The sequence below is a fragment of the Solanum dulcamara genome, chromosome 9 (genome assembly GCF_947179165.1).
Source record: "Solanum dulcamara chromosome 9, daSolDulc1.2, whole genome shotgun sequence".
NCBI lineage: Eukaryota > Viridiplantae > Streptophyta > Magnoliopsida > Solanales > Solanaceae > Solanum > Solanum dulcamara.
The window spans coordinates 12,192,778-12,336,956 of NC_077245.1; the positions used below are offsets into that span (position 1 = coordinate 12,192,778).

Below are 144,179 nucleotides of genomic sequence, written 5' to 3' on the forward strand. Positions count from 1 at the left end.
AAGAAAGATAAACAAGAAAATAGCAAGTGTAGTATTTTTATTTTCACTTATTTTTGCTCATTCCTTTTTTACAAGAAGAGGGGATATATATGTATTTAGGCACAAGTATATTGTATGAATATTTATTTATCATATATATATTTGAACACCAAGTGTACTATATGAATAACTAGTTTACAACACATAGTATAATGTGTGTATATGTTACCACAAAGTACATTTTGTGTACATTTATGTTACAACATAAAATATATTTATGTGAACGTCTATTTTACAAGAGACTTCGCATTGTCCTACTACTGTTATTATTCTAAACTAATAGTGACTCATTGTACAAATATAATTGAGGACGTGACGGGGTGGATAAATTTAAATTGGAAGTCTTGAACTTAAGGTTAAAAATTCTTTCTTCCCATTTGGTGATCTTACAAACTGAATAAATTTAAACAATGAAGTTTCGAAATGTCCAAAAAAAAGAGGAATATAATTAGTGGATAAATTCTTCACCAAAAATATGTCTTTCAAGCCAAAAGATTTTTCAAGTTTTTGCACAAACCTAATCATAAATTCAACAAAATTAGGTTAAAAATAATGAAGGATGAACATCGTGCCATCACAAATTAAATAAGGCAAAATATATTGAATATAATATGGTACTCCCATCTCAAATTATCCATTATTTTTTTTTCTTTACACGTTTTTAAAATATTATTAATTAGGAATAATTTTGATTATTTTAATTTTATTTATATCTAAGCTATATATATATATACACCTACATTATTTTTTTTGCGATACGATTATTTCTCAAATCCTGCATGAACTCACAATGCTTCGCAAATCAATCATTGCTCTTGCATTTCCCCACACATTGCTCATCATTAGAAGAATTTTCAACTAGATATAATTATAGTAATTTCTTTTCCTCCAAATTGTACTTTCCAGCAGTTCACTAAACAAAATTAATGTAATGGTGAAACAAGATAACTACTCTAAATTAGAACTTATCCATAGGCCCTTATAGTTTGAATAGTTCTTCTAGTGAATTTTTTTTTTTTAAAAAAAACCTTTTTGATCTTATATAGGACAAAGGTCCAATTTCAATATCTTTTTTTTGTCTGATTAAATCCAGGTAATTAACTTCAAATTCTCCTTTAGAGATGGACCTATATAACTTAATGCCACAAAATCTTAAAACTGGTAATCATAAAATATGATTAAAGTTGTTCTCACACTATAGTACTATTTTTCTATTGAAATTTTCCACTGAAAAATGTTTAATGAAATTAGTGAGAAAAAGAAAAATATATTCAGTGGCTATTATCAGTATATTAATGAAAATTTATTTTTCATCAAATGTTTAAATTTTCCAGTGAATTGGTTTGCTGAGAATGATATAAAAAAATTATATTTTATAACACATATTTATCATTGATTTGTGGTGGAAAAAATCTCTATTTCTAATAGTGTGATTAAAACTCTCTCTATATATTTTAGGGGTGTTTGCATTACTAGAATTAGATTCCCTCGATAAAGAATATAATTAACGTAAAGTAGCAGTAATCTGAGAATATAATTATTGACAAAAACTCAAATTAAGGACTAAAAGGCAAAAGCAATGAAATGACATTAAAAATAATTAGGCATGCATTAGTCGAAAGCAATTTTTTTAATTTTTCACGATCGTGGATTGATTCAATGAATTCAATGATGTTAAATGAAATATCCTATTAACATTATGGATGCTAGATTCCATAAAAAGTGAAAAGAACTTGGCAGGGGTGTAGCCAGCAGGTGCAAGGGGATCCCTCTGATTCCTGTTTGACTAAAAACTTTATAGGATATATAAGATTAGATTATTATTTTTATATAGACGTTAATCTCTTCAACTTCTTAGTATATTTTTTTTAAAATTTTAAATTTTTTTAATAAAAATTCTGACTTCGCATAAGTTCATCTCATTCTTTTTGTTTCTTATTAAAAAGGAAAAGGGAGATATAATAATCATTATTCTTTCACATAATTAGAGTTCAGATTCCTACTGATCATCTGTACATTTTTGTTTTGCTTTCACTTCGAGTGTCTCAATTAAGTACCTCAAGAAAAGATGTAATTAGTGGTGGGTCTAAAATATATAATTACGGCTTGAAACTATTTTGCCTAGTCCCATCACAATCAGCATATTTTATATTTACATTATTTTCAAAATTAATATAATTAAAAAGGTAGTGAAGATGAATTTGGGGAAAATATAATACTGTAGATAGTTTTGTCTTTTGGTATTTAATTCTCGTATTAATGTATTGTTGTTTCATGTTATATTAGGTACAAACTAACACATCAAATTAAATAATAAATTATACCAGAACTGCATGACTCAAAATAATAAAAATTAAAAACTACATAGACCAGATTTTATATCATGATTATTACATCCAATACATCAAACAAAAATACGACCTAATTGCCTTGTATGAATTTGTATGATCAAGATTCAAGTTCATGGCATGTATGGTATGTTTTGGCCCACTTTTGATTAAATCTTATTGTGATTAAATCTTTATCCCCGACAATAATTAATAACTTTTCCTTTCCAGTAACAAAATGAATGTAAACATATATTAGTAAAACAAGATAACATACTCTATATTCGATCATAGCTATAGACCTAGCCACTTGTATTTTGAATAATTCTTGTACTAACACTTTTTCTAATTTAACGTAGGACAAAAGGTCCAATCCTAACCTTCTTTTTGTCTGAGCAAATCGAGATAGCTTTTAATTCTCCTTTAGATGGACCAACTTTTTGGGTGATCCTCAAGTTAAATCTTCAAATTTGTAAGAATAAAATATAATTAATGTTATCATTAATTAACTCTATATTTGTACTATAATAAGGAAATGGTTGGAATAATTTAAGTTCCTCGACTTGGGTGCAAGTGTCAAATACAGGTGTAGATTTAGAGGTTAAATTTTTCATGATTTTAAGATTTGAGGGTATGAATTCAGCAATTACAGATACGTGTACTGAAATTCGGCTAAAGATAATTCAAATATCTAAAAATAGAGTTATATGTCTGAATTTTGATAGATTATCTAAAAAACGAAGATATTCCAAGAAAAAATAATGATCAAGAGAAGAATCATCGAAGGAGATAAATAAGGAAAATGATTGACAGAGAAATTTCTATATACAATATAGGAGTATTCTATTTTCACCAATTTAACCTTAATTTTTATTTTGACTACAAAATTATTGTGTTTGTCCCGAATACCTCTGTCAGTTTTAATCAAAATACCCAAAAATCAGTTGACCAAATTTGATATGAATTTCATACCGACACCTACACCTGCACCCACACCCATGGTTTATCAATACAAATGTGGTACCAAAAATAAAAGATCTGAACAACTTAGGTTGAAACTACCTAAAACTAGACTGGTAGTGTTAATAGCACTATTGTTCCGATCCAATCCACCGGGCCATGCGGGCACATACTCTAACACCTAGATAGGAGAACCCTTACAAAATATCATGCGGAAGTTTAATAAAATACTATTATTAGTCCTAAAAGAGTAGTAAAGACACCGTATATTAATTTAAATTTTCAAGGTTAATTACAAAAAATACTTTAACACCCCTGAGGATACTAGTCTAAACAGGTACAAGAGCTTCTAAAGATACAGAGTATAAATAAAATAAGGCATAGCTCCCACCATAAGGAAGGAAGAGTAGAAGCTATTGGAGACTCATCTTCGTCTTCACCTAAGAAATATCACTGACCCTGCAACCAGATTATGCCAAGTGACATAGCAAAAGTAGTATCAGTACAAACAACACATACTACTGGCATCATCGGTCAACCCGATACCCACAGCATATTATAAGAAGTCGACAATAAGAAAACATGCTCTTAAGGAAAATACATCGTCAAACCTTTATGCACAAACTCTTATCATTCCCATTAACCTCATTAAAGTCGTTCAAGCGTAACCCTCACCCCTTCTAGTTTATCTGCTGCCAACTCTAATCCAGATTAAGGCCTAGACATTTAACACATAAAAGATTTTCTGAACTACGGGGCTCATTCACTTTGTCTAACTAGTCTACTACCTTTAGCTTTCACACCAACACCTGGCCCTAGAATAATTCACATCTCACTCGAAAGAGGAAAATTTTAGGTGGGCTAAGACTCATATTCTAACCATATTGTCCCGCTGTGGTGGGACCTATCCCGCTCTAGTGGCTTTGCCACAGCGGGATTCCTCCGGCCAGAGTGGACTATCCGGAGGTAGAAGCTCTGAATTCTCTTCAAATCCCCCTTTAACAAATATGCTCATAGGACATCAGCAATATCTGACTTTAAGTCACTAATTTCACTTAACAATACATCGATTGCTATCCACTTATTTACCTATGACCTCATGCTTACGATGCCGACAAGTCTAGCAACCATAACATAATTCGAACGAGCATACACATGAACACATTATCAATTTACCATTTCAAAGCAATATATAGTTTCACATTATAAATTTCAAATATAACAGTCAACATAGTAACACTTGGACCATTGGTCATGCTCAATTAAAATCGAGTCAATTTTTCTATCATCACATATATAGTCAAGATTAATTCATAGATGATAGCCACATAATGGTTCTCTAATGGAATCCATACCCAAACTATATATGTGTCGGAACGTGACACCTGATCCAATATGTGTGTTTGAATGTGACACCCGATCATATATATGTGTCGAAATATGACACCTGATCCTATATATGTGTCAGAACATGACACCCGATCTAATATATATGTCGGAATATGACACCTGATCCAATATATGTGTCGGAATGTGACACCTGATTCAATATCACAATCACAACCACAATCATAGCCCACGACGAATAGTTCACATACTTGCACAATCAAGTAACAAGTTCATTGCATGCAATTGTTCACAAATAGTCATTTCATTGGTTTCATTCTATCTTTCCCTTCATTAACAATATTTCATCAAGTCTTTTTTATTCAAGGTAACACTTTTAGTAGAGCAAGTAAGAGATTATAGATTTTACGGTCTTGAAATTATAGACCAATCACAACATATCAATCACTCAACCACAATAATTAAATGCATGGTAGACATTACAACATTACTCAAATACTATTAAGAGTTTATATATAATATAGACTAAACCATAACCTCAAGCCACAGGTAATCAAATAGGTTCATGGCAAGAGACTATCAACACTAAGTCATTCACATTCATCCTTTATTTCATGATTCACATTACTCAAGTAATTCACAGGGAATAATCAGCATAAACACACATAGTTATTGTATGAACATATCCCTCTATATACATCAATAGCCCATAATTCCTAAGTCTCAGAATTTCATTATAATCCAGCTATTGTCTACACTTAATCTCACAAGAATCATTGGCCTTCTAAACAGTTTCACCAAGATTAACATTCAAAAATTGGACCTTTATCACTAGTCACATAATAATTATGACCCACAATATACATTTCCACTCTAAACAACAATTGGCAATCATTTAACCATCCAGAATCTGTGCCTGAAGGCCTAAACATGAAATCTCCCATCAATCTACATTATATTAAGCAATGGGAACGAATTTATAACTGCTCAATTGATAAACCTAGCCTACCTGGGCGCCAAGCGATTTTAGAAGGATTCAGCACGATTGTTGACTTCCGGAAGGAGAAACTATGGAGACGGGCCTGAAATCCATGGATTGTAGCCTTCCTCGTGTTAGAATTCTGTTTCTCCTTTCTCTCCAAGCCTAGAGCAGCCTTTTGGGGATTTCTAGGGTAACCCTCATCTATTTTGGCACTGAAGGAAAGAAGGAGATTATAAAAATATGTCACTTTTAAGTTCTGGCCCGTCGGATCCTGCTACAGCGGCTTCAATCCCACTCTGGCGGCTTTGTTCAGACAGTGTCCAGTAAAACAAACATATCTTTTTACTTCGAACTCCGAATGATGCAAACTTGGTAGCATTAGAAAGAAGACTCATAGACCTTTAATTATACAGGTCATGAGCCACCAATTCATTATAGGCTGAGATATATGGTCGTTTGAAGTTGACCCTAGTTTAAACTCAAGTTCAAAACTAAATCGGAAAGACACTTTCAACTCAACTTTGAGATAGGAGCATAGTACGGCATTAATTCACAACTAATGCACTCGCATATCAAGGAATTGATCCTAGTCTTCTGACAAAAGAGATTCGTATACCTTTATCGTAGATATTTTTATAATGACAGGCTAGATCATTACAACTATGAATACTAGATAAAAGAAGAATATCCAAATTTAAGTGGCAATAATTTGTGAGTAAAAACTTCACTCAATTTATAATTTAAGAACTAAGCAAAAAGATAAAAAATAAAAAAAGAGGCAAAACCAGTGAAGTGACATCGAAAATATTCAGGCATGCAATATTAGTCATTTTTCACTTTATAAGTTTTCATTGGAAGCAATTTTATTTCTTTTTATCTTTCTTCAAATCTTTGGTTGATTCATTGAATTAAATGATGTGAAATGAAATTTTTACACCATATTAGATGCCAATAAAAGTGAGCGGCGGTGTGTAAAAAAGAAACGGAGAAACAATTATATTTTATTTCACTACCTATATTAATCAAACTTATTATATATTGTTGAAGAATGAAAAAAGTCTCACATTGGTGGTTAATGAGATGGGTGGATTCCTTATAAGGCTTGTGCAATCCTCCTCCCTTTGAGCTAGCTTTTGGGTTGTGAGTTAGGCCTAAGACCTAGTTTAACATATATGACTATATGTCCTTAGTATATAATAAAAAAAATACAAAATCAAGCTATTCAAAAGATATTTACGCGTAAGTTGTCACGACCCGAATCCGGATGTGATGGCACTCATCTCAATCCACCGAGATAAGTCAGCCTAATACCCAACGAAAAGTAGATGCGGAAGAAAAGAAAAGAATCAAAATTTAACTTAAGCGAAAACACGTAAAAGAAACTCAACATCCCCCAAGATTGGTTGTCACGTGTACAAGCTACTAATTTATTATCGAAGTACGAAAAGAAATACAGTCATAATGTCTTTGTCTCTAGAATAAGACTAAAACAAAAGAAAAGAGCAAGAGGTGTCCGCTAGATAGATTTAACAGCTACCTCGACACTCAGAATGATAGCCTAGGATATAGTAGAAAATGCTAGAAGATCAAGCAGGTCCGGGATCACAACCTACACAAGTGTGGAAGCAAGGGGTGAGTACCAAACAACACGGTACTCAGCAAGTGGATAACTAAAACTAAGCAAAACTTAATAGATACAAGTACTCTTGTCCTCCCAACCGAACCTCCTTAACTACAACCTGCATAAAATCAGCCCAACTCTACACTTGTACAATAACAACAATAATACAGTCCACAAATACTCATCAATAGTCTCGTCAATGAATCATACCAAGTCAAGTTCAGCACACACAGAGCAATATGAGGGTAAACACAAATTCATAAATATCAGAAAGGTGCAATGCAGTGCAATGAAATGATGCATGCCTGTCCTATCCGTACACATCCGCTGAATCACAGTTCGAAACCCATGGAGGACATTTCTGTCCATGTAACCTGCCACGAAACGTGTGGCCCGTCCCCTCAATATATATATCTTGCCACGGAGCGTGTGGCCTGACCCCTTTATTTCATAATACCTGCCACGGAGCGTGTGGCCCGACCCCTTTATTTTATAATACCTGCCACGGAGCGTGTGGCCTGACCCCTTTATTTCATATCATTTCCAGTTTCAACAAAATATATCAGAACCAATGCAATCAATTCATGTTCATATAATTCACGATAATAAAATGACAACAACAATAATTCTTCCTGTCTCACACCAACATAATTATTTCATATGTCCAAAATAAACTCATAATCACAACATATCAATTCCACCAATACATGTCATTAGATCACCATTTTATACCCTCATCTCCATTTTTAAGGCTAATCATACAGTCAATAACCCAGTCCAATTCTCATTACTCCCTAGAATATATGACACGGAAATACAAGCATCTATAAGATTAGAAATTCACTTGCCTTAATTAATCAAGAAATCACTCCGAGACTTGGGCCTTCCCTTTTTGTTGAGCCTCCAAATCAATGTAATCTAGTCAGATAAATAATCACAATAAGATTTTGAAACTAAAAACACTCATATTATCATATATCTAGCCTAGACTCAAATCTGTAATCAAGTTCCTAATGTTGAAGTCAAATAACATCTCACTCTCATATTTTTTCCAATTTCAAGTCTAGGGTTATATCTTAATCCCTCCAAATAGAATAAATCTAATGATATTCATATAATATAATACATCTAATATTCAATAGCTGCTAAAATCTTGACAGAAGCCAAAAGAAAATTTAAACCAAATAGTAAATCTTTCACAATTTTCGGTTTCTTTCCATATTGCATCATAATTTATAATGATGTGCCACTCATTACTGTATGATTAGTTCTCCTAACCAATCACTAACATATAATGCCCTCAAAAGTGCATGTTGCAGCAACCAAGAATTTCTAATAAATAATTTGATTTCTTTATTCTTTTCTAATCCAAAACCTACCCTACAAATTATTACCATTAATGGATTTTTTTTCTTTTACCCGTGGTTTGGAAAACTTTGGTATTCACTGTGAATAATAAACTATTGTTAACTAATGCTTTCAACATCATAAAATAATAATTAAACTACACCCACTCAACAATTAATATGAAAGGAAATAAGATAATCTTGAAGCCATTACCTGAAGGTGTTGCCGCTTCGACGTGCAGGTAGGTTTTTTTTTCTTCTTCTTCTTCTTTTTTCGCTGTGTTCCTTTTCTCTTTTTCTTCTCTTTTCTAATTAATTAATTACTAAAAGTGATATAAACCTACTAACTCTAATTTAATAAATATGGGATAAGTGGTACAGGATGTTAAATATATCATCACTTCAGTCCATTAATTACATGAGTTATCTGATTTCACCTCTCCATTAAATAACCATGGTTATCGAATAGTCCAAATTTCTAATTTAAATTTTGCAGAGAGAGTATTTTGTGGAAGAGAGATGACTCATTCTTAAAATGACCAAATGGGTCATTACATTATCCACCACTAAAAATCATGTTCGTCCCCGAACATAAAGTAAAAGAAAGTACCTGAAGCTTTGAATAGCTGGGGATATCTAGCGCGCATATCAGCCTCTGTCTCCCAAGTCGCCTCTCCAACTGAACGGTGCTTCCATTGTACCTTCACTAAAGCTATCTCTTTGGTTCTAAGCTTACGAACCTGTCTATCTAGAATGGCTATAGGCTCCTCCTCAAATGTCAAGTCTGGACCCAACTCTACTGAATCGAGTGACAACACATGAGACTCATCCGGAACATACTTTCGGAGCATGGAAACATGGAACACGTTATGCACAACCGATAAGCTAGGTGGTAAGGCCAATCTATAAGCCACCTCTCCAACTCGCGTCAAAATCTCAAATGGGCCAATGAATCGAGGGCTGAGCTTGCCCTTCCTCCCAAACCGCATCACGTCTTTCATGGGAGACACTCGAAGCCAAACATGATCGCCCACCATGAACTCCAATGGTTGAACTCTCCGATTGCATAACTCTTCTGCCTACTCTGGGCTGTAAAGAGTCTACCCTGAATCCTACGAACTTACTCCATAGCATCTCTAAGCAAGTCTGTGTCTAAGGAGTCCATCTCAACTAAGTCAAACCAGCCAATTGGAGATCGACACCGCCTACCATACAGGGCCTCAAATGGAGCCATCTGAATACTGGAGTGATAACTGTTGTTGTAGGCAAACTCCGCTAGGGGCAAGTGCTGATCCCATCTAGCACCAAAATCAATAACACAAGCTCGAAGCATGTCCTCCAACACTTGGATTGTCCGTTCGGACTGACCATGGGTTTGTGGGTGAAAAGCAGTACTCATATCAAGTCTAGTGCCCAAACCATGTTGTAATACCTGCCAAAAGTGCAAAGTGAATACTGAACCTCGATCCGAAATGATAGATACTGGGACACCATGAAGCCGAACGATCTGACTAATATACAATTGGGCTAGTTTATCCGCTGTGTACCTTACCTTAACTGGAATAAAATAGGCGGACTTGGTTAGTCTGTCAACCACCACCCATATAGAGTCGTAGCCACCAACGGTGGGAGGTAAACTCACAATGAAGTCCATGGTGATCATTTCCCACTTCCAAGTGGGAATAGGCATCCTCTGACTCACACCCCCAGGCCGCTGGTGCTCACACTTTACCTGCTCGCAAGTCAAACACTTGGATCGAACTCTGCGATGTCCTTCTTCATCCCACACCACCAATAGTGCTGGCACAGATCATGATACATCTTGGCCGCTCCTGGATGGATGGAATACCTTGAACAATGAGCCTCTTCCAAAATAAGTCTAGTCAGGTCACCCACTTTAGGCACACAGATTCTGCCGCCAATCCTCAATACACCTTTCAAATCAAGTACCGCCTCCTTAGCTTCACCCCTTAATACCTTATCTCGAATGATACATAACTTCTCATCCTCAAACTGCCTCTCCCGAATCTGCTCAACCAAGGAAGAACGTGCCTCCACAAAGGCAAGAATACCACCATCCTCTGAAATCTGTAACCAGACAAGGCTATTAGCCAGCCTCTGAACATCTCTAGCCAATGGTCGCTCTTCAACTCGGATTGCAGCAAGACTCCCCATACTAGAGGACTTCCTACTTAAGGCATCCGCCACCACATTGGCTTTTCCTGGGTGATACAAGATAGTCATGTCATAGTCCTTCAGCAACTCAAGCCATCTACGTTGCCTCAAGTTCAGATCCCTCTGACTGAATATATACTGAAGACTCCTATGATCGGTGAAGACCTCGCAATGCACACCGTATAGGTAATGACGCCATAACTTAATCACGAAAACCACAGCCGCTAACTCCAAATCATGAGTATGATAGTTTTTCTCATGGGCCTTCAACTGTCTTGAGGCATAAACAATCAATTTCCCCTTTTGCATCAATACACCGCCTAAACCAACACCGGAAGCATCACAATATACAGTAAATCCCATACCTTCCTCGGGTAGCGTCAAAATAGGAGCCGAAGTCAATAAAGTCTTGAGCTTTTGGAAGCTCGCTTCACACTCGTCGGACCAATGGAAATCCACGGCCTTCTAAATCAATCTAGTCACTGGAGCTGCAATAGTGGAGAAGCCCTGCACAAACCGTCTATAATAACCGGCTAACCCTACAAAACTATGAATCTTAGTAGGAGAAGTAGGCCTTGTCCAACCTCTAACTGCCTTAATCTTAGCTGGATCCACTCTAATCCCCTCTTTGGACACCACGTGTCCTAAGAATGTAACAGAATCAAGCCAAAATTCACACTTGGAGAACTTTGCATACAACTTTCCTTCCCTCAATTTCTGAAGTACCAACCTCAAATGACGGACATGATCTGCCTTAGTTTTGGAATACACCAAGATGTCATCAATGAATACTATCACAAAAGAATCTAAGTATGGGCGAAACACTCCATTCATCAACTCCATGAATGCTGCGGGGGCATTCGTCAACCCAAATGACATCACCAAAAACTCGTAGTGACCATAACGAGTCCGAAAAGCTGTCTTAGGGATATATGACGCCCTAATCTTCAACAATCTTCAACTGATGATAATCGGACCTCAAGTCTATTTTGGAAAATAATGCCGCTCCCTGTAGTTGATCAAATAAATCATCAATACGGGGAAGAGGATACTTATTTTTAACAGTTACCTTATTCAACTGTCTGTAATCGATACACTTCCTCATAGTCCCATCTTTCTTCTTTACAAACAAAACTGGTGCACCCCAAGGAGATACATTAGGGCGAATAAACCCCTTACTTAACAAGTCTTGCAACTGATCCTTCAACTCCTTCAATTCAACTGGAGCCATGCGATATGAAGGAATAGAAATGGGTTTAGTGCCAGGCTCTAAGTCAATAGCAAAATCAATGTCCCTATCCGGAGGAACACCAGGAAGATTAGTAGGAAATACATCAGAAAATTCCTTAACCACTGGAACAGTCTCTATAGGAGGTGACTCAATACTGGTATCCCGAATAAAGGCCAAATAAGACATACACCCTCTATCAATCAACCTTTGAGCATGAATATATGAGATAACCTTATTGGGATAGGAGCCATTAGTACCCTTCCACTCAATTTTCTGGGCACCAGGTATCGCTAAGGTAATGGTTTTAGCATAACAATCGAGAATAGCACGATGGGGAGAAAGCCAATCCATACCTAATATCACATCAAAATCTACTATCCCCAGAATAATCATATCTACCCAAGTATCATATCCGGACAAGGAAATAAGACAGGATCGATATACTCGATCCACCACTAAGGGTTCACCCATGGGTGTAGAAACATGAACGGGCAAAAGCATACGATCACATGTCAAATCAAAGTCAGATGCAAAATAGGCAGATACATATGAGAATGTAGATCCTAGATCAAATAATACAGATGCAGGTCGATGGCAAACTAGGACAATACCTGTAATAACTGCGTCGAAAGCCTCAGCCTCTGGTCTCCCTGGAAAAGCATAACACTGAGCTCCCCTACCACCTCCGACCTTCCCAACACCTCTACCTCCTTCTTGAGGGACTATAGCACCACTAGCACTCCTACCAGAAGTGCGACCACCCCTACTAGTCTGGGCTCTACCTCTACCTCTGACTGGCGGCGCTGGCCCTCTTATTGAAACTGAAGAACTAGGTTAGGTTCCTCCTCGACCCTGAGATGGACACTGCCATGAAAGATGATCCGGATCACCACAAGTATAACATGCTCTCCCGTGTGAGAACCTCTGCGATGAACCTGAAGAACTTGTATAACCACCTCGGCTAACTGGCCTCTGCTGTGACCCCTGCTAACTCTGACCTGTACTGTATGACCCACGAGATATCTGACCATTCTCAGCAGTTGGCATAGATGCATGAACTGGTCCTCTACGCGGGAAGGAACCACCTCCTCTATAGGATCCTCAACCTCCAGATGAGGTATCCGAAAACTGACCAGAAGCACGGGCCCTCTTGGAGTCCCCGAACTCCTCTCTCTCCATCAACTCCGCCTCCTTGGCAGCACCTACGATGGACTGGAAGGAAGCACCCTCACGAGCGGGTCGAAAAACTGTTGTACGAATGGTATAGTTCAGTCCTCGGACAAATCTGCGAATCCGCTCTATCTCATCAGGAAGGACAGCCATGGCATGTCTGGACAACTGGTAGAAACGAGTCTCATATTCAGCAACTGTAAGTCTCTCCTGCCTCAAATTCTCAAACCGTAATCGGCTCTCTTCCTTCACACTCCAGGGGATGAAACGGTCATAAAAGGCACTAGCAAACTCATCCCAAGTCATCTGGGGTGACCCAACTGGCTTGGAACTCGTATACACTCTCCACCACTCTCTGGCTGGTCCACGTAACTGTAGTGTAGTATAACGAACTCCGTGAGTCTCAGCTAACCCTACTGCCTCCAACAACTCTCAGCACATGATCAAGAACTCATGTGCATCCTCAGTCTTCCCACCCTGAAACTGTGGGGGGTCTATTTTTTAGAACCTCTCATATCGGCGTTGCTCTTCGTCAGTCAACATGAGCACAGGTGCAACCTGGGCTCCTCCTACCTATACTCCATCCTCATCCGCTCTAGGGCCCGTAGGTGGCTGGTCTACCGGACCCTGAACAATTGGAATCTGATGCTGCCGTGGGGTCTGAGCTCCTGCTCTAGTTTGAGAACCCTCAGGTGTACCATTCACCCTCACACTCTGATTAAATCCTTCGAGCGCATCCAATACTCGTATCAAAGTGGCCTGAAGCAATGGTGCAGTAGCAGACTCTTGAGGGGCCTGTTCCTCTCTACCATCAATCTGTGGCTCAAGAGAAGCCTCTCTAGCACGACCTCTAGCTGGCGCCGCCCCTCGAACACGACTTCTGCCTGCCGCCACACCCCGACCACGGCCTCTAGTTAGGCCTCTATCCCTACCCCTAGTTGGGGTCCCAACATCAACCTCGAGAAGTGCCTCCCTTCCTCTACCTCTAGCCGTAATTCTGGTCCTGGCCATCTGTCAGAAAGGACACGCAAAAATTCAGTACCAACGCAACAGGCACGATACAAAGTGAAAGAACAAAGGGAAGATTTCCTAAAAGTCCTCATAGTCTCTCAAAGATAAGTACAGATGTCTCCGTACCGATCCTCAAGACTCTACTTAGACTCGGCTTGTATACACGTGAGACCTATGAACCTGGGACTCTGATACCATCTTTGTCACGACCCGAATCTGAATGTGATGGTACTCATCTCAATCCACCGAGATAAGTCAGCCTAATACCCAATGAAAAGTAGATACGGAAGAAAAGAAAAGAATCAAAATTTAACTTAAGCGAAAACACATAAAAGAAACTCAACATCCCCCAAGATTGGTTGTCACGTGTACAAGCCACTAATTTATTATCGAAGTACGAAAAGAAATACAGTCACAATGTCTTTGTCTCTAGAATAAGACTAAAACAAAAGAAAAGAGCAAGAGGTGTCCGCTAGATAGATGTAACAACTACCTCGACACTCAGAATGATAGCCTAGGATATAGTAGAAAATGCTAGAAGATCAAGCAGGTCCGGGCTCACAACCTACACAAGTGTGGAAGCAAGGGGTGAGTACCAAACAACACGGTACTCAGCAAGTGGATAACTAAAACTAAGCAAAACTTAATAGATACAAGTACTCCTGTCCTCCCAACCGAACCTCCTTAACTACAACCTGCATAAAATCAGCCCAACTCTACACTTGTACAATAACAACAATAATACAGTCCACAAATACTCATCAATAGTCTCGTCAATGAATCATACCAAGTCAAGTTCAGCACACACAGAGCAATATGAGGGTAAACACAAATTCATAAATATCAGAAAGGTGCAATGCAGTGCAATGAAATGATGCATGCCTGTCCTATCCGTACACATCCGCTGAATCACAGTTCGGAACCCATGGGGGACATTTCTGTCCATGTAACCTGCCACGAAACGTGTGGCCCATCCCCTCAATATATATATCTTGCCACGGAGCGTGTGGCCCGACCCCTTTATTTCATAATATCTGCCACGGAGCGTGTGGCCCGACCCCTTTATTTTATAATACCTGCCACGGAGCGTGTGGCCCGACCCCTTTATTTCATATCATTTCCAGTTTCAACAAAATATATCAGAACCAATGCAATCAATTCATGTTCATATAATTCACGATAATAAAATGACAACAACAATAATTCTTCCTGTCTCACACCAACATAATTATTTCATATGTCCAAAATAAACTCATAATCACAATATATCAATTCCACCAATACATGTCATTAGATCACCATTTTATACCCTCATCTCCATTTTTAAGGCTAATCATACAGTCAATAACCCAGTCCAATTCTCATTACTCCCTAGAATATATGACACAGAAATACAAGCATCTATAAGATTAGAAATTCACTTGCCTTAATTAATCAAGAAATCACTCTGAGACTTGGGCCTTCCCTTTTTGTTGAGCCTCCAAATCAATGTAATCTAGTCAAATAAATAATCACAATAAGATTTTGAAACTAAAAACACTCATATTATCATATATCTAGCCTAGACTCAAATCTGTAATCAAGTTCCTAATGTTGAAGTCAAATAACATCTCACTCTCATATTTTTTCCAATTTCAAGTCTAGGGTTATATCTTAATCCCTCCAAATAGAATAAATCTAATGATATTCATATAATATAATACATCTAATATTCAATAGCTGCTAAAATCTTGACAGAAGCCAAAAGAAAATTTAAACCAAATAGTAAATCTTTCACAATTTTCGGTTTCTTTCCATATTGCATCATAATTTATAATGATGTGCCACTCATTACTGTATGATTAGTTCTCCTAACCAATCACTAACATATAATGCCCTCAAAAGTGCATGTTACAGCAACCAAGAATTTCTAATAAATAATTTGATTTCTTTATTCTTTTCTAATCCAAAACCTACCCTACAAATCATTACCATTAATGGATTTTTTTTCTTTTACCCGTGGTTTGGAAAACTTTGGTATTCACTGTGAATAATAAACTATTGTTAACTAATGCTTTCAACATCATAAAATAATAATTAAACTACACCCACTCAACAATCAATATGAAAGGAAATAAGATAATCTTGAAGCCATTACCTGAAGGTGTTGCCGCTTCGACGTGCAGGTAGGTTTTTTTTTCTTCTTCTTCTTTTTTTTTCGCTGTGTTCCTTTTCTCTTTTTCTTCTCTTTTCTAATTAATTAATTACTAAAAGTGATATAAACCTACTAACTCTAATTTAATAAATATGGGATAAGTGGTACAGGATGTTAAATATATCATCACTTCAGTCCATTAATTACATGAGTTATCTGATTTCACCTCTCCATTAAATAACCATGGTTATCGAATAGTCCAAATTTCTAATTTAAATTTTGCAGAGAGAGTATTTTGTGGAAGAGAGATGACTCATTCTTAAAATGACCAAATGGGTCATTACATTATCCACCACTAAAAATCATGTTCGTCCCCGAACATAAAGTAAAAGAAAGTACCTGAAGCTTTGAATAGCTGGGGATATCTAGCGCGCATATCAGCCTCTGTCTCCCAAGTCGCCTCTCCAACTGAACGGTGCTTCCATTGTACCTTCACTAAAGCTATCTCTTTGGTTCTAAGCTTACGAACCTGTCTATCTAGAATGGCTATAGGCTCCTCCTCAAATGTCAAGTCTGGACCCAACTCCACTGAATCGAGTGACAACACATGAGACTCATCCGGAACATACTTTCGGAGCATGGAAACATGGAACACGTTATGCACAACCGATAAGCTAGGTGGTAAGGCCAATCTATAAGCCACCTCTCCAACTCGCGTCAAAATCTCAAATGGGCCAATGAATCGAGGGCTGAGCTTGCCCTTCCTCCCAAACCGCATCACGCCTTTCATGGGAGACACTCGAAGCCAAACATGATCGCCCACCATGAACTCCAATGGTTGAACTCTCCGATTGCATAACTCTTCTGCCTACTCTGGGCTGTCAAGAGTCTACCCTGAATCCTACGAACTTACTCCATAGCATCTCTAAGCAAGTCTGTGTCTAAGGAGTCCATCTCAACTAAGTCAAACCAGCCAATTGGAGATCGACACCGCCTACCATACAGGGCCTCAAATGGAGCCATCTGAATACTGGAGTGATAACTGTTGTTGTAGGCAAACTCCGCTAGGGGCAAGTGCTGATCCCATCTAGCACCAAAATCAATAACACAAGCTCGAAGCATGTCCTCCAACACTTGGATTGTCCGTTCGGACTGACCATCGGTTTGTGGGTGAAAAGCAGTACTCATATCAAGTCTAGTGCCCAAACCATGTTGTAATACCTGCCAAAAGTGCAAAGTGAATACTGAACCTCGATCCGAAATGATAGATACTGGGACACCATGAAGCCGAACGATCTGACTAATATACAATTGGGCTAGTTTATCCGCTGTGTACCTTACCTTAACTGGAATAAAATAGGCGGACTTGGTTAGTCTGTCAACCACCACCCATATAGAGTCGTAGCCACCAACGGTGGGAGGTAAACCCACAATGAAGTCCATGGTGATCATTTCCCACTTCCAAGTGGGAATAGGCATCCTCTGACTCACACCCCCAGGCCGCTGGTGCTCACACTTTACCTGCTCGCAAGTCAAACACTTGGATCGAACTCTGCGATGTCCTTCTTCATCCCACACCACCAATAGTGCTGGCACAGATCATGATACATCTTGGCCGCTCCTGGATGGATGGAATACCTTGAACAATGAGCCTCTTCCAAAATAAGTCTAGTCAGGTCACCCACTTTAGGCACACAGATTCTGCCGCCAATCCTCAATACACCTTTCAAATCAAGTACCGCCTCCTTAGCTTCACCCCTTAATACCTTATCTCGAATGATACATAACTTCTCATCCTCAAACTGCCTCTCCCGAATCTGCTCAACCAAGGAAGAACGTGCCTCCACAAAGGCAAGAATACCACCATCCTCTGAAATCTGTAACCAGACAAGGCTATTAGCCAGCCTCTGAACATCTCTAGCCAATGGTCGCTCTTCAACTCGGATTGCAGCAAGACTCCCCATACTAGAGGACTTCCTACTTAAGGCATCCGCCACCACATTGGCTTTTCCTGGGTGATACAAGATAGTCATGTCATAGTCCTTCAGCAACTCAAGCCATCTACGTTGCCTCAAGTTCAGATCCCTCTGACTGAATATATACTGAAGACTCCTATGATCGGTGAAGACCTCGCAATGCACACCGTATAGGTAATGACGCCATAACTTAATCACGAAAACCACAGCCGCTAACTCCAAATCATGAGTATGATAGTTTTTCTCATGGGCCTTCAACTGTCTTGAGGCATAAACAATCAATTTCCCCTTTTGCATCAATACACCGCCTAAACCAACACCGGAAGCATCACAATATACAGTAAATCCCATACCTTCCTCGGGTAGCGTCAAAATAGGAGCCGAAGTCAATAAAGTCTTGAGCTTTTGGAAGCTCGCTTCACACTCGTCGGACCAATGGAAATCCACGGCCTTCTAAATCAATCTAGTCACTGGAGCTGCAATAGTGGAGAAGCCCTGCACAAACCGTCTATAATAACCGGCTAACCCTACAAAACTATGAATCTTAGTAGGAGAAGTAGGCCTTGTCCAACCTCTAACTGCCTTAATCTTAGCTGGATCCACTCTAATCCCCTCTTTGGACACCACGTGTCCTAAGAATGTAACAGAATCAAGCCAAAATTCACACTTGGAGAACTTTGCATACAACTTTCCTTCCCTCAATTTCTGAAGTACCAACCTCAAATGACGGACATGATCTGCCTTAGTTTTGGAATACACCAAGATGTCATCAATGAATACTATCACAAAAGAATCTAAGTATGGGCGAAACACTCCATTCATCAACTCCATGAATGCTGCGGGGGCATTCGTCAACCCAAATGACATCACCAAAAACTCGTAGTGACCATAACGAGTCCGAAAAGCTGTCTTAGGGATATATGACGCCCTAATCTTCAACAATCTTCAACTGATGATAATCGGACCTCAAGTCTATTTTGGAAAATAATGCCGCTCCCTGTAGTTGATCAAATAAATCATCAATACGGGGAAGAGGATACTTATTTTTAACAGTTACCTTATTCAACTGTCTGTAATCGATACACTTCCTCATAGTCCCATCTTTCTTCTTTACAAACAAAACTGGTGCACCCCAAGGAGATACATTAGGGCGAATAAACCCCTTACTTAACAAGTCTTGCAACTGATCCTTCAACTCCTTCAATTCAACTGGAGCCATGCGATATGAAGGAATAGAAATGGGTTTAGTGCCAGGCTCTAAGTCAATAGCAAAATCAATGTCCCTATCCGGAGGAACACCAGGAAGATTAGTAGGAAATACATCAGAAAATTCCTTAACCACTGGAACAGTCTCTATAGGAGGTGACTCAATACTGGTATCCCGAATAAAGGCCAAATAAGACATACACCCTCTATCAATCAACCTTTGAGCATGAATATATGAGATAACCTTATTGGGATAGGAGCCATTAGTACCCTTCCACTCAATTTTCTGGGCACCAGGTATCGCTAAGGTAATGGTTTTAGCATAACAATCGAGAATAGCACGATGGGGAGAAAGCCAATCCATACCTAATATCACATCAAAATCTACTATCCCCAGAATAATCATATCTACCCAAGTATCATATCCGGACAAGGAAATAAGACAGGATCGATATACTCGATCCACCACTAAGGGTTCACCCATGGGTGTAGAAACATGAACGGGCAAAAGCATACGATCACATGTCAAATCAAAGTCAGATGCAAAATAGGCAGATACATATGAGAATGTAGATCCTAGATCAAATAATACAGATGCAGGTCGATGGCAAACTAGGACAATACCTGTAATAACTGCGTCGAAAGCCTCAGCCTCTGGTCTCCCTGGAAAAGCATAACACTGAGCTCCCCTACCACCTCCGACCTTCCCAACACCTCTACCTCCTTCTTGAGGGACTATAGCACCACTAGCACTCCTACCAGAAGTGCGACCACCCCTACTAGTCTGGGCTCTACCTCTACCTCTGACTGGCGGCGCTGGCCCTCTTATTGAAACTGAAGAACTAGGTTAGGTTCCTCCTCGACCCTGAGATGGACACTGCCATGAAAGATGATCCGGATCACCACAAGTATAACATGCTCTCCCGTGTGAGAACCTCTGCGATGAACCTGAAGAACTTGTATAACCACCTCGGCTAACTGGCCTCTGCTGTGACCCCTGCTAACTCTGACCTGTACTGTATGACCCACGAGATATCTGACCATTCTCAGCAGTTGGCATAGATGCATGAACTGGTCCTCTACGCGGGAAGGAACCACCTCCTCTATAGGATCCTCAACCTCCAGATGAGGTATCCGAAAACTGACCAGAAGCACGGGCCCTCTTGGAGTCCCCGAACTCCTCTCTCTCCATCAACTCCGCCTCCTTGGCAGCACCTACGATGGACTGGAAGGAAGCACCCTCACGAGCGGGTCGAAAAACTGTTGTACGAATGGTATAGTTCAGTCCTCGGACAAATCTGCGAATCCGCTCTATCTCATCAGGAAGGACAGCCATGGCATGTCTGGACAACTGGTAGAAACGAGTCTCATATTCAGCAACTGTAAGTCTCTCCTGCCTCAAATTCTCAAACCGTAATCGGCTCTCTTCCTTCACACTCCAGGGGATGAAACGGTCATAAAAGGCACTAGCAAACTCATCCCAAGTCATCTGGGGTGACCCAACTGGCTTGGAACTCGTATACACTCTCCACCACTCTCTGGCTGGTCCACGTAACTGTAGTGTAGTATAACGAACTCCGTGAGTCTCAGCTAACCCTACTGCCTCCAACAACTCTCAGCACATGATCAAGAACTCATGTGCATCCTCAGTCTTCCCACCCTGAAACTGTGGGGGGTCTATTTTTTAGAACCTCTCATATCGGCGTTGCTCTTCGTCAGTCAACATGAGCACAGGTGCAACCTGGGCTCCTCCTACCTATACTCCATCCTCATCCGCTCTAGGGCCCGTAGGTGGCTGGTCTACCGGACCCTGAACAATTGGAATCTGATGCTGCCGTGGGGTCTGAGCTCCTGCTCTAGTTTGAGAACCCTCAGGTGTACCATTCACCCTCACACTCTGATTAAATCCTTCGAGCGCATCCAATACTCGTATCAAAGTGGCCTGAAGCAATGGTGCAGTAGCAGACTCTTGAGGGGCCTGTTCCTCTCTACCATCAATCTGTGGCTCAAGAGAAGCCTCTCTAGCACGACCTCTAGCTGGCGCCGCCCCTCGAACACGACTTCTGCCTGCCGCCACACCCCGACCACGGCCTCTAGTTAGGCCTCTATCCCTACCCCTAGTTGGGGTCCCAACATCAACCTCGAGAAGTGCCTCCCTTCCTCTACCTCTAGCCGTAATTCTGGTCCTGGCCATCTGTCAGAAAGGACACGCAAAAATTCAGTACCAACGCAACAGGCACGATACAAAGTGAAAGAACAAAGGGAAGATTTCCTAAAAGTCCTCATAGTCTCTCAAAGATAAGTACAGATGTCTCCGTACCGATCCTCAAGACTCTACTTAGACTCGGCTTGTATACACGTGAGACCTATGAACCTGGGACTCTGATACCATCTTTGTCACGACCCGAATCTGAATGTGATGGTACTCATCTCAATCCACCGAGATAAGTCAGCCTAATACCCAATGAAAAGTAGATACGGAAGAAAAGAAAAGAATCAAAATTTAACTTAAGCGAAAACACATAAAAGAAACTCAACATCCCCCAAGATTGGTTGTCACGTGTACAAGCCACTAATTTATTATCGAAGTACGAAAAGAAATACAGTCACAATGTCTTTGTCTCTAGAATAAGACTAAAACAAAAGAAAAGAGCAAGAGGTGTCCGCTAGATAGATGTAACAACTACCTCGACACTCAGAATGATAGCCTAGGATATAGTAGAAAATGCTAGAAGATCAAGCAGGTCCGGGCTCACAACCTACACAAGTGTGGAAGCAAGGGGTGAGTACCAAACAACACGGTACTCAGCAAGTGGATAACTAAAACTAAGCAAAACTTAATAGATACAAGTACTCCTGTCCTCCCAACCGAACCTCCTTAACTACAACCTGCATAAAATCAGCCCAACTCTACACTTGTACAATAACAACAATAATACAGTCCACAAATACTCATCAATAGTCTCGTCAATGAATCATACCAAGTCAAGTTCAGCACACACAGAGCAATATGAGGGTAAACACAAATTCATAAATATCAGAAAGGTGCAATGCAGTGCAATGAAATGATGCATGCCTGTCCTATCCGTACACATCCGCTGAATCACAGTTCGGAACCCATGGGGGACATTTCTGTCCATGTAACCTGCCACGAAACGTGTGGCCCATCCCCTCAATATATATATCTTGCCACGGAGCGTGTGGCCCGACCCCTTTATTTCATAATATCTGCCACGGAGCGTGTGGCCCGACCCCTTTATTTTATAATACCTGCCACGGAGCGTGTGGCCCGACCCCTTTATTTCATATCATTTCCAGTTTCAACAAAATATATCAGAACCAATGCAATCAATTCATGTTCATATAATTCACGATAATAAAATGACAACAACAATAATTCTTCCTGTCTCACACCAACATAATTATTTCATATGTCCAAAATAAACTCATAATCACAATATATCAATTCCACCAATACATGTCATTAGATCACCATTTTATACCCTCATCTCCATTTTTAAGGCTAATCATACAGTCAATAACCCAGTCCAATTCTCATTACTCCCTAGAATATATGACACGGAAATACAAGCATCTATAAGATTAGAAATTCACTTGCCTTAATTAATCAAGAAATCACTCTGAGACTTGGGCCTTCCCTTTTTGTTGAGCCTCCAAATCAATGTAATCTAGTCAAATAAATAATCACAATAAGATTTTGAAACTAAAAACACTCATATTATCATATATCTAGCCTAGACTCAAATCTGTAATCAAGTTCCTAATGTTGAAGTCAAATAACATCTCACTCTCATATTTTTTCCAATTTCAAGTCTAGGGTTATATCTTAATCCCTCCAAATAGAATAAATCTAATGATATTCATATAATATAATACATCTAATATTCAATAGCTGCTAAAATCTTGACAGAAGCCAAAAGAAAATTTAAACCAAATAGTAAATCTTTCACAATTTTCGGTTTCTTTCCATATTGCATCATAATTTATAATGATGTGCCACTCATTACTGTATGATTAGTTCTCCTAACCAATCACTAACATATAATGCCCTCAAAAGTGCATGTTACAGCAACCAAGAATTTCTAATAAATAATTTGATTTCTTTATTCTTTTCTAATCCAAAACCTACCCTACAAATCATTACCATTAATGGATTTTTTTTCTTTTACCCGTGGTTTGGAAAACTTTGGTATTCACTGTGAATAATAAACTATTGTTAACTAATGCTTTCAACATCATAAAATAATAATTAAACTACACCCACTCAACAATCAATATGAAAGGAAATAAGATAATCTTGAAGCCATTACCTGAAGGTGTTGCCGCTTCGACGTGCAGGTAGGTTTTTTTTTCTTCTTCTTCTTTTTTTTTCGCTGTGTTCCTTTTCTCTTTTTCTTCTCTTTTCTAATTAATTAATTATTAAAAGTGATATAAACCTACTAACTCTAATTTAATAAATATGGGATAAGTGGTACAGGATGTTAAATATATCATCACTTCAGTCCATTAATTACATGAGTTATCTGATTTCACCTCTCCATTAAATAACCATGGTTATCGAATAGTCCAAATTTCTAATTTAAATTTTGCAGATAGAGTATTTTGTGGAAGAGAGATGACTCATTCTTAAAATGACCAAATGGGTCATTACATAAGTTTTCTTAGAATATAAGATTTATAATCATGAAAATAGACAACTTACCTATAACAACAAGTACAAGATGGTGTCAAGATTTTTTTATACTGATATACATCAAAGATGAATAAGTTTAACTTTTAAGATTTTTAGCATTGAATTCATTGTAATATTAAAATTATGAATTCATATATAATATTTATTAAAATATTAATAAAATTTTACTTATATATATATATATATATATATATATATATACTTCATATCAAAGTTATGAATTCAAATAAATTTGAGCCAAAAAGTTATATTTATCCTTATTAATGATATATATAACTTAAAATCTAATGGCACGATTTTATTTTGTTTTCACATAGAGTATAAAGTTGAAGAACTTAAATGGGTGATGTGACAAGCGAAACTCCATGAGATTTTAGTGGGTGGGTCTACAAATCTAATTACTACCTCAATTTAATTATTTTTTGTTCTGACTTTCCTCCTATTATTTTACAACAATCAGCACATTCTGTATTCACACATTTCGTCCACACACGAACCGTGTTTCAGCAATTTGTGAGAATATAATTTGTGGCTGGTGGGGGTGGGGGGAGTCAATTAGATCTTGATTGCCAATTCTTCTACTTTGTAATCATAACATGTTTTAAGATGAATAAGATATTGTACATTACATTGCAGTAATAATACGGAGAAGACTGAATTATATGATGATATTTAAAAATGAAGTAGATATCCTATCGTACATTCACTATAGTAATATGAAGAATATAAAATTATATGGCGATGTTTAAAGATGAATCAGATATTGTACACTCATTGTAGTAATATGAAGAAAAAAAATCAAGCATATTACTCAAATTACAAATAAGAAAGAGGAGAAAATACCATAACTTTAATTTTGGATAAAGATTTATCAAATCCAATGATCATGCATCCTATGGGGAACATCAAAAGGAATGTCGAGAAAATTCAAATTAAAAATAGTACTAGAAATTATTTAGACATGTATTTTAGTCATTTTCACTTAAATTATCCCATAAGAAATCCATTTTCGTTTAAAATAATATTGAACTGATTGAAGTCATGATATATACTAGCTTCCAAAAAGAGTTCATCTGAATCTTCCTTTTCTACACTAATTTCGAATTATATAAAAGACAATAGCGATGCCTCAGTAATCATTCTTTCACAGTTTCACCATGTAAAGTAATTAATTAGGTCACCACATGCTTTCGTTTGAATATAAATTTTGAAGTTAAAATTTGAAATTTGAGTTTTTGAAGTTGAAATTTTTGAAACGTAAAGTTGTATATTTTACTTGTTAAAAATTTTAAATTTTGCGAGTGAAAGTAACATTTTCTCTCAAAAAAACTTGAAATATTGAAAATAAAGTAGTAGTAATACTTTCTTGGGAGTTAGAAAGACGTGGCATGGAATTAAAGGATAATGATAGGATAAGAAACCAAGATGTTAGAAATGTAAAATTGACAACTTTATTTCCCATCTAATTTAGAAATATTTGCCTTAATATCTCTAACTTGGATGTGTACTCCTGACTTAACTAGTTAAATTTTTTAATGTAAATCTCTCTTACAACACAATTTATGTAATTGATAACTAGATGGAATCAATCTTATAACAAACAATCTTAGAATCCTGTCAAATGAGATGAAAATTGCACGACCCTTGGTATCAATTAATATACACCAAATTATGGTGTTGGGGAAGCACCACAACTAAAGTTTGATATGATAATAAATAATGAAAATAAGTTGGACACGAGAATTTTACGCGAAAACCCTTCAAACAGATAGAAGGGAAAAATTACGGGGTAGAAGAATCTTACTATGATAATATGGGAGTACACTGCTCTCATATACAAGGAGAAAACAACAATTAACACTTCTCTCATGTAAAAGGAACAACTCACTAAAGAGGACATTCAAGACTACTGTCACGCCCCGGGAGGGTACCCTAGACGTGACCGGTACTTGAAAGCCATTTCTGACCTCCAAGCGAACCACCTAACTCAATCATTCCGTCATTCGGTCCTATACGCTCAAAGGAAGGCTCAATTATAACATGCTATTTACAATATGGGGGCCGATGACCATATATGTTTAACTCAACAAAATAAATATAATAGGACTCCCCAAAATAATAGTCCAAACTCCCCACACTCTAGTCTATGAAGCCTCTATTAAAGTCTAGAAGGTGCCAATGACAAGCCCATGGCTACCACAATCAAAATAAAGGAGACAACATGAAGCTATACAGGGAGCTCAAGATCCTCCGGAAGCTAGGAGGACTCACCACGTAGCTGGAATTGCGTAGATAATCAATGGTGCATTGGTTGATGATCTCTGGTACCTGTCTCTGCATCATGAAATGATGCAGGCCAAATGGCGTCAGTACATGGAATGTACGATTATGTAAAATGGCCGAATACAACGAACCTCAAGGAAGAATCAGTCAACTCGGAATCTCGACTCATATACGTATATATACAGGATAACTCACTCAAATATTCTAAGTCTAAACGAGAATATGATTTAGACGGGACCAATCACATATCATTCAACTCAGTCTGACTCAGAGTACTATCAAGACCTATTTGGAAGTTTCTCTTAACCGACAACCATCAATTATGAGCTAGTGAAAGTACAACAAACCGACGTTGTTGCCGCGTCCGTTCATACTTTGCCAGAGTATGAACGAATCAACCAATCATGGATCCAATCCAACCAAGTCCTATAATGTCGGGACAAAACTCTCGGGGAAGCATCCGACTTCAACGGTTCAATCCCCCCTACGTTTGGCAACACAGGTATTGGGTTCGAGTATGGACTATACTCTTGCCCAATTCGGTGCTCGATACTCCTCTCAAGACTCAATGCTCATAAAACTCCATCCAATCAACTCATATCGACAAGTCTAATTACAACCTTGTCAACTCATAAACTCTATCACAATCGAATCTCTTCCAATCGTACTATCTGATCAATCTCAATCATCTTTTCAAAAGAAATTTAAATGCATATTTATAGCAACATATAGATATAATCAATCATTACCTCCATCCATTTGAGAAATCTTTGTGACTCATCACAACTTCAAGACTTTAAATTGATATTTTTCAAATCGACAACATTTTTAGGAAAATAACATCCTTTATCACAATCTAAATAATTAAAAAGGTCAATAAAACATATTCAACAACTCATCTTTATCAACTCATACTCACATAAAGGCTCATTTTAGGAACTTCTTGGCTCAACAACATCAACACATATAGAGTCAAATAAATAGGGGACAAAGTTCATACAAACATAAACCATACCAAGAAACTCTATTTTCATGAACATCTAACCTCAAAGCAAGAGTAGGGCACATGGATGGACTCAACTCATGTTTTAGATAGCCTTACATACCTTAGTAAAGACTTGAAGAAAACCTTGTGGTTGGGTCTTCAATGGAAAACTCAAACCTTGAAGCTCTTGGAACTCTTCTTGTTGGAGAAGGCTTTGGAGAGGAAGAAGAAGAGAGAGAGAGAGAGAGAGGTTTTTAGGGCTTTTAGAGAGAGAGTGGGGGCTGAAGAAATGGGCCAAAAATGCTCAAGGCTTGTGAATATATAATTTGGGACAATTCCCAAATTATCCTTCCTCCAAAATTTTGAAAAATAGGCCAAAAACACCTTTGGCGCGATAGTGGCGCGTCGCGCCCTTACAGCGCCAAGGCCAATTACGCCTAAAAACCTGCACAACTTTTAGTGGTGCGCCGCGCCAAGGACCAAACTACTGAGGCATGTTTCTGGCGCGATAGTGGCGCATCGCGCCCTTATAGCGCCAAGGCCAAAGGTTCTGGGTTCTGGAATTTTGGCTTAAAAAACCCTGCACACCTTTTAGTGGCGCGCCGCGCCAACGCCCAAACTACTGAGGCATGTTTCTGGCGCGATAGTGGTGTATCGCGCCACTGCGATGCCAAGCCCAGTTTCCAGCAATTGCAACCCAGGCCTGAAACTCTGCTGTGCTAGTTCATCTTAGGATCATCATATCTTTCGACTCCTAACTCCAAAAATTACATTATTGGTGGCGTTAGAAAGAAGACTCAACGACCTTTAATTTCATAAGTTCAGGGACTTGAGAATGGAACAAAAAATAGGGAGACTCAAACTCTATTAACAGTTGGTACGATCTGGAAAGCAAGTTCCATGTTTGATAGGTCGTGGGCCACCCAGATTGTCGTCTTTCAAAAGATAGGGTTGTTAGAAGTTGACCCCTTTAACGAACTCCTCTAAAACTTAGCCACGACGAGCCTTTTGGACTTAGCTTGGTCCTAGGGGTCCTCTGTGACCCCACATCACCTCCAACACTCCTCAATTTCTCAAGGACTCATTTTAACTCCGGCAAATGCTCCAAAATACTCGAGTTCGACCCTACCCGAATACAAAAAGGGTCTGAATCTTAGGGAAAATTTTTTGAGGGGTGTTACATTATCTCCCCCTTGGGATCATTCATCCTCGAATGATGAGAAATCAAGAATAGACTCGGGGTGAAAATCACAATCAAAAGTCAGTCATTCAATCAATCAAATTCTCTATCAATTATCAAACAAGACTCAAAATGCACAAATAAATTCAATATCAAGGAAGTGGACATTACCTTCAACATTCTCCTTGGTAGGCACGAATAGATGGGGATATTTAGATTTCATGGCTTCCTCCGCTTCCCATGTGGCTTCCTCAACAAGTTGGTTTCTCCACAGGACTTTGACTGAGGCGATCTCTTTGTTCCTCAATTTGCGAATTTGGCGATCAAGAATTTGGACCGGAACCTCTTCATAGAATAAGCTATCCTTAACTCCAATACTGTCAATGGGAACTACCAATGAAAGATTGCCTAAGCACTTCTTCAACATCGAAACGTGGAATACCGGATGAATAGAAGCTAACTCCGAGGGTAACTCCAACTCATAAGCAATACTTTCAATCTACCTCAAAATTTGTTAAGGACTAATATATCGAGGACTAAGCTTCCCCTTCCTTCCAAACCTCATGACACCCTTCATGGGTGACACTTTCAAATACACCCAATCATCCACCTCGAACTCTAAGTCTCTCCTCCTCACATCGGTGTAAGATTTTTGGCAGCTTTGGGCTGTCTTTAGCCTATCTTGGATAACTCTCACCTTCTCCATGGCTTGGTGAACAAGGTCAGGCCCAATCAACTCGGATTCACCAACTTCAAACTATCCAATGGGCGATCTACACCTCCTCCCATACAAAGCTTCATACGGAGCCATTTGGATGCTTGCATGATAGCTATTGTTGTATGCAAACTCTATGAGAGGTAAGTGATCATCCCAATTTCCCTTGAAGTCAAGCACGCATGCCCTCCACATATCTTCCAATGTCTGGATGGTGTGCTCTGCTTGGCCATCTGTCTGGGAGTGGAAGGTTGTACTCAAGTTCACCTTCGAACCTAATCCCTTCTGAAAGGATTTCCAAAATTGGGAAGTGAATTGAGCTCCTCTGTCTGAGATGATAGACAAAGGGACCCCATGCAATCTGACGATCTCTTGTATATACAACTTTGCATAATCTTCTGCGGTGTCAGTAGTCTTAACCGTCAAGAAGTGAGCTGATTTCGTCATTCTATCCACAATCACCCAAATGGAATCATGTTGCTTTCGGGACTTCGGCAAGCTTGTAATAAAGTCCATGTTGATCATCTCTCACTTCCATTCTGGAATTTCTATGTTTTGGGCTAAACCACATGGCCTTTGATGCTCAACCTTCACCTGTTGGCAGTTCGGGCACTTGGAAACAAATTTTGCAATATCCCTCTTCATCCCACTCCACCAATAGATTTCTCTCAAGTCATGGTATATTTTCGTGGAGCCTGGATGAATAGAGTATCTAGAACTATGCGCTTCGGCCATAATCCTCTCTCGAACATCATTGACATTAGGTACACACAATCTACTTCGATACCTCAACACACCATCTCCCCTTTTGGTGAAAACCATCACCCCTTGTTTGTGAACAACTTCCTTCAACCGGAGAGGATGGGATCCTAATCTTGTTTCTCCTTTACCTCTGCTATAAGTGAGGATGTAGCCCCATCTTGAACGTTTTCTCCACCTTCATTATTCTCTTCGAGTCGAACTCCCAATCGGGCTAATCGATGTACCTCCTTCGCCAATTCCCTCCTTCCCTTTTCCACATGGGCAGTGCTACCCATGGACAACCTGCTAAGAGCATCAGCAACAATATTAGCTTTACCTGGATGGTAGAGGATGCTCATGTCGTAGTCCTTGAGTAGATCAAGCCATCTCCTTTGCCTCAGGTTGAGTTCCTTCTGGCTGAAGACATATTGTAAGCTCTTGTGATCGGTGAATACGTCAACATGCACTCCATACAAATAGTGGCGCCAGATTTTAAGCGCAAACACCACAGCTGCCAGCTCGAGTTCATGAGTTGGGTAGTTCCTCTCATGGACCTTAAGCTGTCTTGAAGCATAGGTTATCACCTTCCCTTTTGCATCAACACACAACCCAAACCAATTCTGGATGCATCACAGTAGACCACAAAGCCCTCTGTTCCATCGGGCAATGCTAGAACAGGAGCAGTGGTTAGCTTGGCCTTCAATTTCTGGAAACTCTCCTCACAAGCACCGGACCATTGGAACTTAGCCTTCTTTTGAGTCAGCTTAGTCAATGGTGATGATATGGATGAGAATCCCTCTACAAACCTTCTATAATAGCCGGCCAAACCCAAGAAGCTTCTTATCTCCATCGGGGATGTGGGTCTGGGCTAAATTTTCACCGCTTCAATCTTCTGAGCGTCAACCTGAATGCCACCTCCAGATACAATGTGGCCTAAGAAGGCCACTGATGCAAGCCAAAATTCACATTTAGAGAATTTCGCATACAATACCTGGTCTCTCAAGGTTTGTAAAACGACTCTAAGATGATAGGCGTGCTCCTCTTCATTCTTGGAGTAGACCAGAATATCATCTATGAATACAATCACAAACATATCAAGATATGGTTTAAACACCCAGTTCATGAGATCCATGAAAGCTGCGGGGGCATTTATCAACCCAAAGGACATGACCAAAAATTCAAAGTGGCCATAACGAGTCCGAAAAGCAGTCTTCGGAATATCATATTCCCTCACCTTCAACTGAGGGTAGCCGGATCTCAAGTCTATCTTTGAGAAACACGTGGCACCCTAAAGTTGATCAAATAAGTCATCTATTCTGGGGAGAGGGTATTTGTTCTTTATGGTGACCTTATTCAGCTGCCTATAGTCAATACACATTCTAAGGGACCCATCCTTCTTTCACACGAATAGGACCGGAGCACCCCATGGTGAGACGCTCGGCCTAATGAATCCCTTATCTAATAAGTCCTTCAACTGCTCCTTCAACTCCTTCAAATCAGATGGAGCCATTCTATAGGGAGGAATTGAGATAGGCTGGATATCCGGAAGAACATCAATCCCAAAGTCAATCTCCCTATCAGGAGGGACTCCAGACAGATCTTCAAGAAACACATCCGGGAACTCGTTGACAATCGGAACCGACTCAAGGGATAGAGACTTAATATTGTCATCGTTCACTCGGACAAGGTGATAAACACACCCTTTTGAGATTAGATTCCTGGCCCTAAGGTATGAAATAAACTTACCCTTAGGCATAATAGGACTACCCCTCCACTCTATGACAACTTCATTTGGGAATTTGAATTTGACAACCTGAGTTCTACAATCAATAGAGTCATAACAGACATAGAGCCAGTCCATGCCAAGGATCACATCAAAATCAACCATGTCTAACTCAACCAAGTCAGCCAAGGTATCTCTATGATAAATTGACACAGTGCAATCTCTATAGACTTTCTCAGCTACGACAGAATCACCGACAGGGGTAGCTACGTAGAAAGGCTCACTAAGACATTCAAGGATTTTATTGAACTTACTAGCCACGTAAGGAGTTACAAAAGATAGTGTGGCACCCAGATCCATCAAAACATAACAGTCAAGAGAAGAGACTCGAATCATACCCGTCATGACGTTTGGAGAGTTCTCCTAATCTTGGCGACTACCCATGGCATATAGGCGGTTTGTACCTCCATTCGTACCTGAAGTAGTGCCCCTCTGATTACCCTTAGCTGGCGGTACGGTGGTAGAGAACTGGGCTCTGTTCCCCCATGCTGGACAATCCTTCTGAAAATGGTCTATTTGGCCGCATTTATAACAACCAACCCTTCCCGCTCTGCATTCTCCCAAGTGGAGCCTACCACACTTGTCGCATGGTGGCTTCCCCCTCGAACCTTGACTTACACTGTCCTGGGATTGAGAAACCTGGGGTCTGAAAATCTAGCTACTCTGACCCGGCCGATCATACCTGTTCTGCGGCATAGGTGCACTGGCGGTAGATGAGGCATAGTTGGAAGACCTCTTCTGGAAGAAGGACTTGTTGCCCTTGTTTTGCCTCTGTTCGCTCTCATGCCCCGCTGATCTTGCCTTCTTGCTCAAGTGCTCCTCTCTGTCCTTTCTCTTCTCATCCTCCACCTGTTGGGCGTACACCATTAACCTTGAAATATCTATGTCAGAGATCAACAATGTTGCCTTACACTCCTTCTTCACATGCCTCCCCAATCCGGAAATGAACTTCCTCATCTTCGACCTCATATCTGGGATCATTTCTGGAGCGTACCTGGATAACTGGATGAACTTAAGGTTGTACTCCTTAACAGTCATGCCTTCTTGTTTCAGATTTACAAACTTCTCCACCTTTGCTTCTCTCAATTCTCAGGGAAAGAAGTGGTCAAGAAAGGATCCCTCAAATTCGTCCCACCTAGCAGGTCCAACATCCTCACCCCTACCTTGTTCCCATTGGTTATACCAAATGTTAGCCACATCCTTGAGTTGATAAGACACCAACTCAACCCCCTCAATTTCCGTAGCATGCATAGCTTTCAGAATTTTCCATATCTCATCAATAAAATTTTGGGGATCTTCATCAACCTTAGAACCCGTGAATGCCGGCGGATTCATTCTCAAAAAGTCTCTAATTCTAGTGGCAGCAGACGGCTCTTGGGAATTAGAGCTAAGAGTCGGCAAACTCTGGTTACCATTTCGGGCATTCATTAGTTGCGTGAGCATTGCAATTGCCCCTCAAAATTCTGCCTCTGATGTGGTTGCAAGCGGAGTAGCAGTCACTTGGGGCGCCTCCGCATACCTCGCAGGTTGGTCTCTAGCCCTTGCCGGGCGTACCTCAGACTGAGGCATCCCTGCATTTTCGGTATTTCTCTGGCTGGCAGTACATTTTGGAGGCATTACCTGTAACATATAAACGCACGAATTAGAAGGGAAATATTCATAGAGTTAAACTCTATCGCACGAAGTCAGAGTATGAAAGAAGTGAAACAATTCCTAATGTCCTATAGCCTCTTGCTTATAAGTGTGGTGCACAACACACCCATAAGCAAGACTCTACTAGACACGGCTTCATAGATTCCCTAGGACACTTGAACTCTGGGCTCTGATACTATGTTTGTCACGCCCCGGGAGGGTACCCTAGACGTGACCGGTACTTGAAAGCCATTTCTGACCTCCAAGCGAACCACCTAACTCAATCATTCTGTCATTCGGTCCTATACGCTCAAAGGAAGGCTCAATTATAACATGTTATGACAAGTGAGGCTTGCTCAGTTGGTTAAGTACCTCCACCCACGATCGGTAGGTCATGGGTTCGAGTCACATTGGAGGGGAAGTGTGGAAACACTATAAATCCTCCAAAATGGGGGTAAAAAAAAATTATAACATGTTATTTACAATATAGGGGTCGATGACCATACATGTTTAACTCAACAAAATAAATATAATAGGACTCCCCAAAATAATAGTCCAAACTCCCCACACTCTAGTCTATGAAGCCTCTATTAAAGTCTAGAAGGTGCCAATGACAAGCCCATGGCTACCACAATCAAAATAAAGGAGACAACATGAAGCTATACAGGGAGCTCAAGATCCAACGAAAGCTAGGAGGACTCACCACGTAGCTGGAATTGCGTAGATAATCAATGGTGCGCTGGTTGATGATCTCTGGTACCTGTCTCTGCATCATGAAATGATGTAGGCCAAATGGCGTCAGTACATGGAATGTACGAGTATGTAAAATGGCTGAATACAATGAACATCAAGAAAGAATCAGTCAACTCGGAATCTCGACTCATATACGTATATATATAGGATAACTCACTCAAATATTCTAAGTCTAAACGAGAATATGATTTAGACGGGACCAATCACATATCATTCAACTCAGTCTGACTCAGAGTACTATCAAGACCTATTTGGGAGTTTCTCTTAACCAACAACCATCACTTATGAGCCAGTGAAAGTACAACAAACCGACGTTGTTGCCGCGTCCGTTCATACTTTGCCAGAGTATGAACGAATCAACCAATCATGGATCCAATCCAGCCAAGTCCTATAATGTCAGGACAAAACTCTCGGGGAAGCATCCGACTTTAACGGTTCAATCCCCCCTACGTTTGGCAACACAGGTATTGGGTTCGAGTATGGACTATACTCTTGCCCAATTCGGTGCTCGATACTCCTCCCAAGACTCAATGCTCATAAACCTCCATCCAATCAACTCATATCGACAAGTCTAATTACAACCTTGTCAACTCATAAACTCTATCACAATCGAATCTCTTCCAATCGTACTATCCGATCAATCTCAATCATCTCTTCAAAAGAAATTTAAATGCACATTTATAGCAACATATAGATATAATCAATCATTACCTCCATCCATTTGAGAAATCTTTGTGACTCATCACAACTTCAAGACTTTAAATCGACATTTTTCAAATCGACAATATTTTTAGGAAAATAACATCATTTATCACAATCTAAATAATTAAAAAGGTCAATAAAACATATTCAACAACTCATCTTTATCAACTCATACTCACATAAAGGCTCATTTTAGGAACTTCTTGGCTCAACAACATCAACACATATAGAGTCAAATAAATAGGGGACAAAGTTCATACAAACATAAACCATACCAAGAAACTCTATTTTCATGAACATCTAACCTCAAAGCAAGAGTAGGGCACATGGGTGGACTCAACCCATGTTTTAGATAGCCTTACATACCTTAGTAAAGACTTGAAGAAAACCTTGTGGTTGGGTCTTCAATGGAAAACTCAAACCTTGAAGCTCTTGAAACTCTTCTTGTTGGAGAAGGATCTGGAGAGGAAGAAGAAGAGAGAGAGAGAGAGAGAGGTTTCTAGGGCTTTTAGAGAGAGAGTGGGGGCTGAAGAAATGGTCCAAAAATGCTCAAGGCTTGTGAATATATAATTTGGGACAATTCCCAAATTACCCTTCCTCCAAAATTCTGAAAAATAGGCCAAAAACACCTTTGGCGCGATAGTGGCACGTCGCGCCCTTACAGTGTCAAGGCCAATTACGCCTAAAAACCTATAACTTTTAGTGGCGCGCCGCGCCAAGGACCAAATTACTGAGGCATGTTTCTGGCGCGATAGTGGCGCGTCGCGCCCTTATAGCGCCAAGGCCAAAGGTTCTGGGTTCTGGAATTTTGACTTGAAAACCCTTCACACCTTTTAGTGGCGCGCCACGCCAGAGCCAAACTACTGAGGCATGTTTCTGGCGCGATAGTGGCGCGTCGCGCCACTGCGGCGCCAAGCCCAGTTTCCAGCAATTGCAACCCAGGCCTGAAACTCTGTTGTGCTACTTCATCTTAGGATCGTCATATCTTTCGACTCCGAACTCCAAAAATTACATTCTTGATGGCGTTGGAAAGAAGACTCGACGACCTTTAATTTGATAGGTCGTGGACCACCCAAATTGTCGTCTTTCAAAAGATAGGGTCGTTAGAAGTTGACCCCTTTAACAAACTCCTCCAAAACTTAGCCACGACGAACCTTTTGGACTTAGCTTGGTCCTAGGGGTCCTCTGTGACCCCACATCACCTCCAACACTCCTCAATTTCTCAAGGACTCGTCTTAACTCCTGCAAATGCTCCAAAATACTCGAGTTCGACCCTACCCGAATACAAGAAGGGTCTGAATCTTAGGGAAAAATTTTTTAGGGGTGTTACAACTACAATATTTATTTTAGTGTATAACTCTCTTTGTATTCTTACTATTTTGAATTGTATTTTGTGCGATAATCTAAATGAGGGCAAGAGGCCCTCTATTTATAGGAAACTAAAAACACGTAAAATCTGTGTGTTGCACCTCCCTTTTTGACTATGCGTTCAAAATGCATTTTGTTCCTTTTTGACTACACGTTTTGTTCCCTTTTTGACTATGCGTTCAAAACGCGTTTTGTAGTATTTGGCTATCTTTCATATGGTACCACAAGTGACCAAATTTTATAGCATTTGATCTGAAACACACTTTTAAGACACAATTATTAATAAGTTATAGTCAAATCCTAAAATCTTGTCTTTACTTTCCTCTTTCACTTTCTTGTATTTCTCATGCTTCTCCGATCCTACTCTTTTCATTTATTGATCATCACTGCACACTGCACACTCCCTCTGTTTTTTCCTCTCTTCCATTGGTCTGGGAATGGGTGAGTCTGATATTTGCTAATTTAATTTATAGAGGGATGGAGTTTTTTACCGTGCTTTTGATCTTACATATGGTAACAATTCTAAAAAAAAAATTAAAATGGCTAATAAACTACTGCATGTTTACTTTTTGGCCGAGAGGTCAATTTTGTCAAAACCCCGTAGAAATTTGACCTCTTTAGTTTCTACTGGATAGAAAATAAATTACTATCAAGTTATAATTTTAGGCATATATTATATATATAGCAAGCAGTGACACCAACTTCATATCTAGAAATTCAGCCCCTCATTGCTCAATTGTTTAGGATTGCATACGACTTCAATTGAATTTATCTTTCAAACGTTTATAAACACCCTATTAACTATGTCCTAGACACATAGTTTACTCTGGCTATGGGCCTATCAAGCCCATGTACGAGGAGAGGGATTAATATGGTGAAATATTTTGCATGAGTCATATATAGGCATCCAGAGAAACATGCATGCATGCACATTTGATTTCAAGTTTATAGGCCGTGTGATTTTGCTTAAGGAAATTCCTCTACAAAGCTGATAAACTTAAAGAATAGGATCTAAAACGTCACTATTAGCTAATCACTATTGTGACTAATTATGTACCAAGCAAGTTTATCTTTTAGTCTAGTCATATCCTTTGTTTTGATTAATATCAAATAGTGTAACATTGCACTTTCCGTTCGAAATTCTTTGATTCATATGTCTTTATTTACTAGTTCTCGAACGCACTTGTAATCCATTTCAATTAGTATAAATCGGTATATATAATACTAACAAATGTGTGTAATGAGTAATTAAAAACGAAAGGAAAAAAGTTCAAGCTCAAATTAATGAATAAGTTATAAATATCAAATGATGTGAATTGCCATGAATAACCTTGAAGCTAAGGCTGAAATATATTTTCAGCGTCATTTTCCATAGCGACTTCAAATATCGATACAATTAAGATATTTAAGTCAGATTATAGTACCAGAAATTTCATTATTGCACTGATGAATAAACATTATTTTGATAATTCACAAGAGAGAAAATTGATTAGGGATGACTATATGATTTCGACGTCTATTTCAATTGACAAAATATAAGCACTCCACTTGGATCTAAAAGGCAAAATGAATACTGAAAAGATTTTGTAAACTATTTATTGTGAGAAGTTAAATAGTTGGAGGGTAGAATTATCATTTTACCAAAAATTAGTTAGTGGAACTAACAAGTTGTTAAAACTGTTAGTGTAACTAATTTCAGTTAACTAGTATAACATAGTGTATATATATATACACTAATTGTAATTAGAAGAAGTAGCTAAAAGAATAAAAATATCTTTGTCCTCTCTCACTTTACTCTTCCAGTTCTTTGCTCCTTCTCTCTTCTCCTTCATCTTCGTCTTCATCTTCTTCTTCTTTCTTCTTCTTCTTCTTTCTTTCTTCAATATGTACAGCTCATGTTTATCTTCATGGTATCAGAGCGGGTCGTCACAGCTATCACTGTGAGAAGCTGATCCTCGATGTGGAGTCAAAGAGTCGCAATGAGATTCACTGATTCATAGGGTTTTTCTTTATTTTGTGTTTGACAGATCAACAGATCGGAGCTCCGATCTGTGTTAAAATTTAGCGATTGTGTTACTGGTTGAAGAAATGGCAGGTGACGCGGCGGCAGCAACAAGTTCACCTCAAAATCTCAACCAAAATCACCAACAAGCTAGTGTGCCATTCTCCTCGAGTAGCAATCTCACTCAAGGGCAAGGTATTGACTATAATCACCCGTTATTTCTTAGTCCTACAAATGTAAGTGGAGTTAGAATCATCTCTTTTCAACTGACTGGTGTTGAGAACTACACTCTGTGGAGTCGTTCAGTCAAGTTAGCCTTGTTAGGGAGGAACAAGTTGGGGCTGGTTGATGAAACATGCAGAAAGGACATGTACAGTGAAGAACTGTGGTGTCAATGGGAGAGGGTAAATGCAATTATCTTGTCATGGTTAATGAACTCAGTCTCAAAGAGTTTACTTAGTGGAATTACGTTTGCCTCAAGTGCATTGCAAGTGTGGAATGATCTACAAGAGAGATTTGATAGAGTAGATGGATCAAGGACTTACAGTTTACACAAAGAAATTGTTACTCTACAGTAGGGTACTAACTCTGTCTCAGTATACTATACGAAGCTGAAGGCATTGTGGGATGAATTTGAAGTGTTAGTGCCCTCACCTTGTTGCAACTGTGAAAAATCCAAAGAATTTGTAGGTCACATGAATAGACAAAAGCTGTATCAATTTCTAATGGGATTAAATGATTCATACATTCACGCTAGGAGTCAGATTCTCATGATATATCCATTACCAACTATAAACCAAGCATATGCCATGATAGCAGGAAATGAGAGCCAGAAATCTGTAGTTACAGGCATCAATAATTTGGGATTGCATTCATCTGTTCTAGACTCAGCTGCTATGTACTCTAGAGGTGGCAGTAGTTCAGGTGTAAGTAATAGGTACAGGAAGAATACACCTCTATTTTGTGACTTTTGTAAGTGTAGAGGCCATACCAAAGAATTCTGCTACAAGGTTGTTGGATATCCACCAGATTTCAAGTCTAAGAGGAAGGCACAAAGTACATATGCTGATACAAATGTCTCCAATCATACTCAGAAATCAGGCCAAGCTAATTTCTCTTATGGTTTGAATACAAATGTAACTAATGAATTAGTGTGTGGTAGGAATATTACAGGACAGCACTTTCTAGACACAACATCAGCTGAAGCTTCTACTAAAACTCTGAGTCAGGCTGAGAAAGATGTCAAACAACTACTTCAAGGGTGCACATTCACAAAGGAACAATATGAACAGATACTCAAGATGATGAATCAACAGCCAGGAGCTACTGCATCTGCTACTACATCTGACTGTAATAAGGCAAATAATGCAGGTAAAGCCTTGTTTGTAACTGAAAATAGTAATGTGTGGATTGTGGATACAGGTGCAACAAATCACATGGTATCTAAGTTAGATATGTTACAAAAAGAATCTGTCCTGAAGCTTGACACTCCCAAGGATGTATGCTTACCAAATGGTGGTACTACATAAGTTACTCACATTGGCTCTTGTAATCTATCAGCTAGAAGTGTGATCACTAATGTGTTCCATATACCTGAGTTCAAATATAACTTAATGTCTGTCAGCAAAATAATAAGGGAGTTAGGCTGCTCAGTCTCCTTCTTCCCTGATTTTTGTGTTTTCCAGGAGCTTTACACTAGGAAGGTGAAGGAAGTTGGTAAGGAAGAAGGAGGACTATACCTGCTGTGGAGACATTTAACTCAAGGTAGTGTCAATAATGTCAAAGAATCTGCTAATGCTGTTGATACAATTCCTTCAAATGGTAAGGAGTCAGACATGGAGCTATGGCATCAAAGGCTTGGACATCCCTCTTCTACAGTACTCTCAAAGATGTTTGTTGATAATAAAATCACTATGTGTAAGGTGTCTAAGTGTTTAGTTTGCCCATTTGCAAAACAAACTAGACCTGTATTTCCTTCTAGCAGCATTAAAAGTAGTAGATGCTTTGACTTGATACATGTTGATCTCTGGGGACCCTATAATGCAGCTACGTTTGATGGCAATAAATACTTTCTTACAATTGTGGATGATTTTTCAAGAATGACCTGGTTATTTTTACTTCAACTTAAGTCAGATGTTTCTGTATCTCTTCAAATGTTTTTGCAATATGCAAAAACACAATTTGATAGGGTTGTGCAGATTGTCAGATCTGATAATGGTATAGAATTTGTTAATTCTGTGTGCTGCAAATTGTTTAAAGAATGGGGCATTATTCATCAAGGATCTTGCCCGTATACCCCTCAATAGAATGGTGTTGCTGAGAGGAAACATAGACACCTGCTGAAAGTGACAAGAGCCCTGAGATTTCAAGCCAAAATACCTATCAAATTTTGGGGCCACTGTGTTCTAGCTGCAGCCTATCTCATCAACAGACTCCCTAGCAGTGTAATTGGGTTTCAAACTCCCTATGAAAGACTATATGGCATCAAACCAGGGCTATCTCACTTAAAGATTCTTGGATGTCTTTCATTTGCTAGTGACAAACTTATGCCCAGGTCAAGGTTAGCAGTTCACATGGGCTACTCTGAAGTGCACAAGGGATATATTTTGTTTGACTTACTTAACAAATCATTCTTTATCAATAGAGATGTTATTTTCAGGGAGGATATCTTCCCATTTGCCAATAAAGCTGATGCTGATTCACAACAGCTATTTGTAGACAGTTTACAAGAAGCAGATATGACCATTCCAGGTTTATCTACTATAGCTCCCATATCTTCTAACAATATTGATCAGAATCCAAGCCTTGATATAGAATGTGAGCATACTACTGTGGAGCATTCTGAGGATCAAATACATGTTGCAGATGGTGCTGGCTCTGGGGAATCTAGCCTTGCAGAAGTAACCCTTACTGAGGATTCTAGTGCTCCTAGAAGATCTGTAAGATCTAAGCAACCTCCAACATGGCTGAGGGACTTTGTTTCCCTAAACATAACCAGTGATGTTCAATATCCTTTATCCAACTATGTGAACTATTCTCATCTATCTCCCACATATCAGCATTATATTGCTGCTACTTCTACTATAACAGAACCTACCAGCTATGCAGATGCCATCAAGGATTCAAGATGGATTAATGCTATGCAAATAGAGATTCAAGCATTAGAAAACAATAATACCTGGGAGATCACTACCTTGTCTGCGGGTAAAAGACCTATTGGCTGTAGGTGGGTTTATAAAATCAAATACAAGTCCACAAGTGAAGTAGAAAGATTCAAGGCCAGGTTAGTTGCCAAAGGTTACAGTCAGCAAGAAGGTATTAACTACAAAGAGACATTTTCTCCAGTTGTGAAGATGGTCACAGTAAGATCTATTCTAGCTCTTGCTGCCTCCAACCAGTGGCATATCCATCAAATGGATGTGTTCAATGCATTTCTTCATGGGGACCTTGATGCTGAAATCTATATGCACCTTCCTCAGGGTTTTGTCAGTCAAGGGGAGAAGGTGTGTAGACTGACAAAGTCCTTATATGGACTTAAGCAAGCCAGTGGCACATCCATCAAATGGATGTGTTCAATGCATTTCTTCATGGGGACCTTGATGCTGAAATCTATATGCACCTTCCTCAGGGTTTTGTCAGTCAAGGGGAGAAGGTGTGTAGACTGACAAAGTCCTTATATGGACTTAAGCAAGCCCCAAGACAGTGGAATCATAAGCTCACTGAGGCCCTTATCTCCCTTAAATTTAAACAGAGCCAATATGACCACTCACTATTCATCAGCAAATCAGAAACAGAAATTATACTTATACTTGTGTATGTGGATGACATGCTGATCACTGGAAGCTCATTGAAGTTAATAGAAGACACAAAGGAGGCTCTACAAAAGGCCTTCAAGATGAAAGACCTAGGGAAGCTTAAGTATTTTCTGGGAATTGAGTTTACAAGATCCACAGAAGGGATACTAATGTATCAAAGAAAATATGCCCTTGAGTTTATAGCAGAAGTTGGAATGGGAGCAGCTAAACCAGCAGGAACACCTATAGATGTTAATGTCAAACTAACATCAAGAGAGTATGATCAACATGTGAAGAAAAGGCAAGAAGCAGATGATGATCCTCTAATAGACCAGGTCAGTTATTAGAAACTCATAGGGAAACTATTATATCTCAATATGACAAGACCAGATATTGCTTTCAGCACTCAGACACTAAGTCAGTTCCTGAGTCAACCAAAAAAATCCCACATGGAAGCTACACTAAGAGTGGTAAGATACTTGAAGAAGCAACCTGGACAAGGAATACTACTGTCCAGCAACCCAGACCACAAGATTACTGCCTTTTGTGATGCTGATTGGGCCTCCTGCCCACTCACTAGGAAATCTGTAACAGGGTTCATGATTGTGATTGGAAAATCCTTGGTTTCATGGAAAGCCAAGAAGCAAACAACAGTTTCAAAGAGTTCAGCTGAGGCTGAATATAGGAGCATGGCCTCCACTGTGTCAGAATTGGTATGGATGCTTGGAATGCTGAAAGAAGTAGGAGCTGAAATTGAGCTGCCAGTACAAGTTTACAGTGACAGCAAGGCTGCAATCCAAATTGCAGCAAACCCAGTCTATCATGAAAGAACAAAACACATAGAAATAGATTGTCACTTCATTAGAGAGAGGCTACAACAAGGTTTGATCAAGGTGGACTATCTATCTACTCAAGAACAACCTGCAGATATACTAACTAAAGGACTGTCCAGGATGCAGCATGAACATCTTCTATCCAAGCTAAGAGTTTTGAACATATTTGCACCTCCTAGCTTGAAGGGGAGTATTGTGAGAAGTTAAATAGTTGGAGGGTAGAATTGTCATTTTACCAGAAATTAGTTAGTGGAACTAACAAGTTGTTAAAACTGTTAGTGTAACTAATTTCAGTTAACTAGTATAACATAGTGTATATATATACACTAATTGTAATTAGAAGAAGTAGCTAAAAGAATAAAAATATCTTTGTCCTCTCTCACTTTACTCTTCCAGTTCTCTGCTCCTTCTCTCTTCTTCTTCATCTTCGTCTTCATCTTCTTCTTCTTTCTTCTTCTTCTTCTTTCTTTCTTCAATATGTACAGCTCACGTTTATCTTCACTATTTAAGAAAACACACCAATTTCACTTCTATGTACCCTCAAATTGGAATATGTTATGTGAAAGCTACTGTCCAAATTCTTGACAATCGTCCCCCGGAGAAGTTGCTGGTGCTGATTTTGTTGCTGCAATGGTGGTGCATTCTTAAATGCCCCATCTGCTGGTAAATCCAGTTTAAAGACTGATGAGGACACAGTATGCCCCAATGTTGTGGCATTGTATGTTTGTTTTATGGATAATGCTTATCTTGTAACTGAAGTAGACTTGTTTTATGATTTAAGTAAAAGAATATTAACAATAAGGATTTTAATATGCCAATAGCCTTGTTTTATGATTTCAGCTACTAAAAGTATTAAAGTGCAGCCGCTGTTCTTCAAATTTCTGCCGTTATATAATCAAAATATTAATATTTAATTAGATATTTAATCATATTTTAATTTAGTAAAAGGCAAAATGCTAATTCAACTTTGGATTTAGGACCTTACCATTTTTAATAATATATGATGATGATATGATATGATGTCATGTATACTATTTTTGAGTAGAAGGGCAAGTCTTTCAGAAAATTACACCCAATGATTTTGGAAAGAGTCCGACAAACTTTGTTCATGTTTACGGGCTTGCAACTGCTCTTGCGTGAACATGGGTGGAGCTACAAGCCTGTCTACAAGTTCAACAAAACTCCTGTTAATATGTGTAATTAGTTCAACCAAAATCGAATAAGCTATCTTTTTCAGAATTCAGAATCGATCTATAAACGTAAATTCTAAAAATCAGCAATTCAGTATAACAAACAAATAATATTAAACAATGACAACCACGCCTCAATCCCAAGTATAAGTTAAAATCAACTATATGAATCCTCATTGTTAAGTATGCTCTGTTTAAGTCCATCATAGTTCAGTATTATTAAAGGAATTATTAATTTGAAAGAAGGGACAAGATTTAGAAGACAAAATCCTAATCAGTATGTTTTATTTCTTACTCATTCACAGGTTAGTTCGTGTTACAAATAAATATTTTCCCACATTTACCATTGTTCATAAGGGTGTCAAGGAAAGCAGAGCTACAATAATTATCCACTGGTAGCAGGGTCATAAAGGTTAGGCGAAACATAGTAATTTTTAATCCAAAATATCCATTGAATTTTAATATGTACAAATTATTAATTTAAAATTTAATAACGTAAAAGAAATAAAATTACGAAGTCACAAACTTCAAATTCTGGCTTCACCTCTAACAAGTAGACTATCTATTGAAGAATATTAACAATAACTCATTTATGATCAAATGCATTTTCTCCAATTCCAATATTTGAAATGGATCATGCAGATCAAAGATAGAATGGATAATGCAGATCATCAAACCTGAGGAACAGCAAATTTTCCAACTCTTGGAGATAGAATGGATTGCTTATCTACAATAGTCAATATTTTGGGTACAGACATGCCTCCTGAGATTACAATTTCTGCAACATTTACAAGAACAATCGGCCACTATATCATCCTCATGAAAAAAATCGTAGTAATTGTTTTGGTACGATTAAAGTCATTTTTTGTAGTGTTTGGTTACCGAAAAACATTTTCAGTAAAAAGGAGGGAAATGACTTTTCACTTATGGGCGAAATTAAGCATATGTTTTTTTTTTCTTTCGGAAAGGTATTTTCAGGAAAATCTTTTCTGAAAATCCATGAAAAATCACTTGTGTCGTACCAAACAAACATAAATACCTGTGAAAGTTGGAAGTTTATACTCTTACCTATTCCCTCTCTAACAGAGAGACTGGGCCTCATAATGTCCTTGGAATTGATAAGAAATAAATCTCCAAGGTAAAGGTGATTAGTAGGCACATAAACACAACAGAGTTCCTCGGCACCTGTGCTCTTACGAAGAATAATGGTCGAAGTAATGAAGCCAAACGCGTATTCCCCAAGGCGTGGATGCCTTATAATGGCTACTTCTTTAAAGGCATGTGAATCCTCATCTGAAAAAGAAATATCATTTGCGGATTTTGTTTAGTACAGTATGTAACGTAGCTCGATAGGAGGTCAAGACGGTGGTCCGACAGGGAAAATATATAGAAGTTGTAATGTTGAGAATCAATTTTCAATTATAGAAAAGGTGAAATTAATTACCTGGTGAAATTGCACTACTAATTTGCTTGGAGGCAGTGTAGATATAACTCATGAGGGGCATTTTTTTGATGAACCATTCTCCTAAACTAAGAAGAGAAGCACCTAACCATGAGGACATGGACACCCCAACCAAGAATATGAAAATTAAGGATGTCACAAATCCAAGACCTGTAAATTGTTAAGAGATATAGTTATGAGAGACACAATACTTGTTCATAAAAACATTAAAAAAAATTATTAAACATAAAAAAATTTCTATCCTCAAAACAAGTAATTCCATGAAAAACATGTCATCTACCAATCCAGGGGATATCACCTCTCGCCAAAAGGCACCAGGTAGGGGCGTACATGGATCGGGTTGGTTCGGATTTTTTACAAATCAAATCAAACCATTTGTGTCGGGTTATTAAATCTATAAACCAAACCAAACCAATAAAAGTCGGGTTTTTCGATATCAATTTTTCTCGGGTTTTTCGGGTTTTTTCGGGTTTCTCGGATTTTTCATAGTATCTAATAAAAAGCACAGAGCAGTGCTTCTTAAAAAGAGTTCTAGTACAAAATATCTACATATAAGATGGAGGCAGAACACTGTTTGAAGTTTTAACTTTATAATATAACTTTATAAGGTGGGTTTTTTTTATATTATTTAGATGGGTTTCTCAAGTCCAAATCTAAATGTAAGAAAGAAAACAAAAATTATGAAAAAAAATTAAAAATATTTATAAATTACATATTAATAAATATTTTTATGTATAACATAATTTTAAAGTGTATATCTATAATCGGATCGGTTTGGGTTCGGTTTGACTTTTTTTAGTTAAAACCAAATCAACCCTATAATGGTCGGTTTTTTTTTTCAAACACCAAACCAAGTCAAACCAAACCACTAGTCGGGTTTTTTTCCGATTTGGTTCGATTTGTCGGTTTGGTGCGGTTTATCGATTTGCCCTGTACAGCCCTAGCACCAGGTAACACTTTAACTAATTCCACAGGATATTTATCGCCTCCCACTAGTAACAGATATCCGATAATTTTGTATATTAAGGTTAGGATAGATGAAAAGAAATCACCTAGTGTTATTGTCTTTGCAGGGAACTGAACCTGAGACATCATGGTTCTCGATCCACTTTATTGACCACTAGGTCACACATTTGGGTGCTATGTGTCGTTATTTCCTTATTAGTTAATACAAGAAAAAAATTATATTCCGAAGAAATTTAACTTTAAACTCTTCATTGTATACTTGTTATGAAGTTTTTATAGCCACACACAAATGTTATGACAAGATTAAAACTACACATTTCAAAAGTCTTCTTAATTTTTCTTTCTTAAACTTCATATTAAATCAAACTAGGTGACATGAATTTAGAATTATGAGAGTATCAAAAAATAGGAAACTAATATACTGACCAAATACATCGATCCCAAGATGATTATAGATTGGAGAAAAGAAGCCATCCACAAAATTAATGAGCTTCCATGTGAGGTAGAAAGTTATGGCTATGGGAAATAAAATGACACTGCAAAACAATGTGAGAATCACATCAATAACAAAGATGTTTTTTTCTCTTTGAGTAAAATCATAAGATAAGACTAAATCATCTCATAAATAAGATGTTCTTTTTCTCTTTTGAGTAAAAATAAACACGATTTTCCAACCATTTAGTTTAGCTTAGGATTTGTTGTAGGGGCAAATAATTTAGAAGAGAACCAACAGAATCATGAGAATTAAGTAGCTTTTACGTACTAGTCATATTTTGTATATATATTATGAAATTTATAAAATATCTATGAATATCCAATTGTAAACTCAATTATATTGTATAGTAACTTGAAGATGATATAGAAACCTACATTGTGAAAGAACAAAATTAACTTTCACACCATGCATGTGAACACGGTTCCAGTGGATTTGGATTATTATAACAAAGAAAATTAGTTAGTTCTCTTGAACTGGAAATATTGTTGTTTCAATGTCAAACTCAAAAATTGCGACGTTACATTTGTTATGAAGAGTAAGAAAACAAAAAATGTATAGATATTTTTTGAAGAATTAGTGGAGGTGCACATAAGTTTTTTTTTTTTTTTTTTTTTTTTACCCCCATTTTGGAGGATTTATAGTGTTTCCACACTTCCCCTCCAGTGTGACTCAAACCCAGGACCTATCGGTCGTGGGTGGAGGTGCACATAAGTTGGCATGAATATCGTACGATTAAATTTCTTAAGTACAACGAATTTTGTGGTCTTAAATATTTTTCTTAATAAAAGTTTCTATTTTCTGTTTTTCAGTTTACTTCTATTTTCTGATTTACTTGAACACAGTTTAAAAACAGATTATTAAAAAAAGGGAATCTAGAGTAGAAGGAAACTAACCATCCGCTCACAAATTTTTTTGAAAGCCAGCTATGAATATGTTTGCCAAATGCCTACAAAGGTGAAAACTAAACAAAAAATTAGCTGCACTCACTTTAATGAAGATCGATGCTTTGCATTATTACGTCACTTAAAAAAAACTACAAATAATCATTAAAAAAAAGTGAAATTAGTAACGTAAAACAAGAAAACTATAACAGGTTAAACCACTCTACGTGTGTATAAGTTAAATCCTATTAATCATGATATGTAAATTCAAGTGCTCCTTTTTTTTTCCTCCCAAATCTCAAGCTCTATAGTGTTCTAACGACAGATTCAACTGAATTCAATATTTTTAACATGTAGTATAAATATATATATATATATATATATATATATATGTTTTGATCTTGTAATAAGTCTATGTGAAAAATTACTTCTTATATTTTAGCACATACTAAATTCTGAACCCATTATCTAAATTATACGATCAATCTAGTGCTAAAAAAACACAAAATCAATCCCATAGTATTTAATATTTAAATACCGAATTCGGCTCTAAAACCCTGCATTTTCTCATGTAACCTAAGCTTCCCACATGCACGTGTATAATGTGATAGATAGGGGCGGATTAGAATATATTGTGGTATCAACGGGATCATCTGAGCTCAGTACTTTCAATGCAGAATTTAAATTTGAGCAAGAACTTATTAGAATTGCAATACGTAATATATCTAAACCTATAGAATTTCAATTCTAGATCCATCGGTGATATATAGAGAGAGAAAAGACCTCTTTGGCGGAGTGATGAGAGGAGGGGGAAGAAGGTGAGGGAGATTGATCTGAAGATTTGGAGCCGTTGATCTTTGTTACATCAACGGCTAAGGTTCCCACCGGCATCAGACGTTCCAGATCTCTATCCTTCTCTGATCTTCCCATGTCTTCCCAGTTCCCTCTAAGGAATTAACTGTAAGTAATTAGGACTGTTAATACAAATGCTGATCATAAGCAAAATGCAGTTATTGAATATTTCCTCCTAATGAAAAAATAAAATACTTATCTTATACTCCATCTTACATGGGAAAATAGGAAATTTTCCAACTTTAATTTAATAGTCCTCGGTGCAAAATAAATGAATTTTCGACACTTTTTTTCTAGAAAAATGAGATTTCTTGCTTTGTTATAATTTGAATTTAAGAAAATGACATTTTTAGATTTCTTATGTGTTAAAAAAGACTAGAAAATCATTTCTCCCAACTTTTTCTATATTTCAAAATGAATGAATTTTTCAAAATCTAAAGATGTGTTAATTTTTTAACTAAATTACTCTTTTTCTTTTAATGGTTTTTTCAACTATCTCTAATTTTAAGAAAAGTTTGAAAAAAAACGATAATATTGACAAATTATCTTTTGACATCACACCCCCAAAAATTCCTTCAATTTTGGAACAAAGGAATTAAATATTTGTCCTCCGTCCTATTTCAGCTGTTGGTTTAATTTTTTTCACAACCCTTAAGAACACATAAAATATAGTTTACTAAGTTACCTCTAATTAATAAAAATAAATTAATTTTTTCCACTGAATGTTAATTTCGGCTGGCAGTGTTGGTCAAATTTTCGGATTCTTCCCGTATCCCTAATTTACGCTAAACGAGAAAATTATTCCCAAATGATCTGGGATTTCATTAATTAGGACATGCATTATTTCCATAATGGGTTAATCCTACTCCTAAAAGATTTCGATATTTAATTATGTACTCTGATTCCTATAAGGTTTCTAAATCAACAACTTATATTATAGATATATCTAAACCTTTGATTGTCTTCTATAAACTCATTGATCTATACAACCTTCACATAAAAAAATGTTTTTTTACTCGAATACTACTAATAATTACGTAGTGATTACAATAGCCATTTTTTTCTTTTGATATTTTTCTACAAATGGACGGAAATTTTGTTGTGTTATAGAGTATCACAACGATGACGTCTGAACTATGCAGAGGAATTTGTACCAGAAGGAGAAATAACTATATTGAAGTAGTGATAATAACAACTCCAGAAATTAAAGGAAAAAACAGTGATTGTTCTATTTATATAGAAGAAATTAAACATGGGGAGATGATTTTGATTCTTCCTGTTTGTTGTCGTAAGTTTCATTAGCTTGTCTTAGGCTTTGATTGAATAAAATAAGAGTTAGACTTATCTTAAATAAATAGTGTATCTATCATTATATTATTAAAATAAAATTTTAAAAAAATCGATAGAAATACATACAAGTAAATGAGTTAGACTTCATCTTATCAATCTCTAAGGAATCTTTTGTGATGCATAATAAGATAGAATATTTCATGATTAAATTTAAAATAAAATTTGTACTATATTTAATTAATTATATAAATAAGTTTATCCATGACAATAATGTTAAAATAATATAATCCGCATACCAAAAGGAATCCCAAGTGATTTATTTAGTAATAAACAAATGTAAAATTATTGTTAAAATTTCCGCCATTACCCAAACAAAGCAACACCACAGGAACCAGATCATCCAGCTGACAAACAGGATGGCGACAAGTATACAAGTCTTTTTTTTCTGGGCGTGCTATATATTGAGAAAAGACGTAAAGTGATGTTTAAAATTGTTCTGAATTTTCAAAAAATCACCACTTTCTTTAATGAAATCAGATCAAAAAGTTTTTGACTTTATTTAATGTTTAAAGAATGAAAGTAATCTAAGATAAAAAGAACGAGGGGAAGAATCGATGAGGCGAGTGTTTTCAAAGAGAAAATTATGATGATGATAAAAAAAAAAGCATATTTCAAATAAAGATCGCCGTGTGGAAAACTCTTTTTTGGGGGCCGTGAGAGCGGTACCAAATTGAGGTAAACTTTGAATACTAGATATGACCTCAAAAGTTTTCAGATGAGATGACCCAAGAGATAAGCAAGAACCCCCAATTGCTGCTTCATACATGGGATTTTTTTGGCAAAGGAAAGTCAAGAGAAAGGGTGGTAGCTATTCTAGCAAGTCTTCTGTGGATGATTTCAATTTAATTCTCAATTCAAAAAGTTAATTTGAAGTTGTTTAATATTTAACCTCTTCTTAATTTCTTTTAAATTTGAGAAATCCCAAGAACATTAATCTCATTTTTCTTGAATATTGAATTTAAAAATCCTAAATTGCTAAATGACAATATTACTGAGAAAGTTAGAGAAGCGGTAGTGGGAGAAGAAAAATTAGTTGGGTAGCTATGAAGACAGTAAAAAGTTGTTCCCATGGAGGGAGAGAGGGAAAGAGTCGTCATTGTTATATACTGCAGGAGCAGTAGTTGAAGATTTCTGAGTCAATTTAATTGATCTAAGGAGTAAAATTGTGAAGTGGTGTTGATGAATTTGAATTAGAATTTTGTGGGTTGTTGATTAAAGATTGGAACTTTGAAGGGGATTTTTGTGGGTTTTTCTATTTTTAAGCATTACCAAGAATTTTTGTTTATGAAATGATTTGGGTTGAGTTAACCCACATTTTAAATTTAATTAAAAGAGGGTGAGCATCATGCGCGTGTTCATACATAAGAAAATGGGTCCAAATAATCTATTTACAAAGGTATTTAATATTTTTATGAAGTAATAAAACACCCACATAATTAAGGTTTCTTTTTAAAAATTCAAAACAACTTCAGGTGTTATTTTATGTCTTTTCTCATTTGCTTTTTTGAGAAAAATTAATCTGTCTAATCCTCAAAGTTGAATTAAAATTTTAAAATTAGTGAAAAGATTCATCTTAAAGTACTGATAATGTGACTCAAAAAATATTTTGGAAAGGAGAGAGTTTATCCCACTAAGATTGAGAAGATCCTGATCAACCTATTTTACATAATTTCTAAATGCAAATTGCTTTGACCTGAATTTAGATCATTTCCCATCTAAATAGATTTAGTATTGAATTATACAACTTAACAGCTGCTTCTATCTTAGCAGCAGCTACTGTTAGTTACATACTGAACATACTGATAGTCTCATTGATAAATATTGCCTTCTCAGATTGACTAAACATCAACTCATCACATTATGCAGAAACCAGATGTTAGAAGATCATCATGATTTACAATCTGAGCATGAAATCATTCACAGGCTGGTTTCGTGTCGAAGCTGCTCAGGCAGATTGCAAAAGCTTGGAAGGCAGAGAGCGGGTAGCAGTAATCCATGGTGAAGATATCTTTTCCGATTTTCCCAAATTGTAAAATTGTTGTTTCTTGTACTGCAGCTGGTATATTGTGAGATGGATCAACTACTGCCACTAGCTGAAAGTTTTTCACGGACGCCACTGTAACACGGCCGTTAAAATTTAGGCACCAGCACTGCAATTGTTCATGCCATCGAGGGGCCTTGTTTTTTTAGCTGAAGTGGCTCTCGAGAAGGCACTGACACCGATGAGCTGATATTTACAGCTGGCTCCTTCACTTTTAGAGGCCTCTCATCCAAAGATTGCGGGAATGATGTAGGCGTTGGAGCACTGCCTCCCACTTGGATAGAGGAGAACGGAATGGAATGCATGGCACAATGCATTCTCCTAGGTCCCCTTGTACGGAGAACATTGAGTTCATAGGAAACGGTGGCTATACTGTAGTTGCATGCAGATACAGTAGGGGATACTTGCTTAGCACTGAATCGTCGACCAAGTCTACTACGATGTTTAATCACTGCATCACTTGGAGGTTGGCTATCATATATGGTGAACTTGGTTCCAAGAAAGTTAGATCTGGTCAAATTATATAAAGTTATTGAAACAAAATGGAAGGAAATAGAAGCTTTCCTTTTTTGGACATTACGAAGGACAGTGATGATGGTTTAGCTATAGAAAAATTAATAGTTTGCGGGAACTTGCCTCAGTTTTCCAACATATGTACTGCTAACTCGAGAAAAATCGTCTGAAACCAAGGAAATTACGAAGTCTGTGCTTGTTGCCCTTCTGATCCTTTTGGAAGCCAGCAATAGTTTATCACTCTCATCCTCAGCTGTCATGAAGTAGCATATCAGATTCCTACTTTTCAGTGGCAAAATATTAAACTACAACACTAAAAAAAAGGGTAGCCCAGTGCACTAAGCTATCTCTATGTGTAAGGTCCAGGAAAGAGCAAGACCACAAGAGCATTTTTGTAAGAGACTGTTTTCACAGCTCGAACTTATGACCTCCTGATCACATGGCAACAACTTAAACAATTACACCAAGGCTCCCCTTTTAAACCACAACACTAAGAAGCAATAAGAAGTTGTCCAGTTCTAGTGTGGTCCAGTGTATATAACTTGACTTCCGTCAACCTAAGTATAAGTCTTCCATCAAAGAAGAATTTATAGAATCTTACGAAAGAATTCCTTCATCCGACTAAATACACTAGGTAGATCTTGAAGTTGATGCCAAATGAAACATAATCGTGGAAAATCATCTCCAGTCTATAACTAAAGTCAACCTTTTAAATTTAGAAGATGAACTTCATTCATGATCAAATATGTAAAGATAGATCTTAAAGCTGATTCCAAGGCACACAATAATTGTCAGCAGCAAAGTGTGACTTACATGGAGTCAAACCAAAGTAGAGGCGATAAACTGAATTAACTCTGTCCCGTTTGAAAAAGCAATGAATTGGGGATTAACGGGGACCCGGCTGGTCCAAAGCAGAAAGGGAAAAACAATGGTCTGTCAGTTATCTTCTTTATTGGTGATAACAAATTATAAGATAATAATCGAACAGATAAAAGAGAAGACCTGCTTTAGTTCAATGGGGAATGTAAGCCTACCACATTCTTCAGGAATCTTGACAATCTCTTTCGTAACTTCCCTCCACAACTTGCAAACAGATGCACAAAAGACTACCGCTGTCCTAGCAGGAAATGATGTCTCACTCTCTTCAACCCTGTGGACAATATCCAAAAGCAGTTCTGTTGGTATATTTGCCCATTGGCCTTGTTGATTGGGATCAAAAGGAACAACATCAGGAGCTATATGTGACCGAGTTCAGTTTCGCCAATGCCTTCCTTCTACTTCCTCTCTCCTTGATAATACTCCCTATCCCATCTTTTATTTCCTTCAGCTCGCGGACAATGTTCTTGAATGACATCCCCATTGATCACATCAACAAGATCTTTCCTACAATGGGATGGCAAGGAATTTAGAAGAATCAAAAAGCATTTGAAAGTAAATATGAAGAGCCATAGTTCAAAGATCAAATTCCTTTCTATGAAAAAGCACTTCCAAGAATTTTCCATTTGCTGAGACTGTATACACTGTTTTTAACAAGCAGATCTAACACTACATAGCTAGCCTCTGTCAATCAATCAATCATCAACAACAAACAACAGCATACTCACAGTAATCCCACAAGTGGGGTCTAGGGTGGGTAGAATATACGCAAATCTTATCCTACCTTTATGCGGTAAAGAGGCTATTTCTAATAGACCCTCGGTTCAAAACAACTGTAATCAAAGCATGATGGAAAGAAAAATAAATTGGCAACAAAATAGCAAGATACACAGAACAAATGAAACAACAGGTATTAGTGAAAATTAGGAGAATAAGATACTACGTGTATACTAACTAACACTACAACGCTCCGCTACCTATTACCCTTCCACCCTTAGATTCGACCTCCAAACCTTCTTATTTAGGGTCACGTCCTCTGTAAGAGGAAGATGTGTCATCAATCATCCATCAATTACGCCCTAATCCCAAACAAAGTCAAGACCGGCTATATGAATCCTCTGGACATTTCGCTCTATTTGAATCCAAATCATTACATTAAAGATGAAAAATAATAATTAAAAAGGATATGCACGACGGTATGAACAGGTAATTACCCTAACCATAGATATTTGCAAAATGAAAACTTTATTAGGAATCTACTATTCCCATTTCAAAATTTAAGCAACAATACCACCTCCAGAAAGACATTGACATTTGCACAATTTCTGGCACAGCTCAAGAATTATTATTTTTACAAAAAAAAAAAAACTTTATCAGAAATCAACCTTCAGCTCCAAAATTGAGCAACAATAGAACACCAGCAATCAGCATACCCTTTTCAGAAAAAGGAAATTAAGACCAAAAATGAATATTTACATTATTTTTAATATCATATATGACAACGTTCACAACCTTCACTCCTTATTTTTATAATAATTCTTCATATTTTTTCTAGGAAAAAATTACACTATAATATAATTTTTTATAAGATTATTTGACTGATTTTTATATTTATTTATATTTTAATTTCTCCTAAATCTTTTTTTACTTTGTTAAAATGAAAAATCTATTTTTAAATTAAATAAGAAGAAATATTTATTTTTAAATACATACAGATATCATGGAAATGCACACATAAAAATCTTTAAGCTAAAAAAGATGAAAGTTTTTTATTGTAAGAATGAACATTGAATAAGTAAAGCTTGCAAAAAAAAAAGTGAAGGGTATTTTTATAAACAAACAACTTATTATTAAAATTTATGCAATTCATATTATTTTAAATATAACAAACTAAATACTCAATAAAAAATAATCTCAGCATAACTTATCTCATCATAATAAATCACAATATAACTTATTAAATCATAACTAATCTCATCATAATTTATACTCAAACCAAATAATCCCTTATTCTCTTTATTTTAATCCATTAATTGATGGAAAACACACATGCAAGATGAATTCTAAATTAATAATTAAAAAAGAGAAGAAACATAGTAGTATCAAGGTTTAAGTGTGAATACTTTAAAAAATTTAAATTCTTAAAAAACATAAAAGTTATATGAACAAACGAATTTGGCTCCCCTCCATTACTCCTCCTTTTTCATTTCGTCAAATACACATTTAAATAAGAGTCATGTATTCTATTTACTCTCTTCATTCATCTTTATTTGTTCACTATACTATTTTGGAATATTTAACAATATTTATTTAGTTTATAAAATTGAGAGATAATTTACATTTAGTTTCTAATTTATCCTTATCATTAATTAATAGTTATTTTCCTATTACATTTTTCAAAACAGTGTATTTATTATATTTAAAGGATGATATGATAAAATTATATACTCTTCTATTTAAAGTTTCTTAAGAATTGTGCAAAGCCAATAGTGAATAAATATTATTGAACGAAAGGACTAATTTTTAAAAATTTAAATTATATTATATAAACATGTATCATAATCATAGTTAAGTGAATAAGTTTTGGAAAATACTCTACAAACTAGGTAAGAAAAAGATATTCTCCACAATTGTTTATACATATTAGTATCATCTCATATTTTATATTCAGATATTAAATTTTTCGAGGCTACAGTATTTGAAGAAAAAAATAAAGAAATCTATATAAGAAGCAGCAGTTTGTGCTGCTTCAACAGTCTGTTTCATTTTTCAATTTTTGTCCACTTGTGCAGTCAGCTGCTTGTTGGTTAAAGCTTCAATTTTTGTGTGATAAGTCATGGGTTCAAATCTATACACAGCTTCAACTTTTGTATTTACTATTATACTGCTATCGCCTTCAAGTATTTGGGCCATTTTAGTATCCTCCTAATTTCAATTTACTTATATTAAAATTTTAATTGACTCTCAAAATTTCATGTGGCACATAAATTGGTCAAATAAAATAACATATATTATTTAAAAATTATGTTAAAAATACTGTAAATAACATAAAATCATATAAAATTTGATTGAGTCTCATAATCTTATCAGTGTCACATTAATTGATACAAATAAAATAATATATGTTGGGCTCGTGCTTGCACGAGCTCATGTATCTAGTATTACTAATATTTATGAGTGGAGGCTAATGTATTAGAGAAAAAGAAGAATTCGTAAATTTTTTTTCAAAAAGACATTCTTCCATGTTTTTTTTTTGGTGAAATAAAAATTTTAAGAGAAGAAACACACATCGATAAAAATGGCAGATATACTTTCATAAATTCTTGAATAAAAAGTGAGACATGAGTATTGTGTTGGATAATTTAGAGTAGGATGAACATAAATATTGAAAAATCAGAGTACTAGCAACTACTTGGTAGGGTTTGTTTTAATCAATTAGAATATAAGAATTAAGAACTAATTGAACGCTAAAGGGAACTTGGGAATTATGAGCTAGGTTTGAAGTGGATTTGTATAGGGAATTTTGGGAAGAATTGGGCTGAGATAGTAGCGGAGTTCAGTATCAGTAATTTTCAATGTTGAATTTGTGTAATTAAACTTCGGTTCTTTTGTGTATCATGGAATTGGGATTCTAAGGAGTAATTAAGGATAGTAATAAGAACGGATATGAGAAGCTCAGACTTAAGAAGAAGAAGAGAGGACAAACATTTTCTTCAATATGCATAACCCTTCTTTCCAACTCATTCTGTCTTTTAACCAAATGCTAATTGGACTTGGATCCCAAATAAAATACTCCAAGATTTTACTTGCCCAATTTCTTCTTCTTCTTGAGTCTAAGTTTTTCAACTCCGTTTTTATCATTATCCTTAATTATTTGTTGCTCAATATTTCCGTTATAATTTAGTAGTTTGAGTATTACAATTATGATCTTAAAGTTGTAATCGTGTTCCAATTCTCTTATTAATATAGTAAAGAATTCGGGTTTGTTAATGCTACCCTTACAACGTTACGATTTACTCACTGAAATTGAATATTCTTTGATTTCTTTCAAACAACATCAACTTCTATTTTGTGTTGCTTGGTAAATGTTGTTGGATTAATAATTCAAAGTTGGAGTAGGAATCCTAAGTTGTTTAGAATTTGTTATTTTTCGTATTTATTTAATTAATGTCTAGTTAAGATTTATTTGTCCTAATTCATATAGGAATTAGTTTTCTAGTCCTAGTTTAACTAGATTTCTTACTATTATAAATAGGGATGTTACTAGGTTATTTTCAATACACAGAAAATACAGAATAGAAAAATTAAGAGAAATCTTATAGTAAGATTCAAAAACTTTTTAAGTTTATAAATAAAATATTTTCGTTCAAGTGTTAATTTTATCGAGCAGCAAATCAACAATTTGATATTTTATGTTGGCCTTAGGCCTTAGTGGCAGTGTGGTTGTTGTCGTTGTTGCTTGATTTTACCCTTGCTGCTACTGCTAGTGCCAAGTCTCAATGTGTAGTAATTTCATAATGCGGTTGCTATTATATTATACTTTAGTTATCACATCTAAATAAAAATCGAAGAAATAAATTTTAAAAATATTCAAATTGAAAACGAATAGACGGTGTTCGATATAAACACATTATTAAAAAATCAAACATCGAAAAATCGTAGCCCAGAAAAGATCTTTAAGAGCAAAAATCATGCGGAACATAACTTGTGGATATTATAAAAAATATAGAAAAGTGTAAAAATTGTCCTTAAATTATGTGAAATGAATAAAAATACCTTATGTTTATATTTTAATCTAAAAATGTTCTTGCCGTCAATATTTTGGTCCAAAAATGCCTTTATTATTATTTAATGGGTCAAAAATGTCATTTTTCAAATAAATATATTATTTATTTTCTTTTTGAATACATATTTTTTTTCTAATAATATTTCTTTTATTAGCAAATGTTTATTCTACTTCAATTAGATAAATTTAAAAATTAAACATATTTCTTATTTTATTATAATTATTTTTTATTGTTATTTGAATAAATATTAATGATGGATTTATTATGATCTTATATATATGACATATATTGTAACGACCGGAATCGTCGTTAGTTACGATTAAAAAGAAATTGCAAGAATTTGGCTTGACTGGGTCCCACCATCCCCCCAGAGCGGGATGGTCCCGCCTCAGCGGCACCGCCAGAGCGGGAATATGGACGCCACAGCAGGATGTCGTGGGACAGAACTTAAGTCGGGAATTTCTTATTTCTCCCATTTCTCTCAAGTGGAAGTTAGAAGCGAGGGTTTCTGCAAAACCCTCCAAAAAGACTACTCCTGGCCTGTGGAGAATTGGGGAGGGAATCTTAACATTTGGAAGGCTTCAACCAGTAGAATTCAATCTGGTCTTGCCTGTAGAACAACTGAAACCAATGAATTCAGCAGCATTATCTTCTCACGGTTGCTTGGCACCCAGGTAGGCTAGGCTTTTCTTTTCTGAGTAGTAAATCTATACCTATTATGTAGTATAGAAGGAAACGTAATGAGAAATCGTATAATTAAGCTGGGGTCATAGGTCACTAGCAGAAATTCGATTGAAAAGGAGTTGTAATGATTTGAAAAGTGTGTTGGGTGTGATATTATTGCATACAAACAGTTATTTTATAATGGGCATAGTATTGTATACAGGGATATAAAACTAAGTAGATATTGATGATAAACCCTAAGGGTTTGGTAGTGTGGGTGTTGGTTTGGTTCCCGAAGTTGTCTTAATGTGTGTAATTGTGTTACTTATGACATGCCTAAATGTGTACTGATAGGGAAAACAAGTTAGTTCTTATACAAATGATTATATGATGGCTTGTTTGTGATGAACCCATTCTGTTGATATAATGTGATATATTGTTGGTATTTTATGATTGGTTTGTATAACTAGATCGGGTGTCACTTTCCGACACATATTTGGATTAGGTGTCACCTTTCCACACAAATATGACTGGATTGGATCCCTTAAGAGGGCCAAGTATGTGTATGTGTGAATGTTCCCATAAGAGGACCTGATGATATTTGTAATTCATGTAATATAAGGTTAGTAGCAAGTGCGCCATGGATTAAGAACCTATAAACGAACTCTTGAGTTGAAGTGTTGGTTATAAAGAATTGTGAGGTTGAACAACTTATTGGTAGGTAAGAGTATGGGTTGTACTGGGTCTTGATGTGATATATGTGTTATAAACGCATTCTATATTTATAGGCTTAGAGGTTGAGGTTCTTGCTGATCAGGAGTCTTATCATTGAGACTTCAACGAGTAGTTGAGATAGTAATAGTGGTTACCTAAAATCGGGTCAAGTAGAAAGTGTGGGTGTGAGAGGGCTAGGCCCTGTGTCGTGAGGCAATTGATCTAATACCAATGATGGTTGGGTGGAACAAGTGAGTGGTTAAGGTTGTTGGGTGGAGACTGTTAGTTGATTGAGCAATTGTAAGGTAGGGATCATAACCGACAGGTCTTAAGTTGTAACTAAGGTGGTAGTGGAGCTCTGAAGTTTGGAGTGGTGAACACCTTAGGTGAGAGTAAGGAGTGTACTTATTTGGTTGGAGTGGATAAAGTGATAAACTTAATTATTATGATATCTTTTATTTTTCTGTTCATATATTACGCGGTGGGTATCAGATTGAACGATGATACCTACTAGTACATGTTGTTTGTACTGATACTACTCTTGCTATGTCACTTGGCATAGTCTAGTTGCAGGATCAGTTATGTCTTTTAGGTGAAGACGAAGACGATCCTCCAGAAGCTTCTATTTTTCCTTCCTCTTGGTGGAAGCTGGGTCATTGGTATTTTAGTTTATTTCTACTCTTAGCAGCTCTTGTACCTGTTTTAGACTAGCATCCATAGGGAATTTTATGTGTTATTCTTATACAAGTGATTACTTCATATTTTTATAAACTTTTGGCTTAATTAATCAGGTTGTTGATTTAAATTCTGCAATGTTTTTATATAAGGGGTTAAGGATTCTCCTACTTAGATCATAGAGTAGGTGCCCTCACGGCCAAGTGGGTTGGGTCGTGACATATATTATCCGTTAAAACTTAGAGTACATGAAATTATTTTATTTTAATTGTTAAAATGAGATTAAGAAGAAAAATATATTTTCCTACATTTTTATTACTTAAAGTGGTTTAAAAAGAAAGAAAACAAGAATAGAGTTCCTTAAAAGTAATATTTTTATAAGGAACAAGATTTATTTTTTTAAATATATATATATATATATATATATATATATATATATATATATATATATATATATTCGAAAAAGGACATTTTTGACCCATTTTGTAACAATAGAAATATTTTTAGACTAAACTATCAACAACAATGACATTTCTGGACCAAAATATTAACGGCAGTGACATTTTTGGACAAAACTATAAATGAAAGACATTTTTGTTCATTTCAAACAGTTTATGGACATATACACTCCAAAATTTGGACGGTAAGCACATTGATGTCCTAAAAGTATAACAAAGGATATACACATCGCATTTACGATAGTTCGAGAGTATATTTATCTTTTTTTCTTATGAGGAGTGAAAATTAAAGACCGGCAAAATAGGAGCAAAAGTGCAAAAGAATTGATTTCTAGTCTACTTGTAATTCTTTTTTTTAGTTTTACGTTCTTTTCTTTTTATGAGGTCTATACTTTCATTAAAAATAAATTTAATAAAATCATTTTATTCTATTCATTTTGTAAATAGACCGGAGATCTTAATTCATCATCAAATTACTACACATAACTTAAACTCATATTAATATATATTATACTTCATAGTTATTTGAATTATAATATATGTACTATAAATTATGATATATGTAATCGTAAGTTATATTATTTGAAAATTATGTTATGTTTAGAGGTCCAAGTTGAAAAGATATATCCCATCAAAGCCATGTATTTTGTATTTTAAAATGGAATCTAAGTTCAATATGATGGAACTGCTGGCATGAGCAAGTAATAATAATAGCAGTACAAATAATAAAGCAGCAAATACAACAGATAACTGCCCCCAAATTTCTAGTAAAGTTACGCAACTTTAGTTGGACAATTTACGCTCTATACTCCGTTACTTTGCAAGACAAAAAAAAATAGCGTGAGAAATCCTATAATTAACTGTACCAATCAAGGAAGAGGATTGAAAATGTAAGTACAAATAGAAAGAGCAAAAGAAAAGTTCTGCTGCTGCTGTTCCGTTGAATGGCTTGTGACAGTTCTTTGTTACCAAGTTCCACATTTTGGGTAGCTTCAACTGCCTGAAATAAAAAACCATAAATTCATACCAGTTGAAACTCGAAGAAGGCATAGACTTCACCGAGAACTTCCGTGAAGTATACAGTTATCAAAACCCAACTAGCGGATTAACTTCTTAATACTTAATACAGCAGGATACAATTTATAATGACATGATCTGCCAATGGAAGAATAACAACAACACAAATACGTCTCAGTCCAAACAAGTTGGAATCAGTTATATGAATCCCCAGTTTTTCATTTCATATCTTCCAGTGGAAGATATCATTCTAAAATCTGTTCAATGCACTTCAAAGAAACATGTGGCCGGGACCATGTACAAACACGTCTTCCATGGTTTCATTATTTTATAATCTTTCTTTCTTCTTTTCTTGTCATGCATGTATGTCTATTGCTGACAATTGTTAAGCTCAGGAGGCAAATGGGGACTTAGAATGCTTGATATGCTTAATGAACAAATTAAAGTATAACAGCATAAAGAGTAGACATGGAATAATGAAAGATCTGCGAATTCTGATGTTAGTTAGTTCCAACTAGGAGATGGTTACAAATGGCAAAGTTAATAGAGAAAATGCAGAGATTGTCTGAATTACTTAAACAAAGTGAGATAAAATGATTTTGTTGGCATGTTTAACATGATAAAAGCTCTATCCAACTAGAAAGTAAAATAGCAACAATACCGCTAACCTGCTCATATAAAAGCTCCATCTGTTGGGCCTGTTGCAAAACATGAGTAGACAGAAGATGGTTTAACGCAGACATTTCCACCATCTTTGTTTCTGTTTCTTGAACAGAATCCAGGAGACTGTTCAGCTCTACCTGCACCATTCGAGTGATCATAGTAGGTAAGTGTACAGGAACGGAGTATATGTGATTTCTAGCTTTAAGAATGCTTGTTTGCCAGAACAAAATCCTCTATCAGCAAACTTCCCACTTACCTGGAGGGCACGTGTTTCATCGTCCAAAAGTTGTTCTTGGACTCTTATAGGTGCTGCTTGTGTATCAGGGTCCCTGAGACCCTCAGAGTCCCTTTTCATGTCGGGGTCCAAACTACTAGAAGCAGAGGTCTCTGTAGCATTTGATTTGGTAGTGTTATTACGTTTCCTTCTTGGTGTCACTCGGTTAATAGCATCTTGAAAGCGCACTGCCCGCAACTGGTCAAACTGTGATGTGACAGAGTGAAGCTTTTCACTTAAAATTAAAACCTGCAGTACAAAAGCAAACAATGAATATGGGATGCATCCACACTCCAAGAATGAAAAGCACAGCAGTGCACCATTAGATGTATATACTACTAAAGCACTTTCACCTACTGTGGATCTCATGATAAACCAGAAGAAATATGCTTTCAAATGCCTCGGCACTATATTCTAAAAGATCTTTTCTTTTTCTTTTTCTTTTTCTTTTACATCTTCAGCCTCACTCTTAGTGTACACAAGAGGCAGTTTGCAAACAAGTAAAAGAAACAGCTTTAGACCTACTTTCATCTGATTACAGACCATCGGGTAGGTTGAAAAACTAAATTTACATCATCAAGAGGTATTAACAATCACCACAATCTAGAGACTTCAATTACTCCATCTGCAGTTGCAGGAGTATGCCAATACGACTCAGTAATGTGTTAGGCAAATCACAGAACTACCACACCACACATCCACTTTCTAAGAAGAAAAATTCAGGGAAAGAAAATCTGCAGCAGTAAGAGATCCAAATTTAAAATAGGAACATGAATACTCTTCAAATAGAATCATAATGAAGACAACAATTTTGAAGTACTACTGCTGACATCAGAGATCATTTACATAATTTCTCTATTTAAAACAGGTTATTCATAGAAAGTAAGAAACCCCAGAGAATGGGGGACAAAATAACTGTAATATGACAATTACGACAGTATTCTGCTGATTGTAGAAAATTACACAAAAATATCAACTTTCCAAATAGCTAAATAAAATTAATTTTTAAGCTGAAGTATCTAACATAGACACATGAACCCGTTATCAAAAGAATAGTCACATGGATATAAGTGTATTCTACTAATAGAGTCACATCAAAGACAAGGACACAACATTAACTGCCCATTTGAATTGGCTTATTTTAGGTGCTTTTAAGCTAAAATAGCTTTTAAACAATTTTGAGTGTTTGGGTAAAGTTAAAAAGTGCTTATAAGAACTTGCCAAAATAACAAAAATCCAAACAGGCTCTAACTCCTCTAACATCACAGGTCACCTAGTAATATCTTTAATTCAAACAGTATCGACAAAGTTACTTCAGAATTTCCAAATACCAGTGGAAAGTGGAAACTGGAAGAGATGTATCAGGAAGCAGTCCTAATCAAATTATGAGAATATTTGATCACTATATTGTATGTAGCAACCATACCACTCCATGCTTGTGTGCTATAGTATCAGCATTTAGATTGTCACCCTTCAAACCAAGCCATCCCTTTGAATTTGCATCTTCCTCGTTTATACTATTTCTGAGAACGTCTATCTGCTCTTTGCATGATTTTACAAAAATAGTAACCTGAAGAAAGTTGTGTTAGTAAAATCCTTCCAAGTTTTTTTAACTCTAACTTCACAATCTTGATTAAGTGAATTAGCATTCAAAACAAAGCTGCACAATAAGAAGTCAACCACAAAGGTGGACAAGAAGGAAAATGAGACGCAATTTTATCAAATATTTCAAGGGATTAAACAAAGATGTAGTTTTCAACTTTTCATAAGAAATTGACTATAGTAAATGGCAGGAGAATAAATCAAACACAGCACCTTGGTGCAGAAGTGCCAATTCAGTAGGTCATAGTTTACAGTCAACCTTGGAGTTAGAGTACTGTAACCACCAACCAATTTCTATTGGCTTTCATCCGTAATACTCTTAGTAATATCTCAGGATCTATATTATTGCCACTGAACTTAATATTGTTTATAAAAATATTAAAAATTCGTTTAGCAATATAAAAACTGAAAATGAAAAAACAAGAAGATCGAACTTCAGAAAAATGTTCAAGATGTATAGCAGGGCTAATTTATTCCATCATACACTGTTCTTCTCCTGGTTTTAAAAATTACAAATGTGGGCTAACCCTAAAAGCAACAATGAGCTACTGAACACTTATCCAAGGTCCAGGAGGAGTTTGGGATTATGATTCCATGAAACGGGAACTGCGGATCAGGACTCACTTTTTCAATAGACTGCCCTTGGTCATCCCTGCCAACCAGACCAAAAACAGAAAGAATCTTTCTTGGAGTGTTATTATGTTAGATTTACTCTTTTACTAGATCCATACCTAAAACTAAGGAAAAAACGCCCCTTCTCATAACATTATGTCTTTCATACCAATTGACTGCCTTTTGAATAATTCTTAGAGAAATCATGCACTGCAACATTAGGCCCCATAAGAAAAATGCAGGTGAAGTGAGATTGGACACAACTGTGGTACCAGAATGTATACAATTCAGATATACAGACCCAGTTTACTAAAAGAATGACATGATAGATAAAAATACAACAACAACAACAACAACAACCCAGTGAAATCCCACAACGTGGGGTCTGGGGAGGGTAGATTGTACGCAGACCTTACTCCTACCAAGGTAGGACGGCTGTTTCCGAGAGACCCTCGGCTCAAAAAAAAAGCGGAAAAGGGGGTCAGATAAAGTTAAAAAAATTCAAAGCACTATAGAAAAATAAACCACGAAGGCATCACAGATAAAATAGAGTAATCAAAAGTACTGAAAGCAATAAATAGTAACAGAAATAGCATAAATGAGAGTACAAGGAATTGTAATGTGCTAGTGCGCCTATGAATAGGGAAGAATAACGAGACTATGTACTAGCCTTCTACCCTAATGTGGGTCCTCCACAGCCTCCTATCTAAGGTCATGTCCACGGTAAGCTGTAACTGAGTCATGTCATGTCTAATCACCTCTCCCCAATACTTCTTCGGCCTACCCCTACCTCTTCTGTAGCCATCCATAGCCAACCTCTCACACCTTCTCACTGGGTCATCTGTGTCTCTCCTCTTCACATGCCCAAACCATCTCAGTCGCATTTCCCGCATCTTGTCTTCCACCGAGGCCACTCCTACCTTGTCCCGAATAGCCTCATTTCTAATCCTGTCGCTCTTGGTGTGACCACACATCCATCTCAACATTCTCATCTCGGCAACTTTCATCTTTTGAATGTGAGAGATCTTAACTGGCCAACACTCTGCCCCATACAACATAGCCGGTCTAACCACCACTTTGTAGAATTTGCCCTTAAGTTGTGGTGGCACCTTCTTATCGCATAGCACTCCGGAAGCGAGCCTCCATTTCATCCACGCTGCCCCAATACGATGTGTGACATCATCGTCAATTTCCCCGCTGCCTTGCATGATAGACCCAAGATACTTGAAACTACTTCTCTTTTGAATAGCTTGGGCACCAAGCTTAACTTCCACGCCAACCTCGTGAGGTGTCTCACTAAACTTGCACTCTAAGTACTCTGTCTTGGTCATACTCAGCTTAAACCCTTTAGACTCCAAGGTATGTCTCCAATCCTCCATCTTAGCATTAACTCCACTACGAGTCTCATCAATCAGGACTATGTCATCCGCGAAAAGCATACACCATGGCACCTCACCTTGAATTTGTCGCGTCAATGCATCCATTACCAAGGAAAATAAAAATGGACTTAGAGCTGATCCTTGATGCAACTCCATCCCAACTGGGAAATGCTCTGAGTCCCCTCCTACTGTCCTTACCCTGGTTTTGGCTCCCTCATACATGTCCTTGATCACCCTAATGTATGCCACAGGTACATCTTTAGCCTCCAAACATTTCCATAGTATCTCTCTTGGAACTTTATCGTAGGCCTTTTCTAAGTCGATGAATACCATATGCAAGTCCCTCTTCCTCTCCCTATATTGCTCCACCAGTCTCCTCATAAGATGGATGGCTTCTGTAGTTGAGCATCCCGGCATAAATCCGAACTGGTTCTCTGAAATAGACACGCCTCTCCTCACCCTCATCTCCACCACTCTTTCCCACACTTTCATAGTGTGGCTTAGTAACTTGATACCTCTATAGTTGTTGCAACTCTGGATATCCCCTTTGTTTTTGTATAGAGGGATCATTACACTCGACCTCCATTCTTCGGGCATCGTTGCCGTTTTAAAGATGACATTAAATAACCTAGTCAGCCACTCCAAACCTACCAAGCTGGCACTCTTCCAAAATTCCCCAGGAATCTCGTCAGGTCCGGTTGCTCTTCTCCAGCGCATCCTACGAACAGCACCCTTAACCTCTTCGACCTTAATACTCCTGCAATATCCAAAATTGCGACGCCTCTCTGTATGTTCCAAATCTCCCAACACAAAGTCTCTGTCCCCTACGTCATTCAAGAGTTTATGGAAGTATGACTGCCACCTCTGTTTAATGAGAGTCTCTTCTACCAATACTTTTCCATGCTCGTCCTTAATACACTTCACTTGGTCCACATCGCGTTCCCTTCTCGCCCGCGCCCTGGCTAGCTTGAACAATTTCCTATCCCCACCTTTTTCTTCTAGTTCAGCATAGAGGCGTTCAAAAGCTATCGTTTTTGCCGTCGAAACAGCCGACTTCGCCTCCTTCTTCGCCATCTTATAAAGTTCCTTATTCGTCCACTCCTCCACCTCATCCGTGCTTTCTATCAACTTCGCGTATGCCATTTTCTTTGCTTCCACCTTCCCTTGCACTTCTACATTCCACCACCAGTCCCCTTGATGTCGACTACGACTGCCTGTCGAGACTCCCAACACTTCCCTTGCTACAACCCTAATACAACTAGTCGTCCTATCCCACATACTGTTCGCATCCCCACTACTATTCCAGGCCCCCATGTCCTTCAATTTCTCTCCCATCTCTAGAGCACTAGCCGTGGTCAAACTCCCCCATCTGATCCTAGGTCGATCATTCCCGACCCTCTTCTTCCTCGTCATCTTGATCCCTAAATCCATTACCAAGAGCTTATGTCGGGTTGTAAGGTTGTCTATCGGAATGACCTTGCAGTCTTTGCACAGACCTTTATCATCCTTCCTAAGGAGTAAAAAGTCTATCTGAGTCTTAGCCACCGAACTACTGAAGGTTACCAAATGGTCCTCCTTTTTTGGAAAATTCGAATTAACTATCACCAACCCAAAAGCTCTTGCGAACTCCAAAAGTGAAACTCCTCCTCCATTTCTGTCCCCAAAACCAAAGCCTCCATGCACATCGTCATACCCTCCCGAAATAGACCCGATGTGCCCATTGAAGTCACCTCCCACGAAAAGCTTCTCAGTAGGCGGTATGCTTCCCACTAACTCGTCCAAATCCTCCCAAAAGCGCCTCTTCTCCTCCTCTACTAAGCCCGCTTGCGGCGCATAAGCACTAATAATGTTCAAAGTGGTCCCTTCAATGACCACCTTAATCGACATCATCCTATCAGTGATTCTCCTAACCTCCACCACCTGATCCCTTAGATCACTGTCTACTAAAATGCCTACCCCATTCCTATACTTTGATCTACCAGAGAACCAAAGCTTATACCCGTCTACCTCTTTAGCTTTAGTACCTACCCATTTGGTCTCTTGGACACAAGCTATATTAATCTTCCTTTTCTTAAGAATCTTAACTAGCTCTATTGACTTTCCCGTTAACGTCCCAATGTTCCAAGAACCTACTCTTAGTCTAGACTCTCCTTTAACCCATTTACCCCTCCTTACCCTCGTCCCCGACCCTAAATGAGAACATGACCCTAATCCACCATCACTATCCAAAGCCACGAAAACGCGTATGAACTACTAAAGTATTAAATGGTCTAAAGTCAGCAAAATATAACGACAAGTGTATGAACAAAGAATATTTGGAAACCGGAGGTACCAACTCCAGTTGAAAAGAACCTGGTTCACGCCGGAAATATTGTTCGCGCGCTGGAAACACTGTTCACGTGCCTGAAACACTGTTCACGTGCCGGAAACACTGTTCACGTGCCGGAAATACTGTTCACTCGCCGGAAACTGTTCATTCGCCGGAAATACCGAAATACCTGTGCAAAAACTGCCCGAAAATCTACTGGTGGAGGATTTTCGATCGCAGTCAAAGAGGAAAAAGGAGAAGAGAAAAAAAATACAAAGAAGAAGGAAGGAAGAGATGAAGAGAGAGAACAGAAGGGGGGGAGATCTGGCCGGAAATAGTCTTCGCCGGAGGCCGCTAGGGGAGGTGTTGGCCTGGGTGTAGGTGGGATGGAGATGGGGGGGTCAGGGGGGTAGGGGGTGGGGGTGGGGGAGTCACTTACCGTTGGAAGATGAGAGGAGAGAGAAGAGAGCAAATAGAGGAATGCTACAAGAGGTCTATGTGGGTGATAATTAACAAAGAAAAAGGCAAGTGCTATAGAATGACTTGATACCAATAACATTATATTGGAGTAAATGTTGGGTCCAAAAGCCAACATGTCCACAAGATGAGTGTTGTATGAATATAGATGTTAAGATTGATGCTTGCCATAAACAATTTGAAAAGATTATAAGTTACCACATCAGATAGAAAGAACAAGTAGCAAAGGCAGAGGAGGTCAAATTTCGATTGTTGTGAAAGTTACTGAATGAATCTATTAGAAAATGCAAAAAAGGGCTAGTGATTTGTATATAACTTTGTATGACTTTTCTCTTCTATTTTTAGCAAGTGTAAGTAGCATGCATAGAGGATAACCTAAGAGAACATTATATGAGATGATTAGGGCATGTCCTACATAAACCTCTGAAAGCACTACTTCAAAGATGTGATACTCTGGTGATTAAAAGTTCTAAAGGTAAGTAGTAGACTCAGAATCATGAGGTAAGCATATTATGCAATGGAAGAGGAGGAACCATATGGATGATACCAATTGACTTGGATAAAGGCATAGTTGTTCTTACACTTGCATTTGAACCCAGCGATATAAGCGTGAGACTTTGTGAACATTTAATTTTAGCTAATCCCTAATTTGCCTTGAAAGGATACTCTTTTTTCTTTTGCCTTGAAAGCATACTTATTTCAAGTATTAAAATAAAATGGATCCAAACATAGCGGGATATGGGAGTAGATATAAAAGACCTATAGCCGTCCCAACTAGTTTAAAATTGAAAGATGATTGATATTTTCTTAAATACAAAAAATTGCAAATCACCACATAATAGAGGCAAAACAGCAAAATTGTCTCAAATAGGTAATCCCAACTCCAACCTCACCCTCGTGATGTGGCCTAATCATATTTGCAAACTGAAACACCCCTTTGTTTTCATCAACATATATTTGATAAGAGAGCATCGTGCATCACAAATAAAATATATCTATGTACATCAGCATAGCAGCAAGAAGAAGATAGTCTAGCTACAACTGTCCTGTTCTGAAATCCAAAAAAAAAAAAAAGGAAAAAGGTACAGCAAGGGAAGAAAGAAAACAGATATCAAAATATGCAATCTTACTTCATGCTCAATGCTATCCCTCTCTTGTTCAGTTGTACGGTGCAGATCAACATAATCCTTCTTGTTTTTCATCAAAAATTGCTCCAGAGTCCCAATGCTCTCCAGCTGACAAATAAAAATTTGGTTTGTGATTATTTATGAACATAAGAATACAAAATCTAAAGCACAAACAACATAAAAAAAGAAAATAAGCATTAGATGTAAACAAGTATACCGTTTTAAGCGCAGCTCTGGTGAATCCTGACCTTTGCCGAGGTTTATGCATGATAAAAGATGCCAATAAGGCAGCAGTCTTAGACTGTCAGCAAAAATCTAAGTTCAGAGGACATATAAACTAAGATCTGATGGTAGTATGACATAGGCTAAAAATAGAGGAAAGAGAGTGTTGAAGTTTAATTATATGGAATAGTTCTCATGCGAACAAGAGAATTATAAATCATCTACAATGAAAACAAAATTGCCAGACATTTGCAACCACAAAAAAATCTTGATCAGTTTAATTATAAAACCGAGCATTTGATCCAGGATGGTATGAACAATTGATACGTAAGGAAATTACTGAAGCTATATGCACAATCATACTCAACGTAATACACAAAGGACTGTAGGGGTCATATGAACATGAAGATTCTTCAAGACATTTCACAACACGCTACATAATCCTTTCGAACAAGGATAGAGAAAAGTGATGAACTGAATAAGTTAATGTACCTCATCATATCCCAAAGACAATGCTGATCGACGTGCAACATCTTTAAAATCTTCCGTTCTGTCTCTAACTTTTGGCATTCCTTCAAATTCCAGGAGAAAAATAAGAAGACTTCTCCCAATCAAATGATGCAGTTTCAATGGTATATAGCAGTATGGTGTATCCTAGCAGAAAACTCAAGATATCATTCCTTCCACTCACAACTCTACAAGAAAATCATATTAGTAATTCATACCAATACTTGGAGATATTAGTGTCACACCCCTTTTTTCACAAGAGATTTGTATTTAATAGATCAAAGGGTTTTCAAGATTGAAAGTGAAAAAGATTGTATTTTTCAAATGGATTTATAAAAATGGAGTTGGCATCAAGTTTTGGTGTGTCAAGTCACCATTTAAAACAAAGATCCCTATAAAAAAAAATACATTAGACTCCAAAACCAATTTACGACAGCTATTCCAGTTAAGGAATTCTGTTGGCCGAGGGGAAGGTGTAAGGGGGTCAACTCACGATGATCTAACCCACTTCGCCAACCTAACACTTTAGACTCAACCTTTCTTTCTTTTCCCTCAATCTCGTTTCACACTTAGACAATGCCTACGAATTTAGAAATACAAAAGCACGTACAAGAACAAGTCTCAACTTTGTATTAAACTCGTGCCACAAAGAAGCACACAAAATCAGCCTTGCAAAAATTTGACCCAATAACTCTCTGCCTGTGCCAACAAATAGGCCACAACACTCACTCACATGTAAGTCATATGCCTGCAGAGTCAGTTGACATCCCCAACTGATAGGCCAAATTCAAAATTCGAATTAAACAAGTTTATCTACAATGCTGATAAAGGCCAAACGGCTAGAAACTGCCCAACTGCCCACGCATGTACGAGGCACACGCGGGCAGCCTTTACTTTTGGCGCCAAAATATGCTTTTGGCCGCCCAAATTCGCGCCTTCCCACGTGCCTGCACTCTGCCCAGGTTCTGCCTTGCACAGCTTGCCATTGTGGTCCAATCTCCTCAGCCTTTGCCTCCTTTGTCCAGCACTTAGCCCACGAACTTGTTTAGCCACGACCTTGCCACGATCATAGCCTTGCCTTGCCTTAGCTTTGCCCAGCCCTTGTCATGCCTTAGCCACGTCTTGCCTTGCATGCCTTAGTCACGATATTGTCAAGGTCTTGTCAATTGAACTTAATCTTGACTGATTGCATTGGGCGTTGGCTAGGTTCATCATGTAAATCCCTAGCCATGCCCGAGCCACTCGAACCATCAAGCTAAGGGCCTAACAAACTTCCCCTACCAAGATGAGCTCATCGTCCTCGATGAGGCAGAATCTAAGTACGCCTTGATCTCGTCTTCAAACTGCCACAAAGATGAAACTTTCTCCCATGTAGCATCACACACTGGCTTCCCTTTCCATTGAACCAGAAATTCTGTTCGCCGATTCTTCTTGCTTTGACCTAAAGTCCTATGATCCAGAATCCTCTCAAGTTGTTATTCAAATTTTTCTTATAACAAGACGAGCACATCTGGTTGCTGACCTTGTTGGATCCTCAGCATCTTCATGAAAAGGCCTCAGAAAACTCACATGGAATGTAGGGTGAATTTTTAACCTTTCCAGCAAGTTCAACCGATAAGCAACTTCACCCACCTTCTCTATGACTTCAAAAGGTCCATCATATTTCGAAATCAGTCCACGATGAATCATCTTGCTACTGATTTTCTTCTAAATTTGGGGAGTAAGTTTTAGCAACACCTTATCCCCAACCTAAAATTCCAAAGCACGCCGATGTTTGTCAGCATACATCTTCATCCGTTTTGCTGCCTTCCTCAAGCTGTCTTGTGTCTCATCTAACAACTCTTGTTTGTCTCGCGCATACCTCTAAGCAGCAGGACAACTGCCTTGTGATTTAGACTTAGCAACTTCCAATGGTGTGTTAGGTTGAATGCCCAACACCAACTTAAATGGACTCTTCTCTGTTGCTGACCACCTATGCAGGTTGTAGCAAAACTGTGCACCTCCTCTAACTTGCAGTCACGTAGTGTCTGAGATATTCTTCAAGCAGATGATTGATCCTTTCAGTCTGTCCATCAGTTTGTGGGTGGTTTGTCGTTGAGAACTCCAAATCAGTACCCATCATTTTAAACAAAGCAGTCCAGAACCGACCAGCAAACCTAGCATCACGATCACTCACTATATCCAATGGAACACCAAAATTCTTTGCAACATTCTTATAGAATAACTCAACAACTATTTCAGAAGAACACAAAGTAGGGACAGCAATAAAGATACCGTATTTTGAGAACATGTCAACCACAACCATGATTGATGCTTTGTCATTCACTCTTGGAAATCCACTAATGAAATCCATTGAAATAGAAGCCCACGGACGCTCCGCAATAGATAGAGGCCGAAGTAACCCAGCTTCCTTCCTCCTTTCTGTCTTGTCCAGTTGACACACTAGACATGATTTCACATAGGCCTCGATGTCATCTTCCATCTTTGGCTAAAAATAATTTCGGGACAACAATGCCATCATTCTTTCAACACCTGGATGCCCAGCATAAACAGTATCATGTGTCTCTTTTAGTAGTTTTCTTCGCATCCCATCACCTTGAGGAACAACGATTTTCCCCCTTTTGAAATAGAGCAGATCGTCCTCGATCCAATACCATCTAATTGTACCCTCTTCCTTCACGTGATCCATTAACTTAACATATAATGAATCATATGAAGCACTAACTTTGATCTTATCAAGAAAATCAGATTCAAGTCTAGTAATTGCATAAACAGCAACAAATACCTCTTTGCGACTTAGTACATCAGCCACTTGGTTTTGCTTGCCTAGTTTATGTACCTACACGAAGTCATATTCAGCCAATATCTCTTGCCATCTAGCCTGCTTCAAACTCAATTTCTGTTGAGTTTTGAAGTACGTATTAGCCACATTGTCTATCTTGACAACAAACTTCGTTCCAAGTAGATACACCCTCCAGATTTGAAGACAATGGAGTACTGCCACCATCTCCTTCTCATGAGCAAAATACATTTGATTCACAGGATTTAATTTTCTGCTCTCAAATGCAACAGGATGTTCACCCTGCACCAGCACACTGCCAATAGCATAATCAAAGGCATCAGTGTGTACCTCAAATGGAAGATCAAAGTCAGGCAGACGCAATATTGGTTCAGATGCAATGGCCTTCTTTAACGAATTAAAAGCCTTTTCTCTTGATTCTGACCAAGCCCATTTCACATTCTTCTTTAGCAAATTCGTCAATGGGGCAGCCTTCTTTGAATATCCTACTATGAACTTCCTATAGTAGTTGCAAGTCCTAAAAATGATCTCAATTCTTTAACCCCCGCTGGGTGCTTGCCATTCTACAATTGTCTTTCTTAGGGTCCATGCGCACTTCCTTTTCGCTTACCAAATGGCCCAGAAACTTTATTTCGCGACTAGCAAACTCACATTTTTCCATCTTGACATAGAGTTGGTATTCTCTAAGTCGTTGCAGCAACTTTCTCAAATGCAGCAGATGATCTTCTAGAGTCCTACTATATATGACTATATCATCTAAGTAGACTACTACAAAGTCATCAAGATACTCATAAAGTACATTGTTCATTAAGTTGCGGAAAGTAGCCGGGGCATTAGACAGTCCAAACGACATTACAAGGAATTCATAGCTACCATATCTAGTAACACAAGTGGTCTTTGGGGCATCCCCCTCAGCAATACGCACTTGCCATTAGCCAGACCTTAAATCTAACTTAGAAAAAAGAAACTAGCCTTAGACAACCTATCCAGCAAGTCTTGAATCAGCGGCACCGGATACTTGTTCTTCACACTCACTTTATTCAATGCCCTATAATCAACACACATCCTAAGACTATCATCTTACTTCTTTTGGAACAGGATAGGCGCACCAAATGGAGCATTCGAAGGCTGAATCATTCCAGCATCAAGCAACTCAGACAATTGCTTGCGAAGTTCAATAAACTCCAATGGGGACATGCGGTACGGAGATCATGCCGGTGGCACTGATCCAGGAATCAGTTCAATCCTGCGATCAATTTCCCTCATTGGAGGCAACTCTTTAGGCAGTTCCGGAGGCATCACATCATTGTACTCAGTCAGCAACTTAGCAACAACATTTGGAACTTCAATCTGCACATCCGACTTCACTTCAACCAAGGCAGCAAGATAAGTCGGTTCACCCTTCTTCAAGCCCTTCTCAAAAGCCATAGCAGTCAGTAGTGCAGCATTCCAGTATTCTCCTTACTTCCCTCATCAAAGGGGTGGATTCCTTTCACAAATCCAGGGTCCTTCTCACCCATGAACATCTGACCATCTAAATGAGGAATAGGAGCAACTTTGAATTTCCTCATAAACTCAATTCCCAACAGCAGGTTGAAATCATCAAGTGCTACAAGAGTCAGATTATGCACACCAAACCAATGCACTATTGTCAGAGGTACGTCAAGAGCCATGCCATAGCCTGGTTGTGCGGCAGAATTGACTACCTTCATTCTCGTTGTACAATAAGTCACCTTCAAACCATACTCTTTGACAATTTTCGAAGCAACAAAAGTATGAATCGCACCAGTATCCACCATCGTAACCACACTCTTGTCCCCGATGTTCATGTCAATGTACATTAGAGTCTCATAGGCATCTAATAAGTCATCCACCGTTTCAGCAGCATTTATGTAGGTAACATCAACAGCAGCATCTTCATCAATGTCCATTTCACTAACACTAGACAAAGTGTTTAGCAAACGCAAAAAATTAACATAAGTAGCAATTTCCTGTCCCTTTCCCTTTACCTGTTTCTCCTCTTCAACCAGTAGAGCATCGATTTTGCCCTGTTTAGGAAAGTTCCTTGCCTGATGACCTAGTTTCTGATAAGTCCAGCAAACCTTTTCATTAGTGAGCTTGCTTTGACTGGACGATGCACCATCCATCTTCCCCTTTCCTTTGTCATTTTCATTCTGTCTTCGATTGTCTTTCTTCCAGTCTTTACCTTTCTCCTTTCTCTTAGTCTTAGACGAAGGAGTTGTGTCAGTAATGACACTGTTAGATCGAAAATCAATTAAGGCATCCGTTGCAGCAATTGCACTAGGCAGATCTTGAACTTTCTACTTGCGCAATTCATTTTGTGCCCACCTCTGCATGCCAGAAATAAAGTTGTGCAACTTATCTTCGTCGGACATGTTCTGAATATCCAACAAATGATGTGAATTCCTTCACATACTCACGAATGGATCCCACTTGTTTCAAATATTTCAACGTGTCCCTAGCAACCCAAGAAGAGTTACTTGGCAGGAATTTTTCACGAAGTGCATCTCTGAGTTTTTTTTCATGTATCAACCTTGGTCCTGTTTGCACTCTCATCATCAGCATTCTTTGTCCGCCACCAAAGAATGGCATCACCACCAAAATAATGGACTGTAATAGTCGAACTTGTCGTGGGACATGAGCACTAGAAAAGTAATGCTCCAGATCCCACAAGAAATTTTCCAATTCTTTGGCACCACGAACACCATCAAACGACTTGGGTTCAGAACTTTGGTCTTAGCATGTTCTTCACCTCCTCTGGGCAGATTTGCAATAGCCAGACAAAGGATTGTCACCTCCGTCTTCAGATCTTCGTTTTCCTTCTTAAGGCCCTCAATTTATGTACCCACAGACTCATGAAAAGCCTGCAACTCGGCCAACTGGCCATCAACATTCCTATGATAAGTCTGCATCACTACATTAATGCCCTGAATTTGAGTCAGAACATCAACCGTGCCTTCATCGCTTGTTATCATGCCCAGAATGGCTTCTAATCGTGCAATCTTTTTTCATAAGTCATTGTAATTATTCCCGCCAGCCATTGTTAGTGTCAAAACTCTTTGCTCTGATACCAGTTGTAAGGGGGTCAACTCACGAAGATCTAACCCACTTCACCAACCTAACACTTTAGACTCAACCTTTCTTTCTTTTCCCTCAATCTCATTTCACACTTAGACAATGCCTACGAATTTAAAAACACACAATCACGTACAAGAACAAGTCCCAACTTTGTATTAAACTCATGCCACAAAGAAACGCACAAAACCAGCCTTACCTGCCTGTGCCAATAAATAGGCCACAGCACCCAGTCATGTGCCTGCAGAGTCAGTTGACATCACCAATTGATAGGTCAAATTCAAAATTCGAATTAAACAAGTTTATCTACAATGCTGACAAAGGCCAAACGGCTAGAAACTGCTCAACCGCCCAACTGCCCATGCATGTGTGAGGTACACGCGGGCAACCATCACTTTTGGCGCCAAAATCTACCTCAAGCCGCCCAAACTCGCGCCTGCTCACATGCCTGCACTGTGCCCAAGTCCTGCCTCGCACAGCTTGCCATTGAGGTCCAGTCTCCTCAGTCTTTGCCTCCTTTGTCCAACACTTAGCCCACGAACTTGTTTAGCCACGACCTTGCAACAATCATAGCTTTGCCTTGCCTTAGCTTTGCTCAGCCCTTGTCATGCCTTAGCCACGGCATTGCCAAGGTCTTGTCAATTGAACTTAATCTTGACTGATTGCATTGGGTCTTGGCTAGGTTCATTATGTAAATCCCTAGCCATGCCCGAGCCACTCAAACCATCATGCTGAGGGCCTAACAGAGGTGTGAGGCACCCCTCAGATCCCGTTGCTCTATCATTGTCGCTTCATTGACTTGTGTCGACTCAAATTAAATTCAAATGGACAAACTCACTAACAAACAATCACACGCATAGTGTTTAAAACAATGTCCAAAGTTATTACAGTCCAAAATAAAAAAAGAGTATTGAAATACTAAACCTATGCTACCTATACTATCCTAGATTAAGCTTCCCTCGACATCCTGGGGTATTCTCCTCGAAATTCAAGGAATTTTTCGAAAAATAAGTAATTTTTTTTAAAAAAAAAAAGTAAACACATAACCAACCAAAGAAGCCTATGATTTTTCCTATTACATTGACGGCCTAATCATGCCACTACCGACCCAACCGACTGAAATAACAGAAATAAAATATTAAGCCTCCGTCAAGTTGATCCTATCTTGGGACTGTAACTTTTGAGCCGAGGGTCTTTCGGAAAGAGTCTCTCTATCTCCATGAGGTAGTGGTAAGATCTGCGAAGATCCTATCCTACCTAGACCCCACTTGTGGGATTTCACTGGATATGTTGTTGTTGTTGTTTTCGTCGTCAAGTCGATTCTATCTCAGGCCCAAATCCTTTGATTCATTACTAACTCGACATGATAATCAAGCCAATGTTCATCCATTCTCTTTTATCAAATCCAAATCCTAATTCACTTGTTATCCTTGCATGACTTGCTAATGTAAAATCAATTCACAAATAAGCATGAAAACAATTTCCAATAGGGAAATGATGTACTCATACGCATACACAAGCTAAAATGAACATATAAGCAAAGATATCATCATTAATTATCAGATAAAACAAGAGGAAAAGGAAAAAAATTATAAGGAGAGTGAGAATGGACCTCAAGTTAGAACAATCCTTCAATCCGATAACGACTACGAACCCAAAATCTCGGGGCGAAATTAAACAACAAGCCTGGAACAACTGAAAACAAACCGGAAAGCCTCGTTGGCAGAATCGTACCGCGACCTCGAACCCAAACACCAGAATTGCAGAAATGGGAAGAGCGTGCGGGTCGTTAGGATTCTTTTCCGATGATCTCAATGAAGCTTCCACAGCAGAGAGGGGAAGGGACGGTAGTTTTCGGATGGGTGACGGGGTGGAATCAGGTGGGTTTAGCAGCTGTTTTGGGTGTTTCAGCGGTAAGGAAAGGGTGGTTTCAGGTGGCAAAAACAGTGGTGATGAGTGCGTTAAGACAGAAGCGAGAGAGGAAGTGATTTACCGGCGAAGAACTAGTGGTTCACGGCGGCATCGGTGGCGAGATTACAGTGATGGCGTGAGGTTTCTGTGCAAATGATATTCCCCTTCCCCTGTAAGTTTATGGAGAAAATGACAGAAAGGGTCCCCCCATGTTTGAGGTATTTCGATATGGTCTCTTTAATCATGCAAGTTAATAATTTTGATTCTTTTAAGTTTACCGTAAGTTAATAAAAATGGTTCTTAATTATGCACTTAATAGTTTTGATTTTTTATATTTGTTAAAAGTTAACATTTTTAATTTCTTGTAAAAAGAAATTAAAATTTAATTTATTAAATCTAATGAAAACTATAAAAAAAAAAAAATACATCAGCAAGCCTCTACTTCATCCATATCACATCAATACGATGTGTAATATCATTACCAGTCTCTCCATTTCCTTGGATCAAAGACCCAATATACTTAAATTTTTCTTTCTTGGTATCAAGTCTGCTTCATGTATCACATTATTGAATTTACACTCAAAATACTCTATTTTAGTCTTGCTTAGTTAAACCTTTTAAAATTCAGTATTTCTCCTTACACCTACAACATATCGATAACTCTATCACGAGTCTACTCAATCAAAATAGTGTTATCTACAAATAACGTACATCATGACACCTCACTTTAAATATGTCACGGCAATTCATCCATCACCGAAACAAATAGGAACCAGCTAATCGTTGTTCTGTGGTGCAATTCCATCGTGTTGGATGAGTTGGAGAACTTGGAGAGTCAACGAAAGATAACAAGATAACTAATTCGAGGATTAATTTAGGATGAGTTTATTTCATTTTTTGTTGAGATAAAATCACGCAATAACTTATCTCAGAATTGTAGTGTTGTTTTTATTCCATATTGAGAGTATAATAAAAATTATGGAATAACTAATCAAGAATAATTAATCTCGAGATTACTTGTTCCCTAACCAAATGACTGATTAAGATAAATATTATACACATATTACATTTTGTATAAGTAATATCATGTTTGATAGTTGATTAAGATTATATATAAAATCTTATATATATATATATATATATATATATATATATATAAATCGAATCTTAGGCCCACCTACGTGGCAGTCTCTCATACAATCAAATAATTATTTTTTAAAATCTTTTACTCCCTTCATTTGAGTTGGAGGTCTTACACCTTTATCACTATGCATAGGGAAAATCATCTTTGGGAACATGCTTTATTGAGAAAAACAGATGCATACGCAAACACATCTATTCCTCTTGATTTGGCTTTTCACGGTGCTTCTTTTTTAGTTATAGGGCAGAGAGAGTCAGGGGTGGCCCCAAAGCGGAATTGCCCGGTGGTGCTTGGTCGAAACTCAGGAGAAATAGATGGTCTTCCTGAACAGGCCTTTTATTTGGTAGGTACTATCGATGAAGCTACCGCGAAGGCACCCCATTTTCACCTTGAATTGGTGAAAATATGTGAAATTTCTGACTTTTCAATTGCTTACTTTGAATAAGGAGAAAAAAAAGAATAGATAGGCAAAAAGGCTTTACACAAGACAGTTCATAGTTTCTAAGCTACCGATGAATCTAGCTATGAGGAGATGAGGGAGAAGGGACTCAACTTCCTTACAAAGTAGGAGCGGAAGAGAAGCTTCCTTTTAGCAGCAGGAGATAAAAATCGGACAAAATCGAACCTCACTTCGTCACTCAATAGTGAGTAGCTTCATGGGGGGCGCTATTCGATGAAGAAAACAGACTTTAGAAAAGTGGTTCAGGAGCAACCCTATTTTTCACCTTGAATTGATCAAAATATACAGAATTTTCCCGAGAGGGAAAGAGAAAGTGGGTCTTATGGAGGGAGGGGGGAGGAAAAAGGCTTGGGAGGCCACAACATCTAAGGAGAATCTCCCTAATTTTTGATTTTTTTTTCCTTTTTACCGTAAAAATCAAATAATTATTTCTTATTATCAACCAAGTAAAATGGTTGTCCACTTAAAATGGTGGATAGTCCATTTACTTTTTAAGTGGGTAAATTGCCCACTAATATTTTCCTCCACTTGTAAATATGGCTATAAATATAGCCTTAAACTTCAATGTAAAAACACACAAAACATATAAAAGAAGAGAATTACTATTACTCTCTCTATATTACTACTCTCTCTATTAATACTTTCTATATTACTCTCTTCTTCTTCTTCCTTTATAAAATTGTCAAGTTAGTTAATTTATAACATTTCTTAAAATCTTTTTTTCTTTTTACTGTATATTTTGGTCCTAAATTTTGACAGTCGCATCTTTTAAGTTCTACTGGTTGCTTTCTTGAAAGTCGTTTCTTCACTCTTGCTATCTTCTTCTCTCTCATACCATCGTTTTGCAGTCTATGCCCATCCTTCATCTCTTCTTATCTCATGAAACAGTCAAACTCCATGCCTCAAAACCAGTAATCACCAAATAAAAGAGGCAAATCGATGTAGAATCCCAAGCAATTGAACATTAGGTGTAAGCACAGAGATCGGAAGAGCCCAACCAAATTGAACACCAGCATCTATAATTTTCTAGCTTTGATGGTGTTAAAGGCTGTTCAATTTGTAAGAAGAAAAAACAGTAAGTTTCCGTAAACCTTCTCTGTTCGTACCCTTCTCCATTTCTTTAAAAACTAAAATTGCTCTGTGTCTTTAGAAATATTTTGATTTGGATGTTATAGGAAAACGGTATATTAGAGGGGTATTTATATTGGTACCCGTGCACTAATGCAAAACTCGATCACAAGTGCTTACCAAGTTTATTCTGAGAAGAAGCAATTAAATACGATATTATTTTTTCAATGCCCATGAAGTTTTTGAAAAAATGCCCGACATAGAAATATTACCCACGACTTTAGGAAATGGTTCGACACTATTCCACATATGGGTTTGATGTATTTTAGCTATTAAAGAATTCAAATTGAAGAATTAGAAGAGAAGTGTAAGGTTATTAAAATTCTACTTCTAATTATACTAACATTTCATGTTTCATTTCCCATACTTGTATTTAATGTTTTCTGGGCTCTTATTTTTTGATTTATTTCGATGTTGTCAATGGTAGATATTGCCTCATCTATGTTTCATTCCCCAAGTAGTACTTGTAATTAATATTTTCTGGGCTCTTCTTTTTTGATTTATTTCAATATTTTTAATGGTAAGTATTGCCTCATCTCAAAGACCTCTCGACTCAAGAAATATAGTGCTTGAAGGTATTTTGCTCTTTTACTTTGCCTTGCCGTCTTGATTTATAAGTATAAATTTCAATTTTGCATCTTATTTGTGATATAGATGATAAGAAAGTGAATATTAATAGGGAACTAAAGGATCAGATGCAATAAGCTTTTTTTGGATATTGAAATCGCCTTTTAAGCTTCCATTTTCGTACTCCAATTTAATGTTTAAAATCTGCATATGTGAGTTGAGTTTTCTCAATGAACACATCAGAAGTTGTTGATATTGCCTTATAAGCTTCAATTTTCACAGTCTGATTGATTGTTTGAAATCTTCATATGTGATTTGAGGTTTGCTCTATAATTCAGTAGGTTTTACGTTTTAACCCCTGATAGGATTAACTAAATAATTTGAAGTTTTCTCGACTTTGAGTGCGATAGTAAACACAACACATAGTGCTGAAAGGGCACCTTGTGTGCTTGGTCTTTGAGTTTATTCCTTAAAAGTGCTTGCTTGTGGAAAAAAAAACAATCTACAAAGTACACTAAGATAAAGCATACATGCATTCGCACCCCCAATAGTCCAAGTGCTTGAAGAATTAAATTCAACGATGTTTATAACTTTTAGTCAATATTAGGTTTGTTCCAAAATGATGTTCAGGAGCCTTTTTAAAATAAGCAAAATGAATACATGATGTTCAATGACCTAAGCCTTCTGAAAAGAGATCTTTAGAAAGCGAAAAGAAGGTACATAAGTTTATAGTTCCGGCTATCCTCCTTATTGGTATAATTGGTTTATTTGTTTCTCTCTTTCTTTCTTTTGTTTCCCTCTCCTTCATATTGTCCCCATCTTGAATATTGTATTAAATATTCCCTACTCGTGCTTGATCGTTCAATTTTTTTCTCAGCTCTCATTTTCTTCTGTCTCTTCTTATTCCCCCATCTTCCCTGCTAATTCTGACTTCTTTTCACTTATATTCATCTTCCTTCATTGTTCCTTTCTTATTGAATTTAGTACTTTTATTTTTTGGATAGAATATTTTTATGTGAAAATATGGAATTATGAGACTTCAACTATTTTTCTCTTATTTAAGTTGGTGAAAGATATTTGTTGTGCTTTTATGAACCCACAAAACTCTAGGTCATTTCACTATTGCATAAGGATGAATCTACTAATTGATAGTTAGACTGTATGGTCCATAGTTGCTATTGTTGTTTTAAAACGGAATGAATGAATGAAGATGTTATTGTGAGAATCCTTCACCCGGTGACGTGGCTGTCTCTTATTTTAGTATTAGTATTATTTATCTTTTCTCTCTATTTTTCCTATGCAAAACCTCGCTTTTAAAGGGAGAAAAAACAGAGTCGCGTCAGTTCCGACTTCTAATCCCTTCGATATAATTATGAGGTGTAATTATTGTATAAATGTTAAGTATGGTGCTTTTCATATTCGTTATAGTTTCCTCTAATTGTTCTTTTCATATAAGGATTTCTTCATTTTCATATTATCTAATTACATTACATATTGACTGTAGTTTAGCATTTTAACCACTTAAAATATAGTTAGTGAAATGTTATTTGCTGGAATGCATAGCCTAAGATAGGGATATAGGTTTGTTTTCAATATTATGCAACTCATTTTCCATTTTACTGATGAAGTTTATGAACCAGTTTTCGGCTAAGTTGCGTGGACTCTTCACTTTCGATGCCGCACCCGTGTCGGATTCTTCAAAAATACACTACTTTTGGAGAATTCGACACGCACCCGCTGACATTTTTAAAGAGTCTGATGAACATAGATTTTCGGTTACTGTTAAAGTATCTTCTCTAAAAAGCTAAAAAAAAATTGTATCCAAACATTTCACTCCTAAATATCTACTCATCTTTGGATGAAGGTACTACAAATTCTTTTGAGACATTATCTTTCCCATTAATAATAAAATCTTGGAAGTCTATGTGACCAACTGTTGATATCAAGGTCATACTCCATGACCTCACGTTATTTTGTCCTCATCATCACTTCCAATGATGCCTATAAGTTACATTTTGGATTTGAAAACTTCACAATCGTGATTACAATCTAATTATTATTTGAGTGAGTGAGACAGCTCTATGGCATGTTAGCCATTTTAAAAAGATTTATTAAGCCAAACTGAAAAAAGCTATAAAATTTACCTTCTTCTTGGGAAACTCTTCTTGAGTCGCCCAAATTCATCATCATGAAGTAGTTCACTGCCAGAATTCATGAAGAACAACTCTTTTTAGTAGCAACGTTCTTTCTCTTCAATCTCCAAGTGCTATACAATACTGTTGGACATCCAAAATGTACAGCTAAAATTCTATCCAAGAAATGATTGAACCTGAAAACTGTTTTTTATTTTATTTATGTTTTTAAAGCAAAAGTTCTATGGGATTCAAAATAGTGTACCACAAATAAAATGAAAAACTATGTGTATAAATTGAGCTAGCTGTTTACCAACTTCCTATACATAAACAAAGTTTGTCTGTTCTCAGAGAAATTTCTTAATGGAAAAAATGAAACTTTAGAGAACAGTTAGTGGTGGCACGTGAAATTTCTTAATCTTTGATGTGTTGGGCATGGGTTCATGGCGCTAGCCACTTGACATTTCAATTTAATACTTTATGACTATTCATATGTGATACTATTGGACGAGATTGAGACATTCAGAATTAAGTGTTACTCCCTTCATTCATTTTTACTTATTCAATATTGATTTGACCTACTATTAAAAGAAGTAATAATCTTTTTTTCGCAAACTTCTAAATGTGAATGTATTTTAAAGTTGTGTTGTTTATATGTCATCCAACTTCCCAAAAGTTTGCTATAAACTTTTTGTGCTACATACAAGAATCCGAGAGGTGAGAGGTAATCATTCACGTAATGATCGATTTTAACAACTTCACAACAATCACATCTTAACGGTACCCTATATTAAGTTGACAAAACATTGAATACGCTTATAGGACACTACATAAACAGATTTTACATGGAAATAGAATAGGGTTGTCCAAAAAAATATACCATTACATCACAGCAATACCAATGGATTAAAAAACCCAAAGACAAGGTGTTCCACTAGCAACTTGGGGGTCTGCCAGGCAATTCATTTGAAACTTTGAATTTCTTCGCCATGTGTTTTGATTGATCAGGGAAACTATTTAAATGAGAACTATAAAGGCTGCCTGCGTTTTCCGGCATTTTATGATCTTACATTACTTTTTTGCAGAATGACTACTTGTACTATCACACGGTTCCTAACAAGGAAGAGTTCGGCTACAAGAAGACATATGGCTCGGTAAGAAAGTGCTTCATTGTTTTGCATCTTATTAGACAAGATGAGGAGTTGAGAAAATGTGGATCCCAACAGTCTCTATGACTTATATTTTATCCATTTCAAATTAAAGTTAGAGCAAGGATTGAGAAGTGGGTTATCAAGAGGTCTTTGATGATGGGGAGCATCCCTACCTTCAAATGACGTAGATTTTCATTTTGCAGCTGATTTCTAAGTGATTTGTATGGTTAAATTGTTAATGAAGACCAACATTTACTTGCCTTTCATCCTATTTTTTATAGGCAGAAAAAGCAATTCAGTGAAAGTGTAGGCTATAGTTGGTAACATAGACTCAAAGCCTCATGCTGAACATGTTATTTCAGTATCCATATTTACGATTGCTTTATCGTCCAGTGCTTTTCTGATTCAGTAAGCTGTCTATAGCACTATTAAAATTATTGAGTAGAATGTGTCTTCGTCAAAGAACCTTCACTTTTCAGGCAGGGCTGCTATTGTTTTGCATCCTCTACTTGTGAGAAATATTTAGCCACAATAGCTAATGGGGAATTCGGCCACATGATCACTGGCAATGTACTAAACTTTGGTAGGTGTGGGAGCTGCTCTTGATCTCACAATAAAGAGCTAGCAGTTTGTTGTCCTAACTTTTTGCTCATGTTTGAGCATATTATTACTATTGTTATACTCATAATTTGGGAGCTTAGTGCATTGATTTATTTTTCTTATTGTTATAAGAAGAGATAGCATGTCTTTTAGTGCTCCAACTGAATGCGATTCCTTCTCGTACCACTCGCTTATTCATTTCAATTTTTTTTAGTTCTACTGCATTACAGTGCATTCGGCCATGTAAATATAAATTAAACTTTTGAGCAATATTAATATTGTTCAATTAGCAGGTCCCCTGGACCTTTTCATATTTCACTATTGTTTTTTTTTCTCTCTCTTATTTGTTTTCCCCTTACCATAAGGTGTAGATTTAGTTGATTGTAATGTTTATGAATCAGAAAATCAACTTGGACTTCGCATTTTACTAATCATCATTTTCTTATCATTCAGAAAATCAACCTGAACTTTGGATTTTGATAATCATCATTTCAATTTGGAATTATGAGTTCATTTCATTTGAGTTATATATTTGTTTTCCATTGTAAGGGTAAATCCCTGCCCATTTTAGAAGGATTAAGTACATACATGTTTCAAGGGCAACTCTTCAAAGAGTACAATGTGTGTTAAAAGTGTATACGCACCAGCTGTTTAAATCAATTAATGAATGCATGACATATGTGTGAACATATACTTTTATTACTTAGTCGTGGTTAATTAAATAATTTTTTTTACTTCATTGAACCATTTAACTATGGTAAGCTACATCGGTTTGGTGTATAGCACTCTATGAGGGTAAACATGTATCCTTCTATTATTCGAATGGCTCATATTAATCGATGGACAGAAAGCCCTACTAAATAAATATGACTCTTACATTGAATCTTTTATAAAGTTTTCTCATGTTATGTTCTTTTATGAGGGGTTTATCTTTTTCATGATTAGATTATGAAATATGAACATTCAAATAAAAAAATGGTGTAATATAAAATAAAAATTTCCTCCATCATCAAAGATTTGTCATGGGACATCTATGAGTGTTTATGGACAAGTAGATAAAAGAGAAAGGAAACTTGCTGCTAGAGTTTTGGAAATGAGTATATATATGTCATCAAATTAAATATTTTATATTTTTTCGTGTACACAAAATAAAAAAGTAATGCCTGATTATTTTATGCTAGATCGTTCAATTTTCTAAATCAAACTACATTTAGGAATAAATGTTACAACTGAAAAATATGTCGAAGATAAAATGATGAATAGCGTTGAGGAGGATTCACTATTTTAAATATTTGGATATTAAGGAAAGATCATTTGTAATTCTAATGAGGTAATTTATGACTGCGCGAAGCGCAGACAATTTACCTAGTTAATATGGATAATGCAAAAGTACCACCCTCAACTATGATCTAAATTCCAGCGACACACCTTATCTTTACTAGGGTCCTAATAACCTCTGAACCATTTTAAAATAAAATAAATAGACCCTAAAAGCTGACGTGACACAGAGAGTGTGCACACTCTCTTGAAGACAAGCGATGAATGAAAATATTAGATTTTTTTAATTGATAACTCTATAATTAGTTAGTACACATAATTATTAATATTAAAACCTATATATATATATATATATATATATATAATTATTATCATTTCTTTCTATGTAAAATATTTATTTTAATTTCTTCCTCACTTTAAACTTTTTATGTTTTTTCTTTCATTAGTTTCTTATCGTTTCACTTTTAATTATTTTAAAAAAATTATGTGGATTCTTTAAAAAAAATAATTGAAAAGAGTCGTTTAATTTTAACGTTTTAATTTTTTTATGTTTTATTTGATTTTTTCCCCTTGTTTTGATATCCATTCGAAATTAACTTATTTCAAATACAAGAAATTGGGAATCAAATTTGAAATCAAATGAAAAAGAAAAGACAAAGAAAATAAAAAGAGTAAATAAAATCAATAGAAAAATAAAAGAGAAAAAACAATAAATGACAAAAAAAATAATTTAAAAAGTTTAAATACAATATATTTTTTTAAAATAAAAATTATGTGTTTAATTTAATACGAGATAAAGAAAATAGAAAGAATTGAAAACTTAAAAAAAAAAAAATTAAAAAAATTAAAAAAATATTTAATGACGTGGCGAGTGTGTACAAACACATCAAACTCACTTGGTTAAAGATGCCACGCCAGCACGAAAGGTGCACGAAAATGCAAAAAAAAAAAGAAGTATGAGAGATAATAGGATCCTAGTTAAGTTAATATGTGTCGCTGGGGGTTCGGTCATAGTTCAGGGGTACTTATACATTATCCCAAATTAATATGATATTTGGTTTTCAATTTAAAAACTTGTATAACTTATAAATGTATAAATTATGATGAAATCTATATAAAATTTTATACATAATAAAAAATAAAATAAATAAGTAATACATAAATAACTAAATCATACATAAAATAATACTTAAACTTTTTATAATTAATCTATATATTATTAATACATATACAACTCTAACCATCACCGGATTATATATATGGTGATTTTTATAATTTAAAATTTTGTTATTGGTATCCCCGACGCCACCTGTAAAACCAATCAATTTCCAACAAACCCCAATATTTCAGAAAAATCTCTCATTGTCTCCTTTTACTCTGAAAATGGCGGACGATAAGAAAGAGTCAACTTCAAGTTCGCCACTTCGAAACGAAATCCTCCATGAAGATCCCGAAGATTTCGTCAAATCTTCTCCATCTTCCCCAAATTCCTCTACTCGAAAGGTTCGTCCCCCTCCCCCACCAAATAAATAAATGAATAATAAAATACCCTAATTTTTATAAACTGAACTGTGCGGTACACTATAATTTCACTAGTAACAGATCGAACTTGCTCTAAACAGTACTATATTGTATGTCGATTTGAAAAGAGGGATAATATTGATTGACTCTCACATCTCGCGTGGTTGCCATGAAAATTCGTAGGTGATATGAAGAAAGTATTTACATTTATATACTTGTGGAAATGTAAATGACATTTGAAACCACTTGAAAGGAATTTTGAAATGTATCTGATTGAGATTTACTTGGTGAAATGCGATCATTTAAAAAAAGAACATGAATCTTAACATTTTGGCTGTTTTTTTTAGCTTGGCTAAGCTAAATAAAATCGTTGTAAAGTCTGAACGTGGTGTGGTTCTCTTCTTATTATGTTAGTGAACTATGGCCGGCAGGGTTTCTAGTGGTGTAGGATAGAGGATGTTCACTAACTTAAAGGCAGTGAGAGAAAAAGAAGCAATTTTATACGATTTAAGCTGAGTTTTGAAATTGTGAGAACTAAATTGGAGTGACGGGGTGAAGATGAGGTGGGAAGAGGACACAATCAACGTGGCATGCCAAATGTGAAACATGTTTTCGCTACTTCTAATAGGGAAGTCATTTTCCTCACTTTTAAGAAACTTGTTTTCCTAAAGATAATGTTTTTCAAAAATTTTGGCCAACCAAACATGGAGAATTTTGAAAACATTTTCCGAATGCACCCTTGGTTTTGTTACAGATTCTTTGGGCTATTTTCTTGGACTTGTAGCTGTCGAATGACATTCTAAATTTGGGGGAATATCAAAAGTCTAATCTTGGTGGACAAGGTAGACCCAAAATCAAATTGAAGGAAGTTGTCTCAAATGTCTTAGAAGTCCTGGATCAAGAAATTTAGCTGAGAACAGAATATAATGGAAGCTAAGGAAATGATTGATATAAGCAATACGAATTAGTTGAAATTAAACTAATTATCCCTCTAAAGATAAGTGTGGCTGTGTGAGAATAGAGAACTCTTAATTTAATTATCAAACGGAATGAACTTGACTAGAGAGGAAAGGATATAGAGGACTTATATAGCTAACTCAGGTTGATTTAGGATTGAGGCTAGTTGATTTATATTGAAAGTTCGTCCACATAAAATTGCTAAACAAATGAATCTAGTGTTGTGGAAGCCGGATATATAGAGAGTGATGAAATCGCAATTGCTATATCTAAATGTAGCTAATAAATAGTAAATGAGACAACAATAAAAAGAACACTAGAAATTTACGTGGTTGGGCAAAAGTTTAGTTTCTTTTGCTTAATCCTCGGACACAACCAACCAATATTTATTTCACTTCAAAAGAATACAAGTGAAATACTATAAGAGAGAAAGAAGATCAAATGCCTTAGAAGATGAAAAGGTAAGTGAGAGGTGTGTTACAAAGGAACCAAATGCTACCCATTTATAGGAATGAAATCTTCCTCTTGATGTCATACATGACATCACTATGGGTTAAAATGTCATGGTTTATCTTGTGAAACCATTTAATGATTTACCAATATTTCAACTATAAATTTCCTACATTGACTTTTTATACCAAAGAAGAATTATCTTTTTACCAAATCTTCACATTAATTCATCTAGAATCTTGTCAAATTCAACAAATCTCCACTTTGGCAAGATTCTCCATTTTCAACTTTCTCTCAACAACTTTTGATTGTGTCTTCAACTTCAATCTTCAATGTTCAACAATGTTGATCAATTTCAAAAAATGTTGAAACTTGATCGCAGTAACCACTTTTTTCAGCATATCGACAGGGTTATCTGTAGTTCAAATTTTCTGCACTATGACTCCACCTTCTTCTATGATTTCTCATACAAAATGATATCGGACGTCAATGTGCTTCGTCCTTGTATGATAAACTTGGTTCTTTACTAAATGAATAGCACTTTGACTATTACAAAATATTGTGATACCTTCTTGTTCAATACCAAGCTCTCTAAGCAACCCTTGAAGCCAAATCGCCTCTTTGCAGCCTCTGTAATCGCCATGTACTCTGCCTCAGTGGTAGACAAAGCAACTGTTGACTGCAAAGTAGACTTCCAACTAACTGGTGTGTTTGCAATAGTGAAAACATAGCCAGTAGTTGATCTTCGTTTGTCCAAATCACCCGCATAATCTGAGTCACAATATCCAATAAGATATTGACTATCTTCCTGCTCGAAAACTAAACCAACATCTACAGTATTATGAATATACCGTAGAATCCATTTTACAGCTTGCCAATGTTCCTTTCTAGGATTATGCATATACCTGCTTACAACTCTCACAACATGTGAAATGTTTGGTCTTGTGCAAACCATTGCGTACATCAAGCTACCAACAACATTCGCATATGGTACTCTTGACATATACTCTTGTTCAGCTTTAATTTTTGGTGACATATCATCACTAAGCTTAAAGTGAGGAGCAAGCGAGGTGCTAACCGACTTCATTTTGTCATTCATACCAAATCGGTTTATTACCCTCTTCAAGTATTCCTTTTGAGATAAAAAGAGTTTCTTTGAATATCTATCTCTTTTAATCTCCATGCCAAGAAATTTCTTCGCCTCACCCTAATCCTTCATCTCTAACTCCTTTATTAGTTGAGTTTTTCAGCTTCTCAATTTCCTCTTGACTTTTAGAAGCTATCAACATATCATCAACGTAGAGGAGGATATATATAAAGGATTCGTCTTCAAGCTTGCGCAAATACACACAATGATCGTATTTGCTTCTTCTATACTTTTGCTGCAACATAAACTTGTCAAATCGTTTGTACCATTGCCTAGATGATTGTTTTAATCCATACAACGATTTTTCAAGTTTGCACACCATATTTTTTTCCCTATCAACTTTGAATCCTTCTGGCTGAGTCATGTAGATTTCCTCTTCCAAGTCTCCATGTAAAAATGCGTTTTTACATCCAACTGAACTAGTTCCAAATTCAATTGTGCTACCAAAGCCAACAAAACTCTAATGGAGGAGTGCTTCACGACTGGAGAAAATACCTCATTATAATCAATTACCTCCTTTTGAGCATATCCTTTGGCCACCAATCTTGCTTTGTAGCAAACATCTTCTTGGTTAGGAAATCCTTCTTTCTTTGCATATACATATTTGCATCCAATTGCTTTCTTATCCTCTAGGAGATTGACCAATTTTCATGTGTGATTTTTATGGAGGGACTGTATTTCTTCATTCATGGCTATCCTCCACTTATCTTCTTCTGAACTTTGGACTGTGTCTTTATAAGTGGTAGGAATGCCATCAGTTGCAATTGAGTCTGCACAAGCCACCATATCTATGAGTCGAACATGTTTTCTTATTGTTCTCTTTGGCTTGCTGGTTGCTATTGATTCAAGTTGTGGTTGAGGTTCTTGAGATGGAATCTCCCCCTCAACCGGCTCTTCTTCTAGTGAAAAATCTTTTGTTGTTTCCTCGTTTTCTCTCTGTGTTGGGAAAGTTATTTTTCCCTCAAACTCCACCTGCTTTGAAGCACCATCAATTTGTTTGACTTCTTCAATCGTTACCTTATTTGTTAAGGCAGATTCATCGAAGGTAACATCCTTGTTAAAAATAATTTTTCTTGTTTCTGAACACCATAAACGATATCCCTCGACTCAAGAAGTAATCTTCATAAATAAAGCTTTCTTTGCTCTTGAGTCCAATTTTGACTCTTTTACATGATAATATGCAGTTGAGCCAAATACATATAAAGAACCATAATCTTCAGCAGGTTTTCCATACCATTTTTCTAATGGTGTCTTGCCACCAATAGCAACAGATGTTAGACGATAAATGAGGTGGCATGCATATGTTATTGCCTTAGCCCAAAATTCTTTGCCCAAGCCAGCATTGGACAACATATACCGAACTTTCTCCAGTAAAGTCCGATTCATGCGTTCTGCCACTTCATTCTGTTGTGGTGTATTTCTGACGGTGAAATGTCTGACGATGCCATTATCTTCACAAATCTTTTGAAAAAAGATCATTTTTGTATTATCCACTATTGTCTGTACGAAGACACTTGATCTTTCTGCCATTTTGAGTCTGTATCATCGCCTTCCATTTGAGAAAAATTTCCAAAACTTCATCTTTAGTTTTCATCGTATACACCCACAACCTTCAGAAAAAATTGTCAACAAAGGTTACAAAATAGTGTTTCCCACCTAATGAAGGGGTTTTGGAAGCACCCCAAACATCAAAGCGAACATAATCCAAAATACCTTTAGTATTATAGATAGCTGTTCCAAATTTAACCCTTGTCTGATTTTCCTTGATACAATGCTCACAAAACTCCAAGTTGCAAGTTTTCACTCCTTTCAACAATCCTTGATCTGATAAAGTTTTCAAGGATTTTCCTCCAGCATGTTCCAAGCGCATATGCCATAGCCTGGTCATTTCTGCCTCTTTGTCGTCATTGGATGTTGTTGCCGCTGTTCGAATAATTGTACTACCTTGATAGTGGTATATATTATTGTTTCTTTGGATCGCCTTCTTTACCACCAGTGCACCAGAGCATATTCTCATTACCCCATTATCTGCAACGATTTTGAACCCCTTTGATTCTAGGGCTCCTATAGAAATGAGATTTTTCTTCAAATTCGGTACATATCGAACATCTGTTAATCTTTTGCTCAATCCATCATGATTCCTTAATCGGATTGAACCATCACTATATGCGGTAAGAGGATTATTGTTTGCGGTGTGAATAACTCCACATTCTTCTTCTTGTAAATCAACAAACCAGTCCCGATTGGGACACATATGATAGCTACAAGTTTAGTCCATCAACCATACATCAGATGATTTGGATGGCTCCGTTGTAACTAGCGAGAAATCAGAGTCATTACAATTAGCTACATTTGAATCCATGATGGCCTTTCCATTGTGTGGTTTGGTTTTGCTTTTCAACTTTGGACAGTCTTTCTTCCGGTGCCTCTTTTCTCGGCAAAAAGGGCACATTCATCCTTGCTGGGTCTGGATCTTGACTTGGATCTTCCTTTTTTCGTTCTCGTCTGATTTTGAGAACGACCTCTCACGAACAGTGCTTCTATTTCTGCACCTTTTTGTTTTTCTCTCTTCCTTTGTTCATAACTATACAAGGCAGAACAAAATTTTTTGAGAGATACTTTATCATTCCCATGAAGTAGAGTAGTTTTAAGGTGCTCGAACTCATCGGGAAGTGAACTTAATAACATTAAGGCCATATTTCCATCAGTAAAAGTTACATCCATATTCTGCAAATCTGTCGCCAACTTATTAAAGTTGGTGATATGATCATTCATTGTGCTACCGGGGATATATGTGAAGCGTAACAGTCGCTTTTTCATGTAAAGTTTATTTTGACTATTTTTCTTCAAGAATTTCTCCTCCAGTGCATTCGACAATTTACTTGCAGATGTTTCCTCTGTGTATGGATACTTTTGTTCTCTTGCAAGGTAAGATCGAATGGTACCGCAAGCAACACGATTGATAATCTTCCAATTTTCTTCTTCTACACCGTCTGACTTCTTTTCTTCTATGGCAATGTCTAGCCCTGGTTGAAAAAGAACATCAAGGACCTCGCCCTGCCACATTCCGAAATGTCCTGACCCATCAAAAATTTCAACTGCAAATTTCTCATTTGATACAATTCTTGCTACATTCGATGTGGACTTATCATTTTTCTTATCTCCCATTCTTGCTACAAATACTAATTATTAGCTAACAATTGCAAAAGGCCTAAATAAATCTTTTCTGATGTGGAAGTTCAGATTGTGCTGCAACCATAGAGCATACTTAGATAAAACCTTGGCTCTGATACCAATTGTTGCAGAAGCCGGATATATAGAGAGTGATGAAATCACAACTGCTATATCTAAATGTAGTTAATAAATAGTAAATGAGACAACAATAAAAAGAACACCAGAAATTTATGAGGTTGGACAAAAGTTTAGTTTCTTTTGCTTAATCCTCGGACACAACCAACCAATATTTATTTCACTCTAAAAGAATACAAGTGAAATACTACAAGAGAGAAAGAAGATCAAATGCCTTAGAAGATGAGAAGGCAAGTGAGAGGTGTGTTACAAATGAACCAAGAGCTACCTATTTATAGGAATGAAATCTTCCTCTTGATGTCATACATGACATCACTATGGGTTAAAATGTCAAGGTTTATCTTGTGAAATCATTTAATGGTTTACCAATATTTCAACTACAAATTTCCTACATTGATTTTTTATACCAAAGAAGAATTATCTTCCAATCTTCATATTAATTCATCTAGAATCTTGTCAAATTCAACATCCAGGAGGCAGTAAGTCAAAGTTTAGTAGCAGGATATTGCTTGGAAATTTCAAAGATAACAAGTTTTTGACTGTATAAATTGTTGGTACTCAAATCAAATGATAGTGGTTTCATTATTGATTTCTGTAGCTCAATACACAACTTGTAATGGCCTCACTCTTTTGGTTGTAAGTTCTCTAGCATTATCATTTTGTTGCTGTTCAATCAATAAAAGTTAGTCTAATGAAAAAAAAGTTGCTCTTTGGTACTCTAATAAACTAATTTCCTGTCAAAGTAAGCAAACTAGTTAGACAGAGCTTATTCCATTCCAAATCCTTCCTGATACCTCCCAAGGAAAATCTCGAATTTGGATCCCCAATTGAGTATTGACGGGTTAGTGTGGCGTACTCAACAAAATCTCTAGTATTATATTCTCTAACTATTTCATAGATCTCCAAAGTTTGACCAAAAATATTTCTGTTTCAATTTCATGCCAGCTCTTCATACCTAAAACTACTGATCATTTTTCATTGGATAAGGTATCACAAGAGAGAGTTGTACTAATTTGTTTGACAACTTCACACAATTACTGAGATATTTTTTGTTTAGATCTTCTGGCAAATGATAACTGAGAGAGCTGTTAAGCAAGGAAATTGGTTTGACAGCACAAAGAGAAGTGTTGAAGAATTGTGATGTAGAATTCTAAAAGTGATAGTTCTTGCTGGTTATCAAAAAGAAAAAAAAGAAGTAATAGTTCTTGCTGGAAATGTACTTGTAAATATTTATTCACTAACATTGGAGGTTTTGTGAACAAATACCATGTTTGTTCCTTTCTATTTCTTTCACCATACAATAACTCAATTTCCATATCTTCATATTGATGGTACTAATTCTGGCATTTATTTGATCAGGCTTGCTATGCTGTTCTTCAAAGTTGGGTGTCAAAGAAGTTCATGACTGGATGGTGAGGAGCTTATCAAAATCCCTAATCTTTGATTTTGCCTTATCAACTACTTAAGGAAAATGTGCTTTTATTGGCTTGTGGGAGACTCTTGCTTTCTCAGTGTCTTGTCTCTTGGAGACAAGACCGAGAAGTAATAGTATCTCTAGTACATTGGATGCCTACTTCCTTTGTCTTATGTGAATCTCTACATACTAATTTTTGGTGGATATTGCCTATTCACAGTGTGGTCCTCTTTCCTGTGGCTGTTACATTTTTCATCACTTGGTGGTTTATTCAATTTGTTGATGGTTTCTTCAGCCCCATATATGAAAGACTTGGTATTGACATATTTGGTACGTCACTTTTGGCATTGCAGGATTTTATTTCCCATTTCGCTTGCTGTAGTATTCTTTGATGCATTGATCATGTTGGTAGTTGTGATATTTCTGGTAAATTATTAGCATCATCATGAGCTGTGTCTTCAATAAAGCTTGTGTAGCTGGTAAATTTATAAGTGCTTCCCTTGTACTTACAGGCCTTGGATTTGTCACATCGATAACCTTCATATTCTTTGTCGGCATTTTTGCTTCATCATGGCTGGGTTCAACAGTTTTCTGGTTAGGGGAATGGTTTATAAAGAGAATGCCCTTTGTGAAGCATTTATACTCTGCATCAAAGCAAATTAGTTCTGCTATTTCACCAGGTAATCATTGTTGTTTGGTTGCAACTTTTAATTTCCTAATGATGAGGTATTAATGAGTTATAGATAAATCGTATGCAGATTTAGCTTTGATAAAATAATCTTTGAAACCCCTTTTCAATCACCATGACAGAATGCTTCCCTCGGACAAAATGCTTATATGAAAGAATGGTAGTGTTTCCGGTTCATTGATTGTTTTTTTCCATATTAGCTATGAATTATGATTAGGGAAAAGATTCTTCACGAATAGTATACTTAGTAACAGCTGAGATTCATTTTTAATCTGATTTACTTTTCAAGATCAAGGCATAGATAGAATATTATCTTCTTTCAATCTACTATTCCAAGTTATCATTTTTGTGTTGATGTTTGCGATAACAATGGAAGCACCTTAGGACATTACTGTTGTTTAATGCATTAGAATATGGAAGCACATCAGGATCAAATCACAAAGCCTGTTCTTAGGGACATATTATTCATGATTTTATTTGGACGTCTGATTTATTTCACAACAATTTATGCAGCTTGATTTGATTGATGTCTAAGTTCTTAACATACCCATGTTCGTCTCTATGTGTGTTAAGTGAAGATGAAATTTTGCTGAATTGATGTAGTTATTATATGTCTGTATCTTGCGGGGTTTATAGGACTTATGTGATTTCTTTGGCTGTTTTTACTACAGACCAGAATACCAATGCTTTCAAGGAAGTTGCTATAATTCGTCATCCTCGAATTGGTGAATATGCAATTGGTTTCATAACATCTTCAGTTGTTCTCCAGGTAGATCCATCATAGTATCCTATATCAAAATAACTTCCATCATACTATCCTAAATGTATGTATTTTCACTAAAATGGTCTCAACCTATTGTTTTTGTACAACTTTAGTCCTACGTTGAACAAAAACTTCCTTTTTAGGTTCCATGTCCATTCCTGACACTTTTTGAACCTTAGATTATGTTCAAAACCTGTTGGAGCTTGGAATATTTGTAGCAAAATTAAATACCTGATATGTTCTATATAAAGTTAATAAAAGTAACATCATAAAATTTTTATATAGAGATGGTAATCTGGAGGGAAACTGTGGGTCCTCCCCATTCTATGTTTTGGTCCAGGGGATGGGGAAATTAGCTGAGTGCGTTATGGGGGGTAATACAAATATTGCTGGGTGTCTGGAGTTCAGGGAAGACATGTGCTGTTGCATGTGTGGCTTCTTGTCTTCCTTTTCTTATTGTTTCAATTTTCTTTTAGTTCTAATCTTTTTGGTAAGCGTTACACTCGTATTTAGCTTTATATACTCTTCCATGTTTTTCTAGTAAAAGAGTCGATAGTTGTTCTTCAAATGTTGTTAGTCTCGTTTGAATTTGATGGTTTACCACTGTCCATTTAAATGTTTTCACTACAAAAAGGGGAAAATGAGATGTGTACCTTACAATAAAGTTGCGTTTTGACTTGAAATTATTTGATAATTATCCATTGATTAGATATCCATGCAACATAATGTCTGTTATGGCTCATTATGTTGGATTGATACGAAGGATAGGAACTGCGTATTGATCTTTCCATTATATTTTATGAATTTAAAGACAGAGAAGAAGGGGAGGGGCTGCTTATATCAATCCCTTCCAGTTAGTCAAAGAAAGAGGAAGTATATCTCTTTTACTTCAGTTCAAAACGTGCCAACCAACATTAATGGTATGATAAAGAGTGTTGAAAGGAATTATTTCAATTAGGCTCCATTCCCCTTTGTATTTCCTCCTCTTTTACCAAAATAGTGGAGTGCATTATATATAAGAATTACAAGGAGAAGCGCTTATCACATTGATTTGATTTCAAGAGATTCATATGAATGTCATTGTCCTACTGATTTCAAATGTATTTTTTACGGTGTAAGATACATTTTATGGTGTTATAGATGCAGATAGAGCATATATGTTGAATTTAGACAATTTGACTACAATTTCTACTCTCCCACTCTCTCCCCAGCATTCCATTTCTATGGGGGAGAAAGAAAGCAAAGGAGATTAGGAGCCCGTTTGGATTGACTTATAAGCTGCTTATAAACTGTTTTCAATTTTTTTGAGTGCTTGATTGGCCAACTTAAAGTCATTTGTGTTTAAAATAAGCCCCAATAAATAATTGAGTTTATTTGGATGAACTTATTTTAAGCAGATTATAAGTTGAAAACAGCTTCTAAGTTGAAAAAATATAAGTTGGGCTGCACCTACTTATTTTTTTTTTTAACTTATAAGCAGTTTTCAACTTATAAGTTACTTAAAATAAGTCAATCCAAACAGGCTCTAGATTTGGATACTCTACCTTAGCCCTATTTTTGTAATCCTTCTTACTTACTTCTCTCTAGTGTCCATGCTTTTCTTGTTTCTCTGATAATTAAAGGATGTTCTTAGCTATTGATTTGTTGCAGAGAGATGATGGGGATGAAGAATTGTGCAGCATTTTTGTCCCTACAAATCATTTGTATATAGGGGATGTATTTCTGGTTAATTCCAATGATATCATCAGGCCAAATTTGTCCGTGCGAGAAGGCATAGGTATGTTTCTAATCCTACTTCTCTGCCATGCAATTCAGTAATTAATGTATCTGTCACCTTTTTCAGGTGATATCATGAATATTTACATTTGGCAGTTTAGATGTTCCGCTTGCTTGGCATCAATATCATCATTTCTATTTTTGTTGTCAATTGATATCTTTAGTCATTTTGAACCACGTTTACCATCTTTCTCTATTTTTGTATTTCACCAATCAAATTGACCAATTGTGTCCGGTCAAGCTTGGTCCCTTTTTTTCACTCCCTTTAGGTGACACTTCCCTTTTCGGTCGGTCCAAAAAGAATGACATCTTTCTATATTTAGTTACAATCTAACTTTAAATTTCCCATTTTACACTTAATGAGATGATTTGTAGCCATACAAATATCTGTCTTGTTTTAAATCACAAGTTTCAATAGTCTTTCTTTTTTAAACTTCATGACCAGTCTAACACCATCACATAAATCGGGACGGAGGGAATTGCTAGTTTTATTTTCCATTCCAATCTACTTGTTAAAATGTGTTGGTTGCGATCTTTTAAAGTAAAATTATCTGTTTGGAGTATAAAGAGGGTTTCTTTATTGAGATGCCAGTCAATGATGCCTTGTCTTGTGGATAACGTTCTCTTGGTTGAGAGAATGAGGTGTTGCTTTTGAGAGTGAGTTAGACCTTAGGTCCCTTTTCTTTGCAGGCCCTACAGCCAGAGTTACCTTAACTGAAGTTCTTTACATTGTATATTGCTTTGTCCATGTGTTTGTTGTTCGTTGGACGAGCTTATCGGTTATTTGACAACCACATAAAATACGTGTTTTAATTCCCCAGACCAAATTATTCACCACATGAATGATACGAGAAGAGTAGAGAACAAAAACAGAAGTTCATATAAGAATGCAAACTTGTTTAACGTTTTGCTGCTGCATACGCTGTAAGCCAGCTAAAATCCTTGTTGGCACAAAAATATGAATTAATCTTCACTTATAACAGTATACATTATACTCGTGTTTTACTACAACATGTAATTCTCTTTTCTTGCTTTATTGCACTTTATAGAATCCTGCATTATAACACACTTTTCTTCCTTGTTTTCAGAGATCATTGTCTCTGTGGGAATGTCAATGCCACAGGTGATTTCTCCTATAGAAAGGATAACAAGACAGAGCGACCGGATCCCTCTAAACAGAATGTTAAAGTAAAAGAATCCTCATTTTCCGTGCTAATGATTTCCTTGCACTAAGCTACCACAATTTCACTTTTGAGGAAAGTCTCATATTATTTTCGTCGTCTTCTGTGTTTGTTTGATGGTTCAACATATCTGAACTGAAGCAATTAGTGACATTGGTGACTTTGTTGTATGTTTATTCTTTAGAATTAGGAGGAGGTACTTTTTGTTTGAAACAAATAGGTAGGGAGGCATTGTTCGGCTGTAGTTGGTCTACTCTAATTAACAATTCACTGTGGTCCGTATATATTCTTGTAACTTATTGAGTTCTTATTTTTGTATTATAAAGAAGCGGTCAATACAGTCATCCAATTTTGTGTTTACTTTTCAGAGGACATGGTGTGGTTTCTTATCTTGGATAAATGGGAGAATATTCTTTCCTTTTTTTTTTAAAAATAAATAAATTACAAGAGAGGTTTCATCTAAATAAAGATTCTTTTGTATTTCCCCTTAATCGAGAATCTTATATTCCGGCATAATATCAGTTGCAGGGAGGAGATATTTCCTTAATATATTGTGAAGTTGCGTTTTCCATTGTTAGATATTTATATATAAAGTAATTAAATATGTACCTATTGGCTTATACTAACCTGGGTAAATGATCCGGGGTCCTCTCATTATAATGAAAGGTCTAGGGCGTTTGAATTTTTGGGAATGGAAAAGTCTGGTTGAAAACGTTGCTCCAAGAAATATGTGAATAGAGATTTAGTTGAGTTTCAAGCAAACATTGAACAAGGAGTTGAAAATAACCAAGAAAAATTACATATGGGTTGTGGATGTTCCAATCAGAAATGTTTTGACTAGGGGAAAAATAACAAATTTCCTCTCTAGCGCTAATAATTTATCATTTTTTTTTTCTACCTTTATCGTCAGAAAATCAAAGAGACATTTTGGTACACGTGCAGTTAATCTTAGTACTTTACAACTCAATAGTGTTCCCCTAGCAAAGCATGTACATAGTGAGAAGATTTAATAGTTGACAATTCGCTTGGTATATGAAAATAAAAGTTTGTCTTTACAAGAAAATTTCTTTTACATAACCATTGAAACAATGAAACATATGGCAATATTAGCTACTAATTAGATGACTTTACAGTTTGCTGTATGCTCACTACACAAGGCTACATTACAATTTACTTCGTCTCAAACTTCATGTATTTGAAGCTAAATATATCAGCGTCGCCGCTGGGCAGTGGGTGGTAGTTTCTCAGAAGGACCAGTTGGAAGCTTTTGTCCAGTCTCTTGTTCAATTTTACTTTTCAGCTGTCTAAGTATTCGAATTTGACTAAGCTTTTCAGGAGAGAGCTTCTCCCAATATATCCCTGCAACGGATAGATCATAAGAAAGGTTAGCCAACTGCGATCACCATTGATCGAGCTACTCTGATGGATCCTCTTAGTCTCTTTTAGTTTCAAGTTACCAGCTAATCAAGTGAAAGTGAAAAGATGCAAAGACGAGAAACAAAAAGGGAAAAAAAGAACGGACAAGGATACACGCACACACAAACAGAGACTTCAGGTACTATAGCAATTATACATACGGAGTACACTTACCTTGAGGCTTTGGGATGGATGTGTTTGTAAATATGACCTGAGTTGGAGTGCATATGATGTCTACTGGCACATCATGGATCAATAGTTTATTAATAGGAATGTCATCTACCAGCTGTTCATCGTGCACTGAGGAAGCCATCCATAGAGAATGAAGATCAATTTAGCAAATGTGAGAATTGTTGAAACAAACCTTCCATAGTTTTGACTAGCAAAATTAGTTCTTTTTTCGTCAACAATAACAATGAAAAGAAAAGCTTGATTTGTATCAACCAAAATGTTTGCATAGTAGGAGTGCAAAAGGTTAAACTTTGATGAAGAAGGGTGACTTTAAAGGGACGTACCAGATGTAACAACTGGTGTTGAGTCATCAATGGCCCCCATGTATCTCAACATGCCATATTCAAGTTCAGCAAATCCCTACACACAATGAGCGGCGTAATTCAAGATAAATTTCCAAATAAAACTTGCACACAAAATCCATCAATCTAGTCCCAACACAATTAACTGAACTTCAACTTTTAAAGCCATCACCAGCAAAGGGAAAACTTGAAATATTCTCGCACCCAACAAAAGCAAAAAACATAAATCAACAAATAAGTTTGTCAGCCATAACTACTGGGGAAAAGAGAAGAAATATAGCAAAGGTTAATAAAATCAAGATCCTAAAATTTGAAACTAGTAAAATTTTCTGTGACACCACGTGGATAATGCTTCTTTCGGAAGATAATTTACAATAGTAATATGAGCATCACTGTGCGTCCAATTGCTATAGTGGCGCACAATGTAGAACCTTCAAGATAGTATTATTCAACACAACCATTCTACATAAATTATAAGCAGAACCATCAGCACGAAGCGTCCAGATTACACATTATACTATGAGTGAAAAGTACCAAGATAACACAAAAATGGACAAAAACTAAGCTGCATCATATGCATGAACAGTCTATTCATGTTCTCTTATGATGTATCTTTTTCTTTAATGTGTCAGTTCCGTGCCTACATGGAGGGCGTTTACACTCAGTTCTTTTGATCACGCACAACCCAATTCCCAGAGCTAGCTTCTTGCAATATAAAAAAGTAGAGAGGCAAAGCTTCGCACACATGCTTACCTCTCCTTTGCCGAGTCTAGCACCCGTCTTTGGGTCAACAGCAACTGAGCCAATAACAATCAAGTCCACCTTTATTTTCTCCTCCAATCCAATTGGTCTTCCATATTTGGCAACTCCAGCAGAAGTGCAGGCCTCCTTAATGGTACCAGCAGATAACATACTCTCTTCAAGTACAGAGAAAAAACCTGTCCTAAGACGAGGCTGTGGTGTCAATAGCTGCTTCCCTCCTACAAAAGAATAAGGTCTAAGAAATGAGTAAATCAATGTCATATTATAGGACAAAGAGGAAACTTTATGCTATCACTTTAAAAAGTAAGAACTTTCACTTCACGACCTCAGGCTCTGTTTCAATTAGATTGTCTTACTTTCCTTTTTAGTCAGTTTCAAAAATAATGTTTCTTTCCTTTTTGACAACTCTTTCATTCTAACTTTTCACATGACATGTTTAATATCACAAGATTAAAGTGCATTTTGGTAAATTCTACATATCTTTAGTTTATGACCACAAGATTCAAAAGATTTTTACTTTTTTAAACTCAGTGTCAAATCAAAACTACACAAACAAATTGAAACAAAGCAAGTATATTTTTGGACGAAGTTGGAGAAGGATTCTATTTGTGTCCTGATTATATTGTTTACAAATTCAGAGACTAGAAAACAAAAATATACTGAATTTGATAACCTAGCCTTCAGAGAAAGAGCTTCTTAATTGTTTTTATAATCTAAACTGAAAGTCGGATATAAAACGATTTATTTACACACTAGTTACACTACTTTAACACATTCCTACTATAATCCAGGGCTCATAACTCTACATTAATCATAATAAAAAAGAACTATACAAAAATCTTGCTGTACATTTTTTACTTCTTTCATTCTAATTTATCCCATTACAAATAAGAGGGAAAAAACTTCAATTTTTTAACAAAATAAGTTTATGAAAACTAACCATTAAGTGTGAGAAACCTCACTTGCTTTTGTGGTGTATCTGGATTCACCTTCACACATTTGGCCAATTTAAACTCCTCCAGTTCACTCATCTGCCAATAACAAACAAAAAAAAACCAGAAAAATAAATTATCTAAACATGAAACCCATTTTCTTTATTTAATACACACACAGTAATAAAGATGCAATCTTTGAACCTTATCAGCAGCAATTGAAGCTCCAATAAAATTGGGTATCCGATGATGAACGGGTCTTGGAAATTGGGCTATATTTTGGGCTTCCATCAAGTCCCAAACCCGTTTTCGGATAACCCATTTCCAAACTTTCGGGTCTTGTTGGTTTTGGGTCTCCATTTCAGAGGTTTCAGCCATGGCTTTTCGAGCCTCGGCGTCAAGTCTGTGACGCTCGGCTTCGTATGCGGCGTCGTCAAAAACGACGTCGTTTCTCTTCTGGGATTCCACTTTGAATGAAAATTTGGAACTATCAGAAAAATTGAGAGAGGAAAGAGAAATGGGAAAGTGGGATTTGGAGGGAATAATTACGCTGTGTTTGGCTATGGAAGCGAATGGAAATGCCGAGGAAATTCGGAATACGTGTACTTCCATCAAACGAAATTCTGTTCTTCAGGATGATTTGGATTTTCGGAACTGATTTCCTTTTTTAAAACAAAATATATATAGGGTGTGTTTGGCACCGTAAAATTTCAATTTCAATTTTTTTATGTTCCATTGATCAAATATTTTAAAAATTAGAAGTTTTAGTAGTGTCATTTCATATTGATTACGTCTTTTCATCTTTCAATATACTTCATTTTCACCCTAACCTCATATACCCTATATTTAGGAAATTAAAAGATAATATAAAACAGATACATCAAAAATACGGCAAAACCTATGAAAACACTCCTATTGAAAGTTTTACATTAGACAATACGACAATAAGATTTTACATTCTTGGCTTCTTGGTGAATTGAAGTGCTTCTTCAAGAGCACAATACTTGCGAAAGAAATGTTTTAATAATGGTGTATTTTGAGATGATAACTTTTAAAAAATAACGGACCGAATTGTACCATTGACAATCCTACCTATATTTCCATCCTCATTTCTCACAATATTTGCTTAAATTATATATAAATTATTTTAGAATAATAATTTTTACTTTTCAACCGAATACAAATAAATAAATAAGAAACATCACTTATTTTTGTAGAAAATATTTTCTATGAAAAACATTTTTCCTAAATACACTTTTTGGGCCTTGTTCTCGATATTTTAATCGAATATATACCTATATGGAAAAATTACTTAATTGAGTGCTTTTTAAAAGTTAATTACTGATTTTAGCGATATTTTTTTATTTATTACAATTTATAGCAATACATAGCAATATTATGATAAATATACACTTGTATTAAAAGTGAATTATGCATACAATATAAATGTATTATAAGTGTTTTAAAATATATATTATGTTCGTGTAGTAAGAAACTGACATAATGTATTATAAGTCTATTAAAGTATATGATAAATGTATTATCCATCTATAAAACTTGTATTATATATGTTTTATAAATAGTTCTCTGCAATATGTATTAAAACTGTATTATAAATGTATTATAAGTGTTCAATAATTTTTTTTTTTATTGCTATAGATGATAAATATTTTCTTAATATTATATATTTATGTAAGTTTCCCTACCTATATTGCCTCATGAGACCAAAAAAAAAGAAGAGAAAGATAGTTTTTTTTTAATATTAAACCATATATATTGCCACTGCGATAAAATTATATTTGAAGAAGAAGGGCTAGATCATATCTTCTTGAGAGTTTGGGTACACACAAATCAAACACATGAATGCACACAAAAGTTCTAAGTTACAAAAAGAAACAGAAAATCAGTAGCACAAATAGAGAGGTTCGAGGGGAATCATAGCTCAAAGTATTTGCTTTACGCTTTTTGACTAACGAAAGGGCATTCCCACCTATCTATGTTGAGAATCCCTTTTACTATTGTAGGGATGGTGTTAAAGTAAGAGTAGATTTGTACATGAGTAAGCAAGTGGCTTAGGGAAGCTAATTTGTTAGCAACTTTATTAGTTTCCCTGAAGTAGTGCTGAATAGATATGTTATGTATGCCTAATAGATTCTTTATCTCTTTGACTGTGTCTTCGATTCTCCAGGAAATTGTCCAGACATCAGTGACACAATTTTGCAGCAATAAAGAGTCTATCTCAGCAATGATAGAACTGAAACCATTAACTATGCACCATTTTAAACTAAAAAGAAGGGCGACGACTTTTGCTTGGTTGTTGGTCCCCTGGCCTAGTAGAAAACTAAATGCCATGATGACTCTTTTTTGATTATCCCTAAGTACACCTCCCCCATCACAAGCACCATTAATTCAAGAACCATTGGTGTTTAAGAATATGGGGAAATGGTTTATCCACTTAACCACTCTGACAACATGCTCATATTTTTATAAAAAATCAAACAAACATCCTCCCAACTTTCACTTGGGATGCTTTTGAATCTAGCTTTGATAAATTAGCAGATGTTGAAAGTAATTAGAATGTTGGATCTATTGATAGAGGGCCTTTCTGAGTCATATTTGGAGCAACACTTGGACCTTCATAGCTCCCATATCACTATGGGTGGCATAATTTTGAGGATATATACCATAGAATTTTTAGTCTTGAAATTTCAGTATTTGATTAATAATCCTCTAAGAGTTATGCTTTTATATCTGATGCCTAACCATCCTGCGAACCTTTGTCATATTGTTTAGGCAAATTCTCCACTATAAAATAGATGTTCAACATTCTCTCTGATTGGTGTCATACCTGCAATCATACAACAACTACAACTAGTATAAATGTTACTGCCTAATTTAGAAATCTTATCATCAGTGGAGAGTCTATTGTGAATGGCTTTCCATGTGATGAATGACATCTTATACGATAGATCTTTTGGCCAAAATTAGATTCAACGTGGAATTTTACTCTCTTCTGTCTCAAGAGCTTCTAGGCTGAGGAAATAGAAAATTTTCCAGTCTCAGAAAGTAGCCAAATAAGGGTGTCTTTACCATTATGAATAAGCTCAAGAGAAAGACTATCGATGGAGCTCTTGATAGACAGTGGGGGTTGGTTCATTAGACAACTCAAATTCCATTGTCCATCTTTATAGATCTCATTAATCATAATATTATGTTGAATAAACTCTTCCTCAGCTGTATGATATAAAGGTCCATAGATTGACCAGTTATCATACTAAAAATTGCAATTTCCTCCTTTGCTTTTCTATTTGATGAATTCATCTGTGGAATCCTTAATCTCACACATTACTTTTAAGCTATGTGATTGACTAGATTTCCAAGTAATATTGACGGGGTGTTCATTATTGTAGTATTTAGATTTCATAAATTGAGCCCATATGAAATTAAAAGTCATCAATTTTCACCACTGCTTCGCAGTGAAATCTATGCAAGTATCAAAAATCTTTATGAAGTTAGATCCCCCTTCCTCATAGGGAAAACAAAGGTTGTACCAAGATACCTAGTAGTGCTTCTCACCATTCTCATTTCCAGACCAGAAGAATCTGGTAATGAAAGTTTCAATCACTTCTATAGAGCCCTCAGGTGGGTGAGTGACAATTAAAGTATAAACATTGAGGGCCTGGAGGACATGCCTAATAAGAATGGCCTAGCCTCTAAGGAATTTGAGATGCCATCTTCTAATCTTATTCACGACTTTAGCAACCATGCTGGAGAAGAATTCACCATTTTTCTTTCCAACATAAATGAGGCACCCCAAATATTTCATAAGAAGTTTGTCACACTTCATATTTAAAATTCTTTCCATTCTTCTAATAGATCTCTGAGAGGCATTAAGAACCAAAGAGAAACTGCACTTGTTTCTACTAATAGATTGTCCAGAGACCTTTTCATGCATAGCTAAAGAGTTGAGAATCAATTTAAAGAAGATCTGGAACCATTACTAAAAAATAATAATATCATCAGCAAAGGCCAAGTGGTTAACCTATGACCCCTAATTATTCATGAAAAAACCTTTGAACCTATTATTGTGATGAAGAGCATTCAGCATAAGGGACAATAGTTCGGCACAAATGATGAAGAGGGATGGGGACAAAAGATTTCCCTGTCTGAGACCTATTCCTGATTTGAAAAAAAACCATGTTTATTCCCATTAACTAGTATAATGTACCAATTGTTGAAAATAAACCTATAGATAAGGTCTATCCATGATTCGCAAAGCCCAATTTCCTTAAGATGAAGCATAGAAATGGTCAAGAAACTTGGTCATGTGTTTTAGCCATATCTAATTTTATCACAACATTCCCACTCTGCATTGGTTTTATATTATCATTAACAACTTCTTCAGTGAGCGTAATGCTGTTAGTAATAACTCTTCCTTTCACAAAGCCACTTTAGTTATGGCTGATGATTTTGGGGAGAATACTACCAAGCCTGGCATTGAGAAGTTTGGCTAGGATTTTTGTAGACACATTGCAAAGGGTAATGGGCCTGATGTAAAAAAAAATTGAGGGCACTCAATTTTAGGGAGCATGACAATACAAGTATGGGTGAAAAATTTAGGGAGAGTAGCACCTTGAAAGAAATAGGTAGTGGCCTTATGCAGGTCGTTAGCAATAATATTTCAAGCACTTTGAAAGAATTTGCCACTAAGACCATCAGGTTCAGGGGAACTATCAGGATCTATAGAAAAAATGTTATCTTTCACCCTTGGATAGTAGAAAAAACAGTGATAGCATTGTTGTCATCTTCACTGATGACATTTTAAACCACATTCAATACATTGTTATCTTTCAATACCTCCTCAACACTAAAAAGATTTTCAATGTATTTCACAGCTTTATTGGCCACTTCAAAGTTAGCCTCCACATTGTTTGCTGAAAACGCGTATGCCTTTTTTGACATTGTTTGCTGCCAACAATTCTTACACGTTTTTGAAAACGTGTATACGCGTTTTCTTTCTCCTATAAATAGAGGGCCTCTTGCCCTCATTTAAACCATCCCATAAAGAGAGAGTAAGAATACAAAGAGAGTTATACACCAAGATAAATATTATAGTCTTGAATGTCCTCTTTAGTAGTTGTTCTTTTTACAAGAGAGAAGTGTTAATTGTTGTTTTCTCCTTGTATTTGAGAGCTGTGTACTCCATATTAAAATAGTAAGATCCTTCTACCCCGTGGTTTTTCCCCTCTATCTGTTAGAGGGGTTTCCACGTAAAATTCTCGTGTCCAATTTATTTTCATATTTATTGTCATATCAAACTTTAGTTGTGATGTTTACTCCCCCAACAGTGGTATCAGAGCCCTCGGTTATTCTTTCTGTTTTATGCGAAGATACTATTCGTGAATAGTAAATTTTCATGAATAGTAAATTCGGTGAATAGTACTATTCACGTGAATAGTAAATTTTGGCGACGGTACAGTTTGTCACGATTGTTCGCAAAAATACTCAGAAACGATCTAGAAGGGTGTGAAGCAAATAACAATATCGAGTACAACTAAGTTTGACGTTGAAAAGTTCAATGAGACTAATTTCTCATTGTGAAAAATGAAAATAAAAGCGATATTGAGAAAAGACAATTGCTTAGCTGCAATTGAAGGCAGACCCACAGACTTTGTTGATGACAGCAAGTGGAACGACATAGACAGCAACGCAGTTGCCGATCTACAATTGGCACTAGTTGATCAAGTATTGTCTAGTGTGGCGGAAAAGCGGACGGCGAAGGAAATATGAGATACTCTTACAGGGTTGTATGAGGCCAAGTCTTTGCATAATAAAATCTTCTTAAAAAAAGATTGTATACTCTTCGAATGGCAGAGTCCATGTCAGTTACTGAACATATCAATACTTTGAATACTCTGTTTTCGCAACTTACAATAATGGATTGCAAAATAGATCGGAGTGAACGTGCGGAGCTTCTACTTCAAAGTCTACCTGACTCGTATGATCAACTCATCATCAACCTGACAAACAATACAGACAGTTTAGTTTTTGATGAAATTGCAGCCGCTGTCTTGGAAGAAGAAAATCGGCGCAAAAATAAGGAAGACAGAGAAACAAGTTCGCAGCAAGCTGAAGCCTTGATGATGGTGAGAGGAAGACCAACGGAACGTGGCCCCAGTGGGAGTCACAATCATGGCAGATCTCAATCAAGAAGTAAGAAGAATGTCAAGTGCTATAACTGTGGCAAGAAAGGGCACTTCAAGAAAGATTGTCGGTTCAAAAAGAAGAGTGAACACCTTGAGCCATCAAATGCTCAAGGGAATGTTGCATGTACCTTGGATGATGGCGATATTTTATGCAGTGAGGCAATATCAAATAATGAAGGCAGAAAATGTTTTGTTGATGTCTGGATCATGGACACAAGAGCAATATGGCATATGACTTCCCGAAGAGAATGGTTCCATCAATATAATCCTATCTCAGGAGGGTCTGTGTTCATGGAAAACGATCATGCTTTGGATGTTATTGGTATTGGGTCCATCAAAATAAAAATGTATGATGGCACGGTACGCACCATCTAGGAGGTACGACATATAAAAGACTTGAAGAAGAATCTATTATCTTTAGGACAACTAGATGATAATGGATGTTCATACAAGACTCATGATGGAGTCATGAGAATATCCAAAGGAGCGCTTGTAGTGATGAAAGCGGAAAAACTTGCGGCAAACCTATATGTGCTTAAAGGTAAAACACACCAAGAAGGAGAAGCATCAACCGCGTCAGCAAGTTCATTTGAAGAATCAACGATGATATGGCATCGTAAACTTGGCCATATGTCGGAACTGTTACATTCCGTATTTTTGCATTTTGGATTATTCGTAAGCTAACGATTATAAATTTAAGGACTTTTAATTTTGAATTTTAAAAGGACATGATTTGTTGTAGATGCCAAGTTATATGAATAATTTATGTGTGGTAAAATACATCTCAAGAAGGACCCTTAAGCCAAATCAAAATAGAAGCCATCAAATATGTTTTTCTTAAAGTTACGTTTCGGGTAAGCTGACTTCGGGAGGCCATAACCTCTTTATAATTTGAGAATTTGGGAAAACTCTCAACCTGAAAGTTGTAGATAATTGAAATATCTTTCCAACCATAGGTCGTGGGACGAAATGTAATATCGGAGTAATAATATATAGACGTTTTAAGTCTGACAGGCCAAACTAAATAGTGAATTCGGCCCAACCCAATTCTAATTCGGGTCAGGCCCAATACCCACGAAATTAATCTAAATCCTATGTCTTACTTCATAGTTTAGACTAAGAAAATATCCAGAAAAATTTCTAGAGAGAGAGAGAGGGGAAGTTCTTGAGAGAAAAAACAAATCCGACCAAAATTCGAGTCCCGAAATCCGAAGCTCATGAAGAGAAAATTGTTGTACATCGCGTTGGCTTCAATTTGAGCTAGAAATCAGCCAATAAGGAGAAGATTTTATGTGGTGCTGCAAATTTAAGGTAATATTAAAGTCTCCTTTTCATTGTTAACAAGTTTAGTTAGAGTTTTAACGGATTAAAACAGAGAAAATAGTATTATAAACTAGTTTGGTGATTTGTTGAGAGTTATGGGTTAAGGGGTTGTTTTAGGTAGATTAAATAGATGGAATTATCTTAGTGATGATGTATAATAATGGTTGATATTGTTTTGATGTTGTTGATGAGTTGTTGTTCTTGAATTTGGAGGAAAAAGGTGTATGAAGATTGTGAATGTTCAAACCCGTTTTTGGAATTGAGTAGCTGGTAGTAATTTTGGAATATCTCATTGTGTAGACCTTCGATTTTAGATATTAAACATGTTTTGGAAAGCTAATACACGTACCTACAACTATTATGTTTATGTCTTAGTCTATATCTACTGTTATTATGTCGAAAACGGAGCATGAATCATAAGACAAATTCTATCCAGATTCTGGATTGAAAAATCCTTCATGTATAGCTGTTCGTATTTTGATGATATCTCTTTGTAGAAAATGACTTTTGAGTTGATTTCTTTTGCATTGGAAACTTAAGACAGAGATCTAAATGTTTCATGAAGGTCATATAGTCCAGTTTTGCCGTTTTCATTTTCAAAATTTAGATACAACGTGAGGTACTTGACTTTCCGAATTTACTGCTTTGGTAACATGAGTCGGGTGGAAATATTCTAGGCTTATTGTCAATAATAAATCTTATTTTGTGTCAATATTTTGGATTGTTGATGTTGATTGATGATTATATGGCTGGTTTGAAAGTGGGAAAAGTGAGCGGTATAGGGGAGGTGCTGTCCAATTTTTTTTAGAAATAACCTACTAACGATAGACTACGTTTTATTCTTGTCCATAGCTTAACCATAGTGCTTAACGTTTTAATATAGGTTGAGACAATATTGGACAACATATACGTATAAATGCTAAAGGTATGTAAAGTTAACATTTTCTTCTTTTGGCATGATCCATATGAAACGAACGAATGACGTATGCTTAAATTCCAAAGAAACTCTTATTCGTAGATATACTCGGATGGCTACCGTTCTTGATTTTCAAAATTTATATTGTTATGTCTTGACTCATGTGTATGATTCCAGCCATCATAGTTGGTATAACTCATGTTGTGGTATAATTCATATTTTAGTATAATCCATAATTGGTGTGATTCATAATGACTATTGTCTTGGTTTTCAAATGATGGATTGCTTTGCTTATTCTATTAAGTCTCCGATATGATCAAATTTCACAAGGTTGCTAATGATACCTTATTCGTGCATATTGTTATGGTATTATTCACCGAGTCCTACGATAGGCCGGGTATGTTATCATGTATGGATTCCACTACATTATTCACCGAGTCCCTTACTAGAGGGCCGGGTACGTGATATGATAATATGATATTATGATGATATGACGATATGATCATGGCACCGAGTCCCATAATGGGCCGGGTACGGTATCAGTGTACACTACTCTATTCACCGAGTCCCTTGCTAGAGGGCCGGGTATGGTATATATATACATATAACGATATATTGATATAATTGTGACACCGAGTTCCCTAACGGGCCGGGTATGATATATGATGATGATATGCATGTATTCATTTCATAAGACACAGGTACAGTGATTAGCTCCTGAATCTTTATTGCAGATGTGATCTCCTTTACGGTATTTTATGCTTTATATACTCGGTACATAGTTCGTACTGACCCCCTTTCTTTGGGGGGACTGCATTTCATGCCCGCAGGTACAGATACTCATTTTGGAGAGCCGCCAGCTTAGGATTCTACTCAACGGGTTTGAAGTGCTCCATTGTCTCGGAGCCCAAACTTTGGGTACTAATCCTTATAATGTATATATTTGTGTATTTAGGGGTACGACGGGGCCCTGTTCCGTCATATACTATTGTTAATCCTCTTAGAGGTCTGTAGACATATGAGTGGGTTGTATATAGATGTTGTCCGGTGTACTAGTATGACTTATGTTTTTGGACATTTACATTCGGAGTGGAAGCCTTGTCGGCTTACATATTATGTTATCTTATTTTTGACAATTAAGACTCCCCAAGAAATAGGTGATTTTAGTATATATATAAGTAACAGTTTGAAACAATGTGCTACCCATATAAATCCTATATCATGTTTAATTGCCGATTGATTATAGATAATAGGTGTGTATACGAGGGTGTCCAATTCGGACACTAGTCTCGGCCTACGGGGCTAGGTCGTGAAAGGAACGAGGTTTGAAGATTCTTGCTGAGCAAAAGCTTCTTCCAGGACTCAAAAAGGTTTCACTACCTTTTTGTGAGCATTGTGTTATCAGTAAGAAAAATATACTGAAGTTTAGCAGTTCCTCTGCTAAAAGAAAGGAAATATTACATCTGGTCCACTCTGATGTCTGGCAAGCACCGGTGGAGTCCCTAGGAGGAGCAAAATATTTCGTGTCATTCATCGACAATTACTCCAGGAAAAGTTGGGTGTATCCAATCAAGAGAAAGGCAGATGTTTTTCCAGTTTTCAAAGAGTTCAAAGCGCGGGTGGAACTTGAATCTGAGAAAAAGATCAAGTGTTTGAGTACAGATAATGGAGGAGAATACACTGGTGATGAATTTAATAACTTCTGTAAACAAGAAGGTATTAAACGGCAGTTCACGGTGACATATACTCCACAACAAAATGGAGTAGCAGAGCGGATGAACAGAACCTTATTAGAACGGACAAGAGCTATGTTGGCAACTGCAGGGTTGGAAAACCCATTCTAAGCAGAAGCAGTCAAAACCGCCTGTTATGTGATCAATCGGTCACCATCAACCACAATTGATCTGAAAACGCCAATGGAGATGTGAACAGGAAAACCAGTTGATTATTCTCGCTTACATATATTTGGAAGTCCTGCTTATGTTATGTACAACACCCAAGAAAAATTGAAGTTGGATCCAAAATCCAGGGAATGCATTTTCTTAGGGTATGCTGATGGAGTCAAGGGGTATCGCTTATGGGATCCCACAGCCTGCAAGGTGGTAATCAGCAGGGATGTTGTATTTGTTGAAAATAAGATACAAGCAAAAGAAGGTAGCACTTCAAAAGAAAAATCAGAGACTACTACAGTTGAAGTTGAAGAAATAGAAGAAGTTCCAATTTCTTCTGAAGCAGCACCAGAGCACGAAGAACAAGAGCAAGCTGAGATCGAAACTCCACAAGTTCGACGGTCAACTAGAGAGAGAAGAGAACCATCTTGGCACTCAGATTATTCTATGGAGAGTAATATTGCATACTGTCTACTAACAGAAGATGGAGAGCCTTCAACTTTTCATGAGGCTATGAAAGGCCAAGAATCATCTCTGTGGGTGGCAGCAATGCAAGAAGAAATTGAAGCTCTTCATAAAAATAAAACATGGGATCTTGTTCAATTACCACAAGGAAGGAAGGCCATTGGAAACAAATAGGTCTACAAGATCAAACGCAATGGTAATGATCAAGTGGAGAAGTATCGTGCAAGATTGGTGGTGAAAAGATTCGTTCAGAAAGAAGGTATAGACTTTAATGAGATATTTTCTCCGGTGGTTTGACTCACAACAATTCGAGTGGTCCTGGCGATGTGTGCTATATTTGACTTGTACTTGGAGAAGTTAGATGTCAAAACTGCATTTCTTCATGGAGAACTTGAAGAAGAAATTTATATGCTCCAACCAGAAGGTTTTGAAGAACAGGGAAAAGAGAACTTGGTTTGTAGGTTGAACAAATCTCTATATGGTCTCAAATAGGCGTCGAGGTGTTGGTATAAGAGATTTGATTCCTTCATTATAAGCCTTGGATACAACAGACATAGTTCAGATCCTTGTGTTTATTACAAGAGATTTGGTGATGACGATTTTGTTATTTTGCTGTTGTATGTTGATGACATGTTGGTAGCAGGCCCCAACAAAGATCGTCTTACAAATTTAAAGGCACAATTGGCTAGGGAGTTTGAAATGAAGGACTTGGGACCAACAAATAAGATTCTAGGGATGCAAATTCACCGAGACAGAAATAATAGGAAGATTTGGCTCTCTCAAAAGAACTACTTGAAGAAAATCTTGAGACGCTTCAAGATGCAAGACTGTAAGTCAATTTCTACCCCACTTCCTATTAATTTCAAGTTATCCTCAAGTATGAGTCCTAGCAATGAAGCAGAGAGGATGGAGATGTCTCGAGTACCGTATGCATCAGCAGTGGGAAGTCTAATGTTCGCCATGGTATGTACAAGACCTGACATTGTACAAGCAGTGGGAGTGGTTAGTAGATACATGGCTAATCCTGGTAAAGAGCATTGGAATACTGTTAAGAGGATCCTGAGATACATCAAGGGTACCTCAGATGTTGCAATGTGTTATGGAGGATTGGACTTTAATGTTAAAGGTTATGTTGATTCAGACTATGCAGGTGATCTCGATAAAAGCAAGTCCACCACAGGTTATGTGTTTACTCTTGCTGGAGGAGCTGTAAGCTGGGTTTCAAAACTGCAATCTATCGTGGCTACATCTACGACGGAAGCAGAATATATAGCAGCTACACAAGCTAGCAAAGAGGCAATATGGATGCAGATGTTACTGGAGGAGCTCGGGCACAAACAAGAGAAGGTTGCTCTATTTTGTGACAGTCAGAGCGCTTTGCATCTTGCAAAGAATCCGGCATTTCACTCTAGGACAAAGCACATACGAGTTCAGTATCACTTTGTTCGTGAGAAGGTGGAAGAAGGCAGTGTGGATATTCAGAAAATTCACACTAATGACAACCTAGCGGATATATTTACGAAGCCGATCAACAGTAACAAGTTCATATGGTGTCGATCTTCTATTAGCCTAGCAGAAACGTAACATTGTATTAATTGGGTAGAAAGGATGATGTGAAGAGTTAATTGATTCTCAATTAAATCTTCAAGTGGGAGAATGCAGAAGTCAAAAAAAGGGGCTGCCTGCCAGCAACCTTTTTTGACATTGTTTGCTGAAAACGCGTATGCCTTTTTTGACATTGTTTGCTGCCAACAACTTTTACACGTTTTTGAAAACGCGTACACGCGTTTTCTTTCTCCTATAAATAGAGGGCCTCTTGCCCTCATTTAAACCATCCTAGAAAAAGAGAGTAAAAATACAAAGAGAGTTATACACCAAGATAAATATTATAGTCTTGAGTGTCCTCTTTAGTAGTTATTCCTTTTACAAGAGAGAAGTGTTAATTGTTGTTTTCTCCTTGTATTTGAGAGCTGTGTACTCCATATTAAAATAGTAAGATCCTTCTACCCCGTGGTTTTTCCCCTCTATCTGTTAGAGGGGTTTCCACTTAAAATTCTCGTGTCCAATTTATTTTCATATTTATTGTCATATCCAACTTTAGTTGTGGTGCTTTCTCCCCCCAACATAATTATCATCAGTATCTTTAATTTTGTGGATGGTGAGTTTTTTCCTCCTGTGTTTGATAATTTCAGGGAAAAATACAGTATTGGCACCACCTTCATGTAACTATTTGACTCTAGCTTTCTGTCTTAACACTTTATCTTGGACCTTAATGAATTTGGTGAAATCAACTCTAGCTTTAGAAAGCTTTTCTCTATTCTCTTGGTTGTTAATAGTCACAAAATCTTCTTCTAGAGTTCTTATGAGAGTTTCAAGCTTTTTTGGTTCATTATAAAAATCTCCGAAAGCTGATCTAGACCTAGAGCTACGATTATTATAGTCTTTTTTGATCTTCTGATGAAGGATATGAAAAGTCTTTCTTGATCTCCTGATGAAGGACATGTAAAGGAGTGTTTGATTGTTCCTCCTCCCAAGCTTGTTGGACAATAGTCAAGAAGTCAAAATGATCAATTCATATGTTAAGGAATTTGAAATATTTGACGGAATTGGTATTGTTATTGTTACAGGTGATAAGGTGATAAGGATAGGAGCATGGTCGGAACAGGTCCTAGAAATGTGAGTGACAGTGGTGCCCTCATACTCGTCGAACCATTCAGCATTGTAGACTAATCTATTAACCTTTTAGATATTATATTTGAGGAATCTCTATCATCACTCTAAGTGAACATAGACCCTAAGAAATCCCCATCTTGAAGATTATAGTCAGTCAAGCAGGATACAAAATCAAAACTTTCTACAAATCTAAATGGTTTCCTCCTGATTTTTCTTCTGATTTGGTGATGACATTGAAGTCACCAACCACACCCCACAGACCATTTATGTTCCCGGTAGTGGCCCTTAAGTTGTCCTATAGTTCTCTTCTCAAGGTCTCTTCACACTTAGCATAAACAATAGTAAAGTGGAAAAAGATAGTTCGGTGAGATTGAGAAATATGAATAAGCACATGTTTTTTTATCTTCCAGAATGTCCAACTGGTAATCATCTCCCCAAAAAATTCATATTTTATTAGAGACGTTGTGAGCGCAATGTCAAAAATCAAGCAGTCTTTTGAACTTGTCGATTCTCCTCTCATTCACCATAGGTTCCTTGATGCATAGATAGGGAAAATGATATTGATTTTTAAAGAGATTGAGCCTTTCAATAGATCCTTTAGAGCCTATACCCCTAATATTTCACGAGAATGTATTAATCATGGATATCATTGTGGTCGAGGTCATTTTGATCATTGTTGTAAGAGTTTGACTCTCCGCTATTTAAAGTTTCGCAGTCCATAAATTGAGAAATTCCATTACTCCTAGGGGATAAATTGTTGCAATTAGTCACCTTCAATTGGTCTTACAAAGGGGTATTAGCCACTGATTCATCACGATTGTTATATTTATTTTCTCTCAGGATACCATCATTTGATTTGGTAGATTCCAGACCCCATGTGTCATTCTTCATTTCGATGTCATTTTCACAATTTTTGTAAGCAGTATCCTCATCTACTTCAAAGATTAGGGAAAGATTGTTGATGTTAGTATTTTTCATTTCAAAAAATACATTCTTTCTTTTGAGTTCTTCCTACTCTTTTTCTTTATTGATTTATCGGAAAAGGGGTTAAAATGTCTCAAATTTTTAAAAATGGAATAAAAATACCCCTCATTCATCTATTGGGTCTAAAATGTCCTTGAATCCATCTTTAGGTCCAAAAATGACCTTTTCTTTAACCATTTTCAATAGTTCGAGGGCATTTTAGGCCCTTTTCTGTAATTAAAATTCTGTTAAATAAATTTTGATTTATAATTAATTTTAAATAATTAAATTATAACCAATAGATGATCGCCACATGTTTAAAAAAATTATTCAAATTATTTAATTAAAATTCTGGTAAATAAATTTTGATTTATAATTAATTTTAAATAATTAAATTATAACCAATAGATGGCCATCACATGTTTAAAAAAATATTCAAATTATTTAATTAAAATTATGTTAAAGAAATTTTGATTTATAATTAATTTTAAATAATTAAATTATAACCAATAGATGGCCACCACGCGTCTAAAATATTATTCAAATTATTTATTAAAATTATGTTAAAGAAAATGTCATTTTTGGAACTAAATATGGATGATTATCATATAAAATTTTGAAAATTAATGTCATTATGGAGAAGGGTCTAAAATGCCCCTCAACAATTCGAATTGGTACAAAATTATACTTCATCCACCTTTTGGCTCCCAATACCCCTGACGTCAACCTTTTGCCTCAAAAATACTCTCGATATTAACCTTTTGGCTCATATTTACCCTTATTTTTAACAACTCTCCTAAAATAAAATTATTAAATATTTATTTATTATGTTTCTAACCTGATTGGTCCAAATTTATACTATTCTCATATAAATAACAAAAATCACATATAATTCATATTTTGACCTGATACGTTTGAAAATAATATTCAAAAAAATATTAATTTCATGATATCTTTTTATTGGTGTATTTTAGATTAATATCTAATTTATTATAACCCAACCCAACTCATAACTGAGAATCCATCTAAAATCCGCGTATGGATGTCCATTTAAAAAATATATTTTTATTGACATAAAATTTTCTATTAATTATCCAATTGTCTTGTTCATTCCCTTTTTTTATTCTGTTTTTAATCTCTTATTCTTAATTAGGATATGAGGGACTCAAACTTAAAATTAACCTACATGTTCATATTCTTTTAATTCATATTATTATCATGGTGGGGTATGGGTGGGGATAGGAGAAAAAATTATTCTTATTCGTTTATTTTGAATTTTGGGTACACACAAAAGAAAAGATATTAAATTATCTTCTATTTAGCTAATTATTTCTATATGAATATCCTCATTATTTTCTTCCTTTTTCTCCCTTATTTTGTCTTAAATTTGAAAAAAAAAAAAAATTAAAATTGTGGACAAGATTCCAAGAAGAAAAAAAGTGGAAGAGAGAGAGGAAATGAAGGTGTGGGAAAGGTGATTTTACTATTTAACAGATAAGGGCCTAAAATACCCTTAAACTGTTATAAATTAACTAACTTGACAATTTTATAAAGGAAGAAGAACAAGAGAATATGTATATAGAAAGTATTAATAGAGAGAGTAGTAATATAGAGAGAGTAATAGTAATTCTCTTCTTTTATGTGTTTTGTGTATTTTTACATTGAAGTTTAAGGCTATATTTATAGCCATATTTACAAGTGGAGGAAAATATTAGTGGGCAATTTACCCACTTAAAAAGTAAATGGACTATCCACCATTTTAAGTGGACAACCATTTTACTTGGTTGATAATACTCCCCCTTGGATGTCCACGAGAAATGTGTCTCGTTAAAACTTTAAAAAAAATAAAATAATATACATTGTTATTTTGAACATCCATAGATGTTGTGCCTCGTTAAAACCTTATTAGGAAAAACCCAGTGGGAAAAAGCCTAATGAATGAAAAAGAGTACACATATCTGATAATACGCCTTGAGTGCTGCCTCATTAAAAACCTTATCAGGAAAACCCAGTGGGACAAAACCTTGACTAAGGGAAAAAGAGTACAGCGCGTATTTTGCTCCTCCTGATGAAAATATCACTTAATATCTCGAAGACGACGCATTCCAATTTTGTATCTCATTTTCTCAAAGGTTGAAGTTGGCAATGCTTTGGTGAACATATCCGCCAAATTGTCACTTGAACGAATTTGTTGGACATCTATTTCACCCTTCGTTTGAAGATCATGAGTGAAAAAGAATTTTGGTGAAATATGTTTTGTTCTGTCTCCTTTGATGTATCCTCCCTTCAGTTGAGCTATACATGCAGCATTGTCTTCATACAATATTGTTGGAGCGTCTTTTGTCAAAGAAAGACCACATGTTTCTTAAATGTGTTGAGTTATTAATCTTAACCAAACACATTCTCGACTTGCTTCATGAATGGCTATTATTTCTGCATGATTTGAGGAAGTGACAACCATAGTTTGCTTTGTTGAACGCCATGATATAGCTGTACCACCACATGTAAATAAATAGCCTGTTTGCGACCGACCTTTATGGGGATCCGATAAATATCCCGCATCTGCATAACCGATCAATTGTGACGTGGAATCATTTGAGTAAAATAATCCCATATCAATGGTACCTCGAAGGTATCTGAATATATGCTTAATTCCATTCCAGTGTCTGCGTGTTGGTGAAGAACTAAATCTTGCTAACAAGTTTACTGAGAAAGCTATATCTGGTCTAGAATTGTTGGCAAGATACATTAATGCACCAATTGCACTAAGGTATGGTATTTCAGCACCAATAAGTTCTTCATCATTTTCATAAGGCCGAAACGGATCTGTATTAATATCAAGAGATCTCACAACCATTGGAGTACTCAATGGGTGTGCTTTATCCATATAAAATCTCTTTAAAATATTTTCAGTATATGTTGACTGATGGACAAATATCTCATTTGTAAAATGTTCAATTTATAGACCAAGACAAAATTTTGTCTTTCCAAGGTCTTTCATTTCAAACTCTTTTTTCAGACATTTTACTGCCTTTGAAAGTTCTTCTAGAGTTCCAATAATATTTAAATCATCAACATATACTGCGATTATGATAAATTCAGATCCAGACCTTCTCATAAAGACACAAGGGCAAATTGGATCATTTTTATATCCTTCTTTTAGTAAATATTCGCTAAGACGATTGTACCACATTCGCCCTGATTGTTTCAATCCGTACAAGGATTTCTGAAGTTTTATCGAGCAATTTTCTCGAGAATCCTTGTACGCTTCAGGCACTTTGAACCCTTCGAGAATTTTCATAAAAATGTCATGGTCCAATGAGCCATATAAATAGGCAGTGACCACGTCCATTAAGTGCATTTCAAGCTTTTCATGAACTGTCAAATTCATTAGATACCTGAAAGTAATTGCATCCACTACAGGGGAATATGTTTCCATATAGTCAATGCCAGGTCTTTGCGAAAAACCTTGGGCTACAAGTCGTGCTTTATATCTTACGACTTCACCCTTTTCATTTCGTTTACGCACAAAAACCCATTTGTGCCCTACTGGCTTGACACCTTCAGGTGTTCGAACTATTGATCCGAAAACATCACGTTTTTCAAGTGAAGTTAACTCTGCTTGAATTGCATCCTTCCATCTTGGCCAATCATTTCTCTGTCTGCATTCATCGACAGATTTTGGTTCAAGATCCTTATGTTGTTGCATTATTTCAATGGCAACATTATAAGCAAAAATATTATCGACCACAATATCATTTTGGTTCCACCGTTTTCCTGTCGAGACATAACTTATTGAGATTTCTTCATTCTCATTATTTTCAGGTACTCGAACCTCCTTGGTGGTATCACCATTTGTTGTGTCTCTAGGCTCTTCTTGAGCACTCGCCTCCAAATTATGATCATCTTGATCATTTATTCCTTTCCTTTTTCGAAGATTTTTATCTTTGGAACCAAATGGTCTTCCACGTTTTAAGCGTGGTCTAGACTCATTTGCCTGAACAAGTTGTCCTACCGGGACATCAACTCGAACTTGAGCATTAGCAGCTGGGATATGCGATTTAGTAACCCGAGGAAGGTTAGTAAATGCATCCGGCAGTTGATTTGCAATATTCTGCAAATAAATCATCTTTTGAACTTCTTGCTCACATTGATTTATTCGAGGATCTAAATGAGATAGTGACAATGAATTCCAATCTATCTCATTTTTCAACTGCTTATGTTCTCCCCCTAATGTTGGGTATACTGATTCATCAAAATAACAATCAGCGAATCTTGCCGTAAATAAATCTCCAGTCATAGGTTCCAGATATTTTATAATTGAAGGAGATTCATACCCAACATATATTCCCAACCTTCTTTGGGGACCCATCTTTGTGCGGTGCGGTGGAGCAATTGGAACATATACCGCACATCCAAATATTCTAAGATGGGATATATTTGGCTCCCTTCCAAACGCCAACTGTAATGGGAAAAATTCATGATAATTTGTTGGCCTTATGCGCACAAGTGCTGCTGCATGCAAAATAGCATGCCCTCATACTAAAATAGGAAGTTTTGTCCTCATTAGCAATGGTCTAGCTATCCATTGGAGGCGTTTAATCAATGATTCTGCTAGACCATTTTGAGTATGTACATGAGCGACCGGATGCTCAACTTTTATTCCAACCGACATATAATAATCATTAAATAATTGAGATGTGAATTCACCAGCATTATCAAGACGAATTGTTTTTATTGTATAATCTGGAAATTGTGCTCTTAACCTTATAATTTGAGCTAACAATCTCGCAAAAGCCATGTTGTGAGTTGATAATAAGCACACATGTGACCATCTTGTAGATGCATCTATCAAGACCATATAATATTTAAATGGTCCACATGAAAGGTGAATTGGCCCACATATATCACCCTGTATACGTTCCAGAAACGCAGGGGATTCAATCCCAACCTTAGTTGCTGATGGTTTGATAATCAGTTTTCCTTGAGAACAAGCAACACAAGAGAATTCCTTAGATTGAAGAATTTTCTGATTCTTCAAAGTGTGTCCATGTGATTTCTCAATAATTTTGCGCATCATATTATAACCGGGATGGCCCAACCGGTCATGCCAAATGATAAAATCATTAGAATCAGTAAACCTTTTGTTTACAATGGCATGTGATTCAACAGTACCAATATTTGTATGGTACAACCCAGAAGAAAGTGCAGGTAATTTTTCGTGCACAATTTTCTTCTCCATATTTATTGTAGTAATATAAAGGTATTCAACATTTCCTTCATTTGCAGTCTCAATATGATAGCCATTTTGGCGAATAACCTTGAAACTTAACAAGTTTCTTTGAGACTTACTACAATATAATGCATTATCAATTACCAATATCGTTCCTCCAGGTAGTAATAAGGCTGTTTTTCCAGAGCCTTCAATTAATTTTGTACTACCAGATATTGTATTGACATAGGCCTTTTTCATAATCAAATGACAGAAATATTTTTTTTCTTTTAATATCGTATGAGTTGTGGCACTATCCAAAATGCATATACCTCCATTATTCATCTTGAATCCAATTGAAGACTGGTAAATTTATTTATCTTCATAAAATAAAAATACATTATAAGAAATAAAATAAGTAACAATTTTGCTAGAAAAACATAAGTCCCTTTTTTTTTAAAGTTAAATTATGGTAATTTAGAATTTAAAAAAATTATATGATTCAATTATGATGAATGTTACAATAATTTAGTTTATGGAATTATATATTTATTAACCTTAAATAAATATTATACACAAGTATTAAAAACAAATATAAAATATTATAAAACATTAATATAATATTATTCATCATGTATAGATAATTTGTTTATTGACAAAAATAATACAATCATTATATATTATTAATGTCTAAAATATTAACAAGAATAAATAATTAGTATAATGACATTAAATAAGGCGAATATTATTTTTAGTAACAATATGATATTAAGATTAAATAATAGCACACTAATAGTAATTAATTACAACATTGTAAAATAGCATAATGTAATAAACAATATACAATTATCATAAAAATGTGGCCTTGATTATTTTTTTTTCAAATACATAAACGTAAAAACACAATAATTCAAAGTACATGACGACATATTAAAAAACATGAAATTAAACATCAATTAAGATCCTTAAAAAAATCTTCAACCTCCAAATGAGTAATATCATTGAGGTCATTAAAATCATCATCCCTTAAAGCCAGATTTGCTTCAATATTATCATTATTCAAAGGCCTTGCCTCAATATTATTTTCGAACGCCAAGTGTGACTCTATCCGAGCATTAGAAGAAGAGGCACCACCTCTATTTGCCTTTCTTTTGAAAGAATTTTGATAAAGTCTTACAAAATGCTCAGGCGTCCGACATTCATTTTTCCAGTGGCCTTTCATACCACAACGATGACAGTTACTTTTTGAAGGGTCATTTTGAGAACTGATATTGTTCTCCCTTTTATGTTGACCACCACCTCGATGATTATTAAATCGTCTTCTGTCATTGCCACGTCCACGCACATTATTGTGGCCATAATTTTTATTTTGTCCTCTTTCAAACTGGCCATGTGCCTTTACCATATTTACCTCCGATAACGGAGCAGTTCCAGTGGGACGGGCTTCATGATTTTTCATTAAAAGGACATTATGTTGTTCAGCCACCAGAAGGCATGATATCAATTCAGAGTATTTTTTAAAACCTTTTTCACGGTATTGCTGCTGTAATATTACATTAGAGGCATGAAAAGTAGTTAGTGTCTTTTCTAACATGTCCTCATCATTTATAGTTTCCCCACATAATTTTAATTGGGAAGTTATTCTAAATACAGCAGAATTATACTCAATTACGGTTTTAAAATCTTGAAACCGTAAATGCATCCACTCATAACGAGCCCTTGGCAATACCGTTGCCCTGAGGTGGTCATACCTCCCTTTTAAGTCTTTCCACAATTCAAGTGGATCTTTCACTGTCAAGTATTCCATTTTTAGGCTTTCATCTAGATGATGACGAAGGAAAACCATAGTCTTTGCTTTATCCTAACTTGATGCTGTATTTCCTTCAATTATAGCATCACCAAGACCCTTAGCGGTAAGGTGAATTTTAGCATCAAGTACCCATGACAAATAATTTTTACCAGAAATATCAAGTGCCACAAATTCCAATTTTGACAAGTTTGACATGATGAAAATTAATTTGAAAGTAACAAAGATAACTTAAAAATTAAATTTCTTTAGTAGATATACCTGATATAGAAGTTAATTTTCTGAAAAATTAGAGCTTCGTGCTGATAACGTGTTATAAATTAACTAACTTGACAATTTTATAAAGGAAGAAGAACAAGAGAATATGTATATAGAAAGTATTAATAGAGAGAGTAGTAATATAGAGAGAGTAATAGTAATTCTCTTCTTTTATGTGTTTTGTGTGTTTTTACATTGAAGTTTAAGGCTATATTTATAGCCATATTTACAAGTGAAAGAAAATATTAGTGGGCAATTTACCCACTTAAAAAGTAAATGGACTATCCACCATTTTAAGTGGACAACCATTTTACTTGGTTGATAATATAAACTATGAAATTTGGTATATTATTGCCCTCCCATCCACTTAATGAGTGTGGGCCGTTAGAAATAAGTGTATTTTTTAGTTTGAAGGGCATTTTAGGCCCTTCTCTAGCCATCCACTTTTAGGTCCAAAAACAATTTTTTAAAACATAATTTTAATTAAATAATTTGAATAATTTTTTTAAACATGTGCGGTCATCTCTTGGTTACAATTTAATTAGTTAAAATTAATTATAAATCAAAATTTATTTAACAGAATTTTAAATACAGAAAAGTGCCTAAAATCCCCTCGAACTATTGGAAATGATACAAAAATGTCCCTCATGCCCTTTTCCGTTAAAGAAAAAATCATTTTGGACCTAAATGTGAATGTCAATGACATTTTAGATCCAATAAATGAATAAGGAACATTTTTGTACCATTTTCAATAGTTCAATTCATTTTCCATTGATTTATCTGTTTCCTTTTCCAATAGTTATGAGCCCCGCACCAAAAAAAGGTTTGAGATTGTTTTCCTTCAAAAAGTTGTTAAGCAATCTTTTCTTCAGTAGTCAGGATCACGTCCAAAGGAATGGTAATTCTTGAGTAGAACTTCCTTTCTTTTTTGTTAATCTTGTTGAGATCTTCCTTTCATATGGACTAAAAGACTGTCCTTCACCTCCATGTCAGTATAGATAATTTCCTTCCGTTGTCTAACTCTTCTTAAATTACCCCGAGGTTTTTGGAGTTTTAGTTTCTGTTGCTTTCTTCCTTTCTTCCCTTTGGATTAATTGAAGTGTTTCTTTACAGAAGAAGGTTGAAATTCAGTACCCTTTTGTTGTTCAGAAATGGAGTTGATATTAGTAGTCTCCATTCTATCCTCATCAATATTGTTAGCATGAGTAATAACCACAGTGGTTTGCCCATTTTTTTATTTGCAACATTTGGGTGCCCTCAGTTCCCTTCTCCGATTCTCTTGTGGTAACATTGTTCTTAGGAATCTTGGAGCTTTCTTCGATGGTAGTATTATTAACGGTTTGCACGATAGTTTGTAATTTACCTGTTTGAACACTATGATTGTGCACCATTTGAGGATCGTTGAGATTTTGTTTATATTTCTCAGCTGGCTTGTTGATCACAACTTTCTCCTGCCTAGTTCTTTGCCTCTGTTGTTGTTCTATTTGCCTGTTATCTTTGTGGTTATTCTATCCATTTTATTTCCTTATTTCGATGTTCACTTCTCAGCTCGGGGTGTAATTTCTTACACTTTTCATCCATGTGACATTGTATCTTGCAGTGAAAACAGAATGCAGGGATGGCTTCGTATTCGACCTTTTGATTAATGATCATCACCTTGCCTTTAGTATTTCTAATTTCAACCAGAATTTCTTTAATCAACGGTCTAGTCAAGTCGATCTCTCTTCTAACTTTGGAAGTTGCAGGCCTAGTCTTTGAGCTAGTGGCCTGCATTCAAAATTAGTTTGGAATGTAGGGATTTTGGTATTTAGGAGGGATGGATCTTGGACAAAAGGGATAGAGGTCTGCACACGATTGTCGGGGGACGGTGGTTTAGTGGTGTTTGCCGGAGAACTGATAGGTCCACATCTGTCAGAGCCGAAGCTCCAGTAACAATCAGAAAAAATAACTGTACAATAGAAATTTTAGTGACAAGGGAGAGTTTCTCTTTTGAATCCTGATAGATAAGGATCAACATTTCTTGCAGCCATAACTTGGGTCTTCGAGAACCACATCACATCAACTGAAAAAAATTCATCATAAGAATTATAAGATCAAGTTATATATAAAATGAAAAATAGTACTACATATAAAGAGAAATGTGTACTAACTAGTGGCTGCCATGAGAAGAACAGTGAAGATCAAACCAAATTTAAATGATGCCATTACTAGGTAAAATACTTGAAGCTTTAATTTATGAATATATGGCATTGTTTCTCAAAGTCATAATTTATAGACCTCTCTCATTGAACTTGCATTGCACTACTAAAAAAATGAATTGTGCGTATTTTGTTTCTTTAGTAATTTCTAACAACTTGCGTTATTTTTTAAGCCTTTCCTGGGTTGACCTGACATGACATGACATCTAAGATAATAATGCAAATAATTAAAAATTCGAAAAGACTTGCATTAATCTGGAGTAATGAATGAGACATTATCATCTGGAAATAATGTCACTAAAACAATTATTTTACTATATTATCCCGCCTATTAGTTGATGTTTAGTATTAAGTCTTGAAAAAATAATTTGGAAAATAAGTGATTAATTCTAAATGTAAAATATGAAAAAATATTATTTTTTCTTGATATGTTAATTAAAGTGTCAAATAAAAATGAAAACTATTTTTGAAATAATTGAAAACAATATTTTCTTTCAAATGAATTTAGTAATAAATATAGAATATTAAAAAAAACAAGAAAAAGAAGGTGTTTTTGAGAAGCCCCATATTAATGTTTCTTGGAGAAGATAGTATAAGTGAAAGGATAGGTGTTTACGATCCTGACCCGCCATGAATGATATCCACACTAACTCTCCGATAGGAGGACCAATTATAACCCAACACGTAACCAATTAAACCAATTCATGAAAGAAATTCTCAAATAAAATATTTAAAAAATAATTTTAAACAAGTAAAAGATTGAGTTCCCATAAACTCAATCAAGTTTAGTAAAACATTGCGAAAATAAACTCCCTAGTTACTGAAAGTCATTGTACCAAAGTTTTAACAAAGTCTAGAAACGGAATGCAACTCCAAACAAAAAGTAATAACCTATGTCTAAAATGTCTGTGTCCGAAGAGATCGGACAAAGAAATTAAGAGGGAATTCACGGCAGCCTGAACGAGGTAGCTCACCCTTAGATTCGAATAGTGGAAGTCTCATAAATGAGGTCTTTCAACAGTCATCTGAATATACCCTGTACTCAACAAAAATAGAGAAAATGTATAATCAGTATACAAAACATGTACAGTAAAGGATATATGAACAAGAAACCACAACTTAGTAAAATAGATAATATACAATTACATCATAATTATAGCAACACCCGACTCCAGTCCTTACATTCTAATTATTACACACAATAAGCATGATCCTTCACAATATAACAACTAGTTAATTTGATTCTCTCATGAAACACCCATACAAATTGTTAATGTACTAGCGTGGTACTCGATCCCAATCTAGTTAGTGTACTGTGTGGTACCACAATAAATATCAAACACACTTATACAACTAAGTAACATATTCATTGTATGCAATTTGATCACAATTACCATTTAAATTCATATTCTTTTCTTTTCCCTAATCATATATCATACATGCGATACTAACAAAGTAGTTAACAAGCACAAATATAAATGGGAAAAACACAACCATCACTTACCTTTAATCAAGCCTGAATGCTTTAAAGAACCAGAACTTTCCTTTTTTGAAGTGCCTTGGTTTGTTCTTAGTCTAAAACAAATACAAAGCCACTCCACTGACCGAACTATTGAAGAAAAATAAGTCGTGGGTGTAACATCCCCTAAAAACGTTGTATACGATGTTTCAATTCTCGCCTAAATATGATACAAACTCTATATTTTAGGCATAACTTTTCATAGGAATATCCATATTGGGTGATTCAAATTTCTGAGTAACCAAAAGATATTTACCTACAACTCTTGTGAAGACCATATTTTAAGTTTCGGAGGTTAAGTAGGTCAAATAAATTAATTATTGTAAGACAGAATGCTGTGACGGAAAGGAGTGTTTATAGATGAAAAATCATATCTTACTGTAGGATTATCCAAATTGGTTGATTCTTGAACGACATAAAACTAGACTTTTATATCTACAATTCTTATGAAGACACCAAATCCTAATAAGGAATTTATCCTGTTCAAACGCAGCTCCGAAAAGGAGTATTCTGTCAAAGATAACTCATTTCACCTACCATGGAAAGATCTAGATACATTTGACATCACTCATGACATAAATTGTCCTCCATTTAACATCATCCATGACATCAATATATTCCATTAAATTTTCAGATTTTTCTTTATAATTATTTTATTTATTGTTAGGTCTCTCTTTCCCATCTATAAATACCCACCTTATTTCCTCATTTTATTCATCAAGCTTTCTCAAGCAAGTCTTCTCTCTATACACTTCTTTACACATTCTCAAATATAGTTTTAGTTCTTAGTAGTGAAGAAATACTATTCCGGTGATTCATATACTCCGGGTAGTACACAAAACGTTCCGGCGAGGAGAGAAGCTAGGACTCAAGAGTGTTCATTAAGTCTTTCGGTACCGACTAAAGCTTCGAATTCCAGGTATGTAAGGCTTCAATGAGAGTATTCCTTCCACTCTCATGTCTAAATTAGTTTGATTATATGATAAATTATATTTATTTTCTTTAACCCCTATTCTAAGTTATGTGGGTGCTTATCCATGGGTTCTTTCACCCATGTAGTCCAAAAACTCTTTCAATTAAGTCTCTTGATTTCAAGTAATATTTTCTTATGGTAATTCTTATTTTTACTTAATAGTATGAATCATGATTAAACTAATGATTATTGGTCTATTTTGATGCGACATAATTTCATATGTATGAATTGATGGTTTGCAAGTAATTCCTTTATTTATCTATTTAAAGGTTCTTGAAATTCATGGTGGATTATTTAAAGCATGATATTTAATTAATGGATTTCAAAGTATTTATGCATATTATTTACATACATGTTTGCAAGTTTAAATGATTTGAACCCACCTAGTTTTACTATATCTTCAAAGAAGTTTGACTTGAAAGCCTTGACTTCAAATGAATGTTTATGAAAGCAATATCTATGATCAAAAGGGATCTTATGAAATGAAAGAATGATGAAACGATATGAATAATGGATTCTTTACGCAATAAGGACAATTCTTGCATATTTGAATTACCAAATGTTTTAATGAGCTATTCTATCGAATATAATGTTTGAATTCTCAAGTTATATGCTATGAATATTTTGAAGTATTAAACTATTCCGTGGAATTAACTTAGCACCGAATGAGGCATTGAGGTGGGATTCGGTAAGGGAATCCTAGTAGCAACCCCTTGTCTCATTAACTATGTGCCAACATAGGAGCCCTTGTAGGCTTAGGCTAATGGATCCATAAATAGCCCTTAAAGTTAAAGTTAAAGAAATGAATGAAGTTGACGGAGTTCTACCTGGCAAGTAGTCTCCCCGGCCAACGTAGGGGGTTATGTTGGATTCCATGTAATAGCTCGCATGGTCTTAAATGTCGGTTATGGTTAATTTCCCACAAAATGAATGTTTTAAAGGATATATATATGATTTATTATGCATACATTAAATTATGTTCCATATTACATAAATATTTTAATGTTTTCCTCAATGTTCATGCATCCTTACATACTTAGTACATTCAAAGTACTAACGCATACTCTTTTGCCTACATGATATCACCATGTAGGGATCAGTGCTCCTCCTCGTTCTCCTCCACGTGGCTAGTTGATATTCCATTGAAGACTACTTTTGGTGAGTTTCCATGTTCCGGGAACAATACTCCTTTATCTTTCTAGCTTATGATATGTTAAGATATTTTACTATGGCATTTCTTCTATTATAATTGAGGGTGAGCTAGGGACTTGTCTTAGCCCCATTAAATCTAATAGTTAGAGGTATTGTTGAACATATGTAAGTTGAAGATTTACTATTATGATTTCCGCTTATTTATTTATCATCATTACCTATGAAAGGCTAAAAGAATGCTAAGAGGCTTGATTGAGGTACTTTTGGGTTTCTCATTCGCCATGTCACGTCTAGGCCCAAGGCTTGGGTCGTGACAGTGGGTTTGGAGTGAGCATTGCAAGAAGGCGTTTGAAGACCTCAAGACTGTTGTAATAGAGGAACCAGTCCTAGCGCTGGCCGACTTCTCCAAGATATTCGATGTGCACGCGGATGCTTCCGACTATGCCATTGGGAGAGTATTGATGCAAAGAGGCACCCAATTACCTTCGAGAGCCGTAAGCTAAATGAGACGGAACGTTGGTATACCGTCCAAGAGAAAGAGATGACATTCATTGTCCATTGCCTAAGCATGTGGAGATATTACCTACTTGGCTTCAAGTTCATGGTCAAGACCGACAATGTGGCCACTAACTACTCCCAGTCACAGAAAAAGCTCACACCGAAGCAAGCTAGGTGGCAAGACTTATTAGCTGAGTTCAACTATGAGTTAGAGTACAAGCCAGGCAAGGTCAATGTTGTGGCCAATACTTTGAGTAGAAACTTCAAGCTTGTTGCGATCACTACAGCCCGCTGTGACATTCAAAATACAATCACGGATGGCATGTAGCTCAATCCAGAAGCAAAACTACTTATGAAGCTAGCTGCATAGGGCAAGATGAGGCATTTTTGGATAGAATATAGGATACTTCTCAATGTCGTACGAAGGATCTATGTGTCCAAGTATGGAACCATCAGGTGGCGGATCATGAAGGAGAGCCACGACACGTTGTAGGCTAGACATCCAAGGGTAGGGATGTACGAGAGCACTAATCAAGGCAATATACTATTGGGCATGCATGTGGAAAGTATTGAGTGCTATGTGCAACTTGTTTTGTGTGCCAACAAGACAAGGTGGAGCAATGACAATCAAAAGGACTCTTAGAGCCACTTCCTGTAGCGGAGCATCAATAGGAGAGAGTGAATATGGTCTACATAACTTCTTTGCCGAAGTCCGAAGGGTATGGGACAATCATGGTTGTAGTGGATAGGTTTTCTAACTATGCAAGTTTCACGCCGCTACAGTCGGTTGCACCGTTAAGGAGGCTACCAAGCTATTCTTAAAAAATATGGTAAAGTATTGGGGGTTGTCAAGGCATATCATTAGCGACCGAGACCCACGCTTCACAGGAAACTTTTGAAGAGAGTTGTTTGAAATTCTTGGCACGGAGTTGCACTTCTCCACTAGTTTTCACCCGCAAACGATTGGCCAAACGGAGCATGTTAACACCTTATTGGAGTGCTACTTGAGGCATTTCGTGAGCTCTCATTAGAAGGATTAGGCGAGGCTACTAAATATAGCCCAATTCTCATATAACTTGCAGTGGAGTGAGGCCACCAGGGAGACACCATTTGAGTTAAACATAGGCCAACAACCACAAACTCCACATTTACTATCGGCCGCATTTGAGAGTTAGAATTCGGGGGCTTATCACATGGCCAAAGTCTTTGAGGGGCAGCTTGACACTACCAAGTCCTACTTGGACAAGGCAACAAAGAAGATGAAGATATTTACCAACCATAAGCGTCGTCCCACAAACTATAAAGTTAGAGATATGGTCTTGGTTAAGTTCAACCTAAGACAGTTCAAGACATTGCGAGGCGTGCATCAAAACTTGATACGAAAGTATGAAGGCCCGTTCAGGATCGTTGCCAAGGTAGGCAAGATCTCATACAAGTTGGAGCTATCTCTGCATCTAAAGGTTCATCCCGTCTTCTATGCCAATGTCCTTAAGACATACCATGAGGACAAGGGTGACCCTAGCTGAGGACAATCGATTCGGGCGCCAATCACAATATCCGCCTCTCATAACCGAGACATTAAGGCCATTATAGACTAAAAGCCAAACAGAAACAGGGACAATAGGCCACTATCATGTTCCTTATTTATTAAAAGGGACAATCCCCAAAGGAGGCCACATGGAAATGGTGTGAAGACTTGTGGCAGTTTAAAGACAAAGTCCAGGAGTTCTTGCACCAGTAATGTCATCGCCACATCAGGTGGGGGAGAATGTCATGACCCGCCATTTGATCATCTGGAAGGGGGAGAATCTAGAGTCTTGGAGAGGTTAATAGAAGACTCTAGGATATTGTGGAGAAATCTTGAGAGCTCTTAGAATCCTCTGGATGTGTAGAGAATTCTAGAATAGGAATTTCTTTGTAAATGTAGAAGGTGTATAGTAATTTTTATTTGCACTTAAGCCCTAGGGAGTAGTATAAATAGAATGGATCATTCATTTGTACACCCATCAAGCAATCAAGCAATCTTCTAAGCAATACAAAACCTTCTTTAAAAACTCTCTCTTGTATCTTTCTTAAATCTAGTGTTCTCTTAGCAATCTAGTCTAAAAGGCTTAGAAAATCGTGAAAGAATCGAGAGTAAGTTGTCAAATATTGCATGAAAGTCTTAGTTGAAGTCTAAGTCTGTGATATGAGGTTAGGTTAAAAAGGCATGTTTATGTATTATGCTTAAGTGAAAGGATAGGTGTCAAGTGCATAAATTGCTAATGACACTTGTCCTTACCTTGTCAAGAGAAAGCACCCTTCAAGCCTATAAATTGGCATCTCTCTTTGATGAAAACAATCTGATTCTTGTATTTCTGAGGAAACATTTCATACTACTTAAATGTCATAGTAATATTATCCATCTAATTTCAGTACTGTTATTTTACAATAATAAGTTGTTATTATTTTGATTTTCATTGTTTCCCAACAATAATGTATTGTAAGTAAATGCTTATACATACGAAACAACATTTTTTTTGTTGTCATATAAAATAAAGGGCTTCCAATGATTCCAATTATATTAACGAGTTGACCTAATTTCATATCCGTAATTTCTGGAAGAGGCATATGGAATTCTTTTTCTTTTTTTTTAATTCTTGCTCAGAGCTCTCACCTTTTTGCTTCTTTGAAAATTCAAACTCACAAACTTAAAATTTGAAGTGAGAGGTGCTTACCATCGGGACAATTCTCTCTTGCTCATTGTGTTGACTTGTATTGTATTTTACTGTATTCTATTATTTTATAAGGTATAGTTTTATTTTAATGACTAAATATTTGAATTGTATCATTTTTCGTTGTTACATAATATCATACATCAATAATTTAATAATTTGGCTACAAGAACAATAGAGTACGGAGTAAAGTTACTATAAAAAAATAGAATAAATAATAAAATATGATTATTAAATAATAAGTAAAAACAACATGAAAATAAAAAAAAAGAAAAAAAGATGATAGCTTACACAAATATGACTTTTTATGATTACCTAACAATGAATTTAATGATACAATATAATAAATTTTATAACAATCATAACAAACCTTATATTTAAAGTGACAACATAATACAATATAAATCAACCATCCAAAGAAGCTGTTGTGAAAATGAAGTCGATCATTAACATTTTACATTTTGAATATGGCTATCACTTAATTAAAGGAAACTGTGCTCAATTTCCAATATTTATACTTTTAAAAAGAATTAATCTTAAGTGCAAACTCGAAAAAAATTAATTAATCTCTCTTGATTTTATAAATTGACAAGTAATTTGGGATATATATTTTTAGTAAGGTGGATAAATAATAAGGGGTAGAAGGAGTAACTTTATACTCCCTTCATTTCAATGTATTTGTCTGGTTTTAATTTGACACGAAATTTAAAAAAATAAAGAAAACTTTTGAATTTTATGAAATTAAACTAAATATATGTAGAATGTATCAAACTGCTATTAATCTTTTATGTTTTAAATAATCATGTGAAAAATTGAAATTACAAAATTACCAAAAAAGTTAAAAAATAATTATTATTTTTAACAAATTAAAAGAAAAATAAGGCAAATAAAGTAAAAATAGAGGGTTCATAATATCCTTTTGTCGTGAGATAAACTATTACATTTTTCTCCCTTTGTTCTGGCATATACCATGTGGTATGCTCCCGGAAAAGTTGCTTTATAATTAATTTGGTCAAAACTTCCAAAATACATTTATTTTGGATTATTTTTTTTTGTATGAAGTGTATTTATCTTTAAAAAATAAAAAAAATTAGAGTGTAGTAATTTATATTTAGCTATTCAATTTAAAAAATATTTTTATCAGTACTATCACAATAATTATGCTTGGCCACAATTTCAGAAGTACTTCTGAGTAAAAAAAATCAAAATCAAAAAATTAACTTCTGAAAAATAATTTTTACTACTACTCAAAAATACTAATTTCTTAAAAAAATTAATCAAAAATCTCAATTATTTAAAATAAGCATTTCTTTTTAATTAATTAATAAATAAATAATATTTTTAGCTTTATCATAAGCTTGGTCAAACATGCCACCAAACTTTTTAGGATTATAATTAAGAATCAGAGTCATAAACTGAGATCAGAAAATTAAGCCTGTCATATTAGCCACAAATTAACCGTATTTTTCTAAATACTATTTTGGCCCAAAAAAAAAGTAAAAAAGAAACAGAGCAGGGCAATTCAAGAGCCAGTGTTTTTCCACAGGAAAACAGTGTTCAATAGAAGTAACACTAAATGTAAGATTAATTTTATTTATCAAGTGCTTAATTTGTTTCAATATTTTTTGTAATAAATAGAAGGAAAATTGTGTTATTAGAAAGTGATGGATAGGTATGAGAAAGTGCAGAAGCCAAGAATTGATAATCCTATAAAGGAGAATGAGATAAAAATAACAACACAAGGAAGATTGAGAAACTACATTACTTATGCTACTAATCTTCTTCTTCAGGTCCCTCCTTTACCTTTTTCAGTTATACTAATTTCCCTATTTTTGTAAATGTTTGCAATAGATTTCAATATTCACTCTGTCTCAATTTATGTGAAAAGCGCTTGACCAGACACGAAATTTAAGAACAAAAGAAAACCTTTTGAAACATGCATGCGGTCTAAAACAAGTGCTATAACGATATGTGTGACTATGAATAATTATAAGTGTTATAACGATATGTGTGACTATGAATAATATAATTAAAGAGTAAAATAAGAAGTTCATTGTTTCCAACAACATATCCAGTGTAATCCCACTTGAGAAGGTAATGTATATGCAGACTAAGTAAGGAATATTGTTTCCAAATAAGAGCTACTGACTTCTTTTTTTTGGCGGGGGGGGGGGGGGGGGGGGGCGCAAACTAAAAAGGATAGTAGGACACAAAATTGGGATGGAAGGAGTAGTTTATTTATGTAGAAATGGTGTGTATATGGTTTATCTGTTCTGAGATCCTAGTTGTTGGTTTACATGAATGTGGATCCACGCTGGTAAAAAATGGATTGTTTGATAAATGAAAAATGTAAGATGGACACTAACTAGGATAGATTAAAATTGCACCTTAGTTTGAGCAACACTACAATGTATGTGTCTACCATGCCATAATATACCCTCAGTTTGTGAATAAATCATTTATTCAATTCCATTGAATCGCTAAAAAGTGAGGATTTAAGCTTTCATTTTTCCGTGAGTTTGACATCTTGACAAATTTGTTTCCTGCTTCTTTTTGCAGGAGAAAGGATTTAAAGAAATTGCTCTCAAGTCTATGGGCAGAGCCATTAGCAAAACAGTAATGATAGCCGAACTAATTAAGGTGCAGCATCTTGTAGCATGTCTACATGATTTATGTCCACTTACTGAATTCTCTTTGAAAGTATTTTTCAATAAAATGTATCTACTTTCTGTTTCCAATTACTCGATAAAGCATGTAACTATGTAATCTTTATGCATCAGAGAAAGATCGCTGGCCTTCATCAGATCACATCTATTGGTTCAACTGATATCACTGATACGTGGGAACCTTTAGAAGAAGGACTTCTTCCGTAAGATGCATCTTTAATTTGGTCCATGAAATATTTTTGCTGGCCTGCAGGGATGCTTTGACAGTTTGCTCAACTTTCTTTCTTTATTAAATAATAATGCAGGCTCGAGACTACTCGGCATGTGTCAGTCATAATAATTATCCTTTCAAAGGAGGAGTTAGATACCTCATCAGGCGGGTAATCATGATTTATATATGAACTCTGCATTTGGTGCTCTTCCTTTTCTTGAATTTGTTACCTCAGTTAAGTAAATGCGCGATCAGTCAATGAACTACGCCTCAATACCATACTAGTAGAATCTGGACTATGGTAAAATTTGGCATTATTACTTATGATGATATCGTGATTAATATTAGATTTGGCCATCTGATTTAGTTCAAAGCAATACCTCTAACATACTTCTAGGATAAGAACTCAAAAAATATTTAACTGAAAACTCTGTATTAGTAATATTTGCCTCATTTGGATGCATTTGTATAAGATATTACTGGTATATTTCTTATTTAACTTCTAGTATGTACCAATGTTACACTATTTGATCATACAAAAAGGTAACTACAGGGTAACTGTCCATGAAAAGTGGAATTGCTGACCTGGAAAATAAGGGGAATTACTTGCTACAACGAGTTAAAATACACTGACGTGAAAATGCTTTACATTGTCACTCCATTTCTCAACACCCCGCTTGGTACCTGTAGCCACTACTGGGATATCATCAAGTTGTAGATGATGTAACTATGTCTTTGTGCTCGCATTTCTTCATATTAAGATCGATTTTCAGGTTTTGGTTCCAAGACACATAAATTGTCTCATAAGCAGTAGAAATTTGCAGGTACCAGTCACCTATTCCAGCAGATCAAGTTAGACCACTGACCGAATATGATTATGGAGGAGGTATATTTTGTGATTATGTTATGAATTTCCTTCTTTTCCTGGCTTCTTTGGCGTAACTGGTAAAGTTGTTGTCATATGGAAGGAGGTCATAGGTTTTAGCGGAGGAAATAGCCTCTTGCAAAATTGCAGAGTAAGGTTGCCTACAATAGACCCTTGTGGTCCCATCCTTCCCCGGACCTTGCACATAGCGGGAGTTTAGAAAGTTGTCCTTTCCCCCCCCCCCCCCCTTCTTTTCCTCACATCTTTGGAGGAATTTTAGAAAGTTGGATTTGTAGGTTGAGGTTCTCCACATTGTCACCCTTTTTACTATAACTTGAACCAATTTGGCCATAGTTGTTGCTACAAATTATCCAATCAATACAAAATTTCTCAGGATACAAACTTTCAGCAATATTGTCTTACTACTATCCCATGTTAATTTTTCTATTCAATTGTAATATAGAAGATATTTTGATGGAGGTTGAACTGTGGATAAGCTGAATAGGTTGGGAAAATGAAAAAAGACTATGCTAATGTAATAAAGACCAAAGGAGAAAATCTTGTCAATCTTTTTTTACTGTGTATAGGGCATTTTAATAACGGTGGAGAGGGCGGATGGAAAGGTGGACGTGGATATAATGGTAGAGGCCGAACTGGAGGAAGAGGTCATGGTTATCGTGGACGTGTTAACAACTATGGTGGAGTAGCTGGTTCAATGCCCACTCAAGGCAAGGGTATGCTACAACCTTTTTTCACCTAAGATATATAGTACTACTAACTAGTAGTACTAATTATTCATGTAAAACGTATTGGTTCTCCTATTATTTCGATCTATAGCAAAATATGACACCGATGTGTTATCTTTTAACATGATATAGGATTTCTTGCAGGTCGAGGCCAAGGACAACGACAAGTACAGGGACGGGGTAGAGATCGTGCTCAAGGTATTAAATCAAATGGTACTGTCCGGGCATCAGTTGCTTATGTCTGAATGTTTAAGACAAGTGAGGTGTCCACGCTTGTGTTCATCAAAATCTAACAAAACTCAAGCCCAATACACCTCTCATTATTTCAACTTCTTTTAGTGTACATCTGAATTATCTTTTAACGAAATTGAAATGTTTCTTGAATTGTTGTTAAGCTAATAATATAAATTTCTTGGAGTGCGTGCGACCCCCTTTCGCTGTGAAAGATATGGATTGTGATCATACGAGATTGGTCATTTTCTTTTTATTAATTTGTTGATTTTGCCTCCCCTACCTCTCCCTATGCATAGCTTCTAAAATAAGCTTGAATAGATTTTTTACAAATTGTACATGTACACTATACAATTTTTAGGAGATTTATTTATGAGCATATCATTTTTATTATTAAAAGAAGTACATAATTTAGTTTAATAATTTTCTTTTATCTGGAGATGATAAGAGATAAGCTTGCTTAAAGTTGCATAAAATTCTTAATAATCCACGTCAAGCTCTTCCCAGTTCCCTTTTATACATTTTCTATTCCTTTAGCTTATTCAATTCCTTCCCAGTTTATTTTTTTCTACTCAATTATTTTACATTATTGCCTCAAAGAAAATAAATTACTTGTTATGTTGGTCTAAATTGTTGTGCTGCATAAGCCACGAGGTCGGCAAAAATTGAACTGTTAGAGGAAAAATTAACACCATTTTTTTATGAATTAAGCTTTTACATGCAATTAGTATATGGCAAAAAGTACTTCACTATTTCAACTCCACTAATTAAAATATTTTCAATTTGACTTGAAGTTTTTTTCTTCTATAATTTACTTTCCATGAGGATTAAATTGAAGAAGAAAAATTCAAATCATGTAACAAGTGGGGAAAAGCCCATCATAGACGGATTGAGAATGAACAACTTAGAGGTCGTTTTGATAAATGGTTAGAGTTATGCAGATATTAGTAATATAAAATTAGTTATGAAGAAATTTATATATTATTTTATGTAAAAATTAATTATACACAATTTAGTTATTTACGTATTAGCTATAAAAAAAATTAAAATGCAAACCAAACTTCTTATTAGGTATCTCAAATTTTTATGCATAACATAAAAAATTAACCACCTGCAAGTTGTGGCATACATATTTTATCCCAAGCTAATAAGGCTTTCCTTGAAACCCCTGCATTTTCTGTCTACAAGAATTTTCTATGAATTGAACAATCTTCCAGGGAAGGACATATATTTGTGCCCAATATTTAATACATAAATGATTTTTCTCTTAATCAACTATCATTAGAATATGGAGCAAACTAAAAAGTGAGTCGTACTTCATGTTCCCTAGCCTACACCTGGACCTCAATCAGGGGTTATAAAAAGGAATAATAGCAAGAGACTGAGGGTGTGTTTGATAGAAAGGAAAATGTTTTTCATGAAAAATATTTTTCTACAAAATATTTTTTTGAAAATTAAATTGCTTCCTAACTTATTTTTAAATGTTTGGTTGGTGAGTGGAAAATATAAAAATATTTTTATGATTGGTGAATGAAAAATATTTTTTAGAAAATATCTTTTATAACATCCAACTCCGATCCTAGATCCGAGACCCGACACCAATTTCCTATTCAGGCTCCAACTTTTGAATTGGGATCCGATCATGATATTCGATTCGAGACCTGACTCCAACACCAATTCCGACCCGAGACCCGATCCTGTTCCAGACCCTGACACCCGATTTGAGAAGCGACCTCGATCACGACCCGAGAGTCGATCCCGACCCCTACCTCTACTCGAGACCCCGACCTCGACATCCTCCCTGAAACTCGATCCAGATCCTAAACCTGACCCTGGATCCCGACTCCGACATCGACACTCGACCTCGATACTGACCCCGACTCCGACATTAACACATGACCTATATCGCGACCTAAGATCCGACCCTGACATCCGACTCGAGACTCAACCTCAATTTGAGACTCCGATTTGAGATGCGAGACCCAACCTCGACCCCGACCTTGATTGTGACATTTGACTCAAGATTCGACCTCGACCCGAGACCCGATATCCAACTGAGATCTGGCCCGATCCCAACACCCAACCTGATCAAAAATTTGAACTCGACCCGAGACTTGACCCGAGAGCTGACACTCATCTTGACCATGAATCTCGATTCGAGACCTGACCCCCAACCCCGACTTTGAACTTGACACTGACACTTGATCGAGATTCGAGATTCGATCGGAGACCCCTGCTTGAGACCCAACACTCGACCCCTATCTGAGACCCCGACTCAATTTTAAATTGACACTGACACCTAATCTGGGATTCAATTTTTGAAAAGGGATCCAACTTTGACATGAAACCCAACCTTGACTCTCAACACAAAATCTTACTCTGACACCCGATTCAAAACCCCATCCCAACTCCTAATTTGGGACTCGATCCCGACACTCGATTCAAAATTCGACATCTAATCCTAACTTGAGATTCGACCCCAACTCAATTCAAAACTCGTAAGTTGGATCTCGAATCGAGGTTGAGAGTCGGGTCTCAAATTGAGAATCAGGACTCGAATCTAGGATTAATAGTGAAAATTGATATCCGAGACTTAAGTTAGAATGGATAGTTGAGGTGTAAGGCTCAAAAAGATTTTGGAAAATGTTTTCCCTACTTTTTTAAGGGAAGACATTTTTCTTGAATTTGAGGAAAATAAATTGACTTGGAAAATATTTTCTAAAATATTTAGGTCAACCAAACATGAGAAAATTGGGAAACATTTTCCTTTTATACCAAACACACCAAAGAGTAATTACTTTTATATTGGTACGTACGTAGGCAGGAGCGGATCTATGTTGTTCCCAGAGGGTGTCACACCATCCCTCGGTCTCGATTGAAAATCTATATATATATATATATATATATATAAGGAAGGTATAAATATTAAACGTGGCACATTTGGAAATAATGAGTCTTATGGTGCCAGTGGTTAAAACTAAGGTTTACTACCGTAGGAATGTAAGTTCGAGCCCTGCTAAGGGGTGTATTTATTTAAATCTTTTTTATCATGCAAGACAATGAGACATAGGTAGCGATTTTATTGAAAAAAGAATTGTTAATAAGTAAATTAAAACTCTAGATTTCTTGTAAGTAAAAATCTTAACTAAACCAACAGAACAAGTCTAAATTTTGTATGCAAACTTGCTAATAAATACTAAGTATTATTTTGCTTTACGCTGGAGTTTTTGCCATAGGTTACTGTTTAAAGCAGCGTGACACCCAGAGATTCAAAATTTTGGATCCGTCTGTGTACATAGGTATGTGTAAAAAAGGGAAAAGGGGCGGAGTTAAGATAAGGAAGATATTTTCATCAGTTTTATATTATTTTCTTTGATTTTCTTTTAATAATAAATAAAGGTTAACATATCATCAGTTTACTTCTTTTTTTCATTCAGTGTTCGATATTCGTATTAGAGGCTACTAATTCAAATTCCCGCCACATAAATCTCCATTCAGGGGAAAGTGTTCCCTATCAAAAAAAATTATACCCAAAACTCGAATCCGAAACTTCCGATTAAGGAAAAAGAAGTTCAATCCGCTGCACCGCATTCTTTGATAGTAACATCAATCACTCTAGTAGAAAAGAAATTCATATGATCAATTACTTCTTTTATTGAATTTTACATTTCATGTGATACTATTATATATATATATAATTTCTCCCTTAATAATATGATGTTATAGCCATATTAATATCATGCCATGTCTCATTTTTTTTGTTAAATGCAACAATTTATAGGGAAAGAACCGTAAAGTATGAACAAGAATATTTGTTTTTCTTGTATATCGAGAAATGGAATACTAAATAGAAATACTAAATTATCTCATAAACTATAATGCTTAAATTTAACAAGAGCAAAAAGTACTCCATATCGTTAATCTCCCCTTTTCATACTAGCATATCTATCTCTAAAAACACCATATATATAATACTAATAAGCAAGAGCTGTTAATTTTTGCTTGGTTTCCTACTTTCCCACTTGGAAACGTGAGGCGTTTTTCTATTATAAATACCAGTACATAAATCATTATGTCCAGCATTCCCACAAAGCCAATAAAAAAATATAGGCCTTTGTTGTTATTTTTTCAAGAAATAAAAATGAAATCCTCATTATCCAACACAATTTTCAGTACTCATTTTCTTTTCTTGTATGTCATGTTGATCTTTATAACTACTTCTTTTGATCAACATGTTTCTGCTAAATCTTTTCTAAATGCTTCTGAAAGACATTCAATTGAAACATTTTCTCTCTTAAAATGGAAAGCAAGTCTTGAAAATGCAAGCCAAACACTCCTTTCCTCTTGGTTGGTAACTAACAATAGTACTACTCCTTGTCATTGGTGTGGCATTTCTTGTGATAATTTTGGAAGAGTTAATCAAATAGATCTTGCAAATTATGGGATTAGAGGTAATCTT

At 36.1% G+C, this 144,179-nt stretch overlaps 5 protein-coding genes, 1 long non-coding RNA gene and 3 pseudogenes across 8 annotated transcripts; 3 read left to right on the forward strand and 6 right to left on the reverse strand.

The window, feature by feature from the left end:
• Positions 1-9,188: 9,188 nt before the first annotated feature.
• Positions 9,189-13,207, reverse strand: LOC129902583 (uncharacterized; annotated as a pseudogene).
• Positions 13,208-16,698: 3,491 nt separating this feature from the next.
• LOC129902256 (uncharacterized) lies at positions 16,699-20,717 on the reverse strand (annotated as a pseudogene).
• Positions 20,718-44,871: 24,154 nt separating this feature from the next.
• LOC129904051 (protein LIKE COV 3-like) lies at positions 44,872-48,935 on the reverse strand. Its single transcript, XM_055979577.1, has 6 exons — positions 48,789-48,935; positions 48,018-48,070; positions 47,055-47,164; positions 45,645-45,812; positions 45,269-45,493; positions 44,872-44,978 (listed from the first exon to the last, which is right to left on the reverse strand). Exons 1-6 carry the CDS (start codon positions 48,933-48,935, stop codon positions 44,872-44,874), a joined length of 810 nt encoding a protein of 269 aa, XP_055835552.1.
• Positions 48,936-51,989: 3,054 nt separating this feature from the next.
• On the reverse strand, positions 51,990-54,130 carry LOC129903480 (tubby-like F-box protein 5; annotated as a pseudogene).
• A 7,498-nt stretch (positions 54,131-61,628) lies between these two features.
• Positions 61,629-79,159, reverse strand: LOC129904706 (syntaxin-81-like). 3 transcript variants are annotated; one of them, XM_055980283.1, is made up of 8 exons: positions 78,631-79,159; positions 71,108-71,187; positions 70,611-70,694; positions 70,397-70,501; positions 64,315-64,458; positions 62,871-63,137; positions 62,620-62,751; positions 61,629-61,934 (listed from the first exon to the last, which is right to left on the reverse strand). In XM_055980283.1, exons 2-8 carry the CDS (start codon positions 71,183-71,185, stop codon positions 61,791-61,793), a joined length of 954 nt encoding a protein of 317 aa, XP_055836258.1. In that variant the 5' UTR covers positions 71,186-71,187; positions 78,631-79,159; the 3' UTR covers positions 61,629-61,790. The 3 variants fall into 3 exon arrangements, with proteins under 3 accessions (XP_055836258.1, XP_055836259.1, XP_055836260.1); XM_055980284.1 differs by having other exon boundaries at positions 71,108-71,269; XM_055980285.1 differs by having other exon boundaries at positions 71,108-71,310.
• A 2,157-nt stretch (positions 79,160-81,316) lies between these two features.
• Positions 81,317-85,893, forward strand: LOC129904634 (uncharacterized). The gene is made up of 2 exons (XR_008770460.1): positions 81,317-81,605; positions 85,443-85,893. It is a non-coding gene; the product is annotated as an uncharacterized LOC129904634 (long non-coding RNA).
• A 2,814-nt stretch (positions 85,894-88,707) lies between these two features.
• LOC129904058 (protein LIKE COV 2-like) lies at positions 88,708-100,941 on the forward strand. Its single transcript, XM_055979585.1, has 7 exons — positions 88,708-88,889; positions 96,130-96,182; positions 96,405-96,514; positions 96,697-96,864; positions 97,544-97,641; positions 99,286-99,412; positions 100,500-100,941. The coding sequence occupies exons 1-7, from the start codon at positions 88,770-88,772 to the stop codon at positions 100,601-100,603; spliced, it is 780 nt and encodes a 259-aa protein (XP_055835560.1). The 5' UTR covers positions 88,708-88,769; the 3' UTR covers positions 100,604-100,941.
• Positions 100,942-101,547: 606 nt separating this feature from the next.
• LOC129904392 (5-formyltetrahydrofolate cyclo-ligase-like protein COG0212) lies at positions 101,548-104,904 on the reverse strand. Its single transcript, XM_055979958.1, has 6 exons — positions 104,440-104,904; positions 104,244-104,334; positions 103,295-103,521; positions 102,524-102,599; positions 102,183-102,308; positions 101,548-101,951 (listed from the first exon to the last, which is right to left on the reverse strand). Exons 1-6 carry the CDS (start codon positions 104,845-104,847, stop codon positions 101,803-101,805), a joined length of 1,077 nt encoding a protein of 358 aa, XP_055835933.1. The 5' UTR covers positions 104,848-104,904; the 3' UTR covers positions 101,548-101,802.
• Positions 104,905-136,665: 31,761 nt separating this feature from the next.
• On the forward strand, positions 136,666-139,734 carry LOC129902128 (uncharacterized). Its single transcript, XM_055977183.1, has 7 exons — positions 136,666-136,791; positions 137,561-137,641; positions 137,782-137,870; positions 137,973-138,047; positions 138,703-138,764; positions 139,331-139,477; positions 139,622-139,734. Exons 1-7 carry the CDS (start codon positions 136,666-136,668, stop codon positions 139,732-139,734), a joined length of 693 nt encoding a protein of 230 aa, XP_055833158.1.
• The last annotated feature ends 4,445 nt before the right edge of the window (positions 139,735-144,179 follow it).

Excerpts from the sequence above, each read along its gene's own strand:
- LOC129904051 (XM_055979577.1), bottom strand. The coding sequence starts at position 48,935 with ATGGGAAGATCAGAGAAGGATAGAGATCTGGAACGTCTGATGCCGGTG. Across the intron at positions 48,071-48,788 it reads CTCATCACTCCGCCAAAGAG|GCATTTGGCAAACATATTCA; the intron begins GTCTTTTCTCTC and ends TCACCTTTGTAG. Across the intron at positions 45,494-45,644 it reads TAGTAGTGCAATTTCACCAG|ATGAGGATTCACATGCCTTT; the intron begins GTAATTAATTTC and ends TTTCTTTTTCAG.
- LOC129902128 (XM_055977183.1), top strand. The coding sequence starts at position 136,666 with ATGGATAGGTATGAGAAAGTGCAGAAGCCAAGAATTGATAATCCTATA. Across the intron at positions 138,048-138,702 it reads TTAGATACCTCATCAGGCGG|GTACCAGTCACCTATTCCAG; the intron begins GTAATCATGATT and ends AGAAATTTGCAG. Across the intron at positions 138,765-139,330 it reads CGAATATGATTATGGAGGAG|GGCATTTTAATAACGGTGGA; the intron begins GTATATTTTGTG and ends TACTGTGTATAG.
- LOC129904392 (XM_055979958.1), bottom strand. The coding sequence starts at position 104,847 with ATGGAAGTACACGTATTCCGAATTTCCTCGGCATTTCCATTCGCTTCC. Across the intron at positions 104,335-104,439 it reads CTTCAATTGCTGCTGATAAG|ATGAGTGAACTGGAGGAGTT; the intron begins GTTCAAAGATTG and ends TGTTATTGGCAG. Across the intron at positions 101,952-102,182 it reads ATCCATCCCAAAGCCTCAAG|GGATATATTGGGAGAAGCTC; the intron begins GTAAGTGTACTC and ends TATCCGTTGCAG.
- LOC129904706 (XM_055980283.1), bottom strand. The coding sequence starts at position 71,185 with ATGCCAAAAGTTAGAGACAGAACGGAAGATTTTAAAGATGTTGCACGT. Across the intron at positions 70,695-71,107 it reads TGTCTTTGGGATATGATGAG|TCTAAGACTGCTGCCTTATT; the intron begins GTACATTAACTT and ends TTTTGCTGACAG. Across the intron at positions 61,935-62,619 it reads TGGAGCTTTTATATGAGCAG|GCAGTTGAAGCTACCCAAAA; the intron begins GTTAGCGGTATT and ends TTTTTATTTCAG.
- LOC129904058 (XM_055979585.1), top strand. The coding sequence starts at position 88,770 with ATGGCGGACGATAAGAAAGAGTCAACTTCAAGTTCGCCACTTCGAAAC. Across the intron at positions 96,515-96,696 it reads ACTTGGTATTGACATATTTG|GCCTTGGATTTGTCACATCG; the intron begins GTACGTCACTTT and ends TTGTACTTACAG. Across the intron at positions 99,413-100,499 it reads GTCCGTGCGAGAAGGCATAG|AGATCATTGTCTCTGTGGGA; the intron begins GTATGTTTCTAA and ends CCTTGTTTTCAG.